The sequence below is a fragment of the Lepisosteus oculatus genome, chromosome 9 (assembly GCF_040954835.1).
Source record: "Lepisosteus oculatus isolate fLepOcu1 chromosome 9, fLepOcu1.hap2, whole genome shotgun sequence".
In the NCBI taxonomy this organism is placed as follows: Eukaryota; Metazoa; Chordata; class Actinopteri; order Semionotiformes; family Lepisosteidae; genus Lepisosteus; species Lepisosteus oculatus.
Genome location: NC_090704.1, coordinates 31,874,520 through 31,989,375, shown reverse-complemented (window position 1 = coordinate 31,989,375; position 114,856 = coordinate 31,874,520). Strand labels below are relative to the sequence as shown.

Sequence of the window (114,856 nt, the reverse complement as noted above, 5' to 3'; positions counted from 1 at the left end):
CAACCATGCAACTGAACTTAACACTACTTGTCAAAGGTCTCTGAGACATCGCCCCCAAATGAACAAGCATATCCACACCTGAGAAACTGAAGGACCAAATGATCAGGGGTTCACAAGCAGGGCTATATGAACTGAGGTCGGCTCATCTGTCTCTTTGCTGTGAATTAAATGGATATGCTGTGCATGGGAGGCCTTTCCTGCACAGGTGAGTGTACGGAGTTAAACTTCCGCCCAGTACTGCTTTAGCCACCCAGTGCATGCATTTAAGAGAAAAGGTTAAAAATGAAAAAATAACATTACGAATAACAGAACAGACACTTAAGAGCTTGCTGCCTTAGATATGTTTAATAAATTAAAACCAGGTACAAAAATCAATGTACATTTTCTGTTTGCCTTTGCTCCCTTGCCCAACACCTAGTCACCTTTCACCGATTATAATCCATCCAGCGAAAAGAGAGACTACAACTCTGTATCCCTCCCCTCACTTTACCCCAGCTGTGCTCTGCGTCCCATCCCAACGTCCTGGTCAGCACTGATAGCCCCAAGGGGCCAAGCTCTCAGAAAGCAGGTCTATTCTCTTTTCCCTTTCCATCTCTCCAGCATTTCCAAACTTTCCCCTCCCTCCCAGACACAACACATACAACAACTGTTTTCGACATTTTCACAAAAGCAGGAAGCGTGAAAAGCTGTTATCAGTGATGTCACAGAACCATTCCTTGGTGCAGCGAACAATCAAAGACACATTCGACAGGACAAGCAGGTCTGAGTCCTGTCAGACTGTGAGCCACGTCTGTGTTTTGTTCTTCAGGGCAGCAGGAGTTAGTGCATGTCGTAGACGGTAATAAACCTGCTCTTTAAACAGCCTCTCTCTTCTGGCTGTCCAGTCTCCCCCTTTCTCTCCTTGGTCAGCTGTGGAACATGCAATCTCCTCTTAATTAACATGTATTCTGAGCAAGCTCCAACAGAGTTATTAAAAACATTCAAAGTATCTCTCAATCTTCACAATGGTTCAGAAATACACCCTTGGCGTGGACAGAGGAACAGAGTGAGAACGAGAGAGACAGGGAGGCAGCGCGCAGAAAAGTCAGCATTTTTGCAGTGTTAGCTTACTGCGTCTCCATTTCAAAACAATCACATCCTTACACTGGAGTCCTTTTTTCAGTCAATGATATGCCAAAAAATCTTTTTTCTTGTCCATCACTCCCCCATTCTCTCAAGGGGGTCTAGTAGCAGCAGCAGGAGCAGCAGCATTGTTTCAAAAGAGTCTGTCCAATTATTATTTTTAGAACGAAGAAGACTAAGGGTATAGAAGTATCATATTGATGCATCTCATGAAGGAAGAGCTTGGAAGGGCAGCACAAAACTGGGAGCGAAGGTGCATTTCACAGACAGCATGCCTTACAGGGGGAAGAAGTGCCAACAGGCCACATTTCAAACCAAAGAAAGCTCATCATCTCGCAGTCTGGCTCTTCATTCAACAAAAGACGAATAAAAACAGAAACACAACAAAATGAAGAGGAGGATGAGATCTCTAGCCTGGCGGTTGTTGGCGCGTCTCGGCCGGGACATGAAGCAGCAGGCCATGCCCTGGACCAGCCCCCTCTGTCCATGTCTGTGCTGTTTTTGGCCATCTTCTGCCCAGGCGTGCCTTATGTTCTCTAGCGCCGCACTCGCGTGCAGCCTGGCTCCAGCGGAAATCGTCCAGGTGCCTTAGTCCTGCGCTGGTGGGTCAGGGGTTGAGGGGGAGTCGGTTCTGTTGAGCTCAGGTGGGGTCTGGGGTCTGGTTGACCTGGGTGGAGCCAGGGTCCGGGAGTGCCCGGGTCAGTAGTCGGCAGCATACTCGGTGCCGTGCAGTCCGCGGCAGAGCAGCGTGAACTCCTTCACGATCTCCTTCACCCTCCGCTTGTTCACGCGCTCCCTGAGAGAGGCAGAGAGAACACAGAGCGCGCTCTGAGGCCAGGCGGTAACAAGAACGCCTTGGGCCCACATCTCAGAGGGGGCCGAGTCAGAAAGAGAGAGAAAGCCAAGGTGAACGGGAGAGAAAGGAAAGAATCGGAGAACGGCCTGCGAGGACAGAGGGCCGAGAGAGCAAAAGAAAAGGGAGAGAGAGTGGACGCGGGGCAGCACGTGGGCTCTGGTCCTGGTGTGAAGTTACCTGAGGATTTGCTGGCTGAAGGTGTCTTTCTGCTCCGTGGAGACGCGCGAGGAGGGAAAGCCCTGCGCCTGCAGTGCCTCCTTCAGCCACAGAGCCAGGCAGTTGAAGCAGTGCTTGTTCAGAGCAAACAGCACCTCTGCAAATTGGTCCATCAGGCTGCGGGACGCCTGCCCTCCGACAGCCTGGAGCATAAGACAGGAGAGGAGGAAATGGGTCACATCTACTCCATTAGAAACATAAGATACAATAGGGACACCTGGGTTTTTTTTGGCTTATAAATTGATAAAAGGGATCATTTTAATTGTTCAAGGCATCGAACCATACAATCTAAAAGACATGATACACATACCATACCTGTACAGTACATTGTTTCCTCTACAGTGCCTGTTTTTTTAATCAATCTTTATTGGTTTTTCCATATTAAATATGAAATGAGAATGTACAAACAAGAAAAAAAAAAACAATAATAAGGAAGAATGTTTGACAGTTTGCATCTGTACAAAGAGCTCATACAATGGCAGTGATTCAAAACACAAGTCACAGAGGTGTTTGTTTTTTAACATAAATACATGTGGTATACAAGGACAGTGCCTGTTTTGGATGTACTGTCCCCTATCATGTGAATCTGTTGCACCCTCAAGCTTCCTGAACAGTGCTTTTATCGCACACATTAGCCTCGTCTGCTACACTGTGCCCAGGGAGAAGGCAGTGGTCCTGTCTCGGACTGCGCAGTCTCTGCCTCACCTCCAGCACGGCCTGCAGCAGCAGCTTTCCGTCCTCCTGCACCACTTGGCCGATGGGGGGGGTATCTGCGCAGTGGGGGAGCAGCTCCGTCTGGGACAGTGGGACAGTAGGACAGTCAGCTTTCCGGTCAGACACACACACACAAAGGCAACATGGCTATCCAACAGCAAGGGTCACTACTGCATGCGCCTGCTGATCTCCAGAAAGAGAAAGCACAACAAGCTGGAATTTTTCTTTCCCTCAGGGACGAGACTGCTCTGTGTTTGGAATCGACCAATGTTTAAAGAAGAAGCTCTGACACGGAGAATAAAACTGCGTCAGCACAGCAGTATGGCATTAACCAATCCTTATCTGGGAATGCCAGATCTATGCAATCTCTAATGTTCATTTGTGGAAAAGTGGTTTAAAATGCACTAAAATGGGGGATTGGACACTGCAGAACATACAGCTCAGGGCACAGAAAACGCACAGGCAGAGGGACAGGACTGTTGTGTAACTCACAAAGAACAGACAGGTGGACTTCACCGTGGGAGCCTCTGGGAACTTGAGTGACAGCACGCCTGAGGTGGAGAAAGAGAAACAGGTTAGAGAATGGAGAAATACTCGCTAAACTGAGATACTCAGTGCCCAAACACATTTTGCTTTAAACACACACTCGCACTCATCTGCAGGCACTGCACCAGGTATCAACTATTATTGCAAGGTCATATATTGCAGTGGTCTATTCTCTATTGCACTGCACTCTTCAGTACTGCATAGTGTTATACTCTGGTGTATGGAGTCTTAATGTGATGACCTATCCTTTTATTTATAGTGCTGTAGCACACCAATGGTCCTCCCCTACAGTGCTATGCTACTGCCTAGCATTGCTCTGTGCTCCAATGAGGTGTGTTTCTCACTGTTCTGACGAACAACCCAGTGTGTGTATGGTGTGCCAGGCAGCACACAGGTGTGCAATACTCACCACAGTGGAACACAGCTTTCACATCAAGATTCTCAGACAAGAATAAATCGGGTTTCCTTTTGAGGGCCTACAAAGCAGACAGAGTGATTGAACAGGGCAGACGGTGCCAACCCCCCCCCCCACCCCCGTAGTCCTGCGAGCCCACTGTGAGAGATACCCCTACCCTTACCCCCCACCCCGAGTGCACACTCACACGCCACCCCCTACTCTCTGCCCTACTTACCTGCCCTCACCTTTACCTGCCTGCACACCTCCCTTCTGTACAGACACTAACTGGTGCTCTTCGTTCGAAATAAAACAAACCAATATAAAAATCATTAAATGCAACAACAAATCTGGAAAAAACAGACTGCAGAACTAAACATCAAAATTTTAAATTAATTAAAAAGGTATGATGGTTTTTCTTTTTCCCTCATTGGTCAATTTCAGACTTTTTTTCCTTCTTCTTTAGGATCAAATATGCAACATAAACCAGTAACATGTAAGGAAAAGACAACTGATGTTTTTAAGGAAATTATTTTGAATGACGGGGAAAAAGTTATGAATACCAGATTTAATTCAAAGGCAGAAAACAAAGAAAAACTGAAAAACTGAAAGAAAAGGGGGCGTATCGATTCAATTGAATTAGTTCCTTCATCAATGGACTGATTTGACAAATTTTAGCTGCCCGTGATTTGGGTGGGGATGGGTGAGGTTCTGCCCAGGCTGGGAGTACGGCTCTGCAGTCAAACACACCCGCCTAACAGGACTCTGCTGGATATCGCTCTGCCGACTGTGAGAATTCTCCTAGCACCAAAGCTGCTGATCCTGAGTAGGTCGCCACCCCGATACTGACCAGTGACATCTGCCTCCTTTCCTGACCGAGAAGTGATTTTCTAGTAGATTGTGTTTTTTGTGATGAAAGTTAACCTTTACCACAGAAATTCTGCTGTCCTCTTACCACATCTTTGCTGTGGACTACTGTGGTTCCTGCTGGCCTTCTATGATCTAACGCTCGACCGTGCCAACACCATGATGTATTTCTATAAATTACAAAACTGATATTTCATGAAGGCTGGTTCCAATTTGTCTGAAGCATTTTGCCCCTACTGACAGAAAACCAGCATTATAAGAAGAAGCCATATACTGTACGCACATTAAATCAAACTTAAACCGGCGTGTGGGATATAGCCAATAAAATCAGGCTGAAAACAACAGATCTGCTAACGGATATTTTTTTTCTGACGAAGACCCAGCCTCAATGACTATGCTAGTGAAAAGAAAGGTTTGATTTATTCCAGACTGAGTTCAAGACACCCAGTGTCTTTTACGTTCCTCTCCTGCTGAGGAACTCAATTCCCTATTGAGGTGCTATGGAATTCATAACAGGCCAAAGAGAAAGCAGGACTGCAAATGCCCATGGCCACAGATTTCACTCTGTCCCACGCGGTGCCCAAGTCACTCGTCCCTGTTCGCACCAACAAGAATTGCAGGGTGCTAGACGAGCTGGCAGACTTCACTGCCCCCGGCAGAGAGGCAGACTAATTAAGGACTGCTGGTGGCAGGACTGTGGAAGCTTTTTAGGTCAGAGTGAAACTTGCTCCTAATAAAATTCCAGAAGTACCGTTTGTCCGATTTCTGTACTCCAAAGCGACGTGGTTATCTTAGGAACATTTAAAACCCTAACATCAGAAAACTTCACATAGCAAAATATTTTCAAAACCCCTTTAAGAGCTACGGGATTCACATATACATCCAGTGCAAATAACTCTTTTCCTCCGCTAAACGACTACAGTCATTTTCCGATATAAAGACAACAGCAATTGTTCCGTCATTCTCTGGTGGGCTCCTTCCTAACACATACTGAGCTGAGCTGCAGTTAAACCCAAGACTTCTCCTTAAGGAGAACCTCTGCAGCTTCCTCTGGACTCCTGCTAGGGGTTTAAATGGCTGTAGAATATCATCAGAACCAAGCTCAAGCAAATGATCACTGTAGTCCCAGGCCTGGGCAGGCAGAGTGGTAGTTTAACGCCCACTGGACTTCCCACCTCCACCCCCTGTATTCCATGTGGAGCATCGACCTGCCCCAAGGACTTTGAGGTAGGGCTGGGCTGTGACCCCCGAAAGCCCAAACTTGCCCCCTCTCCCCCATGCATGGGCTGGAGACAGGGCCACGGGGAGGGACTGAAGCAGAGAGAGAGAAGAGGTAGGAGAGAGAGAGAGAGAACTGAAAGTGAATGAAATAAGAAACCAAAAACACACCTGAGCTTGGAGTTGCATAAATGAATCAACAATATCAGGATGATCCCTGGGCCCTAAAATATAATAAAGATGTAACTTAAGAAATAATAATAATAATATACAAACAGCAACTTAACAGATTTAACAGTCATGTGGAAACAAAAAAAGCATCGAAATAATTTCACAAGTGAGGAAAAAAGGGAAGAAAGAGGGACATGTAAAGCTTGAAGCAGTCTAAAGAAAACAAACATGAATCCGTTCGGAAAAATAAAGAACAAAAGAAAAAACTGAACCCAAATGAAAGAAAAGTGGGGTTTGGAGTGTGAACCCAGGAGGCACCTGCTACTGTGGAGTCTCAAGCCCTCCACCGCCCCACCCAACCCCCAAAACACCCTCACCCTTTCCCACCCATGACCTCCCACTCAGAGACTGCACTCCTGTCCTCTTCCCAGCCCCTGGTCTCTACACTCCCTGTGCAAACCCCAAGCCCTCGAGGAGAACACCTCAGGACCTGTCAGAACGAGAATCAACTCATCCCCCAGTGCGCATTTAACGTACCACACATGACAACACAGGAGGCCACAGGAACACCTTACAGCTTCACTGCCTCCATACAACAGCAAGAACAAACAAAGATCCTCCGTGTATTTCCAGACCTAGACATGAAGTCAGTACCTTTCTGGGATGTCCAGGATGTTCACTGTACTGTAAAGACCCAACTCTCGTATGTTGGCTTCAGTACATTGGTTATGCAAACCAGGGCAACTAACATCACACAACACTAGTAAGAACAGCTCTCGTGTTGAAGTCATTCATCCTCATTGCACCACTGCCTCCTCTGTGAAACATCTCTCTGTTCTCAGCCTACCTACAAGGAATCCCATAAGACTCCCACTATATAGCAGCTTCACATATTACAAGCTGCATACTTCTATGTGCATTAAGTGGATGCCTGGTACAAACTATTTGAAGCTTGTTCCTTTATTTTCAAGAAATGTCAGTCAGCACAGGGAGCTACAGCTCGTAAAATCTAAAATGAAATCAAATTCTATGCAATGGCAATCTGTTACCATTCCTAGACTATCTGCTCCTGTTCCTGCTGGGAGTCCATGTCACAGCTTCCATCTTGCAAAGCAGACGCACTTTGCTGTAGAAATGCATGTAGTCTTTTGGCACACATGCTGAAGTCCTCTCTGGCCAGCAGGGGTCACTATTGTATTAGCTGCTGTTACATTCCAGCTCTGGACCTCGAGAGCCCCAGTCTAGGACGTTTTAAAGTAACCAATAAATCATCAATTTCTAAAGATTTGGCTCAATTTAACCAGTCAATTGAAAAGGTCATTTGCTCAAACAGGTAATTGAGAGATCATATGGGAACACAACCCTTCCCCCGTAAAATAATTCACTTAGATGAAAAATAAAACCTTCCTATCTACCACCTTATCTACTGCTTTAGAGATCCAAGGCCAGTTTAGCAAAAGAAAACTATCATTTAAATCTTACTGTCTCATTCAAGGCCCCACAGTATTTCTTCAAAATATTAATTGAGAATTATCCAAAACAGTAATTCCTCACATAACAGCATATCCGTGAACCTGAAATCATGATTAATAAAATTGTTTAATGAGGGAACAATTTTCCCTTTGAAAATAATGCAAAGGATAAAGGTTGTCCTCTTGGCTGTCATCCCTTTCTTGTTTGTGTTACAATGCGTTTGCTTGCTTGTATGTGTCAGTCGTTAGTGTATTAACACTGTATGTTTGTTTGTATTTTCTCACCTGAGTGTCTTCAGGTGTGTCTGCATCAGCAAGTTTCCTTAAAAAGTTAAGCTTGACAAAATCGACCCACCTTAAAGCATACGTTTTACAGTATAATGTGAAAATAATGAATGAAAAAATATATGGAATGACACTTTTTTTCTAACAGTGGAAGATATTTATTCTGGCCTCGTCAGAGTCAAAGTGTGGGTGATATCACAGATTTGTTCATCTTTGTACGTTTTATTATTACAAGTTTCTCTCATAATGTTACAAGTTTCATTTGTCTGTTTATTTGCAGAATCACCGGTATCACCTTTTGCACACTTGCTCAAGGTAAAGCATAATAATGTACTGCATACAAGATGCATATGAACCAGACATCATCGTGACCTTCTGACTCAAAGGCGAACAAAACACTGAGAGAAAAAAAGTAATGAATTCCACCTCTCGGGTGAATACCCACAACCTGTTCTAAGTACTCTAACAGCAAAGTAGTCAGCGCTGCTAGGAGGGCAGTGCAATTAAGGTGAAAAATGTTTCTTTAAAAAGTTTGATTGCAAAAGGGTGTTATGTGAGGAATATCTGTATGTCTTGTCTGAGAAGACCGCCTAGTATTGTCATTAATGAGATACCACAGTCAGTAAGTTTTGGCACTGACTGATACATTCACAGAGCCTGATTTGTAAATTGGTAGAAGGCACCTTAGTAAAAAGAAAAAAGGGGACATTGTCAGTGTTTCAAATACACAAATCAATTTCTGTCTTTTGTTGAGAATTGTCTGATTGCTACACCTTGCCTGGGAACTAGATCGTAGCTAGAAATAGAGCTGGTGGACCAGTAGGTGGCACTCTTTACTCTCTCTGGACCAGAAATCCTTAACCGTGACAGACACAAGGTGACAGAGATACAGGTTTTTCAGAAATGTTAGCCTGAGTTCCTGTCTTCGAGACTTAAGTCATTAATGTTCCAAAGCATTTTTTTTTTTGCAGAACTACTGGGTGAAAACCCCAGTGCACCTCTGTGTTAACTCAGGTTTCTCATGTCCCTGCCCCTGCCAGCTCCATGTGAGGGTCAGCTCAGCTGGGGCTGTGCTGTGAAGGACTGAGATCCTTGCATGTGATGAAAGCTCTGCAAGGGTGAGTGTTCATGGTTATTATAAAACAGGAAAATCTGCATCAGCAGGCGGTAATCTAGAGACGACCGACAGAGCCTCCCCCTTATACTCCATTTCCGAGCCCCCATGAGCCTCTCCCCCGACACCCCCCAACTCACTCCAGAGCCCCAAACCCAGCCTTGGCCTGTACCTTGCTGGAAGAGGGTGAGAGTGACAGAGGTGACCAGCTCGAACAGGGCTTTGATTGGGGGGAAGTGATCCGTCTCGCTGGCGAAGATGTGAACCATCTGAAAGACAAAACCACGCAAACAGCGCACAAGAGAGCAGTCATCAGGGCTGCCGGACAGAAAGGCTCAGGGCTGAGCTCAAACCCTTGCACTCTGAAAACCCCAAACCTGATCCTACAGTGCAGTTTCCCTGGCCCCCACAAACCACCCAGTATCACAACACTTCTGGGACATAAAGCTTGCGCTAGAACTGTCACAGCATAGGCATTACTGCAAAAACCCATAACAGCACATGCTTATCTATATAATTACTGCTTCCCCTGCTGCAGGGCAGACCAGTCACTCTGTGGCCCATCAGAGCACACAGCAGTTTCTTTGATTTTACTGTCAAGATGCTATGTAGTATTGAGTGACATGTTGCATGCAGCATTATCTACATAAGACGCCCCTTCAAATCCCTCTTAATCAAGTTCTTAATCAAGCACACGGTCTGTTGAAGAGATCCACTTAAGAGGATTACAGTTCAAGAGTTTGCTTGTTTATTAAGATAAGATCACTTTATTGGCCATATACAATTTCTTGTATTAGGAATTTGTCTTGTTCTAAAACCCCAGCTTGTGTCTGAGCGCAGGGTCAGCCATTTATACGGCGCCCCCGGAGCAGTTCCGGCTAAGGGCCTTGCTCAGGAGCCCAACAGAGTAGGATTCCTCTGCCGGCCGCAGGATACGAACCAGCAACCTTCCAGCCACAGGCGCAGATCCTTAGCCACAGAGCCACCGCTCCAATCTGTTAATCTCTTGTTATTCAGCAGACCAAAAAGCAAAGCAAAGGAAAATGTACTCTTGGCTTTTCTTTCAGCCAGTAAACAAAGCGCCTGCGTTAATCAGTGCTGTGCCCCTTCCCCACTATGGGGGGAGGAGGTGGCAAAGCCGCACCTGTCGGGTGAGGTCCAGAGCAGAGGCCTGCGGGATGGTGCTGTACATCTGGCCCAGCATCTCGCTCAGCTGGGACACCATGGGGGCAAAGTCATGGAGCAGCGTCTTCACGGACTTCTCAAAGATTGCACACACCGCCTGCCACACACACACAGCCAGGGAGGAGACTGAGGGAAAGAATTTCTCCAGCTCGATTTACGGCATTGAACACTGCACATGAATCCATTACTGCTAAACGACTCCACACAATAAATGTGCTAAAAACAGCCAAATTATAGATCAGGGGCATTACAATCCAAGTGAGAGATCAGTGTACAATTAAGGCCCAAGAACAAAAATTGTGTCCTATACTGTATGTAGGACCCTTCCAAATTCAAGGTTACTTTTTATACACTTCACAGTCAGAACGGCTGATTTTCACAGTATTGGAACGAAACAGGGATAAGCATTTAAATATGGCAAAAGAAACAGTTAAAGCTCTTAGGGATAACAAAAGCAAACATTTTTAAGTTAATTTCAATTGCCATCAATACACAAATTAACTTGGAAAATGGGTTATTGATCGCATCCTGAAGTCCGCAAGTGAATGTGAAAATCCTGCACAGGTGTCTCTTATTGTTCCCTCTCTCCTTGATGAAAATTGCTGTCCGTATTCAGACGGAGCTCGATAAAGCTGTCAAGACTGCCTTCAAACCGACTTCAAAACCACTGCAGGTCAGACAAAAGAGTCTGCCAGCAGCATCAGCAAAGCAGGATTTGGCTCCCTAGCACTTTCACATGGTTCGCTGCAGCAACACAAAACTTTTTAGATTGATTTCAGACACTCAATTTAAATTACTTTCACTCCTGTTCACATAACTGTTGACACGGAAAAATGAAATACTGCAAGGTGCCGGCCAGGATCTACCGATCAGCAGAAACAGTCTATGCGGGCACTAGCTGCTGCCAAATGTCAGAGTGAAGTTCACGATGGGCTTTAAAAAAACACTAATGTCATTAAAACATGAAACCTGGAAAAAAGACTTCCACTGGACTGCAGTGTAGCAAAGGTCTTCACAATGAAAACCATGATCTGCTGTAATGCAGGGAGCATCTTACCTATGGATTTGAAACAACCATAAATTACATACGATCTAATTTCTAATTTTAAAATGATTTTTATTTTAAATACGATTTTTGTGCTCATGCTGGCATGTGTACAGGCCTGCACCAGGAGCTTTTGTGAGGGCTGTCTCAAAAAGGATAGAATACATGCTTACATTCATGTGCTCTTCACAAGAAAGAATGGCCATGTCCACATCTTCACACCACGCCACCACTGTCCTACTGAAGCAGTCAGAACAATACCCTACAGATGCTCTCCCATCAGAGGTAAAGAATACGCTGCAAGGCTCCTCATTCCCAAAAGAAAGACCCATCTTGATCGTTTTGTCCTGGCTTTGACAGACTCAGGTCCACTTCAGATACAAATGAAACTGCCAAATCCACAACTGTGATCTGGGGATTGTGGGTAGATGCTCTCCCAGAATGTCCTTCTAACTGCAGGACACACACCTATGCAGGAAGTGCTCTCTCTGGGGTGGTCCGTCAGTTCTCCACTTCCTTCTTGCGCAAAAAAGTCTTCACTATGGACAATGGGTCAGCTGTTGCCATGGACTTCTGGATTTACATCCAGTGTAGGCTGTGAACAGCTGATGGCCTGTCTGTACACACTTGTACTCCGGACTATGACCTATGACCTCGACATAATGCACAACCTCTCATACAATCTATGACTACTGGAATTATGCTCATCCCAAGATTTTGGGAAGCAGAGCAGACACAGGACCGCAGGCCTGTCCACGCAGGACAGCGGAGATGAAAGCAGACTCACCTCAACCACCTGCGAGTCATTCAGCCATTTACTGAGGACGGTCTGTATCAGAGCAAAGACCTGCTGGAGCACAACCACCACCTGCGAGCACGAGAAGAGAAAGGGGAGGGTGAGAGAGGGCAGGCAGAACGAAGACGAAAGCGGAAAGGAGGAAGGGGGGCTACCGGGTTGGGGCCGGGCTCAGGGGGCGCGGTTTTGACAGGCGGGGCGCCCTCGCCTTCCTCCTCCTGCCGCGTCACATCCAGGGTGGTGAACAGGTTGGACAGCAGACCCAGGATGTGGATGATTGCCAGCTTGTTCGAGGGATTAGGCTGCAGAGACAGAGAAGGACAAGGAGTGAATAGGGAGAGAGGACACAGCACACAAGAGGCAGGACAGAAATGGTCAGAGAGAGAAAAGTCTCCATCGTGATTACAGCTTGAGCCTGGTCAGTGCTGGCATGGGAGAGCTCTTGGGAAAACCAGGTTAGCAGTTTAAGAGGTGTCGGTGGAAGTGTAGTTGGTGCTCTTCCTTCTGGACTACACTTACAAAACTGTGTGATGGTGCACAGTGGAAAACCAGTTTGGGGGGTGGGGGCTGTTCTACAGCAAGTGACGGAAGGGTCCCTTCTTATATGTAAAGCAGTCTAGAGTCCATTGGGATTAAAGTGCTGTGTAAATCCAATTATGATCAGAGAGAAGTGGGCAAGCACCTCTTGCTGACAATTTTCAGTGCTGCCTGTGTGCTTGTGTGTATCTACTGACATGGGAGGCACAACTCACATGAGAAGAAAAAGTTCATTCTTGGCAACTTGATGCCTGCAGCAGGGACAGTGCAGTGCAGTGAAGACAACTGCCCGTGTACAAAACCTCCCATATCATTAATCTTCTGATTTTTTATTTTTAGATTTTAAAAGCCTTTTTCTACAAGTCTGATGTTCTGGCCTTGATCTGGGCTTCAGACTCCTGAAATCTCTACAGCAGACCTGTAGAACGTGACCAAAGAGCAATCACAAAAAGTGCAGGTTTAGAAATGTCATGTGACCTTGACCACTCTTCACTGGCACAGAGTGACAAATGAAATTCAGTTCCATCTTCAAGCCCTATATGTGAAAAAGATCTCTCTGCCTGATCTCCAGACACACACTCATAATTGTGATTTCTACAGCTGGCTCATCGACATCCGTGCTGAGATTGACACAAGGCAGAGGTTTATAGAGGACATGAACCTTGTGAAAGCTTGCACTTATATCACAACTCCCCTGCACATTGCACACTAATTAACCTTGCTAACCAATTACTACAGCAAGCGATGGCATCAATAGCCTAGTATGGTACTGCCCAGAGACAGCAGGGAGGAGCACAGTAAGCATTCAGAAGTGAATTTCTTGTCGATTTCATTTCTGGTGACAGTGGGTGTTGAATACTCTCTCAGTCTCTCTCAGAGAAACACTCCCATAACCCCCTCGAGGTGGCTCCCTACTGTGAGGCCAGCAAACAGAGCTGATGAGTGATGGTCACAGGGTACGTATAAGTGTGTTTATACATTTCCGGGCGACATGCAGGGTAGGGAGATCAGCACAGCTGGCGACGAACACCAGCATGCAGGCAACCCTGCACCGCACACCCTCCGCCTGGTAATGATGGGCACTGTCACCTCCCCCACGCCCATGCTCTCTCGACACCTACTGTCCGCGACTGCCCCTGTCCCCCCGAGCCCCAGCACTGAGCTAGCAGAGCAGGCAGGAACAACATAGCTAGGCCATGCACAATCACAGGCAAAGCAGGAGAGCGAGTCCTAGTTCTAATCTTCATGTTCAGAAAAGAAGAGAAGCAAAGTAAACCCTTCGATCACAAAAATGGCAGGAAATTAGAATCCAAAAAGATCTCGGCAAACGGTGCCTTGGCAGCTACGACTGCCCACACAGTGTCCCCATGATTGGAGAACACCGAGACTCCCCCAGGCCAGGGGAAGGACTCGGGAAGGAGACACATGATGGACTGATGTTTTCTGCCAGTAGACAGGCCTTCCCCACCTACAGCATGCAATTAATTTTTTTTTGCAATCTAGAGTAGCAAAATATTTATTTGCCTTTAATTCTCATTAAACTGGAATAGCCAACTGTCATTAAACTGGACTCCATGCCAAAGCCCTCCTCTCTAACCTGCCCCCGAGAGATACCACCCGGGACGCGTGCACTGGTGAGCCATCTGCCCTTGTTTTTTAATGCCCTCTGTGGACGCGAACAGGAAGGTCTTCATTGTCATGGCTGGGCAAAAATCTAGACAGCGGTTCGAGAAGCATGATACAGGGGGAGTTGGTGTGCAGCAGACTGACGATTCCTCCAAACTAGTCACTTCTAAACTCCTGCACAACCGTTGCTGAACTGCCATCCAGGGAACTCCAAGCCAAGCCAGACTACAGCAGGACATGTCGAAGTTGATGCCTTTTTCTAAGCGGTAACCGGGGTGTTCATCAAGCGATGGAACTGGCCAACGTTGCCGGAGAGGTCTTATGGTGTGGTCACAAGGTTCAAAGTTTGGGCTGGGGCTTCGAGAGAAAGTTAAGGTTTATAGTTGACAATTAGGGCGGAGGTTTAGGTCGACGGCCAGTACAACTATGCAGTCTCACCGTCTCATCAGCCAGCTTCTCCAGCTGCTGGATGTAAGGGGTGATGAGAGAGTGCAGGTTCCTCAGGATCTCCTCCACTGGGAGTGCGGAGAGCAGGAATCCCAGAGCCTGCATCAGCCACATGCACTGACTGGTCTGTACAGAGAGAGGAGACTGGATTTTAAACCCTGATTAGGATGTACAATGAAATACAGATGTGAATTAACACATACATTATCTATGCAGGTGGATGTTAACACGCACAGGTTTTGCCTGCTGAACCTCCTACAGTCTCCAGAGACCAGCTACAGGGTCTTCAGCTGGGGGACCACCATTCATTGATGCCTCACCCCAAATCCCAGTACATCTCCTAGTGGCGGGGCAGAGACAGGAACGTCTCCCTGTCACCCTCTGCAACTGGTCTCTAATTAGGGGTTTTGGGCCCCCAGCTAAGTGACTCATCTTTCCACAGAGATACAGATCGGACCTTGTCTGATCCGAGAGGGGTTATGAACTGCTCGTTCAGATAAATGGGGCTGAATTCACACACTGGTCTGGCCAAGTGATCAAGAGATGCAGAGACGGAAAGAAAGTCAGAGACAGAGATAAAGAGAGCTAGGGGGTTTAATTCACTGACCTTGTGGATCTGTTTGATGAGAACCTCCTGTGGAGACAGAGAGAGAGAATTTAACTTACTAAAACGAAGTATCAGGACTTGACATACAACACCCAGAACTCACAATATATACAACATAACACTAAAATACAACAAAACGCTCTCAGTACTCACACAGTACAGTCTAAAACAGCAAACACTGCATACCTGAGAGTACTAGAAATACACCTGAAAAATTCAATTCTAATACAACCCTCGAAATCAACTCAGCTGAAACACACGAGACACAACCATTAACAAACACTAATCGTTAAAACAAGCAGCTCTACTACAAAACAGCACCAAAGCCGCTCTGTGAGCTCCAGTCCGACCTGTGAGACAGCCACAATGTTGGCGGCGTAGGGCGGCAGGTCATGTTTACACTCCCGGCAGATCTTCTTCAGGGTGGACACACTGGACACGGAGAGCTCGGGGTTGCCCAGGGCGTGCAGCACCAGGGGCAGGACGCTGCTCAGCATCACAGGGTGGTCAGCCAGCCACTCCGCCAGAGCTCCTGAGGCGGGGTGGGGGGGGCGTCAGGGAAGATGGAAGGGGCAGACAAGAAGAAAGTCAGCTCATTTCAGAGGGGAGGCAGAGGCAGAGGATGGCTAAACAGTCACGTTACTACAGTGGACTAGAGGGGAGGCAGAAAGGTGCCTACAGCAAAGGGATACAAAGGTACAGAGCAGGGAACGGGTGCCAGTCACAATGGTGTAGCGGGACAATGTAGTAGAGATATAAAGACAGCAGGTACAGTACCTATAGTAAACATGACGGTATCCGCGAGCTGGACGTTATTGATGCTGATGCGAGGGATCAGCCCAATCAGACCGGGGATGACGTCAGAGTAATTCACGTCAATCGTCTCGGCAATGGACTGGAATCCGTACAGCAAAGCCTCCGTGTGCTAGACGGGCGGACGGAGAAAATCAGAAGGTAGCTCCGAAACAGCGGAATTACTGCTTGACATTAATTTGACTCATACAAAATGTCATCGTTTTATTTCGAGGGACTCTGTTCCATCCCATCTGCTACTGGAGTTTTGTTGTTTTTTTTTTTTGAGGGCAGTGGGGATGACGGTGGGTGGGGGGGTTGGTCCACTGTTCCATCTTTGTAGGGAGTGATTTTTGTAACCGATTTCCTACACACACAAAGTGTGTCTAAAATTGAGCTGAACCAGCAGCACCCCCAGCCACTGGCCCGAGCGCAGGGGTCCGAGAGCAGCAGACAGCGGCCGAGCTGACCTGCCAGGAAGAGGGCTGCTCTGTGTTGGTCAGCAGTCTGCCCAGCTTGTCGTACAGGTTACTGAGCAGCTCCACGCCCAGCATCTCAAACACGTACATCAGGGTGTCCGAGATATCCACCCTGCAACACACACACACAAGAAGCACGTTACATAATACGCAGGTCGCAACGACAGCCTCTCGGCCACACGCCGGAAAGCGGAGTCCGACTGGAGAAAAGGTGCCGATCAGAGCTTGAAAAATAATCCCATCTTGTTGCGGGAATCATCATCAGCAAACCCATTTTGTTAATGGGAAGAAAATGAAATCCCATTAACTGGAAGAGCTGGAAAATAGTTAAGATGTTAACAGTATGCTCATGCATCATTTTCATCTTGCTGACAATGTGGGAAAGGAATAACGTTGGGATGTACAGTTGAAAGTGTCGAATTTAAATAAAAAGATGTCGGGTTAAAACTGCACAAAAGTAGTTAAAAGAAAATCGGTCCAGAAAGTGGCCCCACCAGTCCCAGGACTTGGAGGAAGTCTTTTAGCAGGGACGTCCAGTCCTGGCCCAGAGGGGACACTGTGCCTTACGATTTTCACTTCAGCCAAGTTCTTAAACTTCTTATACACTGATTTTCTTTCAATTTTCTATTTCAGTTAAGCCTTAAAATTCAGTTTCAGTTCTTACATCATTGAATGGAATCAGTATTTCAACCCTGTACTAATGTTTGAGTTTCAGAACTGCCCTTGTTCAGGTACATTGCCTGGAATGCAACCAAGTAGACCTCTGCAGGAGGGGGAAAAAAAACTGAAGCCGACAAGAAGCAGCAGAACGAGACCCTCGATCAATCAGCTGTGAGCTAGATGGACTGAAAGGTCTCCTCTCGTCCACAGACTTATGTTCTGGTGTCGTTTCTGAGCAGCGAGACAGAGCGCGTCACACACATCATCCAGCTTCACTGCAGGGAAGGGCATTAATGGCTGACCTGCCCTACCACCCCCCCATCACTCTAATGTCTTGCTGGGGAGAATCAAATATTAATTGATTTCTTTTTTAAAATTCAATTAAAAATGCAATTGGGGGGGGGTGCTTCATACAGTAAAAGCCTCTGCTCAGAGCACAGTCAGAATGAAAATAACTGGACCATATAAGTAAGAAGAAGTTAGATCAGGGAGCTGTGTCAGTGAGAAAGCAGCAAAGAAACCAGAAAATTCTACACTGAAAACAAAAAACAGAAAAAACCCGTTCAGCTGTAGATCCCTCTACAGCTTTGTGCACATCAAAGCTTTGGTGCACCTGAAGAAGCCTCCACAGCCAAAACTGCTTTTAGTCTTTCATCAGCTTGGATTTAACTTCTGTAACAAAACATCCTTTTATAATTTGTCCTTGCGATAAAAGTAAAAACAAGTAGGAAAACAGGATCGCTACATGGCTACAATACAATGGCTACAACATTGGCTATTTCTATCCAATTGTGGTTGAGTTATAAATATACTAATTAAGCTTGCTGTAGCCGGTTGTATTGAGCTCTACTGTTCATTCAGGAGGCCAGTTAGTCAGGTCTTGTATAAAGGGTGTATGATGTGCTGTCATTACATTTTCAGTACGTCCTCATTAACAATTAATTCTTCATTTACCAGTGGTAGGCATTCAGGTAAATGCCAGTGTATGGATTAAGAATTGGTTAACAGAGAACAGAGGGTACAGATAAGGGGGGAATACTCCAAATGGGGTGATGTAATTAGTGGAGTACCACAGGACCTCAGCTAGGAACACTTGGATGAAGTTCTAGGTCAGGCAAACACCTGTCAAAATGACATTTAATATAAAGAAGTGCAGGGTTTTGCATACAGGTAGCAAAACTATATAAAAAGGAACATTCTAAGCTAGAAGAGGCTACTTATGAAGAAGACTTAGGTGTTTCTGATGACATTTCTATCTTCTTGATATGTGAAAAAGCAATTTTAAAGGGCAAGGAAGATGAAAGGATAGTTAAAAATGTAGAATATCAATCAAGGGGTGTTGAGTTGAAATTTTAAATTGAATGTGCATAACATTTAGTCAGTATGTTAAAGAAAAAATATGGAATCAGTCCAGAGAAGATCAATTGGATGAATCCTGGGATTTAAGGGAATGTCCTATTCTGACAGGCTGAATCTTTTTGATCGTTCACAGAGAAGACTACAAGGGAATCAGATACAAGCATTGAAAATCCTCAAAAGCGTTGATAAAGTCAATCCGAGGACTTCTTCAGGATGAACAGCGAACCACAGACCAAGGGGCAAAAGTGGAAGCTAGAGAAAAGTTCATATAAGTTCAGAGAACAGGAGGCACAAGTCTGAAACAAATGACACAGCCATTTTATAGATGCCAATACGCTGGTTTCATTCAATAACCAACACAACTGGATTAGATTCTCTGATCAATTAACTTCTGAACTACCAAATGGGCTAGATGGATGGTTGCCTCTTATTATGTTCTCGTATATTTGGGGGCGGAGCAGTGGCTCTGTGGCTAAGGATCTGTGCCTGTGGCTGGAAGGTTGCCGGTTCAAATCCTGCAGCCTGCAGAGGAATCCTACTCTGTTGGGCTCCTGAGCAAGGCCCTTAACCCCAACTGCTCCAGGGGCGCCGTACAATGGCAGAGCCTGCGCTCTGACCCCAGGCTCTCTCCCTATCTGTGTGTCTGTGTGTCTCATGGAGAGCAAGCTGGGGTATGCGAAAAGATAATTCCTAATGCAAGAAATTGTAAAGGGTTAATAAAGTGATTATTATTATTATTATTATTATTATTATTATTATTAACCCTAGAGATCCACTTAGAACTCACTCTGCAACATTCAATCCACACTTTTCCACCTTAAAGCCCCATATAACTCAATCCTGCTCTGCTCTCCACCAAATACACTCCACACAGATACCAAGGCGTTTATCCCAGGGCCCTGTCCTGTCTCACCTGTAGATCCTGAATTGCTCCTTCTCATCTGAGGACCAAGAGCTGTATTCCTCGTCACTGGGGAACTGAGCCTTGTGCAACAACACGTCCACCAGCTGGAAGTAAACTGGCCTGTACACCTGCAGGTACACGGCCTGTTTCTCTGCTTCAAAGGACATGATGTCATCCTGAGAGAGAGGGCAAGAAGGGAACAGGAGACAGAAAGAGAGTGACAGTGAATAAGAGAGGAGTACACCACCTGCTGTTCTCTATAGAGCACTGTGCTGATTAGCTGTTCCAGAAAATAACTCATCTGGACAACAAGCAGGGCTGGTGTGAGACGCGACAGATATTTAAGTTGCATTCAAGACAATCCAAGGGAAGATCAGAGAGGAACCTGTACAACACTAATGCAGAGTTGCAAGTTCAAAGAGCTTCAAGAAGCAGTAAATAATATTTTTTTAAACGTTTATTGATTAAAGTACCAACAGAAATTGATCGAACACAATACACTTACAAAAGCATGGTCTACGCTCTCTGAGCCCTTGAGCTGCACAGTGAAGGCAGCCCCCCGGTGTGAGAGAGGGAGGGGGGCACAGTGAAGGCCGACTCAGGGGAACAGCTGCAGGTGGGCTGCAAACTTCTATCAGCCTTGATGTGCTACAGCCTGGTGCTCATGGGATTACTGGCAACTCCTCCCCTGTCAGCTCCTCATAGTGAAGCAAGCTCTGTCCTCCCAGATAAGACATAAAGCCCCCACTCACTCTTGCCTTACCCTTTAACAGAGTTAGCCTGTTTACAATCATGTCTTCGTGGTTTTTTTTCCCTGTGTAAAAAAAGAAGCTTTAAAATATCCCTTTGGGGCATCTAAAGACAAATGAGTCATAATTACAGGAATGGGAAAAAGCACCCTAGGAAATAACTAAAGGGACCCACAGATTTACTCTGAATGTGAGCATTGATGTCCAGAAATATTGCTGCCCTTTCTACTGTCAGCACAATCTGCCCGGGTACGTGGTGAATGGTGAGTCAATGGGACATGTTTGAGAATCGTCCTGCCCAGGACCTTGGGATGATTCAAGTGAGACACGCCAGACTATTGCCTCTCATCAGCAGCATTTTTTGAGGATGTTTTAACTACTGCAGAATCTAAATGACACCTGCTCTGACACACAAAACACAGGGACAGCTGATGCAATAGCTCTCTGCTCCAGTAACGAGTTGCATATTGGGAAGACTGCTGTCAGGTGAGCCTAGATGAATGACCTATGGGTGGAATGCCAGACAATTGAAATGCTTGGCAATGCTACATTTATAAGACAAACAATGTAAGATGCAGAAAATATCCCAAAACTGCATCTCGCAAAGCCCGAAATGCTCCGAAATAGAAACCTTAATTGTTTCTATGCCTCTAAGAGGCCTCTGAAACACGAAATCCTCATTCAGCAGCTAGATCACAGCTGTCGCCACAGTCGAGTGAGCCTCTTAGCCAGTGGCACATTGCATTAAGATCCCAACTACCACCAGAATGAGACAGTCGCCGCTATGGAACAGGAAGGGCTACAGGCGGCAAGACTAACTTCTGCTCCTTTAATACAAACATCCTCACTTTCGAGCTCCACCACCCGACTTCAAAACCAGAGGTCTTATACAAAACAAAGCAAGGGTTATGCTCCGTCTCTATCTTCAAAGCCCCAGTCTGAATTACTTCAGCAGGCTGCATGCATTTTTTTAATTTCAGATTTGCCATGCATTGCATAATTAGCTCTTTTCAGCATTTATTTAGCAGAAGCACAGACAGACAAAATCCTTTTAAAATTTTCTTTGGTTTAAGAATAAATCTGACACCAGTTGATTGCACTGCTGATCGCTGCAGGGAGATGATCTTTGCAACCTGACAACTTTCAATTAACAGCTACTTCAGTTTCAATTAACAGCTGGTTTCAGTTCTGAAAGTACTACAGCCTAGAGTCTCTTCATTTGTGTCAGATTACAAGATTATTCGTCTTTCTGTCACATCAGAACCAAAGATGTGCAAGATCTGTGTATAAATATTACTTGAACTGTTCAAAAGCACATCTTGAATGATCACACAAGTCTGAGTTATGATTATATCCTCTGCAAGTCACTCGTTTTTAAATAATATAGGATGTTACTAATTTGTCCGCATATGAATTATTCAGAACCTTGAGAGACAAATACAAAACTCACTTGGGAAAAAAAAAAGAAATTCTTAATTTTCTAATGTAGGATTTATTTATTGGCCCCAAACTTATGAAAAACCTTGCAATCAAAGGCGCAATTATCACAACTGCATAAGTGGAAAAGGCAAAGAGCTCATAAAAACTGAACTCAATGCATAGGTTTACCCTAGTCAGGCCCTCGACTCCTCCTAGAATACTAAATCTGAATAATTGTTTTATGGAGCTCTGCTAATCAGCTCCCACAGGATTTTCACCATCCCACCAGCAAGCAGATATGTCAAGGCAGTGGAGACACACACTATATCATCAACATTTTTACCCACGTTTGTGGTCAAAACATGTAAAAATATCACGCGCTGCAAACCAGCTACCCTGTACTATGAGCCTGCTCACGGGATCGAGATAAATCCATCAGGCTAATCTTGACATCGGTGTACTGCTCCAAAAACACCAAAATGGACACCAGATACAGATACGGGCCTCAACATAAGATGCTATGAAGAGCAACATTTTGAAAAATCCACAGACAGGGCTGCTCTTTAGCACAGCAGGAAACTGCGGAGGGTGCCTGACAGTGCCTGCCTATTATCTCAGCTGCAAAGGTCATGCTATTTTTAAACCCGTGCGCAAGGAGACAGAGATGTGTGCTGCCAAGGCCAGCCTGTTCTCTCTCTCAAAGACAGGGAAACCACGGTACAGGAGATAAAGGACTTGCATATTACACAGGATCTACAATTAGGATAAAATGTCTATTATAGGAATTATAAATCCTACAGATTGGGTACAAAATATTCACTTTAAGGTGATGTTCACTGTAGCAGTTTGGTACAGTAAAGTAACAGTAGGGCACACGTAAATATGGCTATTTAACAATGATCACAAAGAGGAAAAATAATTCAAGTATTCAAAACCTCAATGACACTGGCAAAATCAACCCAGCAAACTACTTCAGAAGCAAACAAGAGGGTTAAGGTGGAAACCATGGGGAAGTGTCTTTAGAATTGGAAAACAGGAGGCATTCTCTTTATCCAAATGGTTATGGGAGTCTGGAACAAGCTACCCAGCCATGTTGTTGAAACTGATACCCTGGCTTCTTTAAAACTTTTGAGCCAAGGTGTGGCCAGCCAGCCTGATCACTTTGTGCTGCAGGGGAAGGGCAAGATCACCATCTAGCTGGAGCTGCAGATGAGAGCGAGGACCTCCAGCTGCTTCCGGAAGGTTCCCAGCTTCAACACAACCCAGCTAGGGTGTTTATTCCGGAAAAGAGGAGATGCATAAAATGATGACTTTTGAACTGTTGTACAAAACTGCAGTGCATAAAAGAACAGAAAAATCAAAAAGAAGGTGTGAAGCACTTAGATGGCTTGCTCTGAAGTTTACAGGGTGCAGTAATGGCCTGGAATTCCCAGGACACAATGCCTACCTGCAGGGTGTACCAGAAAGTGAGAGTGAGGGAGCTGGTGGTCTCATTGACGGGGTAATGTCCTGGGATTCCTGTGCAGAACATGATCATGTTGACAAGAGCCAGAAACCCCTGCCACTGCTCCACCTGCTCCAGCAACGCCCTGCAACACAGTCACAGTCACAGCACAGTGCAGTGCAGTATGTGGTGTACAAAAGAGCAGATATGTGCAGTACAGCAGCCAGTAGAGTAGCAGTGTCTAGGCTATAACAGCAGGATATATACAGCACAGTGTAGCGTGTTGGCACCGTTCAGCACTGTGTGTGATCAGTGCTATGTAGAGCTGCCTCAGGTGTGCAGCGTTCACCACTGTGTAATCAGTGCAGTGTACTGCAGTATCGGGTGTGCAGTGCTCATATTGCCTGTGATCAGTGCTATGTAGAGCTGCCTCAGGTGTGCAGCGTTCAGCACTGTGTAATCAGTACAATGCAGAGCTTTATCAGGTGTGCAGCGTTCAGCACTGTGTAATCGGTACAATGCAGAGCTGTACCAGGTGTGCAGCGTTCAGCACTGTGTAATCGGTACAATGCAGAGCTGTACCTGGTGTGCAGCGTTCAGCACTGTGTAATCAGTACAATGTAGAGCTTTACCAGGTGTGCAGCGTTCAGCACTGTGTGTAAACATTGCAATGTACTGCAGTATCGGGTGTGCAGTGCTCAGTATTGTGTGTGATCAGTGCTATGTAGTGCTGTATCAGGTGTGCAGCGTTCAGCACTGTGTAATCAGTACAATGCAGAGCTGTATCAGGTGTGCAGCGTTCACCACTGTGTAATCAGTGCAGTGTACTGCAGTATTGGGTGTTTAGTGCTCATATTGCGTGTGATCAGTGCTATGTAGAGCTGCCTCAGGTGTGCAGCGTTCACCACTGTGTAATCAGTGCAGTGTACTGCAGTATCGGGTGTGCAGTGCTCATATTGCGTGTGATCAGTGCTATGTAGAGCTGCCTCAGGTGTGCAGCGTTAAGCACTGTGTAATCAGTACAATGCAGAGCTGTATCAGGTGTGCTGCGTTCAGCACTGTGTAATCAGTACAATGTAGAGCTGTAACAGGTGTGCAGTGTTCAGCACTGTGTAATCAGTGCAATGTACCGCAGTATCCAGTGTGCAGTGTACAGCACTGTGTGTAATCAGTGCTATGTAGAGCTGCCTCAGGCGTGCAGTGTACCTGGAGTGATTCTCTCCCAGTGCCACAGCGATACGGCAGATGCCATGTGAGGTCTCCATGTCTCCGCTCTGCACCGCCTGCCTCAGCTGCTCCTGCAGCTGCAGCACCTGCGGGACCAGCTTCAGCAAGGTGTTCACATACCTGCACACAATGACGGAAGACTGAGATCAGCACAGTTTAATCACAACTGTCCCACAGTTTAGAAGTCTTGCTACGGCACAACCATAATGCAGTAAAGGTAAAGGACTTGCTTGGAAGCAGAGGGCCATACCAGCAGTGACCCAGCATCTGCCCAAGTGTTTACAGAGTTCGCACCTACAGATGCAATGCTTTTCAAGCTTTCATTACAAAGTTAACCACTGTGCCAAAAATCTTTTGAACTATGGGGAATTGAGATCGAACAACAATTCAAGCTCATTCTTTCTGAATCATAAACTGCCACCTCTCTCCCACCCTCATCTTCCTCTTTCACGCTCTCACCCTGACTCCCCACACTGGCTGATCTACAATGGAGATCCCACGTTGCAGCAGTTTCAAAAGGCGGACTGTGGTCACCGAGGCCCCCCTCTTTCAGAGCGTGTCCCTTCCTCCCACACCTCCTGAGCCTTTGTACAACACTGGATCCTCCTGCCAGCTCTCCCAACCCTCCCTGACGCGCGGGACAGAGGCAGGCCCTCTCCCCTGCTTCCCCCCGCTGAACCAGATTCAATTAAAAACCGAGACAGGCGCCTCTCCTCAGGTTCCCTGCACAAATTAAAGCTGTCATCTCGAAAACGAGAAGGGCTCCAGACTGCCCAATTACAGGCTCTTCGCCTGACATGCAAATAGAATAACAGTGGCAAAAATTAAAGAAACTGAAGCTGAAAAAGATGCCCCCTGACAGTCCATCAGCCTTCTCTCTCCCCCATCACTTTCAGACTCCACAAGCTTTATTGGCATGACCGATGAATTACACTGTTGACAGAGCAATAACAAATGGAAGACGTTTCCAACAAAGACACTTGTTATTACTGTGCCAATCTACCACCCCAGCTCTTTCTCCGTGTCAAAACTCGTTCATTTCCACATCTCTTCTCCCAGGTGGCGGAGCCTTCCCGCTCTGCACTCAGAGCAGTGGGGCAGCGGTGACGCAGGGCCATCAAGCGAAGGTGAGCGTGGACACAGTCCTCCCGCAGAGAAGCCAGACCCTAAAGCCGCGGTTCCCCTTTGACACAGGCTTAACTGAACAGGACATCAAGTAGATAAGAGATAGCAAGCAAACCAGATTATGCAATAGATCTTCCAATATTTTACACTGTTACAGTTTCAGACTCTTAAATAGCTAACTCGGTTGCTCTTTTTTTGAATGTCAGGTGCTTGTCCTGCTTTTGTGGTCTATATCAGAGGCTTAGGAGTATGAAAGCTGCTATTTTACCTTTACAAACTTTCCCTCTATGTGTTGAAATCACTGGCTATATTATCACCGGGGGGGGAGCAAATGGTTTTTACAGCAGCAGTGTTGGTGTACAGACAGACAAAGAAAAAAAAACCGAGAGGAAAGGCAATACACATACATATTTGCATAGGAGGTCAATTGTTAAGTAACGATATGGCTACAGGTATGAATGAGAACTTAAATCTGTTGGTCTTGGTGTTGGGGAGTCGGTATCGGTGTTATGGGAGTAACTGGAAATGATTAAACAAGGGGTGGCGCTTAGCAATGCAATTGACGACACATTTTGTCAATACAGAACAGAAGACCAGAAGACAGCGGAGGAGAGGAACCAAAAACTCCTTAGTAAGGAGAGAAAAAACCTCGAGGGGCCCAAGGTCAACTGGCTGCCCAACCCCTTTGGGCATGCTAACAGTATATAATTAAAAAAAGGAAATGATGAGGAAGGACTGATGGAACAAAATCAACAATGAATCATCGGCCTTAAAATGCTTAAGGTTTCTTGAGAAAAAAAGACGCTGTTGGCCTTTTCTGAGGATCAGGTCAGTATTGGCTTCAAAATTAAGCTTGGAGTCCAGAACAGTCCCCAATTATATGCCAATCTACATAGCAATGTCAAATCTTACACATAAACTCTTAAATTACTGTTGGTATTTAATAACAGCGGTAGCAATACAGAAGCTAAGCTTCGGCTTTCAGTTTCCAGGCAGTCCTATCCTGTCCTCTCTCAAGGTCAGAGTCACAGAGTCCCCTCATCTGACCAGACACTGTCTGCTGCAGTCACATTCGCTGGCTGACTAACCTGCTTTCACCCGCATCCCCATTCCTTCTTGCTTTATCGTTTTTTATTCAATTGATTTGCCCTTTTCTGCCCTTGTTCAGTACCAGTGTCTTCTAATAAATGACAAAAAAAGAGTGACAAACGGGTAATGATTTGGCCAGGACTTTTGGCCAAAACCTTATTTCCTGTATTGCGCAGATTTTATTTCCTTGAACGAAGCACACATTTTCAGAGACCATGTGGAGTAGAACAATTTTAAAAAGGGCACGAGAGGGCTTTCAGCTTGGAGAACAATCAAGGGGCACAGAGACACTTACTGCACACAATAGCTACAACACACAAAAGACAATATGAAAGACAAAAGCCAAAGCACAGGCAAGAGATACAGGCAGCTACCTTAAATACAGCATATCTCCCCCTCCCTGCTTTCAACCCTGCAATTAGACACTATCGCTCTGTGCCGAAAGCTGGGCGGAAAAGACAGAGAGGCAAGGAGAGAGCGAGAACGCGTTGCCTGGCAACAGGATGCGAGTGGTCCAATGGCATCCTTGCAGGAGACTTGATTGTTATTAGTTTAAACAGAGAGAGAGACAGAGAAGGGGACAGAGAAGGGGACAGAGAGAGGGGACAGAGAAAGACGTCGACAAACGCGTTCTTTTTATTTTAAATTGGAACAAAACGGTTCAGCACAAGTCAAAAACAATCATGAGATTTAAAGATGCACAAAACCCTATTTTTTAGGCCACAAATCTCCTCTTACCACAACAAAACTACACCCAATCACCCAATATTTAAACCTCCAGTTTTCCTTCATTCAGCGCTCACCTGTTGTTAACGGACCACATCCAGACATGCACAGGTCATTGGAGAATTCCGATAAATGTACTTCTGAAACGCAACAGCAGGACATCCCTCGCTTTACGAAAGCCAGTAAGCCAAAAATTCTTACATCAAAAATGAATTCCCATATGTTTGTATAAATCTCTTCAATATCAAATCTGATATAGCGTTGCTTTATGTTAACTACCGCTCGTCAAAGCCTAGTTCACTTAAGAGACCAATTTCCATATGTTAAAAGTTGTTTATATTGTGCAGTACTTGTGGTATTTAAAGTAGTAAACAAAACTTACTAAACACACTAAAACGCGTTCCTTCACCTACAATAGTAGGATCTTTTTGTTTTGTTCATTATTGCAAAAACTTGTTCATTTTTCAAACAATGGGTACAAATTTGCACACCTTGTTGTAGCGGGGATTCATAAATGGGATTCTGGGAAATGAAGGGATGCCTGTACTGTCACAATAGCCTGGTTCTCACATGCTGTCGGCAGGAAGAACTGGCTCTACATCAGAGCGGTTTTGAACAATTGTCAGATTACATGCGCGACTATGTTCCAAATCAATATTACACATCTGACACTTTGGAAACGAAAGCTGCTTAATATTATTGCATTCTGCTATAAAACACTGTGAATCCATGTGACACTATACTGTAGTTTCAACAAAGCCAGATAATTTGAAACATACTGGATGATTCTTAACTCCCACACGGGGATCTCACACACTTGGACAGCCTGTTCTCTGGCCTGGTACAAATCCAGAGGCACATGAACCAGAAAGCCTGTGTCCTCACCCGCTAACCGAGATCTGTTTGACTAAATGTGATACGACCGCCAAAAAACACGCACTCTAAACATCCATTCAGCATGGATGATTCTGTCTGCTGAGATTCAAAACAAAGAGGTAAAATCAGAAAAAAAATTGGCTTTTGCTTCTCCCAAAAAATCTCAATAGATTCGCCTGTCTTAGAGTGAAGAAACGTGTGACAAAACACTAAGCATAAAACAAAACGGACACAAACACAGCATTATCTGGGAGTGAGGCCTCATGGAAGAACTATTGGAAAACTGCAAAAAAAAAGACCAACAGGATCTAAAAAACTACAAACGGGAGGAAGCTGTCTGCCCCATCTTGGTCACTGAGTACTTAGATCTAGTCGTTCTAGGGATAATGACACGGAAGGGCAGTTTGTTCCAGAGCTTGTGCAAGGATGTGCCTCTTACTTTCAGTCCTTCGTGCACTTCTCTGATATACTCTCAATTTCCACCTGTGCCCCTGGAGGCTGGCTCCAGCGTGGAGCCTGAACGAGCTGATCTTGACCATACCTCACGGATACAGCAATCAGATGGCCACGCACATCTGTAACTGCAACACCTGCAGCTGTGCCGCACGCTCTGAGTCAGCACCGCGCAGACCGCTGGCCGACGAGACACAAAGGCCACCGAACGGCCGTAAAATAAAAATAACCTCCTCGCACGGCACAGCACTAACTCGCTGCAGGAATTAAATGCAGGTTTCGCCCCTCATCCTCCCACGATGCTCAAACCTCAAAATGGCGCAGCGGGAAGACTGTGAGACAGATTTCCTGGGATTTTATTTTGCCGTTGTCCCATGGAAAAGCAGTGTTGATGTATAGGTATGCCTACGAATGAAAGCCTCATGCTTTGAGCTTTGCTCCCCCTAAAACGTCAGACCTCAGAGGTCTGTGATTCCGGTGAAGGATTCATCTGCTTCCCCAGGGTCCTGACAGTTCCTACCTGCGGACTAGCTCGCCGAGTAATCTGAACAAGCGGATCCACGCGCACACGCCTGCACAAACTTTGCGAGCACCGAGGTCTGCCACGGGTCTTGATCACACCCCCACAACAAAGGGGCCATCTATAAGAACGGACAGAGCCGACTTTACTTCTTGAGGAGGCTCAGGTCCTTCAATGTGTGTAGTGAGATGCTACACATGTTTTATCAGTCGGTGGTAGCGAGTGCCATTTTCTACGCAGTGGTGTGCTGGGGCTCTGGGATTAGAGCAGTAGATTCCAAAAGGCTGAACAAGCTCATCAGGAGAGCGAGCTCTGTCATTGGGTCTGACCTGGACCCCTTGGAGGTAGTGGCTGAGAGGAGAATGATGTCCAAACTGGAGGCCATCATGGACAACTTCTCCCATCCCCTCTATGACAGGCTTGCAGGAATGAAGAGCACGTTCAGCAATAGACTGATTCATCCACGGTGCGACAGGGAGCGCTACAGGAGGTCATTCTTGCCGTCTGCCATAAGACTGTACAACGCATCCACCTTGCGTCTTGGCAGAGGCAACAGCGACAGTGACCTGTTTCTGGACTAAACGCATATACACATCTACTGCTTCATCTGTTCTTTCTTTTTCTTTTTCCCGTTTACAACCACTTTTTTGCAATATATGCCAGGGACCTGTGCAATACATTTATATTTATATTTATATCTATGGTTACATCTATATTTATATTCATACGTGTGATACGATTTTCTGTGTACTGTTCTGTTCTAGTTTCCTCTTGTGTGTCCGGACTGTGAGTAACTCTTGTATTGTATTGTATGTATTTTACTATTAGTATATAATTCGTTACACTGTGGCTGTGTTGTGTGTGTTAAGCTGCTGTTGCACTGCAATTTCCCTCACGGGATCAATAAAGTATCTATCTATCTAACAAAGCACCGAGCAACGCGGCCTCGCGCATCACGCAGAGCCGGACGGAAGCGCTCCGGCAGGAGGCCGGGACTCGCGTCAAGTTCTCAGGAAAGCTCTGGGGGGGGGGGGGGGTTGGGGGGCGCGACATCTGTTCCGGGCTGGTTTGGCTACGGCAGGGCTCTGCGTAACGTGAGGCAGTGCAGCCCCGATGCACGCAGGCGTTCAACCCCCCCTCCCAGTTTGCCATCCCCCGGGGAGCTCTGTGTTCACTGCGTCTGTACCAAGCAGAGCGTGAGACTCCGGCGCAGCGGGCGCCGTGCACCCCGTTGCCATGGAAACGCCGGCCAACCATGCGCTAACCCTCACGCCTGTCCCCCTCTGCCTCTGCCTTTCCCTCTGTCCTCTCGTCTGACCTCCTGCGGATCAGTGGCTCCGAGCCACTCGCGCTTCTTATTTCCCACTCCTCACTGTAAATATATATATATTAGCTCAGCAATTATCCAGTGCTTTAAGGTTGGGTGGGGGGGGGTGCCAGACAATCAAAGTTCATATAAGGGCTGGCTTTTGCACATTATTTTAAAACCTTCTGTTTGGGGGGATCTGCATGTTTGTTCGTATTTGGCATTCATACATAGCATTGCAGAATTGCCATGCTGAACAGTACACATTACTTGAGCCCGTTTAAGGTAAATTACAATATATTATATAACAGTACCCACTCAATGAGGAATAAAATATTGTAAATACTGTACGATATACATTCGCTAGATCAGGCCATGAACACCTGAAAATGGAGAAAGCGAAATTATAGGTCCCTTAATAAGCAATGACGTTTTATATATACTTAAGCTATGTATTCATTGTCAATATTTCTACATATACAAATGCAAAACTGATGGGCATCCTTGAGCACAAACATGGCACAATATGCGCTCTGCAACATAAAATGCAACACCAGGCCCTCAGCACCTGACCATACGCGACGTCAAGAAGGAAGCAACATTTAACAGGGGCTGCAAGATCGTTCCTCAGGCTTGGAGGAGGAGAAGAGACGGCAGGATCTCCGAGTGCTCAGAGCCTCGCTTTGGAAACTGAAAGATTCCCAGAGCCTGCAGAGTGCCCACGGTGAGTTAGTGTGCGAGTGCGCAGGGTTATCAGTTCACGGGCCGTCAGGACAACTGCTCCAGCCTTGAAAGGTAAGCTGCAGTCACAGCAGTGCCACAGCCTCAGTCGGCATTTTCAAATCTTGCCTCAAAACTATGTTTTACATTCTCCCCCAGTTTTGAGATGAAGCACCCCGAAAAGGCACTTTCGAAACTCAAAGTGGTTATAAGCGCTGTGGTCTTACTGGCTGAGCATCCCACAGCCCAACCCCTTTTTATTTTAAACCTGGTTATCCGTTTTAAAGCCAGCACTAGTTTCAGTCACATTTTTTATGCAGCTTTTTATCTCCATCTCTTTTACAAAAATAATCCCGTCTAATTAAAACGTTTTCCGGTGGCACAGGAGGGGTTATGGGTGGGGGGGTGTTAGTGCTAATCAGCGGCCTCACCTCTGGGAGTCGGGCTGGGAGATGGCGTTGACGATGGCCTCGACAGCGGTGTCGAACAGCTCGGGGTCACACAGCGCGGCGAAGCACTCCTGCAGCAAGCCCTCGCTCTCGTTGAGGGGCACGTCCAGCAGCACCCAGCTCGACAGGCACTTCAGCACCTGGCACAACACAGCACCCTTTCAGGGAAAGTGGTCGGGCTCCCGCAAGTAGCTGTAGCTGCTTGTGTTAATGATGGAACAAAAACCCCGATCTGGAATGATGCTGAAGCTTTTTTTCCTCTAGAGCAAAAGTGCACTACATTTTCTTTAACTCCAGAATGCACTCGAGCTAATTTGTCAAAACCTCTAGTACATAAAAAATGCATATTTTGTTACTTCCTACATTTTCACCTTTTGAAGTTTCAAGTTACACTCAGAAAACCAGCAGCCATATGACCCTGCAGGTCACAAGAGGCACAACAGGCAGCCCAATGTAGCACAGCACTGTGAGCCTGGTCAGTACCTGGACAGGAGACCTCCCGGGGAAAACTAAGGCAGGTGCTGGAAGAGGTGTTAGTGGGGCTAGTAGGGGGTGTTCACCCTGCGGTCTGTGTGAGCCCCAATACCCCATTATAATGATAGAGACACTATAGTGTAAAAATGGTGCTGCCCTCTAGATGAGATGTGAAATCAAGGTCCTGACCCTCCGTGGTCATTCAAAATTCCAGGGTGTTTCTTGAAAAGAGTAGGGGTGTAACCTTGGTGTCCTGGCCGAAGTTCCCCCTGGCCTTTACCAGTAATGGCTTCCTAATAATCCCCCTCTATGAATTGGCTACATTACTCTGCTCTGCTCCCCACTGATAGCTGGTGTGTGGTGAGCGTTCTGGCACACTATGGCTGCCGTCGCATCATCCAGGTGGGGCTGCACACTGGTGGTGGTGGAGGGGAGTCCCCATTACCTGTAAAGCGCTTTGAGTGGAGTGTCCAGAAAAGTGCTATATAAGCAATTATTTTTATTTTTATTAGGAAGAAACAGTTGCGAGAAGACCCCCCCCAGCCCCTGACGCACCTTGGCCTTGATGAAGCCGGGCGAGTCGGCCTGGCGCAGCAGCTGCTGCAGCAGCGGGAAGACGGCGGCCCACTCCTGCCCCAGCGCGCCGCGCACCTGCCCCCTGCGGAACTGCGGCAGCCGGCTGGTCTGGAACTCCTCGGGCAGCACGGTCAGCAGCTCCAGCAGCGCCAGGCAGCGCGCGCGCCCGTCCACGCCCGCGCCCTCCGCCTGGAACACGCGCACCATCTCGGACACGGCCGCCGGCCAGGCCTCCGGCATCATGTTGAGCGCCAGGGAGGCCAGCGCCACGCACAGCCGCGTCAGCACGATCTTGGGGCCCGAGGCGAAGCGCGTGATCTGCCCGAACAGCTGCGTCTTCAGCGTGTCGTACTGCTCGGCCGGGATGTCGCCCCAGTAGCGGGAGATCTTGGTGTGCAGAGCGCTGGCGCCAAAGTACTGGATCTCTTGAACCTTTATTGACAAACGCGATGAGAGTGAGACAACGGACAACCTCCGAAAAAACGGGGGTGAGTCCCCCTGCAATGCACCCTGCTCCATTTCAGGATGTATCGTACAAACTGAAGCAGAAAGGCAACAGATTTCATTTTCACAAATGTGTCTACGCTAATTAACTCAAACCGTAACAAACTGAAGAAGATGCAGCAGCTGGCATTGGTCTTGTCTTGCAAAACCTGAAATGGATCAAAGCGCTCTGTACTATGACTTTCACCTGGTTCTCTAGGGTATCAGTTATTGATGCACGCAGCACAATCAGGAACACTTGAGAAGAAAAAAAGGAAAATGAAAAAAGGAAAAAAAGGAAAATTTTCCTTTATCTTAATAAATAATTCTGGGATATGCTGGATATTGTCACTTGTTGGTTGGCTGCCGTGACTCAGCTACCTCTTGCACAGACAAAAGCAACAGCAGACAAGATCCAAGACCATCCCTGCCCTTTTCTGTCTCACTGCTTCATTTACTGTTCGGTCAATCCCAAGTAATCAAACAGAACACAGGAACACAAACGAGGACTCAATACCAGTCAATGCTTTGACGATTTGCAATGCCAGTCAACAAACTGACATGCAACGCTTCTTGAAGCAGATAATCTCTGATCTTTCAAAACTTAATTTGATACAGAGAGAACTGCTAACAGAATAATCTTTAAAGAGCTTACTGCTAAAGTGAAACATTCTGCCACTTTTCTTGCCTCCAACTCACCACCCAAGCCTCCGATAGCTATTTTTCTGCCTTTATACCTGCATTTGCTCTTGCTAGATGTGCACCTTCAAACTTTCGGAAAAACAAGAAAAATCCGCAGAAAATGCCTTTTCAAGCCATTGTACTCTGCCGACCATAATCAATCGTCACACAATAAGTAGGCCGCTGGCGGCACAGCGTGATAATTTGGGATGTGATTTTAATGTTCTTTTAGAATTTTCAAAGGCTTGCAACATTCTAAAAATACATTTCATGATGCAATTCCCTCCGCTAGAGTACGACAGTCCTTCAGAAGTCTCCAAAGCACACATCTAGTACTGGGAAATGTGCTTTATTGTTGAGTTGCTTCCCAATCCGGTCCTGAACCCCTCCCATCCCATTCCACCTTTTGAATCCAACCAGCTCCTGATCAGTAGATAAAACATCTACATGAATATACACGACGCGTAACACCCTAACTTGTCCACAGTAATAAAACACAAGATGTACACATGTACATGCGGTGGAGTTTTGATGATCAAGGTGCTGACTGGATCAATCTGCTAAAATCCCAGCGTGCAGGATTTAAACACGTCTTCCTGGACGGATTTCTCTCGTCGTCCTCTCCTGCTCCTCACCTTCTCCGGACTGAGCAGCACCCAGCAGAACTGCCAGGCCTGCGGCGACACCTGCGCCTGCATCAGCCACTTCTGTGCCAGGTTCTTGTTCTCGATGTTGGGGTCATAGTAGAGCTGGTGCAGCGCCTGGAAGGGGGGCAGGAGGAGGAACACAGGTTAGAGAGCATTGAGAGAGAGAGAAATAACAAGGGCAACAGAAACAAAGGGGAAGCACAAGAACAGACAGGACAAAGGAAGAAAGGGAGAAATTAAATCTATGTCATACGGCACCAGTCTGAACCACATACGATCAAGAAGTCAGCTTCTTCATGACTTTCAGCCGCCTCTCACAAATTGATTCCCAAACACTACTGCACACTCGCGATGGGCTCCCCATCCCAGGGCTGCTGGGACCAGTCAGATAATGAGGCATCTCGGACAGACCACGTCCAGGACAGCACAGGCCACAGACGCCAAGAGCACAGAAGAATCCTGTACTTCAGTGTGACCACAGGCTGCTGGTACTGTGCGCACGAAGACACACACCTGTGTCCCCCTGGAAAAGGTCTGTCCTTCTGCTTCCAGTAACATAACAGCTGGTGGTGACGCTGGAATTCCAGTCAAGTATCTATACTCAGCTGTTCCTGCAGCGTTTCAATGCACAGATGATCAGGCTGGTTTTCTAAACTTTTTTGGCCAAAAACATAATTGTGCAGCACCTATTCAGGACTGTGACTATGTGTGAATGGTCTTCGTCAGATGAAGCAGGGCATGATGTCTCTTGCATGAGCTGCCATTGTCAGTTTTATATATGAATAAACTCACCCAAAGAGACCTATTTAAATATGTAGAGTAACTACCTAATGTTTAGTGGATGTACACTGTGTAAAAGTCTGAGACTCCTGGCCTTGTTCCACTCTTCAAATGTCACGGTTTTCCACCGTGAAGTCTTATTTCACGTTAATGGTCAATCCTGAAGAGCTGATCCCTGTGTAAGAGCTGCCCTGTTATTCCAATCACACCAATGAGAAAATTACGATTTTAAAATAGTTCTTTGCATGAGACGTACTAACCAAACAAACCCAGGAACCCAGAGTTTTGACCATCCTGCCCAGAATTCTCCCAGGCTGCTTGTCCGTGCCTTTCCCGGGTCAGGCCTGCAGCGTGCACGGGGCGATCGGCCCCAGGGAAGAGCTGGGTCAGTCCACTGGGGATCAGCTCTCCAGTAAACAGCCCACTGTGGCAACGGTGAGAGATGTGCCCCCCCTCCAGCGCTCACTGGTGCTCCTTCCAGGGCCGCAACACGCCACATGACCGACGGCTCTGAACGCCACACTACACAAGGTGGTGCGGGGAGACCTCAGCCTTCTGAGGAGAGGACGAAAGGGCTTTGGGGTCCTGGGGCAAGCTACCCTGCCAATACTCGGGGTTCTTTCAAGAAACGTCTGCATGAGATCCTTGGATCCATTAGCTACTACGTCAAAACGAGCTACGTGGGGTTGAAGGGCTTCCTCTCTCCGGAAATCCCCCACAAACACACTCCTGCCAGCTGCCATACATTCAGCAGACCCGCCTCGACCCGCCTCGTCGTGTTCCTCCGAACCCGCTGCAAAGCGGCCTCCTACAGCGGCTGAGCCGACCGCAAACAGGTGAGTGTGAGCGAGCCGAGCTGGTGGTGTCTGGCAGGAGTGCACCAGGCAGGTCCCACTTCAACGAGCGCCAGCAAGCTCAGCCACGTTCACAAACGCTTCGAACGCCACTGCCGGAGCGTGGCGCACACAGCCGGACAAATGTACGCCGCGCTCGGGCTCGTGGAACAGTGCAAGGTGCCGGAGTGCTGGAGCAGACGCCCCGCTTGGTCGAGCGAGACCGTGAGCCTCCCTCCCGGTGGAGTCAAGGCTGCTGGCGTCCCTGCAGCGCAGAGGAAAACAAGCCCTTTGTTGCCAACGGTGACAGATTGCCCGCGCGGCGCGGAGATATAATTAACACAGCACATGCCAGCCGTCACCAGAGCCCTGCGCACCCCTTCCCACCCCCACCTCCCCCACACTGCCTCAGAGCCGCTGCCGCTCCTGGGCGACACATGCGCACAACCACGAGACCCCAATAATTTCACTACGCCACTCCGCCTTGCCAGGCAACAGTCCAGCTGGGTTCTACTGCAATGACATTTAACTTGAAGAGATGTCTCTACTAATGTACTAATGCTTCAGCTCTAGTAAGACCTCATCTAGAATATTGTGAACACTACACTATGGAAAGGATATTCTACCCCTAGACAGAGTTCAAAGAAGGGGAACAGAAACGAGCCCTGGTCTCAGGAGACTGTGACATACAGGCAGGTTGAGGGAGTTAAATCTCTTCAGTGAAGAACAGATAAGGATGGAGGAGCTTCGCTCCAAGTACACAAAACCCTAAGGAGTACTGACAGGTTTCACCCAGGGGGCTGTTTCCCACTCTGGAGTGAAACAAGGGTTATGGGGTCAGAATGAAAAAACTGAAGGGGAATGTATTCAGGACAGGGAATAGGAAATACTTCCTTACTCACAGAGAGGGCGGGTCTCTGGGACAGGTCTCATTTGCAGGTCTTTTTACGTCTGTACATACACACACAGACATCTGGGACAGGTTGCTTAGCTTCACTGTGTCTGTACTGTAGCTATTAGTCACTTAATATAAGAGTAATAAATAGCAGCAGTGTATAAAGACACTTAAATACACAGCAGAGCTACTGCACTGGACTGTGAGCTATGGTACAAGCGACAGATCTTGTAAAAATAAAGAAGTGAATACACACAGCTGAAAAATGTGAAAATAAAATCAGATGAGACAGTTGGGAAATACTGTCCACTGGAAAGCCGCCAAGATCTGCTGCTTTCTTGGAAGAGATTCAAAAGAAAACCAACCTGCTAAAAACAAACCTAATAATAGGTCCTTAGTCAAAACGGAGAGCTCCCTTAGCTTCCAAACTGTGATATCAGAGAAGTACAGCGGTCTCGCACAAACACTAGTTCTGCTTTAAAGTGCAAACTGGCTTCCTTTTACCACTGTAAGAAGGTGAAGACAACAGGATCCTACTGCATGCATGAGCCCAGGGCAGAGCAGTGGCTCTGTGGCTAAGGATCTGTGCCTGTGACTGGGAGGGTCCCGGTTCAAATCCTGCAGCCTGCAGAGGAATCCTACTCTGGCTCTTGAGCAAGGCCCTTAACCCCAACTGCTCCAAGGGCGCTGTACAATGGCTGACCCTGTGCTCTGACCCCAAGCTTCTCTCCCTGGGATCCTGGGATCACAACCAGGATCCATATCCAGGATATCCCCTCTGCTGCCTGGAGACCACAACTAGGATCTCAATGAGGGACCAGTTCAGGATTACTCCCTACATTCCGGCAAACAGCCAGGATCACAATCCAGTACAAGCACTACAGTCTGAAGATCCCAGCCAGTCCTAATCAGTGTCAAAATCCTACAGCATGAAGATCAAAGCCAGGCTCCCAGCCCAGAGTGAGTGCCTGGCTATCACAGTCAAGTTAACATCCAGAGCCAGCCCCTATAGCCCTGAAGACAATCCTCAGACTACCACACATCATGGGCACCAATGCTAGATTCATTAGTTGCCTCCTTCCCCAGTCCTCACCCTGGCTTCAGGAGTGGCATCCAGGAATTGAGCCATGTGTTTGTGACCACTGAGCAAGACCACAAAACAGTAGACAGCGTGAGGAAACTATACAACAAACATCAAAACCTTACGGCTGGGACAAGAGTTATTCCTTTTTCCAATTTCAAACACAGCCACGTTACAAAAAAAGTGTGCAAAAGAGGTCATTGTCATATGGGCAGTGCACACATCCAGGCTTTTAACATGATTAAACAACACTTAAAAACACATTTGTGCAGAGTCAAGTTAAGAAAGACTCTTTGACTTTCTTCTTACTTGACTTACTTCTACAGCATTCGTGCTGCTGATCAAATATCGATCTGTATTTGTCATCTGTGACTTTGGGCAGGTCAGATATCAAATATGAAACAGTGCAGTTCATACAAAAAGCTTGCACACAAAACACCCAAAGGTACCCGTGTTGGTACAGTTACCAGGCATTCATTGCCAGGCAACCGCATCAGCCCTGGACAGAGACGCAGGTAGACAGAGCGATCGACAGTCTCTCTAGGGCTTATTTTTGGTAGCAGCAAGTCAGATGAGAAGCAGAGATGCAGCTTCCAATCCCCACCTTCTCCTGATATGACAGGTGTGCGAACGTCTCATTTTTAAGCTATCACTTCTCAGCTGCAGCTATCCTGAACTTGGCTTAAGGAGTTTTGTCATTTACAGCACGATCCCCCCGATCCGGAGAAGAACCCTTAAAGGATCACCAAGAGAGTAAAGCTGATGGGGGTGTCCTGAAGCACAACGGCGTGCCTCATGTTCGGTACAATGGATACGTCACCCTTCAATCACCCTGCCTCCCTCCCGAGCAATCTCGCCATGGTGAGGCGTCCCCCTTCAACAGAGCTGCTGGTCAGCAGACTCGCGCTCTCAAGAACAACTGACAATGCGGGCATTCACCTCCCCGCCACGGACAAAGGCACAAGGGACTGTGTCACTCCACCCTGGCAGTGCCAGGGCACCAGAGCCAGGGGCAGCTGTCACAGGGCGGCCGCGCGCTGTGAGCAGCCTTAGTGTGGAACTGTGGCCCTGGCTACCTGGTATAAACAGGCCCACACAGGAGCAACGCTGAACCGAGGCCCCATCTCCGCACTTTTTACAAATGCTGGAAGGCGCGCACCGCAGGCGGCAAGACGATTTGGAGGGGCAGAGAACAGGACGCCAAATTTGCAAAACAAAAATTAAACCTGACTCACCGGGTTGTAATTTCCTTGTTATTATTTTTTAAATGATAGAAAGTGCTCTGCAGGAGAGGATGACTCATGTGCTGGACTGGACAGGGAAGGGTACTACCACTTTTCCCAGCCCTGCGGCACACAATGGGAGGGGTGCCGAGGAACAGTCATTCTTATCTGTGCCCACACCACTGTGGAATACAGCAGCCGTGCCTCCACGCGATGAATCCAGACCGATCAAATCCACTTCCCGCTTTTGGACGTCAGAAGGCCTTTCTGGTCTCCACTCCCTTCTGTTCCTTCTACATCACTGACCCTACGCCCTCCATGCTTTCTGAAGAGCAAACGTAGGCCCCCTCGGCCCATTTTGAAAAAGTAATTAATAATAATAATAATAATAATAATAATAATAATTGCTTACACTTATATAGGGCTTTTCTGGACACTCCACTCAAAGGGCTTTACAGGTAATGGGGACTCCCCTCCACCACCACCAGTGTGCAGCCCCACCTGGATGATGCGACGGCAGCCATAGTGCGCCAGAACGCATTCATATGGCTCTGAAGTAACCGTTCAGGGCCCTTCCTGCCAAAGAGACTCCCAGGAGGAGAGATGAGCATGCACCCCAGCCCCCCTTCACCTGTGCAGCACAAATCACGCAGCAATCATCGCCCACCCCCCATCACCACAGCCTCAACCATCTCCCCCCCACACACAGTCAGTGTTGCAGGCGCACGCAGGCACGGGTGCGAACCTGTACACGCGCTCGCGCACACAGGGACACAGCACAGGGACCCTGCGAGCACACACACAAACGCCCAAATTCCTGGACTTGCAGGGCCTTCCCATTGACCACGCTTTTCTAACTCACCATTCCAAACGCCGCTCAGCGGAACCGCCACACGGTGTGAAACCCCCCCGAGCGATTCTTTTTGGACTGTAAGTTGATGGCAAAATTTGGCCACACAGAGAAACCCACAAGTGCTTTTTTTTTTTTTGAAGAGACAAGGCCACAGGTGCTGTCCCAGATTCCAACTACCCCACCTGCGTTACCCACACCGGAGCACACAAAAACACAATTAGAGGACACAGCAGGGCCGCACGCTCCCACGGGCTGCAGCCACGGCGACCCGTTGGCACGCACCAGCCCGTTCCCGCCGGGCACAAAGAGCCGGCGAGAGAGGAGGAGGAGGAGGAAGAGAGAGGGAGGGGAGGGAAAGACAGAGGAGGCCAAGACAAAAGAAGGAGGGAGCATAAGAGCAGGGGGAGAAAGAGGAGGATGAAGACCCAGAGAGAGCCCCAACGGTGATCCCGATCCGTGCGTCTCAGCCAGGAGAGCAGACAGGGTCAGAGCTCCACCCTGCCACCCTGCCACGAGTCTCATTCTCACCAGAACACAGTCACAGCCTTCCAGCTCAAGCTCAACGCCGGTGCCTCAGTCGACAGGATCCTTTCCAATTCTAGCATTTCAGACAGATGGGAGGACGGCCAGGGCTGGATCAAGAGGGGAAAGCAGATGGGACAGACACAAGGAGCAAAAGATGGGAAATGCCAAAGGCATGGCCAGTCCAGAGCCGCCCGTACGGAGGGCTGTAGCGCAGTGCTCGCACCCTGGAACACCAGTGTGGAGACTCCAGACCACTGCGGTGTCTTACACAGCTCTTGACAACAGAGCAGCGCCACGATCATCCATTCCCAAATTGTTTCTGAACCAAGTATAAAAACAAACAGCAAATCTTCCATAAAAGAGTACATTTTCCAATGAAAGCTGACTCACTTTGTACTGTATATCATTTCCCTGTATTCAGTATGCATAATGCTTTTTACTGAACAAATTGACTGTATTTGAATTGCAATGTATTAATACCGCGCTGAATAAACTATACCCTTGTGGCATTGCATCATGTTGTGTTGGCACTGGCAATAATATTCAATTTCCTTAGCAAGGATCCGTTTCATGAGTTACAAGCTCTTTTACGTGGTTTTATGTCGGAATTTTACTTCAGCCCTTCTACATCAGCTACAGGCAAAGTAGCTCTCCATGCTTGTGAGCTCATTTCAAGCAAATATACACAAACAGCCATGCGATAAAATATCAAACTTGCAGGTGAAATTTTCTTTGAAGGTAAATTAGTGGGATTTGTAATTGAGCCTGCAATCCAGACTTGTTCAAAATGTTCTGTGCTGGGAGTCCGGATTCTTTCGCTGGTACCGGATGTTGCACCGGTCACATTCAGGTAGGATTCAAACCCAGCAAGGAAGCTGTGCCTTTTGGGTGAGTCCCGCCCTGCTGTCTGCTCGAACCCTGGTCTGCACCCTCAACCTCAGAGCTCCCATCTAACACAAGCCAGCACGTCAACAACATCCCTGCAGTGCAATGCCCCAGCGCCCATTTCATCATTCGCTCCATCCCCCCGCCAGCCCACGCACACACCCAGCGCAGGGCCATGACTACAGCAGGAAGGCAATCCCAGAGCGCCCTGCAGCTCCCAGAGCCGAGCTGAGCGCAGGAGAGAAGGCCACCCAGAATCAGGCCAGTCACAGGGATTTACACCAGCGGTTTCCCTTTCTAATCCCGCGGGGCCGTCCTGTCTACAGGTGTGTAGCACAGCTGAGGCCTGAACAACCTGAATCGGCTCATCACGGGCTAGACTGGGTCACTTTCCCACCTGCTCTCCGCTCTTAACGGGTGCCGGTGCTTTACCAGGACTGATGACCCCCGGCTTAGACGATCACAAAACTGAAGAACCAGCGGCTTCGGACTCACTTATCTGCGCCTTGTGCAAACAAAAACAAAAAAGAAGCAGACTCCCCCAGCAGGAGAAAAGACAAAGGATTCTTCAGCAGTCTTCACCCTGCCCACGTTCTCTGGCTTCGGCACGTGCAGAACAGTGTTCATTTCAAACCCCCATTATTGCTTTATCACCTCACAACTAATAACGGAAAAATCCCATTCTAAAAATCACTCATCCCGAACTCCCTCCAGTAGACATAAAAACGGCTTAATGGATCTCTGAAGGTAGGCTATGAGCTTGGATGGGGAAAAAATTGGGTTCTGGTATGAATGTTGACACCACTGCCCAGAACCATCATTGGCCAGTCATTAGTAAGCAAAAGCAGAGAGGACAAGAGCCAGCAGGCCTAGCGCTGGATGAGAGCTTTGTCCAGCCAACCCGCCCCAACAGCCCACACCCTTGACAACAGCTAACAAGTCAGGTGGGTACACTTGATGCCTCCATCATGCAGAACGCCACCCTCAAATTCCAGCGTTCTGGCTTTTGACTGATCACATCAGCGCTACAGCTGAAAACCGCAACTGCCTGATGGAATCCAGAGGAAAAAAAAAAAAAGATCCCAAAGGAACTATAGCGTTATTAGATAAAATGTCCGCAGCTGACCACAAAACCTGGAAGTCATCGCTGGAGCTCCCGTACGGGAAATACTGGGGAAGCTTGAACCTGTGAATCAATAACGGATTCAGCTCGTTAAACACCTCCTGGGCAGAGAGGAGCAGGAAAGGCAGGCCCTGCGGTCCTCAAGGAATAGACTCCCCTCCAGTCCAAGCCGCTGACGAGGCAGAGACAGAAAACTGAGCCGCCATTTTGTAGCGGCTGGAGTGCGATCTCTGACGGGCCAAATGTGGCCATCCCTGGTTTAAACTTGAGATTTTTTTTTTTACTCCCACTGTCTCTGCACTGGGAGGGCCCCGTACCGCAAAGAGATTGGCAAAACTGAAGATTACAGGCAGGTCGGTCATACAAATAAATCTGTCCACTCCAGCTGCTTACTCACCTCGCCATCACTACAAATTTGACACACGGGGGAAAGACCAACTGGACCCAACTAAACCTCAGGGCAGTCTGCAGGTAACTTAGCAACAGAGCTGCCCAGCATTCTTTAAAATCTGCCCTTCTAGACACAAGCTGCTGTTGACTGGGAGCCTGTGAGCTACAGGTCTTTGCTTGCCCAGACACACCAGAATGATGCGGACTGCAGAGAAGAGTCCAGCGGGCCCTGACAGCGCCCTGCCCTCACTCTCCGTCCACACTGTCCAGGTGGAGCTGTCAGACAGAAGCCCAGCAGGTTTGACCTGACCATCACTAAAACTCAGCCCAAACCGAGCTTAAGCGTGTTGAGAATGGGTACAGAGCGTTTCAGTCGCAGTAAATTTTCATCTTAATTCTCTCGGCAGTGGGCCTGCCCGCTGGCCACAGCACAGGGAGGCTGGGGTCCCTCTGCAGATTGAGGGGTGGACAAGGGGCAGCTAAACAGCTGGAGATGGGCTGACGGAGTGGTTGGAAGAGAGGTGTAGTATTTACCCCTTTTAAAGGAAACGACGTCAAGAATCATCAGGCTTTAGAGCGGCTGAGGCTGACTTAACGTGGCTGTTGTCATCGCTCCCAAGCTTTCGTTGTGAGCTCCCTGACAACACAACCAAGACACCGCTCACACTGCACAGCGGGTCAGACCGGACCTTAGAAACACACACCACAGCCCATTGGTGCCCGGGGACGTCAAAGTCCATTGCAGCTGTCAGGAGTATCGATCAGCCCGATCGCACTGCTGAGGTGTCGGGTGTGGAAGAGCTGCAGAGGAGCCGGCTGCCAGGTGCGTGCGGTATGTGACACCCCCCGCCTCGCAGCGTTTGTGCTCCAGTGTCACCGTCTCCGCACGGACACGGCGCAGCCAATACCCCCACGCCCCCGGGGGGGGGGGAGGTGGGAGCTGACACTGTCACAAACACCCACAGCCTAAACAACAGCCCTGCCAATAGTAACATTCACCTCATAAAAATAGCAACAGACATCTTGATACCCGATATCAGCGGCACTAGTGATGATAAAGCCAGACCTTACGTGCGTGTTGCCCCCTTAAAATACCACTACTAGCGTAAACCACCTTTCCCACGATTACCGCAAAACTGCATTACCGTGACAACCACGGGTACGAGTGGGGATGGGGAATTTAATTTGACTCACCTTTTCCACGTTCTCCACCGTGAACTCCAGGGAATCGGGAGAGTGAGCGGGTCGGCCCGGCTCCATGCCTGCTCAATGCGAGTGAGAAACGGGCAGGGGTAGAAAGCCGACTGTCGGACAGGACAGGTGGTTTGGGGAACGTCCGGAGAAATACAACTACTGCCCCTGTGATCGCCGCCTCTGGTGAAGCGGGAATGACCGGCGGGGCACTAGTCCGATCTCTCCTTCAAGCTACCCTACGCCCCAGACCTCTGGACTAAGCGTGTTTTCCGAACAGATAAAACAAAATCAACGACTCCTCGCCTCCCTGCAACCCTTTCAGAAACGGTACACCCGCCCTCTCTCCCTGAATTTTCGTCCCCCCTGCGATTCGGGAGGCGTTAAAAAAACAGCCCCTGCCTGCTCCCGGTCGCCGGAGCTCCTCAGAGACAGCAGCTGAGCGCCTGAGCCCCTTAAAATACCACTACTAGCGTAAACCACCTTTCCCACGATTACCGCAAAACTGCATTACCGTGACAACCACGGGTACGAGTGGGGATGGGGAATTTAATTTGACTCACCTTTTCCACGTTCTCCACCGTGAACTCCAGGGAATCGGGAGAGTGAGCGGGTCGGCCCGGCTCCATGCCTGCTCAATGCGAGTGAGAAACGGGCAGGGGTAGAAAGCCGACTGTCGGACAGGACAGGTGGTTTGGGGAACGTCCGGAGAAATACAACTACTGCCCCTGTGATCGCCGCCTCTGGTGAAGCGGGAATGACCGGCGGGGCACTAGTCCGATCTCTCCTTCAAGCTACCCTACGCCCCAGACCTCTGGACTAAGCGTGTTTTCCGAACAGATAAAACAAAATCAACGACTCCTCGCCTCCCTGCAACCCTTTCAGAAACGGTACACCCGCCCTCTCTCCCTGAATTTTCGTCCCCCCTGCGATTCGGGAGGCGTTAAAAAAACAGCCCCTGCCTGCTCCCGGTCGCCGGAGCTCCTCAGAGACAGCAGCTGAGCGCCTGAGCTACTCCGCTCCGATGTCCATGATGCCACTCAGCGTTCCTCTCACATCGGCATCGAAAAGCCAGCCTTATTTTTTAAAAAAATGCATCAACCATCAGTATACGAAGATGCTACTGGTGGGAAACACGATAACGCTAGCTACTCCGTGACTAAGGCGGTCCGTCATGCCATAACTTAAGGTACAGAACTACAGCTGGATATGCAGCTTACACTACATACGTGCGAGCACTGATATATGGATATTTGTACAAATTCCGTCTCGTCACTGTCAGACACGCCGCTGCTTCACTGCAGCAAGAGCACACTCAGCCAGCCTCGCTGGGTCCTCATCCGGAATGACGCTGCTGCCTCGGACTCCATCAGACAGGAGGGAGAGGGGGGATTCAACATGCGAAATCACGCGCTGTATGACAGGAAACAAGCAAAATGTCAGCAATAATGCCATAGTGTACATTAAAATAATTCAAATGGGGGGGGTGGAGAATGAGCCCCGCTGCGTTTTCCTTTTCCCTTGCGGTCTTCCCGCTATTTAATTTCTCTTTTTGATCAGGCACGCTACGGTCATTTATATAAAGATAGGTCCCCCGCGGTGCATTGTGGAAAATGTATTTTTCTCTCCTTGCGGGTGGGAGGGGTGGAGTTTAACAAAATGGGATATTCTAGTGTAACAATGTCCCCTACTGGCAAACCACAGCCGATACAGTCGCGCTGGACGGAGTGCCGTACTGTTTCAGACCAGAGGTCGCAAACTCAGTTACTTGGAGAGCCTTGTGTCTTCTGGTTTTCGTTTCAACATGAGTAGTCAATTATTAAACACTTATTAAAAAAAAACAATTATTTTCTGAATTAAAATATGTCCAGTTTTCTTAGAGGTACTGTTACCTCAAATCGGTGTTAGAAGTATTACAATTAGGCAGCGAATTTAATAATCAGCCTAACCACGCAGCTGAGGTCTTGGGTGAAACAAAAACCACCCGAGAATTCGTTCTTTTCGATGACAAATGGTTTGAAGTAAGCCTGTAATTACTTCACATACCGTTTGGTTGGTTCGTTTTTTTTTTTTCACTAGTGTGACAGCAGCAGTTTTAAGCTCTGAAGACAGAACTCCAGAGCAGGCGGCTCCATAGAAGAGTATTGTGGCCAGTGTGCAGCAGGCCAGAATACAGACCAAAGCAGGAGTTGAAAAGGTCAACCCAGGACACACCCGTGATTTCCTTACATTTCCTTACACAAGAGCATCAGGGGTCTGGAACAAGCTGCCCGAAAAGATAGATTTAGGGTTGTCATTTCTCTTCTGTTCACATGTTCTTAACGTATATTCTTAACGTTGGTTAAATTAATAAGAAAAACAAAAACATTAACTGACAGAATGATGATGATGATTACTACTACACTAGGAATACTTTATAAAAAGAAAAAGACTGTACAGTAAAATGCACTGCTCGATATATTGGCGTATGTTTGACACCCATCGCTGCCGTAATTGTCTGAGCGGTTGATCTGCAATACCAGCCGTAGTCCGCACGCTGCAGCAGCTATTCCTAAGAAGAGTGAATGCAGCGACCTCTAGCGGTGCCAGGGTACAAGTGCAGTCGAGGGTTGCTCTGGAAACCGCGTGTCATGGAAACAGGAGCAGCTGATTTTGGGGTGACTGACGTCATTTACAGCTGATGTGATTCAGCAACTGGTGAGAGAAAACACATACTTCTGATGTCAAAATACAGGTTCCTCACAGTTTAGAAAATACTTTCAATACATGTTACCTTCTGTTTTTCATCATCATTATCATCATCATCATCATAAATAAATAAACCGTCTCACATTATTACTGATAAGTCGTGATTTTAAATGTGTTGTTTCGTTTTCTCCAGTACCAGACAAGGCAGGCTCAAGGCACGGTGGGGTAGGTAATGTAAAGAAATGCCGGTGTCAAAACAGCTCGTTAACACTGCATACAATTAAATATATCCGGCTGTGAAGATATTAAAATATACATGTTCTTAAAGCCTAGTCATTTACGTGTCTGCCCTACAGGGGCGGGACTGTGATTCTAGAACGCGTTCAGCCGCTGGCCTGTAGCTCTGTGGGTTTCTGGTCAATAACAGTGACAGGTGCGTCTCTGCGGGAAAACGCTCTTTGTGCTGGGTGTGGATCTGTCGCGCTGCGGGGCAGCGTATTGGTCCGTCTCTGCTTCCGCTGTTGTCTCTCCTTAGCGGATAAGTGTCATCTGTCCCAAAAACCGTTTTTTTCAGGGTGTCTGGGGGTTTGTTTTCCCATTCTGCTGCACATGCTTTTTTCTTTTTTACTAATGCCGCCTATGGAAACAAAATCAAAACTGCCCCTTTAGTTAAAGTGCTCCTTTAGTTTTAGAGACCATTTTAAAGAAAGTAACCTCGAGAACAAACTTTCAAGGCAGAGCGCCTGTCACCCAGAGTGATGCGCACAGTACGGGGCTGAAGGTAACCCCCACGGACCGGCCGCCCCCAGAACACTTCTCAGAGCGGAGGACTGGTAACCACGCGTGTTTACCAGCGCGCTGAAATGGGCAGACGGCCTGTGATGTACACATTTGCTACGCAGGAAACCTTGTACTCTCAGTTCTTTTAATGCTCGCAAACACGTCGTTAAAGCTCTGGCCAAAAGTACCCCAAAGAAGAATGAAAGACATTGTATCTGTATTGCAGCGATACCTAGATTGGAGTCAGCACGTCACTGAGGCTGTGGAGTCCCCTGGTTGTGTTTAATGCAACGAGGCGATTGAACCAGAAACTACAAATCAAAACGATCCCCGAATGACACGGCCAGTCGTGGAGGCTAGACCGATATGACCAGTCAGCCCTGCCCACGCCTGAAATTCGCCTACCTCGCCATCACTAACCCCCACAGCCCTGCAACAGACTGGATCCACGTCCAGAGGGTGCACCTACAGCAGAACAGTGAGGTCGCTCCTCTGTGAGATCTTTCGCGTCGTGCGTTTAGCAGGGGAGCGGCTTGTGCAGGCGGAGGCTGTGTATGTGTGTGTGTGGAGGGGGGTGATAAAAGCAGTGTTGTAAACGTCCTTAAAAACTCTAAGGAGCCAATCGCCTGCCACTCGAGGCGTGTCTGCCAGCCTGCTGCTCGAGAAGAGGGCGAGCAAAACCAAGTCTCATTTCAGCGCTCGCAGCCAGACTGAACTACTGTAGGACCGAGCAGCCAGGCAGCAGGGAGCCGGACAACAAGCCGCTTGCGCGACCCAGAGCGGGACCCGGGACTCCGTTTACCACTCTGCTGCACCGATCCTTCTGTGAAATCCCGGAATCGAGGCAAAAAGAAGGGCTGGGAGTTATACGAAGAACTTCTCGGCACATTCAGAGCGTCCTCAAACCGGTCGCTGTGTGTTGCGGTCTACAGTGACCGGCACACTCCACTAGGCGCCGGCCGACACACGTGGCACTTCTCGCTGCTGTAAATCCGTTGCTTTGGGGCTCAGCAGCTCAGGGAAGAGGGTGAGAGAGGAAACATCTCTTACCACTGCCCCCTCCCTCTGTATCTCTCACACACGCTCCCTAGCTCTCTCCCGCAGTTATTTATAGCTCAAAGGGCCTTTGACAACTAAGGCTACTACATCTTTCATCCCGGGAAACGGGGAACGAAAAAAAAAAACGCAACAACAACAAAAGGCAAGCGTGTTGCCCAGGACATTAAAACTTGCAAAGACATTAAAAAAGCCCAACACACAGTTATGTGGAGAACAACGAGCGTCGCGACCTGCGGTCTGGCGCTGCTGCTGCTGCTGGTCGACGCACCTCAGTCGAGAGGTAAGAGCTACCTGCCGGCGCGCCGTGACTGACAGGTTTCCAACAGCGTTCAAAAGTAACGAAGGGTTTAAAAATAACTCTGCGACTCGGTCTTTCCGCAAGTATTGAAAACCGTACTGTCACGCTGTGCGAAATGCGTTACTTTTGTGTTGGTTGGGTTGTGATTAACCTACTCATCAGTTTTTTAATTCTGTTATTTGTTATTGATCGTAAGATTGACAGAACTAACAATAAAGTCCTCTATTCCACGGTTATTATTATTATTATTATTATTATTATTATTATTATTATTATTATTTTGTTTCTTCTGTTAAACAATGTTTCTTGACCGTTTTACTTCAAATCCCAAAATGAAGGCGTGTTTGTAGTTTATATGAAGAAATAAGTCTCTGTGTTTAAAATTCTTGATGCTCTGATTTCCGTTTTGATGGTGGTTTGTGGCAGCTTGTTTTTTTTTGTAGGTAAAACTGTAATTTTAAACATGTGGATTGTGTATTCTAAGACGTTCTATAAATTGGCTACATATTTATGAAGTTTATTTTAAAATCGGATTTGAGAAATGGGAAGACGAAAGGTAACTCGTTTTCAGTGTAGTACTGTATTCCGTTTTAGTGAGTTCGTCGTTGTCGGAAGCCGCAGATTTTACAGTTTATTTCAGCACTTGATCCGTGTTACTGAGTAGTATAGGGTATCGACTGCTTTTGTCTGAGTCCTGCTTGCCAACAGCAAACTGAACGGTTGTGCTTGGGGTGGGTTATTTAGGGTGGTTGTCTTAGGGTCCGTGAATAATTAGCTGTAAAATTCTGCATTTTTGAGTGATTCTATTCATGAAAGCGTGTTGTCAGTCGGAGCGGTGTCGCTAATGAGAGGATCCGTGGAAGTGCTAATAAGCCCTGTGATCTTCAAACGCCGCCCCGTTTCCAAAGAGCGCTCGGAGGGGAGGGGGCCGGCACTTATTCCCTTGCTAATACGCACAACAAAGTTTGTGTTGATGGGGGAAAATGGCCGAAGGAAAATTAATGACAAACTAAAAACTCTCTTCTTCACTCTCTTCCTCGCCGCGTCTGCCCCCTCCTGTCCCAGGGGAGCTGTTGGCCTTCTTCCGTCTTCTCCCTTATCTCACCGTAACACCGTTTCACTGACTTCTTGGTGGGTAAAAATTTGTCGGTCGTTGTGTTGACCGTTGTGTGGGGAGTGTGCTGTAAAACAAATTTCCCCAGTGGGATATAAAACCTTGCATTGAATTGTGTTAAGATCTCCTCAGCCAGCCAGGCAACCAGCAGCCATATCACCCTGCAGCTCACAACTGGCAGGCCCACTGAAGCTCAGCACTGTGAGCCTGGTCTGTACCTGGAGACGTGAGACCTCCTGGGAAAAACTAAGGTTGCTGCTGGAAGAGGTGCTAGTGGGGCAAAGTAGGGGGCGCTCACCCTGCAGTCTGTGTGGGTGCTAATGCCGCAGTATAGTGATGGGGACAGTATACTGTAAAAAGGCACCATCCTATGGATGAGACATAAAACCGAGGTCCTGACTCTCTGTGGTCATTAAAAATCTCTCGAAAAGAGTAGGGGTGTAACCCCCGCGTCCTGGCCAAATTTCCCATTGGCCCTTACCAATCATAGATTCCTAATAATCCCCCTCTATGAATTGGCTTCATCATTCTGTTCTTCTCCCCACTTATAGCTGGTGTGTGGTGAGCGTTCTGGCGCACTATGGCTGTCGTCCATCATCAAGGTGGGGCTGCACACTGGTGGTGGTGGTGGAGGGGAGTCCCCATTACCTAATTGCGCTAAGCACTATTGTAAAGTGCTTTGAGTGGTCCCCAGGGGCCGTATCCTGCAGCTTCTCCATTGTCCCTTTAAATCACCAGCAGCTGGAGGCCTTGGAGCAGGAACGCACTGGTCTCTGGTCGAGCCTTCATCGGCTCACCCGAGGCCCTTGTCCGAGGGGCCAGGATCAGTTAATTACAGGGCTCAGGGGCCGAGGCCTGCAGGTTTCACAGGCCTTCCTCAATGAGGAACTGACCAAGACGAGAACAGTGGGTAGCCTGACGTCTCCTCCACTGAATTAGGTCCATTGAACAGCTGAGGTCAGAGGTGGAATTCAAGGCTGTGGGCCAACTCCCTTGGGGGAAGGTGCTGCCCAGCCCTGCTTTGGAGCTCAAAGAGACCTAGGAACCCTGCAGGCCTGTGGCCCCCCAAGATGTATCTGGGAACCCCTGTACACACAGTCACTGAATCTGAGGGTGGACCAATGCCAGTGTCAAGGATGGTGTCAGAGAGGGGTCCCGGATCCCTGATCCCAGTCTTGAGGGGCTTGTGTCTGTTGATTCACCTGTCTGTGTGATTTCAGCTCCGAACCCTTCAGAGATAAGACTTCAGTAACTCTTAACATCTAAATTTTTCCCACATCAGAAAAGATGCAAATGTGAGGCAGCCACTTAACCCTTTTTTTTGAGGGGGGGAGGGTTAGTATTCTAGGCAGAATAAGGATCTCATAAAGATGTTTCTTGAAAGAAGTAGGGTATCTATCAGCTTCAACAATATGGCTGACATGTTCCATACTCCCACAGCTCTTTGTGTAGTGAAGTTCCTCTTTTTCTCAGTTTAAAATGCACTGGTCTGTAGTTTCCACTTGACAAGGAACAACTGAAAGGGGTCTAGAGTAATTCCTAGTTCTAGTTAGAGATCACTCTGCTGAGGTTTCGACCAAGAAGCTCAGACCTCACTGGCTGTGCCACATATAAGACACTAGAGCAGGACTTTGTAGGCCATTCGTTTAATTTCAGAAGCACTGTTCAGTTAAGTGACTGAACTTTTCAGCAGGGATTCAAGGAAAGCCTTGTCAGTCACTCTGACTAACAGGCTTGTACTAGGAGAGCAAGGTTGTTATCATACCTCTATTTGACAAGTGTCAAGACCACATCTGACCCCAGTTTACAATCAGGTCTAATATAAGCCCCTCCTGTGAAGATGAAGTCTGTGTTCCTGCCACATCCTGAAGGACTGTGGTGGCTCATTCACCAGGACCTTCTTCTGAAGTTCACTTTAATTAAAAAGCTTGATCATAAACTGCCTAATTAATGACTTTCTATAAAGTGCTTTGATATGGTTGCCATGAACACAGGCCTATGTAGAATAGGAACTGATTGATTAGTTGAAGAGCAGTTTATTTACATAAATGTCCTACAGGAAACTAACACTCCAGGGTCATAAAATTAATCTACAAGACAAAGACATTGTCACCCGATATATGATTGAAAGGAATTGTGGTGCTTTTACATTTCTTGGTGTCTGAAGGCACAACAGGGACTATATTCACAGACACTGCCTTTTTCCAATAAAAGCACCAGTAGGAGCCCGTCTCATTACGGATGAAATATCGTGGGTGTTAGGTGAACAGCAGATGCAAGTCCTGCTCTGGGGTGGTTGAGGCTGTCAACGAAAGCAAATTGATAAAATTTAACTAAATGCATTAATTGGAGTTTTTAATGAATCTGCAGCTGTTTGTTTGCCTTTGGACATTTCTTCTTACACTCTGCCTGTGCTGTGTTTCCAGCCTGGTCCCCAGCTTGCTCAGCCCACCCCACCCACTGTGGCTGCGGGCCTCTCTGCACTGTCAGCTGCTAAGTAGTACAGTATCCAGCTCCATACACATGTCAGCCTGCAAGCCAGAACACCCCAGGATCACTAGCAAAGTCCTCTGCAATTGTCAGGGGATATAGACCAGACTCTGGCTGTGGGTCTTGTGTAAGGCCACTAGGACCAAGCAATTTTAAGTGGTCTAGTCAACTTAAAATTGTCCCGATCTTCACTGAACTGGAATTTTGTCTGGTGTTAGGCCGCTGTCAGGCTAGATTTCAGGGTGTATCCAGATCACTGTGGTTCACCACCAGGGACTGTGCGTTCAATGACACAGACGCAGGCTAAGTGCACACGTCTGCCTGTTTGTTCAAGAGAGAGCCGCGCATCTCTCGGGCCTCCTGGGTGCAACACTACCGCGCTCCGTAACAGACAGGTGATGCCGAAACAACAGCACGTATTTATGCGCTTCGCACAAGTAGCCCCTGGTTGGTTGCTTTCCAGAGAGGATGATTGATCTGCGCTTCTAAGTGTGGTTAAAGGAGATATGTCGTCCACAGTGGCAAACCACCCCTCACAGACATGCTGTGGACTTGTGTCTATTGGTGATGCTCAATAAACCGCGACAGATCTGTTGTTGTGTGGAAAAGAAAGCTGTTGTTTTGCACCCCTGATACTCTGATGCACATCTAGGTTCCAGCCAGATGCGTGTCAGGGTTTGGATACAGAAAGTCTGCAGAGTCTGTGGGGTGGCTGTTTCCAGACACTCTGTGTGTTCAATCACTCTGACGCTGCAGTCCGGAGCGGGACTGAAAGAGACTCAGGTCTCCCTGAGCATGGATCTGGAGACTCAGGAATCTGCATACTCTTAAACCCATTAACAATCTCCAATTAGAGCACAGGTGGTTTATCCAAATAGAACATGGCATGTAAAGGCAGACATGGAGAATCACATGTATTAGCCTCTGGTTCCACTGGTATGGAACACTGTGGGTGGTCCTCCAAGGTCACACGTGCATCGGAATACAGGAATCACAATGAGAAACTGCTGCCCCCTCGCAGTCTGGGCTGAAAGCTGAGGGACACACATTAGCAACTTCTCTCAGGCTGAATTGAAAAGCAGATTCGAGTTTTTTTGTGTCTCGTGGGTACAGAACACAGGCATGTCAAGGGAAGCTCGGTTCTGAACGTTTGGTTAGCATGTTTTTCCCCACGGTCTGCGTGTTTGACCTTGGAGCTCAGGAGCTCCTCTTTGCTTGAATACCAGGTTATCTACAGGTCTTCCAAACAGCCAAATGCATTTTTTAGCAAAATAGTTTAATGTCTATTGATCAGTTGGCCTTTCAGCCTTACGTTGGGTCTGCCATCACCTCCTTGCACTGTGCCTGATTGACCTTCGAGTTAAAAATGTTCCCTAAAAGGGCTGCATTCTTAAAAACCTTAACACGTTTTTACAAATACAAAAATTTGCAAAGAACAAACGTATTAGAAATGCCATTTTATGTCTTTTTCTATCATTGTGCAGTTGGCGTTGGGCATTGTAATGTTGCTGCAACCTGCATGGGGGCACCTTCTGTGTGCAGTTTGTGAGTTTTCTACCCGTGTCTGGCTGTTTTGTGCAGGTTATCTGTCTCTAACTCTCACCCCATACGTGTGTGTGTGAGAGAATGAGTTTGTACATGTCCTGCAATCAACTGGCGTCCCAGCTTGTGTGCTGTGCCTACCAGGTTAAATGCCAACCCCTAAATGATAATATGACAATGGGCGATAAAATAACAATTTACTTTACAGCAAGAGGCAGCATTAAAGTAATGTGGTTGGAAGTGCCCGATAAACACTGTGCTGTGTATGTCTGTGTTATGTATATTAATTTGGATATTATTTTGTGTTTACTTGTCAGGATGTATGTCTGAGAGTGTATGTCCTTACAGTGCTCTGACTTAATGGCCGAATCCCAGTGCAACTTGTCCCAAAGACAATACTGGCAATTAGATCAGTTAATGCAAACAATAAGGCTTCTAATATGAATCTGAGAGGCTTCCCACTTAACACACCCTCACTTGGAGGCTGTGACTAGGCTTGATGTGGTTTTCTTGTGCTTACAAGTATGTGTGTTTTCATTACACACAGCTTGTTTCTCCTTGGCAGATGACTATGGAAAAGGAGTAGGGAGACAATGACAGATACAAGTGTTCGAAAGTAGCAGTGTTTCTCACTGCGACTTTTACTGCTTTAGAACAGGGACTGGGATCCGCATCAGTATTTCAAGTCCAATTCCTTCTTTTAAACCAATCCTCAGTTTCAGTTACCTTTTCAACACTCCCAGAACAGGAATTGCAAATTGGTTTGATGAAGGAAATGAAAACCCTGGAATTGTCCTCTGCCGGAATTTGCCCCCAATGTGATGAGCTGCACTCTCAGGACAGTAGTGACCCCTGACCCCAGGCCTGATATCTCCCAGAAGCTCTGTAAACATATTGCTGTCCGTGTTTTTCCACCACACAAGCATGAGCTCCCTGACAGGGCTGGTTTTAAGAAAAGATGTTTCTTCGAGCGGTTTGTTTTCAAGGCTGGAAGAAGCAGCACCCTTCTTTCACCTGAAGAAAGGGGAAATTCACAACCATTCCAAGTGTTGTCTTCCTCAGTGGAACACTGGGCAACTCCGACTACAGTCGACTTAACTTTTTGCTCTTTCCTTTATCTGAGTGTCAGGATTATGCCCTCTCTGTATCAATTTATAAGGTTCTGATGATGCCATACAATGTTTGTGCTCCATCTTCCTGAGTAGTTAAATGCATTTGGCCTTGCCTGTGCATTGCAATCTGCATATTCACCATTCACAGAATGTATCTGAAAACAGGCCAAGGGGTAGAGGGGTAACCAAGACAGAAGACAAGTGAGATGTAGGCGTCCTGATTGTAATCATATGGTGAAACCTCTGTAGACGTTTGCAGTGCCATCCAACAATAAAGAATCAGACAACTGCACAGTTTACAATAGCTAATTTCTTTGTCGCTGGAGCCAGGTTTGTTAATCGATTTATGCTCTGAATACATTTAAGGGATATTCCTTTTTCTGATCAAAAGGCATGTGGTCTCTTTTCTTAGTAGAAAAGGAATATGATTACAGCTGCCTGACATGCATCAGACTATGTAATCTGATTAAGGCTGCAGCAGGGCAGTTTCTCATCGCCATTGATTGAGCAGAGGCTAAAAATATAGAACGAGCTAGAAAATGTTGTCCTGTCTTGTTCATAAAGATGTTTTGTATAGATTTCCTTCTTGTCCTACTGATGCTAATTGTTTTAAAACAAACAAAGGGGAATGCTTTTGATTGACACAAGCTGGAGAAACGTTAAGAGCTGGGTATGCCACCCCCCCAGTCTGGGCTGGTAACTGCACTGCCAACTCTGCAATGCAATGCCAACAGCATCAGGCACCATACTGAAATGCATAAAAACAGCTGCACAAGCTGCTGAGAGAACACCATCACTGACACACTCTTCTGTATCCAAACTGAGGGCATGCACCCTCTGAACTGACTTACAACTTCCAAGTATCGGGGAGGAGAGCTCATGGGCAAAGTCCATTAGCCAACTCCCAAGCAGGTAGGCCATTCAAGGTCACGCCACACCAGGAATTCTGCTGAAGTTTCATTTCACTTGGTGACAATTCAGTCACCAAAATATTAAAGAAAGAAAACAGGGTAAATGAATCAAGTGGACAAAGCCAGAAACTCAGCCATCTCATTCCTGAGCAGCAATACTTACTACCTAACATCTTACTATGACGTTACAATTAAACAAACACAGAAAAGAAAGACAGTACGTGTAAAGCCAACTGTAAATGTCACACATGATGAAAGATAAAACTACTATAGACATTGTATTATTATTTTTCATCACTCAAAGGCCATTCATCCAAAATGTACCAAAAAGCTAAGTTCATTGTCATGTGTGACCCTTATTCCTTTAGAAAATCATATGAGTCAAGTGACCACTGCAAAGCTTTTAAATGCAGTTTTCAGGACGTAATACAAGTAAACCTGGACTTATATTCATTTTAAAGGAACATATTAGCGATGAGATCTGGTTTAAAACTACTCAATAGCCTTACCAGGACCTGTTAATGCTCACCACAATTTTCACACCACAGAAAAGCATTTGAGAAGAATTGATTCTAGTTCCAATTCAAAAGTTACAAATCCAGTTAAATGTATCAAAGGCAAGAATTTCAAAGCTTTGACAAGAATCCTCCTGAAGTGAATGATGAAGTATAAGTCATCTGAATGCTACTGTTCAATAAATGCTCCCAATTTTCAGTGCACAATTGCATACCAAAGGTTCTGTTTACTTTCTGCGAGCATTTACCTGTATAAAAAAAGAATCTTCTGAAACTCATTCATGTTTATAGTGCTATTCTGTGCTCGGTGTAGCTAAGATCATTCTAGATGAACAATGCCTGCAATTGAAGCTCTCCACCAAGCCAAGGCTGTGTGGCTATGAAGCGAGACAGTGGTGTTGCTCGATCTTGTTTCTAATTCAGTATTGTTCCATGGTCTGTAAGTCTCTCCCCTCTCCATTGTAACACTGCTGAAATCATTATTTCACTACATACCAACGACCATGGGTACATGAACAGATAAAATCAGAATACAACATACTTGAAGGATAGGAACAGTTATGTAATGGAGTTCCCTCAGTATACTCTCTTAGCACAGATTTGTTTTATAATTGTAAATGCTACGATCACTGCTACTACCCATAATGTTGTATAGCTTTTGTATTTTATGATTAAAGCACTGAATTCATTCTCTTTGGTTTTATGGAATATTCATATTCATAAGGGAGTAAGTAAATTCATAAATATTAATAACAATGAAGGGCTCTGCAGCCATTTATCTGCATAGTTCTGAGTTATCTAGATCGTCCTGTGTAAACCTGCAGAAAAGAATGGCAGTGGTGTAAAAGTGGAGCTTTGGCACTTTTTAACATAATAAATCTGTGAGAAGGGGCTAAAAGAGCTGTCAGTGTATAATAAGTACTTTAAGTCCATCAACACCTGTGGTGCAAAGCTGAGGTGAGCTCAGGTAAAGGAAGAGTTGGGTAGGATCCTGGCTGGAAGAACTGCTGCTCCTTGTCAGCTGTATCTCTCCACACCAGCCTGCCTCCACAGATGGAGTTTTCACTCTGTGATTGTTATCACCGTCACTGTAAGCAGTTTCCAGACACCCCGCGGGTGGGGAATTCAGGATGCGTTGCCAGATTAGATAAAACACTGCCGTTCCTGGCCTTCACAGTGGCGCTGCGTCAGACGAACAAAGCACCTGGCTTGAAAGCCGGCGTCTCGCCCATGTTGGCTGTCCTGTTGTCAGCGGCCCCATGAATGTCCCCAGAGGCACAGAATCCACAGCGTGACTCAGCAGCCCCTTCCCCTCGCTCTCACACACGCCTGCAGGTCCTCGCGCTCAAATTGACGTTTGGATAAGGTGCCCCCGGGGACAAATGAAGTATTTTGAATTGAATTCAATGCCTTCTGGGTCCCAGTGGCTTTGTGGACTGTTAAATAATGACCCGGTGAAACTATGTCCCGTTGACCTGCCCTGCGGAGGTTTGAAGCCACAATCAAATCTGCTGGAAGCTGCTGCGTTCCAGAGTAAACAGAAAGCGTGCTGAGCGAGGGCTGGTGCTGCCTGTGGTGGAGGTGTAGCCGCTAGCTGGCTCTAACAGTCCTGTACTTTCCCTGCGTGGGTGAGGGGCCTGGGGAAACGCAGACGAGATCCCTCAGCAGCATGAGGTAACGACAAAGAGCAAAGAGCAGAAACACAGCTGGCGCCTCTGGGGGACCCCCCACCCCACTCCAGCCGAGCTGCCGCTGCGTTTTACAAGTCTCCTCCTTGTGTTTTCGGCTAAAAAAAAAAAAACGGAAAGGGAGACATGAAATTAATTTTTTAAAGGGGAAGGATAAATTATTTACAGGATTGTTTTGCCAACCATAAATCCCAGGAGAGGCCGGTCTTCCTGCCAAACGCACAGAAAAACCCGTGGCTTCCGAAGTGCCCACGTCCTACATACACACGCTGGAGGCGAGCAGCCACAGGAGAGCCGAAAACCAGACAGCGGGCACCCCTGCACCCCGCCAGATCCTCGTGAAGCACGACGGGCCCCTTGAGGAATCGGAAAGACTCGTCTGTTCAGAACAGCTGGGCAGGGCATCGCTCCACCAGTGAGCCACACCCCTCGAAGGGGACTCCCCCAGTCACAAGATGGGTAACCCTAATTTTTCCCCTTCCTCCGGGAAAGGCCAAAGTACATATCTGTGCTCGGAAGCCCGGAATCACACATTTCTCGCTGCGCCTGAGGCGTTACACTTTCTGCCAGAAAGAGGATGTGAGCGCTCGCAATTTCCACAGGCATGCTGCAATGTCCCATTACATCACATTCCCAGCAGTTTGTTTGGTTGGGGTTGAGTATTAATTAGAAATGAAGATAGGTGTCGTGAATATATAAGCATGCTAAAACTAGTACAAGAACTGCATGGAAATAGGAGATTTTTTTTTCACACATCAAAACGACACAACTATTGAGATGATACAGTGATGTGTTTGTTTGCCGCACAAGTTTCAAGCGCCTGAAGGTTGATCCTCTCTGAATGGTATTCAGAATTCCTGGATTTGAAGTGGTCACCAATTTGCTCGTGGATTTTGACAGAAAAACGACATCAGCTGCCATCAGCTCTATTACCACCCTGGCATTTGTGACCACATGAATGATAGGTGAACCACAATTTCATAGTTCAGCAGATCTAGGAATCTTCCTTATGCAGGAGTCTGAGAGAGCTGATTGCCAGGGAGCTGAGGGTGCAACTTGCTTCACCTCCCAGCTCTCTTTTTTGTAGAAGTCGTAAGTGGACTCTTTTCCAGGTTTCCACACCCCACCCATGCACAACAGTGACCTTCTTTAAGTCATGACTTACGTCTGCCATTGGATTCTCCAGCGCCTCCGTAACAACTTCAAACATACAGGCAATAGATTTCTGTTTTATGTTTGTTTGGTGCCATTCACATTAATAAGTTAATTGTTAGATTAATTGGGACTTCTTTCAGGAGGTGGCAGCTTTGCCTGATTCATCTGTGCTCTCCAATTCTGTGGTCTCCTTCACACAAGGAGACCAGGCTGTGATGAGCTCTCGCTTGTTGTTTCCACTAATGAATCAGGGAAACAGAGAAACATTTCCTGTTTGCTGAGGTTTGTGAGGCTGGAGCAATCTGTGCGATCTACTGAACAGCCCTTTGAAGGGGTGCTCTTTGTTCTCTTCGGAGTCTCTACAGAAGATGTTTTTTATTTACTTGGCTTGTTTATTTACTGGACCATGTGGCCAACATCTGTCTGAGCAGGAACAAGTCAACGCTGACACCATCTGAAGATGTCACAGACACCCACGATCTTCTACCTTTTATTGTTATTTACAGTTCCTACATAGCATGAAAGGTGAAAGCAACAAAATCCTTCATTTGTTTGTGAAGATAAAGACTTGCATAAGTATCCCATAACAATGCCCCTACACCTGGGAGACTTGACGCCACACACAAGCACTGTTCATGCAATCCCTGATCCAGGACTCCAGTCGGCACCCTCCTGGGCCACACCTCCTCTGCGATCCGCTCTCCTGTTACTGCCTGGGTGTGTCTACCTGCAGTAAAGGCTGAGCTGCACTGCTGACTCTCCTTCTAAACCTGGTGTGTCTCCAGTCAAGCACACAAGTGCTGGAAAGGGAAAAAGCTGCAGGCGAAAGACCTGTTCAAGCCTGGCAGAGGTGAGCAGAGAGACCTGTGTCCTTGTGATCTTAGAAATGGGCTGTTTTAATAGCAGACACATGTAGACACTCACCAGCCTTTTCTTTCCATAAAGGTCTCCCATAGACAGCCTTGTGGAATAAATCTGCTATTCTCTCTCCCACTCATTTTTATCTCTCTGTCTTTGTCTTCTTTCCTCACTCGGTCCCTTTCTCTCTTTCCTTCAATATTTCTCTCTTTCTTCTCTCACTCAAGCCTCTTTCTCTTCTGTCCCCGCCCCTCTCTGTGGTGCTCGCTTGCTCTGTGATGCGAATTTGTACAGCACTGCAGGGGTGGGCCTCATCAGCAGAGGTGACATGCTTTCACAAATGGTATATCACCTGTACGCAGGTGCTTACAACAGGGAGACACTGTGCTGATCCAGGGAGCAGCTCTGATGGTGTGAAACCTGTTCCAGCAGGCGAGGCCCGTGTGAATTATGCATGGTTTCCCATTCGGGACCTGCAATATGGCAGCGCTGCGCGGTGCAGCTCGCTAACGCAGGAAGTGAGGGATGACAGGATGTAGCGTGCAGCGGGGAGAGAAAGGAGGGGAAGGATAGAGAGTGCTTACCAGCATTGTTCGCGTGTCTGCATACCAGGTGGCCAGAGCAGACGCAGACTGTGACACTGACGCACCGTGCACTTCACACGCACAGAAGAAATACGAGGTGCTTTGGTTGTATAGTGCTTGTCTGGTTGTTATCACAGAAGCTTGCCGACATGGAGATAACACAGCTGTAACAAGTACAAGATGAGCAAGTGTGTATGCAACATAGACTGGCCCTGTTCTCTGTAAACGTTTGCATTTGGGAGGGGCACGTTGATTTCGTAGGAAACGTGAGCGTTTCCCCTATTTATAGAGGTGTGTGTGGGGAGTGTGCTGCTCATTTTAATTTGGCAGGCTTGTGGCTCTTAGCTACACCAGAAATTCTTCAATGGGACATCGGCGAGTGGGATTCAGTGCATGGCTGGGCAGTGTCCACCAGAATTCCAGCACTCAAGAAGAAAGCGATAAACTGCAACCTTTTGGCAATGACGCCTCTTCTTAGTTTGTTAAGCTCGTCATTCACCCTAGCATTCGCTGATGTGCAACCGCACACCTCCAGCTTGGGTTTCAAAGGGAGAATTGTGAGCGCTGTGAAATGTTTTGGCTGGTGACTTGAAATTCACAAAGGCACAAATGTGCAAAAAAAACGACTGTTGTCTGAATTCAGTCAGACTACAGGTAGTTCAGAGCTGCAACGCCAGGCGAACACCACACAGCCCTTTCCTACCAGTCGTCCAGGGGCCCTGACAATGCCCAGAGTGTTCTGCTCCAGGCGCAGCAGCAGAAGAAGCACAACAGCAGTTCTGTCTGTAACTTCCCCTTTCACTGGAACACCTGAAACGCTCTCGAAAGAGCTTGCCGAACTTCCCCAGGTCCGGCTCCAGCCCCAGCACACTGCCTCAGTCAGACAAGAGCAGCTTTGTGTGAGGAGGCCAGGCCTTTTAAAAGCATTCCTTCAGGCCGAACGGGCACAGATTAGAGGTTCTCAAGCGCTGAACTTTACAACCCTGCTCCCTGTGCAGATTTATGTCCTGGCCTGCGTTTGCCTTTCACAATGGAGATTTATGGCCTCACTGCTAATGCGGCCAGGGCAGATATTACAGTAACAAGAGCAGAGGGCAGAGCCAGTCATGGAAGGATGAGATGGAAGGTGTGGGTCAGGGATCTTTGTTAGATATTTAAATTCAAATATCCGCTGCTGCCTGCGTACAGTGCCTCTTCATTGTGTGAGCTCAACAGGTTCCTTTTGTAATTTGATAAATAAATCTTTACGAAGGCTGATATATACTCTGTGTGTTAAATATCATAATCACTACTTTTGTCTTGTAAAAAATGCACACAGATCAAGCTTTTGAAATACCAAAATCCTGTTTTTTATTTACGATGCATGTTTCATTTTTCTGCTGTAAACATATTGCTTCGTGTAGAAATCTTTGTAGAGCTCTTTGAGTTGAAGGACTTCATGAAAAGACTCCAAATCTGCAATGGATTGTCTAAATGATTTGGTTATTAATGAGTCAGTCGATCTGTTAGAATGTCTAACCACTCCAGGGCTCAGAGTCAGGGCTGTGAGGGTTGTCTGAGAAAACTGGTGAAGTCTTACTGAACTTTCATATTAGTGATGCTCACTCCTGGTCCCGGAGAACCAAGGTCATTCGCTATCCATTCTAGCTGCAGTTCTGAGCCACTGAAGTGAGTCAATAATTAGCCATAATCACAGCTGATACCAAGTCTTCAGTCACTGAGGAGTCAGAGCACCCTGTAAGTTCTGCAATGCTGTGTTGCAGCAGGATGCTGTGAGGATCACAGCCTGCATGTTCCCTCCACGGCAATGACCATCCCTGACTCACGTTCAGCTGCCCAAGATCTGAAATAACTCTGCTAATGATGCATAAAGGTGAACCGTGTCGCTTTCCACACGCCCCCAGAAAGAGCTGACTGAATGTGAACCGGCCTTGTTGACAACCGCACTGAGCTGCCGCCAGACAGGCGGTTTAACGGGGGCCGAGCCGTGGCAGACGCTGTGTTCCTGCCTCTGAACACACTCCGTTTCCTGTAAAGCCTGCTGTGTGGGCAGGCAGATGTGCAGAGCCGAGCGTGTGCCGCTAACGAGATCACCCTGACTTCCTGCCTTCGGCTTGCCGCTGCACGCACCCGCGCGCGCCCCGCCGCCCTGCCCACACGGGCTGGCTGCAGGAAGAGCTTCGCGGGATGGGAAGGGGGTGAAGGGGGTGCGCGATCTGTCCCCGGCCAAGGCGAAGGGCACCCTGGCCTCCCTGCACGCCCGCGCTTCAGAACGGACACTGCTAGCTGCCATTTTCTCTTCACCCTGATCCATTCGCGCTCTGAACGTTGCATGCTTGTTTATTTTGGTCGTTTTTAGACTATCTCAAGGATTGAGCAATTCCTGTAGTGTGCGAGCAATTCCAGATCCGGTGTGGCTTTAATCTGCCTGCCTGAGGGAATGATAGCCTGGCGCCGGTTGCCTGCCCAATTGTGTAGGACTGGTAGTGTGTAACGTCAGCTTCCATGATATCAGTTTACTGCACTCTGATTGGTCCTTGTGCCACACGCCAGTGTCCACTCACACTGTGCAAGACAGCACAGATTGCCCATTCACCAATAACCTTTTATCGCAGAGCACACCAGACTTTTTGTCCACTAGCATCCAGTCCACGAGGGTCCAACATGAAAAACAGATATTTTGGTTGTTCCCTCGGACTGGCAGGAATCAGGTCGAGGGCAACCTGATGCTCCATTTTAAAAGTCAGGTAGTTCTGACAGCTGAAAAGTCTATTTAATTGCAGACAGTAAAGAATATTGAATTGTTCTGAAAATGGAACAAAACCTCTTTTGCCAATATTAGGAGAATGAGAGGAAATGTGGTCCAAACATATTAAATTCTAAGGACTATATATGGGGTCAGCCTAAGGAACCACTTCAACCTCAGGGACACTTGGAAACAAGTGCACAGGGTTAAAAACCATAAAATAAGTCAGAATTAATTAAGGATGAAAAACAGGAAGCACTTTTTTTCTTACAGAGTTATAGGTGTCTGGAAAAGATTTTCCAGGAATGTGGTTGAGGTCCAAAGCCTCAGCACCCACAAGTGACTGGATGACATTAAAGGATAACTCAGCTACTAAACGAGCAAGTCCGACAAAATGGCTTTGTCTTTTAACCCTCTGTGTTTATAACATAAGCGTTTCCCAACTCTTTCACCAACTTTTCAATCCAGAATTATGTTGCAATGAGTATTTAATCACTTATCTCTGCTGAACATGCCTGCGAGATGAAACTTAGTCACACTTGATATGTAAAACACATTTTACACCTCTAGTAGTGTTGTTTAAAAAAAATCGCCACAAAGAAACAACCATGAGTTATTTCTTGCAAGAAAAAGAGGGGCTTGCGGTTGCCATGGGTGACTACAGTAAGACTTGTTTTCCTTTTTCTTCAGGTCAAAACATCGCTGCACAATCCCCCATCTCCACCACCCCTGAAGCCTCCACCAGGGTAACTGAGGCTGTGTCAGAAAGCACCAGCTCAGCTGTGCCCCACAGCCCCAACAGCACCAACAACAACCCGGCCACCAACAGCACCAACGACAACCCAGCCACTTCTAAAGCCACCGTCGCCGTGGTAACCACGCCCGGCACCACGATGACGCACACCGTGACGACAAGCAACGGGAGCTTCCCAGCGGACCCCACGACCAGCAACACCCTCAGCAATGTGACCCAGAGCGAGTCCACAACGCATCCTCCTGCCGTGGGGAACACTGAGGACACTGCTGTCACTGAGCCGGCGCAGAACTCCACAGCAAACAGCACCATGAGCCCCACTCAGGAACCCACAGCCACGCCGGGTGAGTGACCGTCACTGCCGCACCCAGTCTGGGTGACAGCCCTCGCAGATTTCTGGACCTCCCGCAAAAGTCCCTGCAGAGGGCGAGTCTAAAAGGAAGGGCTGTGGCCTACTGCGAGGCTTAAAATGGAAGCAGCAGGGTGCAGGCTGGTCCCAGAATAGCGTCTGTGGGGCATGCTTGCTTATAAAAAGGAAAGCGCTGGGGTACAAATCTGACATTCAGATGGAATCCGGCCTCCAAGGTCAGACAACAGCGCACATATGGGAAGTTATTGTAAAGGTGGGGTGGAGGTATTCGCATTACTGTGGGGGTTGGGCTTAAAATACAAGACAATTCTCCAGTTTAAGTTCCCCTCATGGCTTCCTAATAATCCCCATCTATGAACTGGCTTCATCACTCCTGTGTGGTGAGAGTACTGGCACATCATCCAGGTGGGGCTGCACACTGGTGGTGGAGGAGGGGAGTCCCCAAAGCGCTTTGAGTGGAGTGTCCAGAAAAGTGTTATATAAGCTAAGGAATTGTTGTTATTCTAGACTTTTCCTTGAATTGGAAAATCTCCAGCAGCTCAAGTGAACCCCCCTTTTCTTTGAGTCCAAAGCATTAAAAATCCCCCCCACACACACACACACTTGTAAAAATTCCTAGAGCAACCCCCACCTCCTCACGACCTCGCTCCAAAGGGGTCACGGAATAGATTTTCAGGTGATTCTGTCATAATGTGGGTGACATTCAGGTTTAAAAAATGTAAAAGTGGAATTATGGAAGAAAAGTATAAATGGAGAAATGGAAAGAGTTCAAACTATCGGGGAGACCAGGGGTGATTTCAAACATTGTAGGAAAGCTCAGGGACTGAGAAAGTGCTTGGTGTTTTTATTTGAACCCCCTCTGGAATGAGTCATTACCTCTCTTTTCCTTTAAAGGGAGGTCTGCAGTTTTATCCGGAGCTAAAAAGAGCATTCTTTTCTCCAACCCTCTGCAGACAGCAACATTACTATGACATTTCCAAATGAGCCTTTTAATGCTGTGCAAGAAAAACTGAAACTCAAAAATGTTCTTGCGCTCGCTGGCTGCCTCCAGACTTTCTTGGTGTTCCCCAGCAAAGTTCAGGCCAGTTGCATGTTTCCCTTAGAGCCCGAGACTTCAGCCGGTGAAAGGTCAGATTTATTTTTAAACACGCTCCTGGCGAGCGCCTGTGTTTTTTTCTCTGCCTGTGTTTTGAAACGCACAGACAATGCCCAGACCACGTGACCGTATCGTGTCATGTGCTCTGTCATTGTCAGTCACCCCTTCGTGTTCGTCCTGCGAGCTCAACGGCGCCGGTGCAGTCATCGCCTGTTGGAGGAGCAGCGTTGCAGCTCTGAAAACACTCCAAACTCACGGGCGCCACCTCACCCTGCTGCTGCTGGGCCAAGTGTGCTTGCTTGGAGAATCTCAGTCACACTTGGCCTCTACCCCTGCCTGAGCTGGAACCCGCAGTGTCAAGACTGTAGGGTCCGTGCTGCACTTCAAGCAAGCTCCTGCACTGGTTTAGTTGCAAAACCGCCTGTCGCAAATGTGAAACGTGCCCACACCCACACAGACACATGCGCAAGGCTAAAGGCCTTCATTAGAGCATCCTCCTGGAAGAGCAAACAAAGACAACCTTGCTGCCACAAAGGAAGCTATTGTGTAGTAAAGTAAGCAATCCCGCGTTATAGCTTTCCAGCTCCTGAAAGCTATACGCACTGTAGCTCGTGCATGAAAACTCACAGCGACACAACCTCGCACCTCCCAGAGCAGATACACCACATTACCACTCGTCGCCTTTTTAACACACGGCTGTGTGTGTGAGGCACGGAGATAAAGGGTGTCGGAGCCGGGGATAGTGACAGTGGTGACAGCCTCAAGCAATGCGAAAGTGTCAATGCGCTGTTGTCAAATCTGCTGCCGTTCGCACAGCGTACGATGTGGACCATGAGTCACAGAAGCCACAGCCAGCTGGGGTCTGCCAGCCAGCCAGCTTTCAGCCTCTCGGCTGTTATCTGACACCACAGATGAAAGCTCAGCAGTATTGCTGTTTTTGTTGTGCAGGGGAGAAAGGCGGAGAATGAGAAAGAGGACGCCCTTTATTTTACCTCAGGGCAAGCCACGGGCACCTTGCCCACGTCATAGAAAACTGCATCCGATGAGGTTTTTGCCCACACGTTCAGAAAGAGACACGAGAGGTGAGAGAAAGAAGAGAAAAAGAGGCCAAGAGACCAGGAGAGTGATACTGAAGTGCCGCCTATTTCGAAGGTGTGAATTTGCACAATGGGTTGTGAAGTCTGGGCAGATCTCTGGGGGGGGGGGGTTGTGTCTCTCTCCTGGGAGAGAGACTGGAGATACTGGAGTTATTTCTGTCTCCGTGATAAGTACTGAAATCATCTCGCATCTCTCCCTTTGCTTGGCGCATTGTTGCTGCTGCTGCAGAGCCAAAAAACACGGGAGGCAAAACAGCCCCACAAAAATAACCCCGGTAAAGCAGAGTGTGAAATGAAACCAGGACAGCTGATATCCCCCGCGGAGTCTCTTCTTAAAGGAGTTTTTCTTTGCTTTTTTAGCAGTTCCCGACAGTAACAGAATCAAAAGCCCGAAGTCACAAGACATACTGACCTGTTTCCAAGTTGCCTACGCAGCACGTACTGCATCAGTGTTCACAGAGGCTTCGATATACTGCGTGCCTGGTTACAAGGCTCTCCCACTTCCCCAAGTTTGTTTGTCTTTGGGTCATCCGATTCCCAGCTTCTCATGCTCCTTCTCGGCTCTGTTTCCAGTGTCTCCACCAAACTCTAGCTGTCCCTGCGGAAGCAGACCATAGAAAAATATCGGAATGTGTGGGATGCCATGGGGAATGGCCAGCTTAGGTCTGGGAAAAATGGGAAGCAAAAATACCGTGTGGATTTTCTGTGATGCACTTTATAGAGGGTGCATGCAGTGTTCAGACAGCAATGGTCCTTTTTAAGGCAGCTTGGTGTGAAAGCTTTCTAATCTACCTCCATCCTTCCTGTGAAATCCCCATGATGAGTGAATGTGCAGGTGCAACTGCAGTAATCTAATCATAACTGACTTCTGAAGACCGGAGCACACAATGCATTGATAATCAAAAATGACGCGTTTCCTGTTTTCTCTGTGGCTGACTGCAGCAGTCCGCCTCACAGTGCGTGCTCCCTGTCTCTGGGAATTCCAGTTATGCCAGCAGCCTGGAAGGTGCACAGATAGGGCCCGATGTTAAACGCCAAAGTGAGATACAAATTGAGGTCAAACGACCCTGCCTCAAAGTAACCTCAAGTAACATGACCCACCAGTGTCTGCATCTCAGGGCCAAAAGGTTCAGCCCTGCCCTGTCACTGTCACTGTCACTCTCCACAGCCACTGGCATATATTTTAAAATGTATTTTAAAAGAAAGCGAAAAACAGGCAAAGACAAAAGAAAGCAACTGGTAGTTTGGTCCTGCAGATAATTGTGCGGGAGGAGACTGAAGTTGGAAGCAGGGCATTATGGGAAGACTAGAGTATATATTTCTCTGTTCAATGGGGTGCTGATTTTAATAAGGCAGAGGTTTGCTTCCGTTGAAAAAGACAATAAATAAAGCCTCTTAAGTAGAGTGTCTCCCTAGCTCACCCTGCTGTTCTTGACTTGCAGCTTCCTCAAACAGCTCTGGATTGGCTCCTCCACAAGAGGTCATGACTCCCAGGCAGAGGACCACAGGATCTCCTGAGCCACAGGGCACATCCCCGGACACCTCCCCGCCTCCTCACAGCAAGGAGACGGCCGCTGCTCCTGCCTCCACCCCACCCGCACCTCCTACCGCTGCCCCCACATCCCCGCCGCGCCCCCCATCCACCGCCGCGCCCCCAGACGTCCCGGAAACCACTGCCCCGCCGAAACCTGCCGCCACCCCCTCTTCCTCCTCCGCGGAGCTCAACGTGGGCGACGACAGCAGTGAGTCCCCCTCCCTGATCCTCTCCGTGTGCTCGTGTGCGTGTTTGGGGGAAGACAGGCCCAGCCCAGCCTGACGGCCCGACACGGTCTAATCTCTGTCGCTCCGGCACTAACCCCAGCTCACTTCCCCGCGCGGAAGGATAAAGCCTAACTTTGAACTCTCCGGCTGCGCTCTGTTTATGTAAGCTGTGATGTCCTTCTGCAAAAGAGAATAGCTTGGCTGGCTTAGTGTTCCAACCGTTCAGAACGGGAACTTGTTTATGCAACGAAAACAAAGCACAGAATGTCTTTATGCTGTTGCCAGCGGAGAGAGAGCAGGGTGAGTAATAATCCTCAGGCCTGGGCTCTGCTCACCAGTGATTGATCTGCCTGCGGACGAGCTCGCATTATGCCAAAGACAATGGAAAACGCAAACGTCGGTGCCTATGGTTTTCACTTGTGCTCTTACCTTCACTCAGGTCAGCCTGTGTCCACCCCACCCCTGGACCCCCTGCTGGCCGGGCTGGTGTCCGTCTTCATCATCACCGCGGTCGTCGTCTCCCTCCTCCTCTTCCTCAAGTTCCGGCAGCGGAGAGATCGGCCCGAATTCCGCAGGCTGCAAGACCTGCCCATGGTGAGAACTCGGCCACCCCCCATCTGTACAGTACTAACTGCGCTGTACAAGGCTCACAAATCTAATTGAGCCGCACTGAGCTTGTCACCGAGATCTCCCTGTCTAAATACACCCCCCCTCCATATTCATGAATGGGCCCACTGTCGCTGTGAGAGAAACAGGGCTGTTCAGGGACCAGACCCTGAAAACATACACGCACCATGTGACCCTATCTACACAAACACCATAATCACATTTCTCAGGTTTTCTTACAGATATATGTATAACAGGGGAATAAGCTGAAAGGAAGCAATACTGTACTCCTTCATAGATGTAAATAACCCACTTTCAGCTTCTCCCATGCTCATGCTGTGTGACACAGATTTTGAATTCACTCTGTACTTATCCCAGACTCTGGAACACAGTAGATTCCTTTCAGTGGCATGATCACAGAAACTCAGTGCCTGGTTTTAAAACTCTGTTAAAAAAATCCTCTTGAATTGTCTTGTGACTATTCATCAGCAGCAATATTTTTTTCACATAATGCTTTGGTCTCCTTGCCCAGATGGGCACTCTGCAATCTAAAGATGGCCGCCATTGCTGATGTGTTTCCTGTTTTCTCTGTAGGACGACATGATGGAGGACACCCCTCTCTCCATGTACACCTACTGATGTGGGCTGCCTGTGTAGCCTTGAACCAGAGTGCCCAGAGCTGCCTCCACGATCTTCACCACAGCCAGCCTGTCCCTGCTTCTTCCCTTTAAATGACTGTCATTCTGTTGTTTTACGTCTATTTTTCGAAAAAACGAGACCTTCTGTTCTGGGGGGTCACCGGTTTGGCTGAGACGATACGGGTGTGCAGCGCTTTTACAATCTTTTTAAAAATACCTCGAAGCGAGAATCGGAACCTTTTTGAGATTCAGTTTCGGGACGCCTCCTATTGACAGGGTTCATTTGCACCTACCTGATTTTTGGCCAGCAAGGTGCTTGGGATATGGGGTCAAAGACGCTCCCAGGTCCCTGAAACTATCCAGCCCCTCCCCCACCAACATACACAACCCCCGTGATTGATCCCAGCCGCATCCGCTGATTTTGGGTGCACTGCTGCCCCCTGGTGGAGTGTACGTGTACTGTTTTCCGCTTTTGTTTTGCCGTTTTCCAAAACCACACAGGTCATACAGGGCCGTGCTGCGCAGGCAGCGTTGGGGTAGGGAGGTGTAGGGATGGGTGCTGTCTCTGTCTGCCTGTCTCCCAGTCTTGGAATCACCCTCCCTATATGCTGTTCAGTCACCGAATCTTCCTTTTAATACCATTGACTGCTGCTGGATGTTGCCAGTTGTGAGCTTTCTGGAACTTCTGCTGCATGGTTCAGAGCCACCTAAATCTGGTCTGTTTGGCGCTGGGTAGCCAATCCACAGCAGGGAGCAATCCGACAGGAGAAGGGAATTGTGAGTTAAGGGGAAGACCCTTGTAAAAGCAGTGAGCTCTGCTCAGAAGGTCTGGAGAGGAGGCCAGAGAGGAGGGAACAAGAAGAGAACAGTCCCTCTTAGCAAAGATTTCTGTACTTGCAAACACAGGGCTTTTTCCTCTCAATTCTGTCTGGAGTCACCTCTTGCTAATTGGCATATTTCATTATGACAAGCCCAATGCCAATTACTGAATTCCCTTGCTTCAGAGGTGGAGCTGCAGCGCTCACTCAGTGCGCTGATCTCTGCCTTGGTGGAATGAAGCCCATAACAATAATCATGTCATCTCATTTATAAGCCATAGAAATTCTAAAAGCAAAAATCCTTACAGAAAGTTTCCAAAATGTCCATGCTGTAATACTGTGGATTTAACGGTGCACAGGCAGTGACAAGACTGCTTGGGGAATTTGAAAGATTTTTAACTTTTGTGTAATAAAAAAAGTCATCTTGTCGCAGCTACAGGGAAGAGGGAGTGATGTGCCCACAGAGGGACTTGAGAACTGGTTATTGCCTTCGGTGGCACTGCCTGCTGGTTTTTATCATGCCTCCAGTTTCCAAAGACAGTGTAGTTAATCCATGTGTGTTTCTCTGTGCGGTTGTGAGGTTTTTTTTGCATGCAAAGTGTTTGTGTGTGTGAGAACGGGCTTTCCAGTCTCCTCCTATCCCTGTGTAACCTGACTAGACGAGCCTTTCCCAGGGAATACTGTGCAGGAAGGGAGAGGGGCGCTGTGCCACTCCAGGAGGTCGGGATCTCCCGGCTGAAGAACCCGGGTTTTCTGCAGAGCCTGTTTAAAACAGGAAGTGCCCCGCCCCAGCCCCCGCCCTGATGCAAGAGCAGGGGAGGCCACACAGCTTCATGAGGGAGAGCAAAGGTTCTTTAACAAGCAGGACCTGTTAAATCTGAAGATCAGGTTTTTGTTTCAGATATATCCTGTACTTGCAAAATCTCTTGACTTCTATATGACGTTTGCAATAACGGCAGAGATAAAATGTCTCTTTTAAAGGCTCTCTTTCAGAGCATATTAGTTCTAACAGCAGTAGAATTACCCTTGGATTAAGCAGGTTTTGGGAGGGCAGGTCACATACTTGTTGTATATAGTTAGTAGATGCACTGTGCTCGTCTCCATCATTGCTTAACTAGTGCCTTTCCCAAGGGAGAAACATACATTAGTGCACATATTAAGCACAGCTTGAGAGCCATTCTTTCTTCATGCTTTTACCATGCTGTTACCTGTTTGTGAATGAGTTTACCATTGTGCTTCCTCAAGGCCATTGCCAACGCTGTTGCACTTTACTGTCCATTCTTGAGCTAGTCTGTACTGCTTTGTTATTTAGAGACTATGAGTTGATGGCGACAGAATTGAGTAGTAGATTGTGATGCCCTGCGCTGAGCGATTGTTTCCGGACAACAAAACTCCACCTACTATAAGAAGTGACTCTGCCCAGGTTGGAAGAGCATCTTGTTGTACATTAAAGTGAGATGGAGTATTAAATGTCTGGCATCTTTTTTATTTTATTTAGAATGCAAATAATAAATTGAAAATTCAGCCTTGGTCCTGAAGAGCAACAGCCTTGTAGCTAGCAATTTGGCTACTGAGCACAGATTTACTTCACCTAATTAGACCACAGTTTTGAGGTCTTTCCTCACTTGTTACAAACTGTGCCCTACCTGGCATTTGAACTCACAACCTTCCAGGTACAGGCCCAGAGCCCTGCTCACTGCTGCAAACTGCTGTCGCTACAAAAAGGCAAAACACCAGCTCTCCAGAACTGTGGTCGCAAGGTCTCAACCTGCGAAGTGTGTAGGCTGATGCAGACAGTTGTACAGTAGGATGATACTATAATGAATTGCTAAATACTAGAGCACTGTTGGGCAATTCCATTATCTGGTAGATGGAAGAGATGAAAGGGCTCTATTTGTTCTAGGGGAAACAAAAATGGTCATATTCTCTGCAACTATTTAGGGTATGGAACAGAGAAACTGCTGTAGTTCCAGGTGTATTCCAGTTCTCTGCCAAGGTTCTCACTGACAGAGAGGGGAGAGTGCGATTTCTAGGGTTCTTTTTCCTCATTTTGAAGAATGCCCTTTTGATTAAAACACATATGCTGTAAGCCCATTTTATGTGTTAGGACAGGATGACCACACAAAAAGGACAGCAGAAAGAAGAACACACACTCCGCCTAACACAAAGGAACACTGTTATAAACACAGTGACAAACGCACTAAAAGAAGCAAGCATGACTGCACAGACACACAGTAATGAACATGACATGGTGTTACACAGAAACACATGAAAGCAGCCTCTCGCAAACTTGCAAGAACAAAGAAACAAGCATGTAGCTAACCACTTGGCAACAGCACTGTCCCCTCTTCTCTCTGAGCCCTTTATTTCTGAGCAGCCCTTCCAGTTCCTTGAAGTCCAGAGCCACTTCACAACAACAGGGTTCTGTCTGCTCCCTCAGATTTTCCACGTAATTCTTCACGGTTCAATTAAAACAGCTCAAGGATCTTATTTGTTCAAAACTCCTGAGACCCTTAGGTAATATTTTTCTTAAATTATCCAAATGCACCCGGCTCTTGCCCAAGGGACTCTTTCACAAGCACTATCTTGTTGTGCAGGACCTTGCAGAATTCTGCCATCGGCGGCGAACATTGTGGCCCTGCCTCCTGAGCAGCCTTGTGATACTTTCTCTGTTTTTGTAGAAAATACATGAATGCCAAATTTAAACCTAAAAAAAATGTTTTCTCATTTTCTCACCCCGCCTGTTATAAAAAGATCACTTGCTATCTATACCTGCGTTATCTTTACTTGAAACCCCACTAAAGACTGGTGAGCAGATTTAAAGGTTTAGAAATCCTATTGTTTCATAATAGCTGCTGTACTGGAATCTCTCAGTACAAAAAAAAAATCAATTACATACAATTTTACTATTAAAAACTGTATTTGTTAATGAAAACACAGCAACAAATAAAACCAAAGAATACTTCATGATCATGCAAATGATTAAGAGAACCAATGCCCTTTGCACTTCCTGTTCCTGTATTTGAGTCCCAGGCAAGCACTGCTCGACAAGAACGCCAATATTCTCTCTAAAACAGCACCGATGCCAAGCAAAGTGACATGGCAGAAATCCATTCATTTAAGAATACATTAGAATTTGTACAGTCCTCAGAAACACAAATTCTGGCATCTCCCCCATTTACAGATAGATTCTGGGCTTATCTTATTCTACTAGACTTGAACGCTGGTGCGGTGTCTGGAGACATCCCGATGTTGCGTGGCCGTTTTCCCATGTTTTGATGCTCATTACCAAGATCAGCAACAAACCCTCTAACCTCTGTCTTGACTGCTGGCTCATTAAATCATTCATTATATTCTATACAGAAGAAACACAGCATTTTCTGTTGCATTTCCTCTGTGATCTTTTTTTAGGGCTGGAGATGCCTGTGGGGCTGAGCTTGTGCCTGTGCATGTGGCTACCACAGCTGACCACAATGGACTTCGTCAACAGCCACAGAGTTCACATCTGCACAGCCATGTACAAAAGGAAATTCTCTTGAATGGATGTTGCAGAACATCTTCTAAAGTGACCAGTGGTCCAGTGGAACTTCATTAGTGTAATCGGAACTGAAATCTTATAATCTTATTTTCAATGATCTCACGGTCCTCTGTTACCCAATTTAGTTCATTTGAATGACTGATTTCACACATAATATCAGACTCATTTGGTAGCCCAAACTTCCATCACTATATTACATTCAGATAGTTACAGAATAATCCACAGTAAATCAGGGCTGTAATTTGTCTCATAAAAACCATTCTTCCTCATCCCCTTAAAGTATATCAGCAAATACACATCTAAGGAAGAGTTCAACTCCACACTTAACTGCTAATGCACTCCTGCACCCGTAGAAAATGGAATTTAAAATGTAGGAATAACATATCATGCTCAGTATAAAAATGGAATGTGTGTGGAGAACTGTGCATCTAGACCTGCTCCATCCCCACCCCTGCCTGCAGCTACTGTTCCTGGGGCATCCCCACATTCTACCTGACTGTGATAACCACTACAATAATACTGCCTCCAGATACGGATCAGGCTCAGCCCCTCCCCCTCATGCTCAGGCCTGGCAATGACATCATCATCAGAGCACTGTGGAATTCTGCCTGTCATCATCTGCGGAATCTCTCTTCTCTGCCTTCTCAGTATGGCCCAGAAACCAAGCCACAACACTGCAGAGGCACTGAGTGAAGAGGCCAACGCTCTTGGGGAAAACATAAAACTAGAAACAAAAATGGAGGCAGCTGGATGGGTGTTTGTTTGAACAGGAAAAAAAAATACCACAGCAAATCCTGATGAGCGCACCTTTTTTCTTTAATAAAAGTAGGAGCATCGGGCGTTCTGAGAAAGGATAGAACGGCAGTCTCCAGGGACCACAGGGAGAGTAAGCGAGTCCTGGCTTCTGAAGGAACTCCAAAGATCACTGTGGTGCTGAGCCCTCTGCTCTCTCATTTCTTCTGATGTGGGTAATACTGAAATTAGGAAAAGCAATCCCTTCCCCCATCACTTTTTTCTTCTCCTCCCTCCAGCTTTTTATCCTTATCCTTGTCTACCTTTCTTTGTTCACTGTAAACCTAAAAAGTGTACCCTCCAACCACAGGGCAGGGAACAAAGCCCAAAATAAATGTGGCCCAAAATAAATGATTTCAGCTGAAAGATAGCCATCAGAACATGTGCCAGGCTGGAAGCTTCTTTGAGAAACACGGTGATCGTGGTATACACCTCTGTCAGTCAAGGGCCAGTAGCTCCTTCCACTGGGGTGATGGAGTTAATGGGGTGAAAGGCAGAAGACAAGCTAGAGGTCACTGAGGTTGAGTTCAGGTGGGCTGTCAGACAGCTCACCCAGGTCCTCCTCGATGCTGAGGTCTTCTTCCTCCTCATCCAGCCCACTTCCTGCTTCCCCATTGTCACTTCCTTCCAAGAGATGGTGAGGTCTGGTGCCTAGTTGTCACAGAGAGAGGAGAGCATGGTCTCAGCCCAGAGTGGAGCACTCACCACAGACTTTCAGCAGATGGCAACTTTTGTGAAGGTCAAATAGTCACAATGCAGAAAAAAGGGTCTTAAAATGAGCAATTATGAATCAGTTTCAACATAACGCAGACACAATGTTCAGCATTGGAATGACACAACTAGATGGAAGAAGCTTCACTTCTGCTCTATTTAATCCTTTAATTAACCAGAACATGTAACCAGTTAATGGAGAACAAATTCTCATCCACAATGATGAGCTGAAAAGTGCCGGTTAATCCTGCAAGTTATTTACTGGAGCAAATGAAGCACCTCGTCCAAGGTTACAACAGCATGTGAACCCAGCACCTTGGAGGGGCAGTTCTGTTAGTTACAGTGCTGCTGCCCCAATCCATGGAGAGCCTCAGGAAGCACACAATGCTGACCACAGCAGATGTGCTGCAGATGTGTTCTGCTGGTGTCTCTGAGAGGCAAGGCTCTTGACTGTAGCTCTGAGGGTCGATATATATGAACATGTATATATAGCATTACATGCCTTTAAAGACAAAATTATTTTAAAGTGTTAATACTGACACATCACTACCAGTACTGAAACAGTTAATAATTCCTTGTATGTTTATAGTGCTTTTAATCTCAAAGGATCTTAATGCATTGGCATATGGGAGGAGACCCACTTCATCCTCTAATGAAGCCCTGCCTGGGAGATATGTGGAAGGCAGTCTGCCAGCAGCCCCACTACAGATCAGGTAGAGAAGCAATAGCAGCATTGTTTTACCAACTGAATTAAGGGGGACATTAGACAGGCTCTCAACTGTAAAAGCCAGCTGGGTATTTAGACAGGTCAGTGGGGTTAACAGCTTTTATGAACCCTGTTCTGGGATCGTAATGGACTAAGTAGTCAGGACCTCAGGTAAACAATCCACCCAAATGACAGCACCTCCTGCACTACAGCATCTCCACTCACCACAATGGGACACTGGTTTGACAATACTGGTCGAGGGAGAAAAGTGCCACCTACTGGACCACCAGCACTCCTACTTGAAAAAAACACCTGGTTTTCCTTGGAGGTCTCCCATTCCAGTACTGACCAGGCCCAGCCCTGCTCAGTTTCTAAGATCAGGCTACAGCAGACGGTAATGCTGCTGCCAAACACTAAGTCATAACGATCGCTTACGACATTCGAAATGGAAAGACGAGGTGCGTTAAATAATAAGGGAGATGAAGGAGATGGAGGGAAAACAATAAAAGTGGGAGTGAACAAGCAGAGGCAGCTCAAAGCCGTTGTGCTGCCCAAGGCTGGATTGTGGCTAGCGACAGGCCCCCACAAGAAGCCAATAAACAGATCTCAGGCTTCTGAACTTGAGAGAATCAAAGAAACCTACTATTCTGATGCGTAGAAGCATTTGTACTTGTGTTCGTTTTGATGTTTAGAGCATGTCTGCAGACACATCAGGCGATGAGTAAGCCCATCAATCCTGAATGCTACACTTACAGGCCAGGGAGCTTTCCTACCACGGCTGACAAGCCCAGACTGGAGGGAGCTGATAACCTGACCCTGTTTTCACCTTCTGAAATCTGATACTCGTGCTCATCAGGTAGGACTTACACAATTGCAGGAGCAGCCTGGTTTTCCTTGGAGGTCTCCCAGCCCAATAGCAATCAGGACCAGGTTAAGGTTAAGATCTGAGAACTCACAAGATCATTTTCCTAAACACCTAATAATTTTCCAAGTTTTATTATAACATCAGGCTTTGGAGATTTGACACAAGTTATAAGTAGAGTTTCTGAGTGTATAAATATTGTACCATTGTGAGAACTGCTGTTGAAAAGACTGCTGGCGAGATGTCAGCAGAAAGCCCAGCACTGCCCTGTACTCTTGTTTTTCTTCAATTCTGCACAAGCAAACAAGCGCACACTCACAGCAAATAAACTGCATCTATACTTAAAATGACGCACTGGCAGCCTCTTAACCCTTAAAATAAGCATCCCTAAAGACAATAGAAATGTACAAAAGTATTTCCCAAATGTACAAATAATAGATTTCCCAAAATATTAGTAACATCTGTAGTATAAATATACCCCTAAAACAGACAGAGTTGAACAAGCTCCCAGATACAGACAGATGTTTAATCTGTTCTGAGCCTGAAGATTTCTAGACTGTCACTAATTTTAGTCCAAATGCAGATGTTAATATGTCGGGGCACGGTGTGTATATAGTCAAAAACATAAATTCCAATGACATAAGCATGGCAAAAAACAAATGGCTTTTTAACCTTAATACTTCCAGCAGGATGATGATTTTGTCAAGTCTGGCACAAAACAAAAAGGACAAATTGCAACTGCATGTGACACTGCCCTGTAGTCTCTCAAACCCTCCCCCTCTTTCATTTCCCTCCCTCCCCTGCACACTTCACGCGACTTCTCACTCGCTGCCTTCTGCCAGCTCTCTCTGTCCCTCCAGCCACCCCCGAGTCCATCTGGGCTTCCTGTCCCGTTCACCCTGCCTGCTTGTCAGAGAGCTGCCGAGGCCAGAGCACTGCCCCTCGTTAGCACAGGCAGATGAGAGTCATGGAAAACCACTAATCAGCTTCCGTGACAATCCCAAAAAACTCCAATTACAGGCCCTGGGAGAGCCATATCACCCTGCAACTCACAACTGACAACCCACTGAAGATCAGCAGGTGTGAGCCTGGTCAGCACCTAGATAAGAGCCCTCCTGGGAAAGCTAAGGTTGCTGCTAGAAGAGGTGTTAGTGGGGCCAGCAGGGGGCGCTCATCCTGCGGTCTACCTGGTTCCTAATGCCCAAGTAAGGTGACGGGGATGCTATACTGTAAAAAGGCGCGGTCCTTCGAATGAGACGTAAAACTGAAGTCCTGACTCTCTGAGGTCATTAAAAATCCCAGGGCATTTCTCAAAAAGAGTAGGGGCGTAAATTTCCCATTGGCCCTTACTAATCATGGCCTCCTAATAATCCCCATCTATGAATTGGCTTAATCACTCTATTCTCCTCCACAGTAATAGCTGGTGTGTGGTGAGTGTTCTGGCACACTATGGCTGCTGTCACATCATCCAGGTGGGGCTGCATTACCCCATTACTTGTAAAGCGCTTTGTCCAGAAAAGAGCTACATAAGTGTACATTATTATTATTACTTCTGCTGTGGGGACCCCCCACCTCTTCACCTCTGCTGCCAGGCAACTGTAAATAAACCCCTGGTGCATGATGTACTGAAGGAAACACCTGAAGAAAAAAATATGAAGTACATTTTTTTACATGCTTTGGTTTAAAAAATAATTGGTGAAAGTATTCTTCAACTTTTAACTTTTCATAAATGAAATAACGAAACAAAACACTCCTGGGATTCGTAACTGGAACCAGAATCCTGGTGAGCCACCGTGCCTCTGGTGTGATTTTGGCCATTTTACCTTTCTGTAGACTGAAGATCTTTTAGTTCTACTAGAAAGCAGGAGTCTATGCTCCTTTCGTTCCTAGAACAAAGAACCCTGAGAGCATGTCAATTCAGGATCCATGGGAATGCACTTAAAGCTGCCAAAGCCCAAGATAAACGCAGCTGACATCTACATTTCTGCTCCAGGACGTTACAGACAGGCCACAGCTCCACAGGCTCACCCGAACAGCTCTTGGTGACCCTGATCTCTGACTTGCGGGCAGTGCCTGAAAGGGTTAAGGTGCCTTCAGGGATGTACTGGTCTCTAGCATGCACAAGCCTGCACTCTCAACCGCAGTGCAACAATCACCCAGCTTTAAAAAAATACCTCCTTTATTCCTTCTCTTTTGTTCCTTTGTTCCCAGAATCGCCATGCTAGGAAGGGGACGGTCTGTTTGCTATACGGCTGAAGTGCTCCTTAAGCCTGCTTTTTGAAGTGGGAGGCTTGATCTGCACCTGTGGGCTGTGCAGCTGGCAGGGCTGCTAAACAGGCTGTCACTCAGCGAACAGGGTTTAGCTCGGGATGTCCCAGACCCAGACCTCTGGACTCAATTACCTCTGAGCTCTCGAATTACTTTACTGAGCCTTCAGTTCAACTCGGGATAGTTTAATCAGACCTGTTCTATTGTTTGCTGCTGCTGCTGCTGCACATTTCCAGCTGTCTATTAAAGCTCGAGTGCCGGGGTGCTGTTGCAGGCTGCGTACACCTGATCTCTCGTACCTGTTCGAGGCTGTGGCGGGGCAGGCGTCTCGGACAGCAGGGACAGGTCCTCTGAACTGACGTCCCCCAGGCTGAGGCTGGGACTGAGCTCGCCCTCCGAGTCCTCTTCCAGCAGGTCAGAGCCCCCTGATTCTCTGGACTGCTGGTGCTGCCTCCCGCTCACACAGTCACCTGGGGACAGGAGGAATTACAGGGACAGAGGAACAGCCGGAACAATTTTATGAATGAACACAACACCGGCCTTTCCATGTCGGAACACCTGAGCTGAGCCTGGCTGAGCCCGGTGGAGCCAGAACCTCACAGGAACCGCCCAGCGCAGCTCCGGTCAATGGTGCACGGAACACAGAAGAGAAAAAAAATCTTCAAAGAGAAACATTTGGAGTCAATGACGATACAATAATTCTTTGCATTTTCATCCCAAAGCACTACCAATAGGGGGACACATCCAGCAGAAGTGCAGCACACACCTGGGTGACGGAGGCAGCCCGCCACACAGCAGATCTCAATAACAGCCACACGTAACAGCCACACGTCACTTGGCTCCCAATGGACCCAAGGCAGGTCATGTGTGTAACAGCAATGGTGTTTCACTCCCCCTAGTGGTCACAAGCCCTTAGTGCAGCACTGGTGCTGGATACATCCAAGCTCAGGATTCCCAGGTCAATATAAGTGGCACACGATCTGAGTTTTTTTTTCTGTTATGGTAACATTGGTCAAATTGCTGATTTTACCTGCCCTCCGTGTACCATGTGATGACATAGGCTGGCTGTCAGCAAGCCTCAGCCCTCTCATCTCATCCTTCAGCTCAGACACACAGGACCTGGGGGAGGCACCACCACAAAATAACAAGGTCAGAGGTGCGGTGAAAGAGAACACCACCCAAAAGCCATGACACCAGCCTTAAACCACGCAAATCACATTCACCTCACCTGATACCCTAGAATCACAATCACAAGACACAGGCTTGCAATGCTTGAAGACACAGGAACATCTGCCCAGAAGAGGATGGAAACATGATGCTAGACTCAGTTACAAACCGCACTGATTAAGAGAAGATTCCTACACATTTTCTAATATCGTTTTAACTCTACACACTGGCCCAGCCTTATGAAAGACTAACACACGTGACATTCCCTGCACCTTGAGCTGCTGCTGTGCGGAAGCTGGCAGCTCGATCAAAGCAGAACTGTTGGGCTCTGGTGGACTGTGGGACTGACAGCAACCAGCTGTGCAAGATGTACCGAGCAGAACTCCCCTCACCTGGCACAAAGCAAAACAGTCTCAGTCTGAAGAATCTGGCTCCAGCTGTGTACGATGGCTTTCAGAGGACTGGATAGCTTGAGTGCCTCTCAGGATGTCAGGTCCCAGAGGAAGATGCACCCCCACCCCCAGAGCCCACCGCTGTGGCCTGTTCTACACCCCTGAGCGGCGCTCTGACCTGAGGCTGTGCAGATCATGATGTGCGCTCTGCTGCTGCGACAGCGTCCTCGTCAGGTCCTCCGCGTGGCCCCTGTAGCTGTCCGCCAGGCTTTCCAGCATCTGCAGACGACAGAGGTCTGAGCACAGTTCTTTCAGAGCCACTCCATGCCGAGGTCTTTCTGTATTCGTGTGTGAGCAGGTGTTTTTCATATAACAGGGGGATTCCCGGTGCACCTACCTTGGTATTGCGCTCATACTGTCGCCTCATGTCCCTGGTCTCTGAGATCTGGCTCAGCAGGTCATCCTCCTGCCTTCCTGCAAGGCCACACATATACGAAGAGCAAGTCCTCAGTGCCCAGGAGGCTCACAGATCACTCCCTGTGGGAAATACAGCGCAAGCCTTCCCTGCACGTCCCATTCTGCACCGCAGCAGTAAGCAGACTGTCAGTGTGGAACACAATGCACGACTCGCACAGAAGCCCCACGGTGACACGCAGTCATCGTGATTTCATCATGAGAGATTTCTTACAAGGCCAGCTACATTATACACCAACCCACCAGGGCACCACACTGGCTCACTTCAAAGATGTGCTGCATGAGGGTCATGTATGAGAAGCTGGGCTTCAGTGTTTATTATTAGATGCAAAACGTGACAGTTTTCGTTTGTTCATCAGTTTACTGCTCTTTAGACACTTCTACAAGAAAGTTTTAAGTTATTTAAAAAAATGTAGGTCATATTCTGGATCTAGCTTTCAGTCTTACGGCTTCCACCTATAAAGAGTTGTTATACTGGAGTGATGTACAGAGGTGTGACCTCCTGTTACAAAAGATTTCACTCCGTTTTTCAAAAAGACACAGACTCTTAAACTTCTGATCTGAATGAATTAGGTTTCAGAACCTGAAAAAGTAAAAAGGCCATAAGAGAGCAGCATCTTAAATCCATACTATCTTGCATTTAGCTTCAATGGCACAGCTTGTGTTTTGATCACATTAACCGGATCATCAAATGTGCCAGCAATTAAGTAGCTGATCACAAGCAATCTTGACAATGGAGTGAAGTCTTTAATTGAGTTTGATTACATTTCATTTAAAACCTAATTTTCATAAAACTACCCAAGCCGCCACAATTGTAGCGAAGGAGTTTGAGAGCTGAAACTCTTCAGAGTCTACTGTGCATCTTCCCAAGTGTCATTGCAAACTGTAATGAGAAGATATCATTTGTACTATAATATTATAACATATAGCAGCACAACATAAAATTCAATGGGCTGTGTGACATCACTAAATGGACACTCAATAAAACCATTCCTCTAGGTTTGTTCAGATAAGAACCTGCATCAGGGTCAGTTAGGGTCACATTCAATTTCACCTAAGTTCATAATAAAAAATCATCATGCTACTCTGCTAAACCTGACTCCAGGTTGTGCGTGGTTGTGGAGCATCCACTCCTAACAGTAACAGCGCACACACACTGCCTAAGTGTGAATTACGTGTAACAGTGAAACACGAACCAAGGGACACAAGTGGAAACAATGCGTAAGTGTATTTAGGACTGAGAGCAGGAAGCAGTGTACACAAAGGACTATGGGAGCATGGACAAAGCTGCCCTGCCACTCTGCTGCAGTTCATAACCTGGCTTCTTTCAAGAAATGGCCTGGAGAGATTCTAGGATTACATCCAATCTGTCAGGTACACTGCAGCAACTCGGCGCACTCCAAACAGTGGGGAAATGTTCTTATGTTTAATTAACAAGTGAGGTTAACCAGTCATGGGCAGGCTGGCTGGCTGGGGTGAGTCAGGAACTCACTCAGTTTGTGCTTCAAGTGATCCAGCTCCCGTTTCAGCTGCTCCATCTCCTCCCGCTGCAGTTTGCCACTGAAGCTTCAGGAACGAAAAGAAGAGATTCCATTAATGATGTAGCACGCGCATGCCCATCCCCAAACTCCTCACTCTCCTGATCCCACTGGAGCACTGTCTCCACTCTCCACCCCCGTCCCTCACAATACAACCGCCCCAGAGTATTACCCCTAATACATACCCCACCCCAATCACGGGCCTTAGCCTGCTCTCGAAAGCCTGCTAGAGGTCTGCACAAGCATGAAATTGAAGCCCGTACCCGAGACCTTGAGACCCGACCCGGCCGAGCCCGAATGGTACTGCCAAATTTGAAACCCGAAACCGACCCGAAATCGGTCACTCTCTTTTCCTCTCATGACCCACGAGGTCATAATGTTTCCATGATGAAGCCGTCCCAACTCATTTGACATTTTGAGCAGTTCTGCCTTTGTAAGTTTTCGTTTTTACTTCATCCATTGCGAACAGTTAGCTAGGCAGGCTCTGTTACACACATACGAGAGAGAGAGAACGAGCGAGCATGCAAAATGAGTTGCGAATTTCTTCTAATAAAAATCAATTTAAAACATAAAATGATAATAATTCATTTTCACTTTTGAGAAAACCATCCCGAACCCGGCCCGAAACCCGATACTTTGTCAGGCCCCGTTGGGCTCGGGTCGGGTAGCAGACCTCTAGATCCTGCCCGCCCCACCCCCTCACCTGTCCTGCCGTGCAGCCAGTCTCTCCAGCTTCTCTGTCAGGCTCTGCAGCTCCCCCCTGACCTCCCTGCGCCACTGGTCCAGCCTGCCCTCCGTCTCCGAGCCCCCCCTCTCCCTCTGCTGCTCTCGGTCCCGCAGCCTCCGCACTTCCTCTGAGAAACGAGGACAAGTCTTCAGCCCCGGGAGCCCAAACCAAATGGGGGGCTGTGGATTCCAGCTGCCGTGCCGTTCATCTCCGCCAGCGGCGATCCACTCCGTGAGCGGATCAAGGTTCCGGCTTCACCAGAAACACGGCTTCAGATGGGACTGAGACTTACAGGTGGGTAAATCAAAAGAAGAAGTAACAACAAATTGCAAGAAAATAGAGTCTTAAGGAACCAGGCCCTTTTTCTCTGGATGCCAAATTGGGAAGCTTACGCAGGTCTCCGGAAGAGCAGGACTCCACTGAATCCAGCCAGTGTCACTGCACCTTTCAGATTAATTAATTCCTTATTGATATGTTTCTACATCATTCTGGACAGAGGATCGATACAAAAATGATTTGGCTGGAGCAAAGACTCAGATGGCAATAAATGGACAGCCAGCCCCAGAACAGCATACCTCACTAAATGAATCCAGCTCCAGAAAGTAAACTAAAATGCACAGCTAATAAAACATTTGAGATTGTCTAGTGGGAAGCTAGACCTTTAGGTGTCTGATAGACTGGTAGAAAGAAGGGAAGCACAGAGGCTTTGTCAATAGGATGCGATTCTATTACTGCGGGATATCGACTTTCACAGCTTAGGTTAGCAATCTATTCCATTTAACTCCTCACATTCTAGTTGCTGAACTGTGCCGAAATAAGCAAGCGCTCAACTTCCTAAAGAGTGCCCACCATGTGTGCACCGAAACTGAAGTAATTAAGATCTTTTATGGTGTAACTCGTGCCTTTGAACCACTACAGTCATCTGGTTTCTTTCCTCCAGACAGTCTCTACAGGAGGTCCTTTGGGGGCATGTCTGCCAGTTTTCTATGCCTCTTTAAAGCAGCCTGGACCAGGAGAGCTGGGAGAAGTTGTTAAATTGATCCAATGAAATCAATAATCAGCTGATTTAGGTTGTAATAAGACCTGCAGGCATCCTGGTCCCTCCAGGACAAGGACTGAACAGCCCCAGTCTAACCATTCTGCTTACTGGTACCTGACATGACTCTGACCTTGCAGTGCCTGTAGGTGCTGCTGCTGTTTGTCTCGCTCCCTCTCCAGCAACCTCACAGCCTGCGTCAGGGACTGGATGGCCTGCAAGGAGAGGGACAGGTCACATTGAAGGCACCTGCGCCCGATGTGGGTTTTGGGGGTGGGGGGTTATGATCACTAACTGATTGTGACCAGGACTCCCCCGGCAGCCCTGTCACGATGAGCCAGCCACTGCAGGAGGCAGGATCACCTGGGCGAGACCCCTGGGGCTTACGGTGCTCTTGGCAATGAATGCGACTCTCCTCCAATCGGAGCTGGAGCTTGGCGCTGCCTGTGACGTGTTAAAAGATCAGAAGCTCGAAGGTGGGCAAGTTGGCCTACACCTAGAAGCCGAGAGGTGGAAAAACACAAACCTGGCAACTCCAGATCGAGACAGTAGAAGAAAAACTGTAGACACACCTGAATAAAAAAAACACACTGAACAATTTTTAAGAACTCGAAATGGACCAGAAATCTGGGACATCAGTGAGCTCCAAAGCGCCGTGCTTTCAGGGGGCTCTCACCTGGCTCTGGTCCTGCAGCCGCGACAAAATCTCCGGCAGCTGTCCCCACTGCTTGCCAGCGCTGGGCACGCCCGAGAGAGGGGCTGAGGGGCGGGACAGCGGGGACTCCTCAAAACACACACTGCGGAACTGCCCACTGTCGGGGTACACGTCTGAAAGCAAGAGACGGGAACGGACGTCAACGTGTTTGTCACTGGAGAGATGGCACAATGGTGCACAAGGGTGATAACTGGGGAGAGCCGGAAAGATCATCGTTCTCATTCGAATGCTCCCATTATCCCGGAGTGTTTTAAACTCGTCCTCGACACTGCCACACATAGAAAGACCCCTAGAACGCGAGTTAAAAGGTGGAGAAGAGACAGAGAATGGAGGGAAAAGTCACTGCACTTACAGTATTAGTGGCCCTTAAACAAAGATTAAAGACTGACAGGGAGACTGCCAGCCTTTCCCAGAAATGCATTTAAGATGTCCTGCTACAGAACACTTCATTCAATGCATCTAAAGAAAAAAAAATGCAGAAGTAAACACATACCTTTGGAGAAGTGACTTGCTGTGTTCAGTCTCTCCTACAAAAACAGTAGCCAGAAAAAATGAATAAGGCAGCCTTAACCCTTAACCCCTGACCTCTGACCCCAGCAAAGCCCAGCATTCTTAAGCCTGGCAAAGACAAGCTCTATGGACAAACTATGGACACATCTGAAGACAGTTTGCCAGTTCACTGATGATTCTTTTGGATCAATGAAGCTTCTAGCAAACTTTTAAGAGGATGACACTACTGCTGACTCTTGCAATCGCATGCCACTACTCCTGACTGTCGAACAACTGACAAACAAGGGATGTCATGCACTAGGAGACAGTCACATACCGGTAGACAAATTCAAGCGTGAAACATGACATTTTACTGGCTTTGGAAAAGGTTAAAACGCTTTTTATGCCCAATGCAATGACTGGAAAGACTTGAGCTGCTCAATATGGCAAATGAACTCAGATGTAAGACCTTTAAATGAGTGCTCTGGAAAAAGACTAAATATCAACAGTAACATTTTCATTCAATTGGAAGGTTTACAAAAAACCTGAACGAAAGGAAATGTTTTACTGTTGCCAACCATGAATGCAAATGAATTATATGCCGACAGAGTATCGGCTTCAACGACATGACCGAGTAGCTTCTGCAGCCCTGTGGGGAAAGACATGCTTCCTGTTCTAGGTTTTAAAAGTACTTTCAGGTAGTTTCACTCGTGCCCACTGGTTCACGTTTCACTGTTCACTCTGAGGGAATCCACTGGATTTAGTGTCTTTTGAGGATTTTGAATACCAAATCCTCTCAGAGTTTTCTCTAACCAAGACTCAAAGCTCTAGGCTAAGTTCCTTCATTCATCAGTGTAGGACATTCTCTTGCTCCACAGAATCTACCTAGTTGCCCTTCTGGAGACTGATTCCAGAGCAGCAGCTTCCCTCCAATAATGTGATCAAACTGTACCCCTCGGAGCATCCACTCCACACAGGCCCCAGCCTGACCCTCAGAGAGGACTGGAACAGTCAGGATCTCAAGGGGGAAAGCAATCCAGCCAGGGCCACAGGTCAGGTTGGGACTCACCCTGATTTTAGCCACGCTGCCATCCGCGGCCGACAGCACGGCACTCAGCTGGGAATCCCAGTTCATGACGGGCTCGGGGCTCGTCCGGCATCCACACGCTGCCTGAACAGACACACACAAGCATGCAAGCACTGATCAGTGGCCGGATAAACAAGCTCCAGCACTACATGTGCATTTGGCTCAGGAGCACAGTGGAGCAGCCAGTTCTGACCCCCCAGTGCTGCTGCAGCAGAAAGAGCACCGTCACCCTGGCAACAGGAGCGAAGAGCCCAGCTTTCGCAACAGCGGAGTTCTGTTCATCAGCGTTCTGATGTCACAATGGGGGTGTTGAAACAGCAGAGGGGCTGGGACATCTGAGACCATAACACAGCTTCACAGCGCCTCTCTGATCAATAACCCTCGATCAATAACCCACTAACACCTCCCCTCTGCACTCCATATCAAACACTTCATCTTAAATGGGTCACGTCTGACACTTTCAATTCGGTTTGCGATGACATTCTACATTTTCTCTGTTTTGTTCAGCATCGGTACACTGGGGAAGCCTGAAAAAGGAAAGGCCATTCTGACACACCCGCCTGATTTGGTAGCAGGCAGTTGTTTCTGCAAAAATACAAAGGAGATTAACCAAAAGTCAGACACTGGTCACAAAAGAAATTTTAAAAAATTACAAATTAATCTTAAGAGACATAACCCTTCCCCTTCTGTCCTACCAAATTGCATTGCTGTTACCTCCTTGTGTTCACAAGCAGAAGACTCACTCACTCTCTCTCTAGTGGCTGGTGCTGGATTAATTATTCTGAAATGAAATTCCCCATCCCAAATTGTTAATTTTGCAACACTGGCAGGTTAAGGTGTTGTCGTGTGAGACTATAGAAGGTTGTGCCGTGCCTGTAGGAAACGCTGGAAAAGTCACCGGTTTTGATCAGTTCGGAGGGACTGCCCGAGGATTACATCTGCTGACACAAAGTAAGGCACCATATCAGATACCCCTGCATTGTAGCATCACTTTCACCTGACCAAGATGCAGACTGCGTAAGAATTATAAACAGAAACCTCGTGGGGTATTGGACACGAAGGTGTTTGTACAACGCTTTTTGGTCTGCGTCTCATCTGTCGACGGCAGACTACGCAAAATATTTTTTTTTAGAATACTAAGCTAAAGAAGCCGTCTTGGGGGTGGTAGTTCAAAGGCAATAGTGCTGGTTAAAGCTAACTTGAGAAACTGGTTCATTTATTTTCGAGGTAATTTCACTGCACAGCGTAAAACTTTAAGTGGCGTGCACCACCTTATCGTTATGTCAACAGAGTGTAGGTTAAGTCATTCATGAAATTTGAAAAATAATTTTCAGTTTTCAGAAGAGACAAAAGAGTCACAATTCTTAGTAAAACGATGGTGCTCAAGAAAAGATCATAAAACCAGCGCATACTTACAATTTCGTTTTTAAAACTGGGAAAACGAGCGCTGCATTGAGTTTTTTATCATAATCCTTCTATATCTCTTTTAAATCACCTACAACTGTCGCGCCGCTTTCACGTCTTGCGTCTCTGCTACTGTGCGTGTAAACGCTATCCCCAGGTAAGCGTCCTTATGGGAGTTGTAGTTTTATTGAATGCTGAGGCTGAGGACTACGATCACCACAGTGCAGTGCGCTAAGGTTGAAAATGTTATGGCGGAGTCTGGCTCCAATGTTGAAATCGTGGAGGGGAGGTTACGTGAAGTTCTGACTCCCCTTGGCTTCGAGGTTTATCCTTTACAGGTAGAGCTCAATGAAAACAGTGAGGGCTAGGGGTACTGCTGCAAAAAACCTAACTTGAATGCGATAAATAATAGTACATAGACGCGTTTTGATTAGCGTCTCCAAAGTAATGTCATCTTTTCCACAAAAAGATTCCTAAAACAAATTTCCTAAAGTTTGTGCTAGTTCACTGTAATGGAATAAAAATAGTTTCCTCTTTTTTGTTGATTTTGTTTTCATTTTTATGTGGCAAATATTAAGGTGCTTAAGCTGTTTTTTTCTGTATGCATGGAGAACACGCGATTGTTATCCACAATAAAGGAAATTGTGACAGATTAAGAAATGTATTAGTCTTTCTTGAATTCAGCCCCTGGAGCCTGTTACCTTGAATTCTCTAAAGCCTGAAACCGCTTAGGACAGCCGTGCGGAGGGGCCTGTGTCCGGCATGAGCTCACGGTTTGTGTTTGTGTCGTCCCGGCAGGTGGGCTGGTACAATGCAGTGTTGCCGCCCTCGCTGCACCTCGGCCACCCCAGCGACACGCTGGCCGCGGTGGTGCTGAGCGCCCCCGCCATGTTCGAATCCAGCTTCCTTCCCTTCCTGAGGAGCCAGGCGTGCGGCAGTGTCAGGGACCCCATCGACCAGTGCGTGGCACACTACCTCCCCCGCGCCGTCGCCCAGGTACCCCCGGTGCCCGAGCACACCTGCACAGGCCATTGAGAGGCGCTGCCGAACACGTGGAGAGAACCGAGGTTCAGGGTCAGGGCTGGGCTTAGCTTTTTCTCTGGAGTTGCGTATTGTTGTCTCTGTATGGCAGATTTCCAAGGCTCCTCTACAAAACAGCCTGATCAAATTCTTTGGGAGAGCAGGCAGATATTCTGTGGCCCCCCACCCCCAGTGTAACTCCTCTGTCCTCTCCCCTCCCTGCCCGGCTGCAGTGTTTCCCGGGACAGCAGGTAGAGATCAGCTATGACTATGAGATGCTGCCCAACCGGAAGCCCAAGTTTCTGGCCCAGACCGCCGCCCATGTGGCCGGAGCAGCGTACTACTACCAGCAGCGGGATGTTGCTGACAACCCCTGGGGGAACAAGGCGAGTACGCCGGGGTGTCAGAAAGACACAGGTGGTCCACAAGGGGGCTGTCAAATGCAGACAGGGAGAGTCTCCAGCTCTGCTGTCCATTCATATGCTTTTGGTTTAGTTTGTGTTACAAACATACATAATTACCCAGAGTAAAGAGGAGCCTTTCTCGGCTTTAGCGCGAGAATCTTCCTGAATTCGACACACGCACATCTTGTTTTAGTGCTCAAGACTTTGCTCTGGCGAGTATAAATGAACCAAAATACTAGATCATCCTCAACCAATGACATAGGGGTGTTCTTGCTGTGCCTCAATTACTTTCTGAAACTCAAGACGCAAATCGTCCAACCCAATACAGTTTTGCAGTTAATACAAATTAATTGTATTTGTTGAGGCACAGCTTGGTTTTCACTCTTCAGTTCCTGTGACTGTTGTAGTTATTATGTATCTCGTCTTGAACGTTCAGTTAACATTTTTGGCGCCCAGTCGGTGCTGGAACGGTTGTTGAAAGAGGCAGGCGGCTCTAGAGAGCAAGGACGTTCCAGAGATATTGGGAGGCAGAGGCTGGTGTGGGCCAGCAAGGGCGTTCGGAACTGAGCCGTGAGGGAGTTCCTGAAGTCAGTTTGTCTACCCATCTGCGTGTCTCTCACTCCCTGCCCCCCCCGTGCTGCTGCAGAAAATGTTCGGCGTGTGCGTGCACCCCCGGTTTGGCGGCTGGTTTGCCATCCGTGCCCTGCTGGTGTTCCCGGGGGTGGGAGCAGCCGGGCTGGAGCAGAGGGACCCCCCGGACTGCGTACCCACTCGCGAAGACCGGATCCGGCTGCTGGAGAGATTCAACACCTGCTGGCAGGACTGGAGCTACCGGGACGTCGTAGCCCCCGCAGAGCGGTACTCCGAGAAGCAGCAGGCCTACTTCTCCGCCCGCCCGGCCGATCGACTCGCCCTGCTCCGAGACTGGGGGCTCCTCCGCAGTGAGGACCCAGGACAGCGCGCGTCCCCCACTCCTGCAGAGCCTGGTAGCCACAAAGGAGGTGAGATGGCAGGCGATGGACCATTTTATTGACCTCTTCCACCCGGAATTGAGCTTCATAAAACAGGAAGGGACTACAAAAGAGCTTATCGCCTTTAACAGAGGCAGGGCACTCTATTCATTTATTCACGGGGACAATGGTGTGTAATCTCGCCATACACACCCACGCCAGGGACAGAGAGCAATTGTAAACCAGGTTTTATTTTTTCACATTCCTTAGCCTGACTGCAGCTCATGTCTGGAGACACAGAAGGCCTTTATGCTCAGATTAAAACATTTCAACCCACCTGTCAATCATAACTTGCTTACCCCATACAGGTCTTCTGGAGTTTACAGTCCTAGAGGGCACCAGGAGCTTCTTCAGGTTTATATTCCAGCCATACTCCTGATTGGACCAGCGATGGAGTTAATTTCTCAATCATTAACCACTTCTTTAGCACAGCTGTAAAAACTGAGGGACCGAGATTCTACAGAACGAAAGATGGGGATCGCTACAGTTCTTGATGGGGGGGTTCACTGCTGTAAATGCAATAATCCTCAGGCAAAACCAACAGAAACCCATCAAGTTCCAAATCTGAAATGCTGTACACTGCTGTGCAAAACGTCTCGACAATTTGCATTATATTCTGGCAATGTTTTCCTTTGTTTATGCAGAAACACCAGTCTTTGATGGACATTCTAATGAAACTTAGCCATGTTAAGAGCCTTGATAAATCTTAACACAAAAAGTATTGTTTCAGCTTCATGGATCTGTCGGGAGGAACACTGACCTGTGTCAAGGACAGCTAATTGGTAAATGGGACGGATTAGGTGCTAACCTTTACCTGGAATTGTTGTGATCAGGTTTTTGAAGATGCTGATGAAGGTGCATTAAAGATTGTTAATGACAAACCTTGTTTCTCGTCACTCTAAGTAAGCTGTATAAAGTTGAATAATGAAAGGCAATACTAAGTGAAGACTTTGAGTAAATTGTTGATGTTCATAACATGTTGCCACTCCAGATGGTCTTGATGTCAGACAGATCTGCACAGCAGCACACTTGATCGATTTCATCTCGGTCCAGTTTTAATTTTAAATGTACATGAAATGAAATCATTTGGCTGAAAAATGCAGAAACAAAAAAAATCATCCCACTTGCATAAATGTTAACTTGTATTCAGTTGCCTAACGTGCAGACACTCTTGATTCACAAGGCTCTTTCATTAACCCTCCCCCCCAGAGAAAACAATGTAGACACAGTCACATGAATCTTTCGGGATGCTTTTTTCAAAAAACGTTCATGTTTGGCTTTGGAAACTTCATATTTTGTTTCTTCTTTTTTCTGTTCGGTTTTCATAGAAAGCCAAGCTGTGCGCCTCCTCATGTTGCTCATCATTCCATTGGTTTTTCAACTAGTTTAAAATTTCCTTTCAAGGAAATTTATCAATTAACAATTGTTTAAATAACAGGGGACAAATGCTGTGACAAAAAAAGTCACCTTCCTCCATCTGAAATATTGCAAGAGCAGCTTTCTTCTAATAATAATACTTTCTTAGCTTAGAAGCTTTCTTCTAATACTAATAGCCCAGGACACTGGGGTTAACAACCCTACTCTTTGAAAAAAATGCCCTGGGATTTTTAATGGCCACAGAGTCAGGACCTTGTTTTTATGTTTGATCCAAAGTACAGTGCGTTTTTCATAGTATAGTGTCCCTATCGCTACAGTATACTGGGGCATTAGTGCCCACACAGACCACAAAGAGAGCGCACCCTACTGGTTCCACTAACACCTCTTCCACCAGTAACCTCCGCTTTCTCAGGTGGTCTCCCATCCAGGTTCACACCTCACACCTGCTCATTTATTGGGTTGCTAGTTACGTGTTTCCCTCTACGAAAAACCAAGGCCTTCCTAATGGGCCAACTAATAATGACACACCTAAATCACTTGACTTCATTCAATGGCATGAGACTCACTAGTGAGGCGGCAGTCTGACAAAACTGGTCCAAGGTTAGAAAAATGACAAGATTTAAACCTTAACGAAAGATCTTGCAGTGTAAAGAGTGCTTCCGAAATCAGTTGTAGAACACACTCCCGACGGTAAGCTCACACAGGACATACAAGGAAAGCCTTCTAACGTACAAAGAGACTGAAAAGATTTTTTCATTTTTATTATCAAGATTTATTTTATTTTTTTTAATAATGCAACATTTGGCATCCATGATTAAACACCGTAAACTGCAGAGAGATGCTAAAGTTTCATGATAAGGGAGGAGTGAGGAGGATGGAACTGAGGGCACTATCAACACCCCCTTCTAAAAGCTGACCGAAGAGCAGCTGTACCTTTCCTCCAGCTGAAGTATCTCAGCACCATGCTGCAGAAGACACCACACACAGCAGATTTTTAGTTGCGGGAAATTGTGGAAATGACTACCTGACCCACATCCTTGGGAGCCCAAATCCCTACTGGACTTTGGTCCAACAGGGCTCTGAATTCCTTACCCAACAGCTATTGGGAACTAATCTCTTGCTTAATCAGACCTTTGGAACAATTTCTAGCTCACAAAGAGCTGTTTATTTCAGTTTTTAAATTCTTGTCATCAAATTGAAAGCTGCAGAAGAAAAATGGCTCTCATTAACCAAAATTGAAGTTCAATTCAGAAACCGTGATGCCAACAATGCAAACCAGGAAACAACTATGCTACAGGAAAGAGGGCTGCGTACATTCCTAGGCTGTTAAAATTCTTGATTAATATTCCAGGTTTCCCCAAAATCTGCGATTCCCTGCCATCATCTGCTGTAAGTCAGGGACAGGATAACTTGGCTTTGCCTGTCCACAATCAGTTTATTAATAGTATCACTGCCCTTCAGTTCTACAATTGGCCCCCATACAGATCACTTCAACATTTTCAGGAGGAGGAATGTGGAATGAAGAACTGGGTCTGTCCAAATGTCTGGGTACCAGCATCAATCACAAGTCATAAAAAACAGAACCTGATTGGCAGCACAGGCCTCTTTATTCAACCCTCCAAAAATCCACTGTAAAACCTGTTGTAACTTGCATTCAGCATGTGGGTCAAAAGCCATAATCTGGTCCAGTCCATAATCAGTGTATCCCAAGGATGAGTGCATTTGGAGATCTCCTTTCAGTCTCTCACAAAGCTTCCAAAACAGTCTTCTGACCCAAAGCTACACAGGATCCCCTCAGATCTTACGTCACTTGAAGGAATTATTTACTTTGCAGGAGCAATCTGCCATACAAAATATTCTTATAAAGTCAGCTCACTTATTCAAACAACTATCTGAAAACTACGTACTGTGAAGTGCATCACAGAACACACAGGCTGTCCCAGGGGTTTAAAAAAATGTTTTTAACTCTAGTTTCCACGCTCATAGGAATGTATGTCCCGCCACTGCTACCCAGTTCACAATTTTCACAATACAGTTCTTTGAAAAGACTAATTTTACAAGTCCCCTGTAGATTTCCCAGGCTCTAAAGGAACCGGCTCAGGTTCAGCTGGGAGGTGTTTCAGGCACGCAGGATTGGGCGCGGGCCAGTGTGGAGTGGCCCTCTGCTCGCTGTCCTGTGGGTGCTCACTACCGCTCTCCCCACCCCCCCCCCCCCGTCTCCCCGTGATCCGTCTCTCTCCAGGCCGGTGGTGCAGGTGAGGGAGCTCAGTGGTGGTAGGGCCTGACCCACCCCAGCAGGATTCGGCCGTAATTGGCTGTCATGCCCACCAGCCCCAGCAGTGCGATGGACCCGAAACTCCCACGCGCCCGCTTCTTCGGGTCTGCGGGCAGAAAAAGAGAAGCCCAGTGAACAGGGGTCCCAGGTCCCTCATGAGAAGAAAGCATTGTTGCTCGTTTTAACAGCTTTGGATTTCGTGGTCTAGCCTCACCTCCAGTGGAGTAGCCGTGCGCGTACACCTCTCTGCTGATAACCCAGGTCATCCCCAGGGCACTGGCCAGGCGCTGCAACAATACACAGTGTGAAGCACAATCACTGCACACCAACAGTCCCTGCAGCAGGGGGTTCACACGGCACATTCTGCTGGAGCAATATGCTTTACACAAACACTCTCCTACAGGCCTAGTTACTGGAGATGTACTGTACTACAAGTCTGATGCGCAGTGTAAACCCAGAACAGACAGTCCTGAGCTCTTTGCTCACAGAAGCAGTTCTCATACAGAATAAAAAAAAAAGATTACAAAGATCAGACATGCTAGGTCATTCTTTCAGCAGAATAAAAACGCAAAAGGCTTTCCAAAAAGCTCGATGACATGCAGCAAGACAGTGTCAGAAGCCAGCCCCTCCTGTGTCCCATCATTCACAAAAAACATCCAGGATCCCTTCTGAATTAATGCTGAATACTGCATATAAGGCCTAAAACAGCCCAAACTGCTCTACCAGGGGTTGCTAATGCTGGCCTCGGAGACCCACATACAGTACCTGCTGCTGGCTTTTGTTCCACCTCTCCGCTTAATTATATAACTGAACCCTTAACTGACCAGATTATAGATTTAATCTGAACTCTTTGTTTACATGTATAATTATAAATAACTTAAGACTGCTAGCTTTTACAGGACAAGAATTTGTTTTTTGCCAAGGTTCCAGCGCAGCCACTTGCTGGTTCGATTAAGGATTTGTCAAGGAGCGCAGCTGCAATGAAAGCCAGCAGGAGTGCGGCCCCCAGGACGAGGATCAGAAACCCCTGTGCTACGCGGCTGGAGCTGTACAGAGAGCCACAGGCAGCACTACTCACCGGGTTATGGAGCCCCCCTATGGCTAGGAAGAACAGGAAGGCGGGGTACACCTCCAGGCTAGGAAAAAAAAAATCCCACAAGGGCTTAGTAAACAAGTGAGGCCCAAGGCAGAACAGAAAATCTAATTTTCTACTGCTTACTTCTGACACACAATCTAATTTCCCCCTGCTTAACTCCAGGGAGGAAAAGAAAACAAGCAATTCTGTTTAATACATGACATCTTCTATTCCAAGGCCTTTATTAGAGTCAATTTTAATCAATTCCCACTTGGTTCTTGAGAAATTGTGAAATAATCAGAGGTTTTGTTTGTTATCTTAAGCTGAAATTTCACTTCATCTGTGAAGCAGTCTGATTTTCATCTCGGGAATACAGCCAAAAGAGGAATGGCAGGCACCAGTCCGAGCTCTACTGCATAAGGAGGTATTAAAGTGCTTACTGAAATTCTTCACCTGTTGGTCACCTTGATGTTCAATCTCAAAATTACAGCTGGTTCTAAATTTAGCACCATGTACATTAAACCGGACTCGGGATGAAGAATACATCATGCCCGTCTTCAAAAATCAGCATTAGAGCCATGTCTCTCTATGTACTAATGCAAGTACTTAAGACATTGTTGAAGTATAAATCACTCATCTTACGTGGCTTAGCTTTTATCCCTACTTGCTTCTTAAGACAATGAAGAACAGCCTCGCTAATAAACAGATCAGAGCTATCCATCATCAGAAATCCTCCTATTCCTGATAAGGGTCACAATGACCTGGAGCCTATCCTTGAAGCCGGGATGGGACAGCAGTCTGTCACAGGGCAAATGGGCGCGCACACAATCACTGGAAATCCGAGTGCGCACAGGGAGAACATGCAAACTCCACACATAAAGCAGTCCAGACCAGAAATAAACCCGGGGACCCAAGAGTCCCACCAGTAATAACCTCCCTGTGCCACCCTGAACGATAACTTCACTTAGGTTTTACTTTTTCTTTAAGGAAATTAATACCTACAAGTTCTGACGGATTATAGATTGTAAAACACTTTACTGTTTACGGGTTTCAACCAGAAATCCCGTTATTTGTGGTTACTTTTAACACTATAAAGTCACATTTCCGTAGTCAGGTTCACGTTTCAGCAGTCATAGTTACGGATGTTTGTATTTGAGACATTTAAAACAGTCATTTGTGCACAAGCTGTATGTGTGTGCTGCGAATACAGTGGTACATTTAGCTGTGAAAAACTGAGCTTTCATGAAACATCCAACACACTGCATATACTATAAACTGAGCAGGGTATGCTTCACAAAAATTGTTACTAGTGCCGTTTGTAATCTCCTTAATAAGTAACCACCTGCTTCCCCTCCAGCGCTTAGGAATACGTTCAGATATTGTCGGCACGGTGCCAACCCGATGAATTAATCCTATAAATCTTATTTTCTTTTAGCTTTTATTTTGTACTGCCGAACGAAGCCCTGCAGCGTTTGGCTCTATCCTATCCGACTGCCTTACCGATGTCACACGCCCTTGCCCACATCTCTTGCTTCATCAGGAATATCTGAACATTTCTCAGGTGTGACCAAGGTCACCTGCAGCAAGAACCCTGGGTTCCGAACCCCGCCGTCTGACAAAGCTCCTGGTAAATGCAGCTCAGGAGAACCCCATGCAGTGCTGTACGTACGTATTCTGGTGAGCACGCTGAATGCAGTTAAAGATGTTGCCATTCTCAGGATCATCACTGTACATCTGAGGGTACTGTCAGAGCCAGAGAGACGCGCATTAATGTTGAAACACATAACATTACAGTTATTCCAAAATGATGCAGTTCCTTCCAACTGATGCTCTTGAACGTTTTGTCAACCGGTTTTACACAATCATGAAAAACACTGGTACTATACAGCAGTATTGACTAACTCCAACACACTAGCATTGTGTGGAATGGCATTATTTGGAAATTGCACTTAAATCACAAAAGTGTTCTAAATCAAGAGCACATTGTAAGCCTCCAGTATACAAAATTATGTTTTGGGGAAAACAAACTGCAAAAAAAGATTAGTTCTGATTTCATTTCAAGAGTTCAAGGGACTATCAATGGATTCCCAGCCTGGAGACTGTAATTCAGATCTTTCTCATCCTCCTAACCTTGAAGTAACATTTCCTGTTCAAACCAAAGCGTTTCACTTATAATGACAGTGCACATTTGCCTTTAAATGTGTGCAGAGCAGAAACACTGCAAAAGTGGTCTGTTCAGTCCCACTCTCTGTAGCAGGACACTTCCAGACAGACACATCCGCAAACTTTTAAATCCTCCAGAACTGAGATATGTAAGCATTCGTATTTGATCTTTTTCCACAGGCTACTCCTTTGGCCTTTAAAACAGGAACAGTGCTGGTTTTTATACTGATGTATGTTTTGTTTGGTCTAGGGGAGGAGGCGATAGGCCGCTGACTGTAATGAAGGACAATCAACAGCAAAGTCCAAGGCAGATACACCTACTGAATCAACAACCAATATCTGTGGCAAATGACAATTGCACCAGGGGGACAATATTTCTCATTGTTCTGTTTATGAAATTAATCACTGCACCATTCAGTACAGACCAAAGCTCCCTGTGCATGATATTGTTTAATATTAACATTTCTAGGCAAAATTAACAATTAAGTAGGACTAACAAACCTAAAAAACAAATCTCAGGAAACTGGTTGATTACTTTCATTAGGAATGAGTTATTGACTTATAATATTACAAGTACAGGCTGAATGGAACAGATGCTCAAGTTTTCACTTTCCCCCCCCCCAAATCAAGAAAACCTTTTTTGCTTCAATTTGTGGACAAGGGGCATCACCTTTTCAAGTTTTGAAAGGCTATGTGCTGAAGCTGTTTAGGCACAGGAATGAGACACACACACACCACTCCTATCCCCGCAACAGCTGCTGAGCTTTCATTTCAGCAGCTCCGTATGGAGCAGACAATACTGAGTCCACGAGAGAATAGGGACCTGGGAAATTAGTCTGTCAGCGCTTTTCTTTCGCACGCTGTATGCAAATTACATGTGCTCTGGCAGATACGCATGAGGGGCATCAGGGTGCATTTCCTAAGCATCCCTGAACATCAGTACTGCTCTCCGCAAGTACAGTATATCTGCAGAGACTTGCGCAGTAAAAGGGCTCTTCTGTCATTAGCACAGAAAAAAATGCTAATTTAAAAATAGAATCATCAGTTTTAGCAGAAATCATCTGAGCGTAATTTGACAGAAAACCAATTACGGCTACAAAGTAGTTAACATTAATTTTCTAAGCACACAAATTGTAAATCTCTCCTCTTCATTCTTACCATGGGCAGGTCTTATTAATATGAATTTTCTGCCTGCAGTTGGTCTTGACTGAGTAAAGCCCTTTTAAATCAATGACCAGACCGGTGGCTAGACCTTTCTACATTCACTTCCGTCAGCTGCACAAAGCACTCCTCTGACAAGAGGTTTACTTTACTCATCCTCCTGGGGGCAGAGCCTGTAGCTCTGTGGCTAAGGATCTGCGCCTGTGGCTGGAAGGTTTGCCAGTTCAAATCCTGCAGCCGGCAGAGGAATCCTACTCCATTGGGCCTCTGAGCAAGTCCCTTAACCCCAGCTGCTCCAGGGGTGCCGTATACATGGCTGACCCTGCGCTCTGACCCCAAGTTTCTCTCCCTGTCTGTGTGTCTGTGTCTCATGGAGAGCAAGCCGGGGTATGCGAAAAGATGAATTCCTAATGCAAGAAATTGTATAGGGCTAATAAAGCAACATTATCATTATCATTGTAGTATCAGGGGAAGAAAGCTGTTATTTGTTTTAATTCCATTACATTGCCATCAAGACAATGAAGCTCTCAGACACCGGTGGAGACCATATCAGATGCACACACTACTATCAAACTGCTGCATCTCCCATTAGAGGACAAATGGCTGCCCAATGGGGAAGCTGAAATGTTCAAACCTGTGTGCCATTTCCCATGCATTTCATGGACTTTTGATTCAAATGGTCATATTGACTACCGAGACAGACTGGGTGAGGATTTAGCACAACTTGGAGATATTGGCATTAACTCCAAGTAGATCTATCAAGTTGGGTTTCATAACTCCTATAATTAAGGTTTATTGTTCCAAGGTGGAATTCAAATCAGTGTGAACAGCGCTAAGAATGCTGATAGTTCAAGAGTCTGACCGTCAGTATCGCCTGTGTCTGTACATCACTAAATGATAAAAACGATCAACGTTCTTTAGAAAGCTATGGAAAACCAGCTTTTTATATAAGTTTTAAATCAATCTGAAGCAAGTACAGTCATTTCTATCAATGTTTCTTGGTAATAAGGTGCATAAAAACATTAGAGACTGAGTGCAGAGTAGGCATTAAAAAAAAAATCAAAAGGCCATTTCAATAAGCATAATTAATCAAGAGGTACTCCCAGGCCAGGACTGGGAAACACTGCACTAGAACAGACCCTAATTCCAACCCTTACCCTACTGCAGTGCCAAAAATCTTATTTTTACTTTTTTCCCCCCAAGTGACAAAACCAAGAGGTCCGTAAGATATCTTCATTGACCCCCCGACACACACACTCATGACCCCTACGACCTCTCACCTCCACTTTGTACTTCTTGCGTGCGCGGCCGACATTTATGGCCAGGTGTGCGACCATGACGAAGCTGGCGGCACCGGTCAGCAGCACATAACCATACTCCTTGGACAACACCACCATGCTGAACCCGAAACCTGCCAAAGAAAGAGCCGTCACTCCCGGACAGAGACGCCCACCCACAGCCACGGGGAAACACACAACACAACACATCACACACACACAAGCCCCCCAGGAGGAGGAGGGGCAGACAGACAGGAACAGAAATGGAAAGAATGTCAGACGGGAACAAAGAGAAATGAGAGAGAAAAAAAAATAAAAAGCTCAAGGCTGGCAAGGCCTTGTATCGGTTACACGCCCGCGCACTCACTAGCATATCAGTGCTTAAAAACAGAGATTTTGCAAAACAAAATGCTCGGTTAACCTCCACATACTGAACTTTTTGTTCTCTTGTTCCGTTTGCTATAAAATGGATACATCACCATCCAGCATATCTATTTTTTCCGTGCATGCCATTACGCATGTAGCCCTATATTTTAGCTTAATTACACCAGACCAGTTCAGGAGGGATGACAACAGCCAAGTTCGACTGGACTCAACTGTCAGTAATTTGTAATCATTCCTGACATCATTTACTCACCTAAAAAATTATTAAATAATAATTGCTTACACTTATATAGCTCTTTTCTGGACACTCCACTCAAAGCGCTTTACAGGTAATGGGGACTACCCTCCACCACCACCAATGTGCAGCCCCACCTGGATGATGCGACAGCAACCATAGTGTGCTAGAACGCTCACCACACACCAGCTAACTAAAACATTAGAAACACTAATGTTTCTACCTGTACAGCTGCCCCCTGGTCACTCTTCACTCACTGTACGGGATCCTATCCTCCTCGTCCTCTGGTCAGGTCAGCCCTCAGCCAAGTGGGTTAAGCCACATTTTGACTAAAACACTCCATAATCATTTCACTAAATTTAATTTTTGGGTGTTATTTCTATTGAATATTGTAATAACTACTATCATTGACCTCCATTTAAAATAATTACATCACATCTCTTTCACCAACTGCTTTACCCAGTTCAGGGTGACGGTGGCCCAGGGCAGGAGGCAGTGGGCACAAGGCGGGATATACTCTGGATGGGACACCAGTGCATCACAGGGCACACGAACACACTCACACCAGGGCCAACCTTAAAGAAACCCACTAACGCGCCCAGCAGAACCCCACATGAACATGGGGAGAACATACAAACTCCACACAGCCAGATAGCACCCCAGGAATTTAGCCCCGGGTCCCAGTGCTGTGAGTCAGCAATGCAAATCACTGATGGAACCAATGATTTGAAATAATGAGGCAGAAATCTAAGTACATTTTATCAAACCACACCACACGCGTTTCCAATAGCATTGTCAGTCTCTTTCATCTCAGCCAGCAAAGGTTATGCACAGAGAGGGGATGACGCTACCGTTTTTTGTGAAGTGAGACGCTACATGGTTCAGAACCCCCCCACCCACACACACACCCAAGACGCATTATTTATTAAAATCAGACCTGTTCGTGTACAATACTAAGGTCCACGGAGGAATATAAAGCACTCTTACCGCGTCTTCTCTGACTACACTGTAGCCCGATGCAACCATGATAAAGCGATATGCTAGTAATGCACTCCACACTACGTAGTCTTTTAATGGGCGAGATCCATAATAGGAGATGTTTATCGAGATACAGTACTTAAATATAAACACAAGAGGCTAACTAGTGGGCTCAATGAGGGAAGCACGTACAGCAAAAACTGCGCCTGGGAGGTAAAGTGTTAGGACAGTATAAAGATATACAGGGAAAAGACTGACGGACGGACTTTTAAGTACTGTACACTGCAGAGCTACATTACGGCACGTTGCATCAGTTCTTCTGTAAAATGCAAGCTGGTCGTTCAACGCTTTTAATGTGCGCCTTACTGTCTGAAAAAACTGAATAGAAAGGGGCTTTGGGTAAAAGCGAGAAATCACTAGACTTTGTGCATCTGTTAGCATTCTGTCCCGTTTGCAATGTATATCTCTGTGCGGCATCCCTATAGAAACAAGCGCAGGATTCGGCAGCAAACGACAATGACCTTGAAAATCCTTCGCCATATCCTTCTGATCATGATGTTCACCTCCATGAACTTCGACCAGTTCATTCACGACGAAGGTCAATCCAAAGACAGAACAACAACAACAGAAATACACATCATTTAGCGAACCTATCTAACTCGACTTCTGTAAAGACAGTCGCTTGCAAATAACGAATAAACGAATAACATTTAGACGACTTACACATCCAACCAGAATTGTTTTTAATTTTTTTTTGCGAATTCTCTCACCTGTTCCTAAGTGTGACTGTCAGCTGTAAGTGAAATTTGAAAAATCAACACCCACAATCTCCGCCTCTTTCTGTTCTGCGGCCAGAGGTTATATAGTTGCGCCGTCGGGAGGCGGAGTGTCTGGCTACGGAAAGTCAGACGAGGCAGGCGGTGTTACGGCAAGTAGGCCCGAGCTCATCAGGGGCTTGAGCTCGGTGATTATCATGTTTAGCGCAGGTGGAGTTGTTATGATCTTTAGTAAGAAAAAAAAAATACTTCATAATGGAAACTGAATTTCAAACAATTTACTAATTTCTACACTACATAACAGTGGCATCTATCATTATCTGATGATGAATACCCATATAACCCACTAGCACTGGACAAGAATGGTTCATTGTGTACCAGTCTTGAACTACATTTTGCCTTCTTTAATAGCCTTAACATAACAAACGAGGAATAATTAGGTCTATATTTTGTATCTATGTTTATATCAATGACATTATCTTTAAGAACAAATAAGTTTACAGGATGATTTCAAGAGAAAATTTTTATTGATCAAAATAAATTCATAGCAGAACCAAATGCTTTGAAAGATGTCCTTTCTCCATAGATTCATGTTATGTATGAGAAGTACTACATGCTGTATAAATGTTTGACAGTCTATACAGGGCTCAGATCAGCATAATGCACTGACTCACAGTGTTTTTTTTACCCCTCTCAGTACCCTTTCAATGTAATATTATTTAACTGGATTGTAGTTAATGATGTACACTACACATTGTACTGTAGCACTCTCGGGTTCATGTGGGTATGCACCCTCACCCCTGCCGTCTCAGGTCAGCCCCCCACTGTTGGGGACTCAAACCCAGGCCTCCGGCATCACTCAACAGGGACCCAGCCACTTGAGCCAAAGGGAAATCTCCCGTCAGCCCGGTGGCTGCGGTCCCTGCTCTTCACAGGGAAGGGCGGTGACGTCACCACGCTGGTAAGCCGGCTCTCACAACCTGCAATGTCTGCCGTATGCGTGACAGTACTGCTAATGCAGAAAAGCAGTTAATTTAATGTTACTAGAACTTCACATGCGTCCATGAATTTCTCAAACCACTAAGGCTGCCTGGAGTGGCGTGAACCCGAAATGGATCACACTGCTATGTAATGGGAGTCTTCTCTAGTTCTTTTGTCGTGCGTCACTGCTGTGCATATGCTGGTGTGACCTGTGTGTGCGTCTGTTTGCATGAGAGAGTCTCACACAGTGAAGCTAATGATCTTGCAAGGGGAACTTCCTCCAAAGAGATCTTATCAGCCAAGGTTTGCTATTCCTGCAGGGGGCATGTGAAGGAGATTGTTCTCTACGCTCGAGTAATCTTAATTAAATATCCTTCTCTGTTATCCACAGGCTCCTATGTGAGACAGCTACTTGGTGTTTGCTTTTAGCAGGTATCTGGGGATTTGGGTGTCAGTGCAGTAGCTCTGGTTACACTTATTTCTCCTTTTCCTCCTGACAGCTGCGGTTTGCTCAGGCAGAAAGTTGTGCAATTTGGAAAGAAAGGTTTGTGGGGGAACAGTGCACAGTGAGCACTTACACAGGGGAGGCTGTTTAATAGGCCACTTCTCTTTGCCAGCCAGGACTGCATAACATATTGTCAAAGTGGATTTAGTCATCGCTGGGATAATAATAGAAAATACTGTTTATTTTTTGGAAAGGGAGAGAAAACCAGTTAGCCATTTATGTGTGAGTGGCAGTTACAACTGCAGCTCATGCGGCTCGACGATAAAAACATAAAGCCAGTTTCCTTCACCTCCTTCAGAGTCCCAGAGACACCCTGAGATTAAGATGCACAGAGGTTTTTGTGGAAAATAATCAGGACAAAGGAGAGAAGGCAGCTTTTAAAAAAGGCAAGGAACAGTGTGGTGAAGCCAAGGCCTGAATCATGGAAGGCAATTCATAGTCAGAGCGTCACTGGGAAACTTTTGAGCCTCCAGGCTCCAAGATGTTCCTCCGGTCCCCTTTCGGAGAAGCCATCACAGTCCACTGTTCTGTTGTTCTGCTCACGGAGGATTTCCATAGTAAAGTCACTATGATTCCTCTTCCACTCTTCAGGTTAAACCTTCCATCATCAGTCAGTTTTAGGAAGACTGTCTCAATACCTCCATGTCTGTCGATTCCAACAGTTATCAACGCGTCACTTATATACAAAGAGACCCTGGTCCCTTAAAACTTTACGCTCAGTTTTCCAAAGTCCGATTAATTAATACTAATCACAACTAAACACTAGGATATTCTACCCAAGTGACTCTGAACGCTTTCACTAATCATCTCTTCCTAACCATAATCCTTCTGCCACTGAGACTGGACACTGGTCTGGTGATGTTAAAGCACAGGAGCCCATAGGACTTCACCCGTGCTTATATAGACTCTCCAAACCGATTCACTTCTGCACGTTCACTCACTGTCTTTCCTACAGGAGCCTGGACACAGACTCTCTGTAAGAGCCTAAACACAGACTATTAGCCCTTTTCCTCCTAGCTGCTAATCCAGGAGGCAGTTACACACAGAGCCTATGCCAATTGTGCTTGCCTCCCTTGTGGGACACACTGGACTGTTGCTGGAGAGCATTCATGCAAAAAGTCCTGGGCTAGTAGCACCAGGACCTCTTTTTCCTGCACAACGATGTCCGGCCGCACACTGCTGTGCCGACCACATCCACGAGTGTCCACATTGTTACGAGTGAGACGTTCTGGACCAGCCACCTCACAGCCCTGATCTGGCCCCTAGTGGCTTCCGTCTCTGTAATTCCTTAACGGAGCAGCTGTCCAGCAGGGAAGCTGCAGACTATTGTAAAGCGCCGCAGGCTGAGGAATTTGGTGCAGGTTACTACTGTATTACACCACGTTCAATGCTTTGGTGTGTGAATGAGAGGCTTTGGAGATGATATGGAGAAGTAATGGTCTTGTTGTCTGGTATACCTGTAGCTATGTACAAGTAAATGTATCACCATGGGTGCTATTGTTAACTAATTTATTGAATCATCATTGTGGTCAATTTTTTACAACTATAAAAGGATTCTGCAAAACTGTGATTACACAGAAACACACATTCTCTGCTGCAGGACTACTACTAGTTTGAAAAAATGTTCTCAAAGAAAATTAATGATGCCACAAAGACAGGAGCCTTGCACAGGCAGTCCTAATGCTTCTGCAACATGAGCTGAGGCACACCCTCACCTTTGCATGCTGTTCCTGTGAAAAGCCGCCCCAGAAAACGCAAAGCACAAAAGCACGATGACCCAAGCTCAGTTTCTTTCTGCTCAGAAGAACTGAGACCACCTCCCGAGAAGGTAGCAGTTTGGTTCAAATAAAACAGACTCCGAGATCCACATTTTCTTGCCTTGCCCCACCTGTCTCTCACTCTGTCATTAGAAACATGCTAAAGAAGTTTGTTTTATATTATTGATATTCAGCACACTACAGTATATCTGCTGATGACACCACTACAGTGGCACTGTGAAGGCATGAAGTCTGAGACTGTAGAGATAGCATTCATACAAGCTCCATCTTGGCTCGATCACCTCTAACAGTCTCTGTGGGATGTCAGTATTAATTCTCTTGTACAAAAACACCACATCATCTGTTCTTTCTCAAGCTGAAAGACTTAGGTGTGCAGCAGAGTAATATGACTCAGCTCTATTATACAGTTACTGAAAGTGTGCTCACCTCCTCCCTGACAGCTAGGTTTGGTTATATGTCATAAAATGCTAAATATCACGGAGAGCAGAGTTTTCCAGCTCCTGTCCTCAGAGTCTAGAATCCAGCTGAGGAGAAGGGATAAACTGTGCTGGCTAAAGCTTACCTGGGTCAACTGAACTCTCCTCCACAAGTGCAGAGCTGTTAATGATTTAAGAAGATATACAGTACAGAAGACCTGCTGAATTCTCATCCTAGAGGACAGGACACTTGGGGAGAGGGAGACAGGCAGGAGAATCCAAACTGGAAACAGTCCTGGGGGACACAGAGGCAGGCCGAAATCATTGGGAACAGGAGACTTGTCTCTTCCTACAAGTCATATTGATATCGGCAACTCTTTTGAACTTTGCAGCGAAGCCGTCTACCTGTATCAGACTCCTCTCTCCTTTGCACAGAGTCTGTAGAGTCTGGAAATCTACATTTCTTCTCTAAACGTTGTCTTGGATACAATCTGCATTTTTATAATGTGCGTCTTTAGGGTGGTGGAAAAAGCACTGTGTGAGAGCACAAAAAAGCATTTTGTGAGAAACCATTGTTGCTTGATTAATGAAAACTGAGGCACTGATTTGTTTTAACTGCTACACGCAATAATCGTTTGATCTGAATCAGTTTTTCCCCCCAGTTCTTTTAAGCTTTCCAATTCAGATAAAAATGCGTGTCAAATTATTTAAAAATAGAATACGATTAAACCCTGCATCTTAGGGTAAAATTCCTTATGTGGCGCAGTAGGAAAAAGACACTAGGGTGCACTGTAACCCAGCTGCGTGGGATTTCAAAACACATTTTGTTCTGTTCACCTTGATAGGTCATGGTGACTTGCTTTAAAACCTGCAAGGTGCTGTAGAGTCACAGATGGTAAACTTGATCAGTGTGGTATATTTCCTCTTCAGGATGGCCACGAATATGACACAAGAACAACAAATCAAACTCAAAGGCTGTTCTTATTCTTAGCTGACTTGCTTTTATCCTACAACTTTTATCCTTCGGTATGGACAGAGATTATTGAAGAATTCAGTGTTAATGAATTCAAACCCAGTGTTTGTCCAGTGTACGTTCCTATTTTCTGTCTGTCTTGTTTCTTACAGATTATAGAACTCAAATACATTTAAGCCTATTATTTGTGGACTAAAATTAATAACAAAGGAACTTAAAGCATCAGGGTCAGGCATCAGGAGAAGGTCTGACTGGGAAATAAAGCCCGTTAACATGTTGCGATGCACCAGATCACCACTAGAGGGACACATCCACATGGGCAGAACGTGTCGAATGGAAACCAGGGAACTTAAGGACGTTTAATCAAATAGACCAGAGCAGGAGAAGCAGCATAATTTGTGAACAGTACAGTGCTGGTAAGAGCTAGAGTGCAAGCATATTACAAGAATAAATTAGAAAAGAATGATTTGTGAGGGTGATACTGTGCTGTGGTGGTTAGCGATGCTGTATCTAGGTTTTGATTCCAGCCTGGGTACCTTCTGTGTGGAGTTTGCACGTTTCTCCTTAGTCTGTGTGAGTTTTCTTCAAGTGATCCAGTTTTCATACAATTCTCAAGGATAAGACAGCTGGGTTAACTGATGTTTCTAAATTGCCCATGTGTACTTGTGTGTGTGATGTACTGGCATCCTGTAGCCAATGTGCGTCCTGCCTTATACCCCATGCTTCTAGTACAGAATCCGAGGGGCTAATGAGAAATAAGCAGCTTTCAGATGCCAGATGGAGTAAAACAGTAAAGCCACACTGCTAATACACTGGGTCCACAGTAAAGTCACACTGCTAATACACTGGGTCCACAGTAACATCACACTGCTAACACACTGGGTCCACAGTAAAGTCACACTGTTAATACACTGGGTCCACAATAAAGTCACACTGCTAACACACTGGGTCCACAATAAAGTCACACTGCTAACACACTGGGTCCACAGTAACATAAAACTGCTAATACACTGGGTCCACAGTAAAGTCACACTGTTAACACACTGGGTCCACAGTAAAGTCATACTGCTACTACACTGGGTCCATAGTAATATCACAATGCTAATAAACTGGATCCACAGTAAAGTCACACTGCTAACACACTGGGTCCACAGTAACATCACAGTGCTACTACACTGGGTCCACAGTAACATCACACTGCTAACACACTGGGTCAACAGTAATATCACACTGCTAATACACTGGGTCCACAGTAAAGTCACACTGCTAACACACTGGGTCCACAGTAACATCACACTGCTAACACACTGGGTCCACAGTAACATCACACTTCTCATACACTGGGTCCACAGTAAAGTCACACTGCTAACACACTGGGTCCACAGTAACATCACACTGCTAACACACTGGGTCAACAGTAATATCACACTGCTAATACACTGGGTCCACAGTAAAGTCACACTGCTAACACACTGGGTCCACAGTAACATCACACTGCTAATACACTGGGTCCACAGTAAAGTCACACTGCTAACACACTGGGTCCACAGTAACATCACACTGCTAACACACTGGGTCCACCGTAATATCACACTGCTAATACACTGGGTCCACAGTAACATCACACTTCTCATACACTGGGTCCACAGTAACATCACACTGCTAATACACTGGGTCCACAGTAACATCACACTGCTAACACACTGGGTCCACAGTAACATCACACTTCTCATACACTGGGTCCACAGTAACATCACACTGCTAACACACTGGGTCCACCGTAATATCACACTGCTAACACACTGGGTCCACAGTAACATCACACTGCTAATACACTGGGTCCACAGTAATGTCACATGGAGCACATGGCCCTGAAATCCTACCCCCTCTCTCTACAGTATGTGCACTCAGGCCTGCTGTTTTTGCAACTGTATCACAGCCATTTTTAATGAGCTAGTGTGTCAGAGCGGTAGGCAGTGGGAGAAACGAATCTGCACGTCCTCCTGCTCCTCTTCTCTCCTGCCGCAAGTAACAAAGGAGGGATGTTCCATTTATTTACAACTGTCGCCCCACCCTTTTTCTGTCTTTACTGATTTAAACAGCATATCAACAAATATACTGAGCACCAATGAGCCTGCGGAGGAAGGCATCCCTCGTTCTTCACTCCTGCCCTTCGGGATGGCACCAGACCCCCCTGGCGCGGATCCTGCTCCCTTCCTTGCAGTCCCAGTCTTGGCGTCAGTATTGTGAAAGCAGCCTGGCCTGTCAGTACTGTGAGTTGCCTCCCCACCGGATTAATAAAGTATTTTGAATGGAATTGAATGGGCAGTGTGAGCTCTCCAGCGCCCCTGGCTGGCCACAGTCTCTGGACTGTGGGCACATGCTGTGCCAGGGCTGTGCTATGGGCAAACTACAGTATTTTCATTCAGCAGACTGCACGCCCTGCATGCCCTGTTCATGCCCAGCTCCCACCTGCTGTGTGCCATACCCAATGCCCAGCTCAGTGGGCATGGGTACAGAGCAGGACTGGCGGAGAGGGTGCCCAGGAACTGCCTGTACTGTGATACCGAATCTCTGTATCTGCTGCTGTAGATGGGGGCTTAAGGCTTATTCATCCTTTAAAACACTTGGAAAAACAAGCTACTCATTTTGTTTTGCATTTTGTTTATTAGTATTAGTATTGGTATTGTGGTTTTTTTTTTCAGTACAAGTTAGTATGGTTAATATGGCTTTTACTGTACAGTTCAGGGTTACATTAGGTAAAATCATGACACAGATAAAGTTCAGTTAGATCTGCTTGCTAATAAATTAACTTTTAGACTCTTGGAACACAATCAACTGTATTTTTAAAAAGAGGGTTAGTGGGCGAGAGAAAGGGAGAGAGGCCGTTTCACATTCCTTTGGCCAGAGTTTTTATCCACTTAGGAAGGGATGGTATATTATTATGTGGAGAATACAAACTACAATTTCAAAACTGCAGCTTCAGTACTGCAACCTTCATATATACTGTACAACTGCAAGATGTGACATCAGAGGAAAGGGTTTATTGTCTGTAGACACACACTCCCCCTGGAACCACAAAACACAGCAGGAAGTGTACTTGAGCCATTAAAGTGTTTTAACACAACCTATACTGGTTATTAGTAAGAAAACTGTAAACACTGCTCTACCAGAGACACGTCTAGTTCTGGTTTTAAAAACTTTGGCTTAAATAGTTGAATATCTCACAGCCTTAACACATTACATGATTTACTGCAAATTGGATTAGTTTTCACTTGCTGTTTTTATTGCATTTGCTCTAATAAAAACTGCAGACAGAAATACATAATTTACTGAATGCACCATGTTTTTCCAATACTTATAGGTTATAGCCATACATTTTACACATAATATAGGACCAAATGTCTAGTTTTTGTGCTAAAGTACATAATTTGTTCTTTTTAGGGAATGCCATTGTTTTAACATGGCATTGTGTTGCAGGAATTGAGTGCCACAAACACCACGGGGGTATTTTGCTCTGCATTTCTCTGGGAAACCCCGACTTCCAGAGGCTGAAGCAGCTCGCGGCGGCCCAGCCTGCTGGCCAGAGCTGGGGGTGGGATTTTTTCAGCTACTCTGCCTGCCAGCCAATGGCACAGTGGCGACAGTGACCTCCACATGACCCCTCCAGTCCCCAGTCTCTGAATCCAATGGGACAAGACACTCAGCCCTTGGACTGGGGTATTGGGGCTACCAGAGCAACACGCTCCCCCACCACACCTCACAAAAGATGACTGCAGCATGCCTGGCTCCAGCAGAGCACAGCAAAGCCCCCTGCAAAAGTGATATTATAATAATATAGTAACAGAGCACAGGCAAGAGATACAAGGAAACACCGTTTCAAATGACTGTTCAGGTCCTGACTATCGATAAAAGAAGGCCCCCATCAACCCTCAGCCAAGCTTCTCCCCCTCAGCTCTGACTGCCCAGGTGAGGCCACAGGGGGGGAGGGACATGGTTCAGGGGAGGGGAACAGGAGATGTGATACCTGTCCAGGGGGCTACGACTGCCGTCCTCCTCGACACCACAGCGTGCTCTTCGCGTCAGGAGTCCCGTCTGTCTGCTCTCATGCTAGCGAGTCTGATTGGAGGGCGATTTATTTTTATTCCTCTTCGTTTTCTGTGCTCTTCTGAAACCCGCTGCCCTCCCCAGGCAGTGATGAATAAGCCCAACTGCTGCCCCGGGCTCTGGGGCTGGTGTTATGTGAGCACATTAACAACAAGGAGCTGCACAACACAGCCTCAACACTGAAGCTCCCAGACTGCGGAATGAGGAGATCTGGGCAGAACTTTTGCTTTTCTTCTATTTTTAAAACATTACAATTCAAACTATTTGCCAGTCTTAAAGTGACAGCTGTAACATTGCAAACAGATTCTATCAAGCTGACAGACCTCAGGTATTGATAAACATGAGTTATATCATCATCTTCAGCCTTTATCGATCCAGGACTGGAGGAAGGCCTCCCCAAAGATTCTTCTGCCATAACCATCCGTCTTACCAGAGGTAATTTCTTCTGTCCTGGGATCCAGTCCAGTCTGCTGATGACCTGTTCATCTTTCTGTGTGTCTGGCCCATTGCCATTTCACTCTTCCACTGATGACAAGTTTTATTCAGTTTGCCCTCTAAATTTCACTGTTAGCTCCTTTTCCAGCTTTTTTGTGTTATTTCGGGCATGTGCCCTCCCAAAGTTCCTTAGGTCTTCTGTACCTTCTGCACCCTCATGCTCAGGTGCAAGGCATGAAAGCCCATGGGTTAAGACCTCCCTTCTGTAGTGCAGAGATGGGTTCCCCTCTACAATCAAAACCGATCTTCCAGTTCACTCCGGATGCTTTCCATTTCATTACACACGTCTAGTTTTCAGACAGTGGAATTACTTGACCCAAACGCACATAAGTTCTTGTACTAGTTCATGTAGGTAGCTGCGTCAGCATGCGTAGGCTGCAAAGGGTTTTTTTCAGGCTGAAAAGAGAAGAAAACAAACACAATATTTCGGCTGTGGAGCCTTCATTGGGTATGCCTTCTATGACATCCAAAGAAGGCTCCACAGCCGAAATGTTGTGTTTCTTTTCTTCTCTTTTCAGCCTGGAATAAACCTTTACTTGTTCTTAAACTGTTGTACTGTAAGTGTTTCTGTTTCTTAAGCATGCCTTGGGGACACAATGTTTGTTAACATTGCGCAAACCTTACCTTTCTGTGTTGAGTTTTCCCACCTGGGACAGTGTTGACTTCATCTATTTGATCTTCCTGCTTGTTATCCTCCTGGGTTTGGAGCACACGGAATCGCCTTCAGCGAACGGTGGGTGATTCTAGTGAGGCAGATTCACTCTTGGGAACCTGCGCAGTCGAGTGTCTTGAAAATGTCGTCCTGTGCAAGAGGTTTGGACATATTTGCAACTTTCCATTCTCTCATTGTCCTTGTGTAGCGTATTGGTGAGGTCATCCTCCTGAAGCTTTTGGCTCTTTAAGGTACCTGGAACAGTACTGGTATTTGTAGAGCCTAATGCTTTCTAGTCTTGCGTCTGACAATGGCATGTTGTCTTCATTGAGAATTCATTGTTTGCCCTACGCAGGTGGGCCATGGTAATGAATCAATTTGCGTCAGTTATCAAAAGTCAATTTCACTCTACAAATGAGCAGAGGATGGTACATTTGGGAACTTAATTTAGTTAAGTCTCCTGAGAAGATCTAAGGCTTCAATCCCTTACTGGTTCACCGTTACAGTTAGAAGCATATGTATACACTGATGTGAGTGTGATTTGCATTTATGAAATGAGGGGTGCTCATGGACATCATGAAAATATAGGCCTGACAAAAGAAATAAAGTGCAAGAAAGTGTCTGTTTACTTTGCACTCTTATGCAAGGAAAGAAAAATATTTAAGAAAGAGGAAAGATAAAACAGCCAATCAGGACAATAAACTGCTGTTTCTCCGGGGAAAGGTCCTGGTCTACTATATAATGAGCTATGTAACAACACTCACCACATAGACTAGACTAGACACCCCTTTGTCACAGTGGGTATATACAGTAGATATGCCATAAACATGTATGCATAATCCACGCTGTACTGTATAAATACACTGAGGTGAATAAGGAGATCCTGACTTGTACCTGGAGTGCAGTCGGAGCCTGCACACCAAGCCTGACAGACGATACTGCCATTAAATAGTAAAGCGAGCCTTGAGCCACACACCAGCTCTGCCACTCGGCCAGGCGCTGCAAGGAGAGAACTTGGGGTGATTCCAGAAAGGAAAGTTACACTAATGAGTCCAATCTACACAATTTATTTTTCCTTTGTTATGCGTCCCTCTCACGCGGAGAGCCGCCGGAGACGGTAATAACCCTGCCGCTTCTTCTGCCTGCGACACGATCCGCCCCCAGCGAAGGCCCCGCTTGCCGTTCACGGGCTGTCGGGGTCACCTGCAGTCCGGCTCTGCCCCCCACACCCAGCCCCGGCCTCTCTGCCAGACTACTGACACAGCCGACCAGCCACATTCAGCAGAATGAAGAAACGGAGCGTCCTCAACGGGCTCCTCGTTTTCTCATTTCAAAGCCCATGCTTCCTGCTTTTAAAGCTGCCTGTGCGCACAGCCCTGCAGTGGTTGAGTGGTCCACTCTTGCTGGGATCCCACCCAAATTCACTGTACAGGGCAAGTACAGCAAGCGCCGGAGACTACAGGAGTGAAATAGTAGCAAGTGTAATTCGTGGGTGGATTGCTGGGGGAATGGAGGCAAAGTATTACTGTGCTGTATCATTAACAGTGTTACACAATCCTGTGATTCACGCTGCACCTCTGTGTAGGGCAACTTTTGTCGGTAGTACTCAAATCAAAGGCACTTTGCTTTCTGTCTTCAGAGCTCTGGCGGCACTTAAAGACAACATTTAAATATCATAATCCACCTACTTTTGGTGTCAGCAAACACTGTACACGTTAACTGCACTGAAGAGCGATTACTGACTGATATTTATTTATCAACGTATTTGCCTACACGCTGCTGCAGAAATAAGACAGACGACTGATGGTCCCTGTACTGACCACTCATGCACCCTTCTAAAGAATTAACCGAATTCAGGACCTGGTACTTTCATCTGCCGTGTTTCAGATACGTGGTGGTAATACTTCTGCACCTGCATTTCTACGGGATGCTGAGTTTTCAAAGCACATCCACGATGATATATATAATGTATAAGGCAGCACGGAAAGAGACGCTGCTATATAAGCTGCTGTAAATCCGCAGCCAGGAGCCCGGCACAGAGACGGCAGGATTAGTATTCCTCGTTATGAGCGA

General features: G+C 46.8%; 5 protein-coding genes across 10 annotated transcripts; 2 read left to right on the top strand and 3 right to left on the bottom strand.

Annotated features, from left to right (window-relative positions):
• Positions 1-326: 326 nt before the first annotated feature.
• On the bottom strand, positions 327-44,601 carry ipo13b (importin 13b). Of its 2 annotated transcripts, XM_069194426.1 has the most exons (22): positions 44,159-44,601; positions 34,365-34,490; positions 32,545-32,997; positions 31,498-31,655; positions 24,231-24,371; positions 23,028-23,169; positions 19,422-19,588; positions 16,481-16,601; positions 15,996-16,143; positions 15,569-15,750; positions 15,219-15,245; positions 14,603-14,737; positions 12,157-12,303; positions 11,993-12,073; positions 10,120-10,257; positions 9,148-9,244; positions 6,105-6,157; positions 3,864-3,930; positions 3,401-3,459; positions 2,900-2,989; positions 2,156-2,337; positions 327-1,918 (listed from the first exon to the last, which is right to left on the bottom strand). In XM_069194426.1, exons 1-22 carry the CDS (start codon positions 44,222-44,224, stop codon positions 1,822-1,824), a joined length of 2,877 nt encoding a protein of 958 aa, XP_069050527.1. In that variant the 5' UTR covers positions 44,225-44,601; the 3' UTR covers positions 327-1,821. The 2 variants fall into 2 exon arrangements, 1 of the variants encoding a protein (XP_069050527.1); XR_011190458.1 differs by lacking the exons at positions 327-1,918; positions 2,156-2,337; positions 2,900-2,989 and having other exon boundaries at positions 3,427-3,459; positions 3,864-4,885.
• A 3,481-nt stretch (positions 44,602-48,082) lies between these two features.
• LOC107078498 (uncharacterized) lies at positions 48,083-72,305 on the top strand. The gene is made up of 5 exons (XM_015356186.2): positions 48,083-48,962; positions 64,386-64,793; positions 68,455-68,754; positions 69,213-69,367; positions 69,974-72,305. The coding sequence occupies exons 1-5, from the start codon at positions 48,887-48,889 to the stop codon at positions 70,016-70,018; spliced, it is 984 nt and encodes a 327-aa protein (XP_015211672.2). The 5' UTR covers positions 48,083-48,886; the 3' UTR covers positions 70,019-72,305.
• Positions 72,306-75,168: 2,863 nt separating this feature from the next.
• LOC107078542 (peripherin) lies at positions 75,169-88,884 on the bottom strand. 3 transcript variants are annotated; one of them, XM_069194421.1, is made up of 14 exons: positions 88,754-88,884; positions 88,052-88,118; positions 87,894-87,922; positions 87,320-87,421; positions 86,255-86,288; positions 85,723-85,874; positions 85,180-85,261; positions 83,987-84,137; positions 83,238-83,311; positions 81,669-81,745; positions 81,450-81,550; positions 80,743-80,831; positions 80,012-80,182; positions 75,169-75,816 (listed from the first exon to the last, which is right to left on the bottom strand). In XM_069194421.1, exons 4-14 carry the CDS (start codon positions 87,383-87,385, stop codon positions 75,671-75,673), a joined length of 1,143 nt encoding a protein of 380 aa, XP_069050522.1. In that variant the 5' UTR covers positions 87,386-87,421; positions 87,894-87,922; positions 88,052-88,118; positions 88,754-88,884; the 3' UTR covers positions 75,169-75,670. The 3 variants fall into 3 exon arrangements, with proteins under 3 accessions (XP_069050522.1, XP_069050521.1, XP_069050520.1); XM_069194420.1 differs by lacking the exon at positions 87,894-87,922; XM_069194419.1 differs by lacking the exons at positions 87,894-87,922; positions 88,052-88,118.
• A 76-nt stretch (positions 88,885-88,960) lies between these two features.
• Positions 88,961-92,056, top strand: mmachc (metabolism of cobalamin associated C). The gene is made up of 5 exons (XM_006635303.3): positions 88,961-89,079; positions 89,540-89,737; positions 89,995-90,147; positions 90,812-91,166; positions 91,484-92,056. Exons 1-5 carry the CDS (start codon positions 88,990-88,992, stop codon positions 91,552-91,554), a joined length of 867 nt encoding a protein of 288 aa, XP_006635366.3. The 5' UTR covers positions 88,961-88,989; the 3' UTR covers positions 91,555-92,056.
• Positions 92,057-93,300: 1,244 nt separating this feature from the next.
• On the bottom strand, positions 93,301-102,979 carry mgst3a (microsomal glutathione S-transferase 3a). 3 transcript variants are annotated; one of them, XM_006635302.3, is made up of 6 exons: positions 102,871-102,979; positions 100,507-100,637; positions 97,572-97,645; positions 95,906-95,963; positions 95,042-95,114; positions 93,301-94,933 (listed from the first exon to the last, which is right to left on the bottom strand). In XM_006635302.3, the coding sequence occupies exons 2-6, from the start codon at positions 100,621-100,623 to the stop codon at positions 94,818-94,820; spliced, it is 438 nt and encodes a 145-aa protein (XP_006635365.1). In that variant the 5' UTR covers positions 100,624-100,637; positions 102,871-102,979; the 3' UTR covers positions 93,301-94,817. The 3 variants fall into 3 exon arrangements, with proteins under 3 accessions (XP_006635365.1, XP_069050524.1, XP_069050523.1); XM_069194423.1 differs by lacking the exon at positions 102,871-102,979 and adding an exon at positions 102,824-102,846; XM_069194422.1 differs by lacking the exon at positions 102,871-102,979 and adding an exon at positions 102,622-102,655.
• Between the last annotated feature and the right edge of the window lie 11,877 nt (positions 102,980-114,856).

Bases quoted from the DNA above. Each gene is read 5' to 3' on its own strand.
- ipo13b (XM_069194426.1), bottom strand. From the start codon at position 44,224: ATGGAGCCGGGCCGACCCGCTCACTCTCCCGATTCCCTGGAGTTCACG. The intron at 15,246-15,568 runs GTCGGACTGGAG...CTGTCTCCACAG, and splicing joins ACATTGTGGCTGTCTCACAG to GAGGTTCTCATCAAACAGAT. The intron at 3,931-6,104 runs GTGTGTTTTTGG...TCTGCTTTGTAG, and splicing joins TTATGCAACTCCAAGCTCAG to GCCCTCAAAAGGAAACCCGA.
- LOC107078498 (XM_015356186.2), top strand. From the start codon at position 48,887: ATGTGGAGAACAACGAGCGTCGCGACCTGCGGTCTGGCGCTGCTGCTG. The intron at 48,963-64,385 runs GTAAGAGCTACC...CTTTTTCTTCAG, and splicing joins CGACGCACCTCAGTCGAGAG to GTCAAAACATCGCTGCACAA. The intron at 68,755-69,212 runs GTGAGTCCCCCT...ACCTTCACTCAG, and splicing joins CAACGTGGGCGACGACAGCA to GTCAGCCTGTGTCCACCCCA.
- LOC107078542 (XM_069194421.1), bottom strand. From the start codon at position 87,385: ATGAACTGGGATTCCCAGCTGAGTGCCGTGCTGTCGGCCGCGGATGGC. The intron at 86,289-87,319 runs GTGAGTCCCAAC...CTGTTTTTGTAG, and splicing joins GCAGCGTGGCTAAAATCAGG to GAGAGACTGAACACAGCAAG. The intron at 85,262-85,722 runs GTGAGAGCCCCC...CTCTCCTTGCAG, and splicing joins GGCTGCAGGACCAGAGCCAG to GCCATCCAGTCCCTGACGCA.
- mmachc (XM_006635303.3), top strand. From the start codon at position 88,990: ATGGCGGAGTCTGGCTCCAATGTTGAAATCGTGGAGGGGAGGTTACGT. The intron at 90,148-90,811 runs GCGAGTACGCCG...GTGCTGCTGCAG, and splicing joins ACAACCCCTGGGGGAACAAG to AAAATGTTCGGCGTGTGCGT. The intron at 91,167-91,483 runs GTGAGATGGCAG...TACCCCATACAG, and splicing joins GCCTGGTAGCCACAAAGGAG to GTCTTCTGGAGTTTACAGTC.
- mgst3a (XM_069194422.1), bottom strand. The intron at 95,964-97,571 runs GTACGTACAGCA...TTTTTTTCCTAG, and splicing joins CAGCGTGCTCACCAGAATAC to CCTGGAGGTGTACCCCGCCT. The intron at 95,115-95,905 runs GTGAGTAGTGCT...GTATTGTTGCAG, and splicing joins TAGGGGGGCTCCATAACCCG to CGCCTGGCCAGTGCCCTGGG.